This window comes from Chelonia mydas, chromosome 20 (assembly GCF_015237465.2).
Source record: "Chelonia mydas isolate rCheMyd1 chromosome 20, rCheMyd1.pri.v2, whole genome shotgun sequence".
NCBI classification, from domain to species: domain Eukaryota; kingdom Metazoa; phylum Chordata; order Testudines; family Cheloniidae; genus Chelonia; species Chelonia mydas.
Genome location: NC_051260.2, coordinates 1,811,190 through 1,912,570, shown reverse-complemented (window position 1 = coordinate 1,912,570; position 101,381 = coordinate 1,811,190). Strand labels below are relative to the sequence as shown.

Below are 101,381 nucleotides of genomic sequence, written 5' to 3'. Positions count from 1 at the left end.
TTTGTGCTGGAAATGGCCCACCTTGATTATCATACACATTGTAAGGAGAGTGATCACTTTAGATAAGCTATTACCAGCAGGAGAGTGGGGTGGGGGGAGAGAAAACCTTTTGTAGTGGTAAACACCCATTTTTTCATGGTTTGTGCGTATAAAAAGACCTTCTGTACTTTCCATAGTATGCATCCGATGAAGTGAGCTGTAGCTCACGAAAGCTCATGCTCAAATAAATTGGTTAGTCTCTAAGGTGCCACAAGTACTCCTTTTCTTTTTGCAAATACAGACTAACACGGCTGTTACTCTGAAAGTTAAATACTAACTCTGTTTTCTGTTTTAGTTTAGATCCTATCAGGAGAGCCAGGTGGCCTTGTGGCTATATCCAAGAGCAGCCCTGAAATGCAGCCACCTCTGGGGCAGGATGCATCAGCTGTTTAACAGCACGCAGCAAGGTTAGGACAGGAAGTGGAGGAGAATCCTGTATCTGATTGGTTTCAGAGTAACAGCCGTGTTAGTCTGTATTTGCAAAAAGAAAAGGAGTACTTGTGGCACCTTAGAGACTAACCAATTTATTTGAGCATGAGCTTTCGTGAGCTACAGCTCACTTCATCGGATGCATACTGTGGAAGCTGCAGAAGACGTTATATACACACAGAGACCATGAAACAATACCTCCTCCCACCCCACTCTCCTGCTGGTAATAGCTTATCTAAAGTGATCATCAAGTTGGGCCATTTCCAGCACAAAACCAGGTTTTCTCACCCTCCGCCCCCGCCCCCACACAAACTCACTCTCCTGCTGGTAATAGCCCATCCAAAGTGACCACTGTCTTCACAATGTGTATGATAATCAAGGTGGAGAGTGGTCACTTTGGATGGGCTATTACCAGCAGGAGAGTGAGTTTGTGTGGGGGGCCTTCGTCAGCCTTTTCTGCAGCCCGGGATGGGCAGCGGGACCTTGACTCCTCTCTTGTTCCTTCCCCCTTCTTTGCTGCTTCCAGCTTTGATCCTTACAAGTCCCAGCTCTGGGGCTGCATTTCCTGCCGTGGCCTGGGCTGGAAGCCCCACCAGTCCGATGGGCGGTTCTTGCGCTGACCATAGCGATTTGGGCCAAGTGGCAGGACGCTGCGCCCCAGTCTCCTCTCCGAGAGGATTTTGCACTGCTGACTTGGGTGGAGTTACTCCTGGTCTACACCAGTGTCAGCGGCAGGAGAATCAGATCCTTTGTGACTGCCAGTGCTTTGGGGGCCCCTCTGTCTGTCTGTCTTGGTAGAGAGCTTAGTGCAGTGGGGATCCCGGTCCCTGACTGGGGCTCCTAGCCACAGATCAGATCGTCTGGCCCCCACCAGCGTTGTGCCTGCGCCCCTCTCGGTCTGTGATGTCGGGGCGGGGGGGGGGCGGGCGCTCTTATCTGCACTGCACCGTGGCTGGCCCAAGGTCACAAACAGCTGTGTTGTTTAGATGGCATGGACGGCTGCCTGGCTGCTTGGCTCCATCTCAGGGCCTGATGGATCGGGGCGGTGGCGGGTCCGTGAGATGTCAGCAGACCGGGAAAGGGCTGGCTGGGCTCCAAAGATGGGGGGAACCTGAGCCTTCGCGCTCGAGAGCCAGGAGCTCTCCGGAGAGGATATTAGCTGGCAGAGGACTCCAGGCGCAGCACCAGCTCCCGAAGGGTGAGTCGGCAAAGCAGCGCGTGGTGCCTGACCTCACTGCGCTCGGCTGGTGTCAGAGCCGGATTTAGATCTGGCGTAAGGCAGGGTCTGTTGGAGCAGAGCCTGGTGATCTCAGTAATCCAGCCCTGAGTCACTGGGACAGCAGGGCTGGGGGGGGGTTGGTCCAGGGAGGTTGTGGGGTCCCTTGGACATGGGATGGGGGGTTGGGGAGCCCAGGGAAGGAAGAGGTCTGGAGAAGCCTGAGAGGAGAGACTGAAGGCTGGGATGCCTGACTCAGTCCAGCCCCGAGTCTGCTCCAGCCCCTCTTTCCCTCCGGGCGCTGACAGCCTCCTGCTCTGGTTATTCAGCCCAGCGCCAGGAAGACATGACTTGGAGCCCCAGGGCTGGAGTTTTGGGAGCAGAATGTGCCAAGATGGGCCCTGCGGTGACCTCATGTGACGGAGTGGGGATTAGTCGTTTGGAAGGAATACTGTGCGTGCCTCAGTTTCCCCTGTGTGGTGCATGGTTAACTAGGTGGTGGGTAAAAGGTGGTTTACTCTTGGCAAAGACCCAGAAATCCAGGTCTGACTGAGGCCTGGCTGTCTGGGGCCTATGGCCCCATGCCCATGGACCGTCCCAGAAGACAATGGCCCCTTCCGTTGCCCAGACTGTTGGATCCTAGCAACTGAGGTCCATGGATGGCTCACCCTCCTCAGGAAGGCAGCAGGTTGTGGAGAACAGAGGATTGAGGAGGGACCCCTTGGGGTTGTTAAGTGTGGGCTGTTAGAGGGAGGAGACAGAGGCTCCTGGACTGGGACTAGAGACGCCTCAGGGCTCTGGGCTTATCCAGCTGGACTTTGCTGTAACTTTGTTCTCTGTGTTAACTAAGGCCTTTCTGCGCTGTGTCCAGACAGCTAATAAACCCTCCTGCCGTTACCCCACTGGCGGAGCGTCACTGCAGAGTCCGGAAGCTGGGGGTGCATCGCTCTCTTTGGGGGTGCAAGTCTCCCGCGGGCGCTCAGTCCAGGTGGACTCGCTGCAGGGAGCTCACGGCGCGACACGGGGGTCTGATGGCTCCGAGGTTCGGTCCCAGCAGGCGGTGAAGCTGAGGGACTGACCCCAATGAGAGCGGGACGCTGAGGGGGCTGGCATGCTGACGGGTCCTCCAGGGCCCGTTCAGAGCTGTCGGAGAGCACTGGGCCCGTGGCTCTGTGACACCTGGGTTCTGAATATCGTGTCTTTAGCAGGATCCCAGAGCACTTTAAAGAGGGTGTTTGCAGGGATTGTTCACTCGCGGCTGCCATGCAGACATTTCTGGGGTGGAAGGTTGCAGCTCTTTCACAGCATGCAGCAACCCTGTGCTACGGTCTGGGACAGGAATGGAAGAAATACCAGGCCCATGGGATCTTTATTGCCCCGAGGGGTGTGGACGTCTGTGTTCGTGGCTGAGCTGAAAGACGGCATCTCTAGCGGCTTGGTCCACAGCTGGTCCCTCCTAAGGAGAAGGGCAGCCCCTCCTCGGACGTGTCGCCCGCTCCTCACTCGGACCCTTTCGAACTCGGCTCCAGGGATGAATTTAGCAGCTCAGACCGGGAGACGCTCTGACTGGAGCTACCAGGGTCGCTTGGCCCAAAGTTAGCAGAGTGACTGTGTCAAAATAGCCCTGGCTGACTCCCCCCCCCCGCCCCGGCACCTGGCCGACCGATCTGCTCCCTCCAGCGACACAACCGCGTTCTCCCGGTTGCCGGCCCGCGGGAGCCCGTCCAGCCGGGGGGGTCGAGTGGTCGGCTGAGGGAACAGCTGACCGCTGTTGGAGGCAGAGAGCCCAGCCGGGCCGGACGTCCTGCAGGCGTCCGGCACCTTCTGAAAACCAGGCCTCAGGTGGCTCAAGTTGGGGTCCCCCAAATCAGTGCCCGCTTCTGAGGGTTTGGAGTTGCCCACAGGCGGTGGCAGCGCTGGGAACAGGGCCCAGGAGCCCCGCAGCAGGGTCAGCCTGGGGAGTAAAGGGGCCGGGGTGATGCTCTGCCAAGTGCCACCTGCAGATGAATGCCGACCTCCTGACACCCAGTGGGGCCGGCTCGCTTCGGCCGTGCTGCGGTTCATCGCGGGCTCGCTAAGCTCTGAACAGATGAGCAGCGGCATCTCCCAACCGCCCCTGCCAGGGCCCCCAAAGGGACCCTGGTCAGTCACTGTGCGGCTCTGGGACCCGCCCCCACCCACACACGAGGGATGGAGGCATTAGCCATGCTGACCCGTGGGTGCTCAGCATTGGGAATGGGAGTCCACCCCTCCCCGCGGTGAAGGGGACGCTTCACGTCTCTCAGCTATTGGGCCAGGCTCTGTGCAGACTCCGGCAGGTGAAGCTGCCCGGGTTACACCCGGGTCACATTTCTGAGGTTTTCTTTGCCCCTCTAACTGCTAGGCATGAAAGCTGAGATTCTGGAGGCCGAACCGGCCGCTGCAGAGAGGTGCCAGGCTGGTATATGGGCACGGACCCGCTGATTCTGTGCCCTGTTGTCATGTTGCCAGCTGCCCTCCTCCCTCTACTCTCTAGCTTTTCCCGTCTGTCTTCCACCCGGTGCGGGATGCTCCCGGGAGGGGCTGAGGGACTCGGCCCGGGGACAGAGTTAACGGAGCAGGCTTGGTTCCGCTGCTCTCGAGAACTGGAGGGGTTCTCGGGAGCGGCTCCCTCGGTGTGTGTCCAGCGGGGTGGAGCCACGGCCTGGAACCCTCTGTTCTCAGCGCTCCGCTCCCAGCCCCTGGATGCTCTTTGACTCCAGCTCTTTCCACACCCACAGTGGTTTTTCCCTTCTCTGGCCTAGTTCTTTGTGCCAGCCCCACCCATCGCCCCCTGAGGCACTCACGAGACTCCCTGCATTGGATCCAGCTGGCTCCCCAGTACCTCGGGGAGCCAGGGCAGTCCCAGCCCCGCTGCCAGCCCTCCACACTCCTCTCTTGATGGTTAATCACGTCGCTTGGCTGCCACCGAACGGGGCTCTCAGAAGCCAGGGGGAGCTGAGGGTTCAAATCCCACCGAACCTTCTACCTCGGGGATTCCGCATGTGGAAGTTGGCACTTGTATTAACCCAGAAACGCCCCCGAGGGGGGAACGCAGGGGAGGGATTCCAAGAGGGGACCCCGTGTGCCGGAGCGCTCTCAGCTGGGGGCCCCCTGTTGCAAAGGGACTCAAGCAGACGCTGCACAAAGCCGGCTGCTGAGGGAAACCTTGGGGCAAACAGCCAGCCGGCGGGTGGCACGTGGCAGCTCTGTCCCAGGGCACAGCGAGGCCGGGCTGCAGTTTTAGGACAGGAAGTGAAGCAGAATCTCTGACGCAGTTGGAAATGCTGATAGATGCTGGCGGGCCCCCTGGCGTTCTCCCAGCAGGCTCGCCCTTGCCCCCCTGTGGGCCAGGTTTTTGGCCAGGGGCGGTTAACAAACTCCCAAGGGCAGGGGCAGATCCTCCAGGCCATGGGGTCTTTGCAGCCAGGCTGGGGGTCTTTGCAGCCAGGCTGGAGGTCTTTTTGGAAGATGGTTTAATCAGGCACCCAGGGGGCAGTGCAGGGGAAATGGGGGGATAGTCTCTGGCCTATGACACAGGAGGGCAGGCAGATGATCCACGAAGGGGCCGTTTGCTGGTCAATGTCGCGTGTTCTTCGTCCAGCTCCACCCAGCAGAAACGCAGGCGTTGATCCCAACGGGTGCTGCCGACGATGTTCTCAAAGCCCCAGCTCCTTGAATCCTGCCATGACGTAAGACGTTCAGCCCTTGCTACAAAAGCCAGGAAGTGTCTGGCCTTTGCGGTTGCAGAGAAAAGCGACACCCCTGGCCCAAGTGGGATCCAAAGGTGGAGAGCCCCAGATCATGGTTTTAAACAATCTTGTGGTTTTTAAACTAACCTGCGGATCTTGGGGTGCTTGACGCGGACGTTGGAAGCCTGGGGTTGGCAGGGGGCTGAAAGCAGCCGGTGCAGGGCGGTTTTACAAACCCCACAGAAGAGCAGCAGGAGTGAGAGACACAGAGAGCGTCTTGCTTCGCTAACCAGGCTCCAGGAGCTGGCTGCTGGGTGTGGCCTTCGGGCCGAGATTTGAGCAGACAGATGGCTGAGTGCCCCTCTGTGCCGAGGGCTGGAGGGACGGCCCAAGGCTCGGTTTCAGTTACACCGGCTGTTCCTCGTTTCCCAGCCACAACTGCCTCCACGTCTGTGCCCCCATGGAAGCCGGGCCTGAGTGACACCAGCCTTCTCCCGCCGGATGGGCCATGTCAGGATGTTGCCGAGGGGGCGGGGCGGGGGGAATTTGGGGGTCTGATCTCAGGTCTCGGGTGTGGCACAGAATAGGTTTTTTTGGCGGGGAGGATGTGCAGGTGGAGGGAGTTAACAGGCGCTAAAGCCATATGCTTCCTTGGGACGGTGGCTTGAATTGGGTCCTTTCCCAGGCTCCACTACGAGGGAGCAGCTCCTGGGGCCCGTCTGCGGTCAGGCAGATGGTCACAGAGATGGGGGTCTGCCAAGGGGTGGGGTCCCCCATCTGTCCCAGCTCTGCCTCGGCCCTGGGGATGGGAGGTGAACGGGGGGGGAGGAAGGTCGCGGGTCTCCTGATTCTTCTGCTGCTGCGTCCAGCGTTGGAGCCGGAGCTGACTCACGTGGCCACAGGCGGCCCTGCCAACTCGCAAATATCTCCTAGAGCCCGTGGGGAGTGGGAGCGGTTTAAAAATAGCTGGAAATGTGCTGGAAAAATGTGACGGCCACCCTGCTCCCGGTTGGGGTCAGGCCTGCACGCTGGGGCCCGGCCGTTCCCCCCGGTTGCAGCCGTCCTGCAGTGGGAGCAGCGCTGCATGCCCGGCCTCCCCGGGAAGGGAGCCCCCCGGGATTCACTCTTACCCACTTTGCAAACTCCCTCCAGCCCACGCTGTGTAGCGAAGGTCGGGGCCGGCCAGGGTGTAGGCATGCCCGCTGCTGGGGCTTGCTGCTCCGGGGCGGGGGAGGGCCCTCGTCCCCTTTTCCCAGCCTCTCCCAGCAGGGGGCGCTGGCTGCACAAGGTCACAACTGCCCCAGTCCCAGCTCGGGGGGCTGGGACCTCAGGGGCAGGGCGCTGGAGAGAAAGATGCAGGGAGCTCACTGGCAGGGGCTTCCCAGCTGCTCCAGCCTGAGGGGGCACCCCAAGGTGCTCCACAGACTGACACCGAAAAGCAAAGGGCAGCGGTCAGTCACTTCCCTCCCCGCTGACATGCAGCCGCCTCTGGGGTGGAACATGGCAGCTGGTTAACAGCCAACAAGGCAGGGCGCTGGCAAGGCTGCCATCCCGGCTGGGTCCGGGCTGTGGAGCTGGGGTCTCTGGAGGCTGCCTGGGAGCGGGAACCGGGCCAGGTGCAGCGAGTGGGCGACTCCTGTCCTCGTTCTGAGCCCGTCACCCCGCGGGGCGTGAAACCCCCCGGGGCTCTGGCGTCCGGGCCGCTTCCCACGGCGATCCGGCTCCTCCTTCGCTGCCTGCCCGACCCCACCCCGCGCGGCCGTTCCCCCTGCGGAGCACATGCCCGTGCGGGGGCGGCGCCCTCGCCAGCTGCCCGGCCCCGAAGCCCCGGCCCGGGGGGCGCCGCTCAGCCGCGGAGGTTCCCACGCACCTGCCTCGGGCCCCGAGCGAGCGAGCGAGCGAGCGAGCGGCCGGGGAAGGGCGGGGCCGGGGGGCCGGGCGCGCTGCGGGAGCGGGGCCGGCAGCATGCGGGGGGCGCCGGGCGCCTGGCTCTCCTGCCTCGGCCTCCAGCTGCTGGCGGGCGCCGCCTTCAACCTGGACGGGACCGACCCGCTGCTGAAGGACGGGGCCGGCGGCAGCTTGTTCGGCTTCTCCGTGGCCCTGCACCGGCAGCTCCGGCCCGAGCCCGCCAGCTGGTGAGTGCGGGGGGGGGTCGCCTTATCCCCCCCCCCGGAGCCTTCCCGTGGGGGGGTCCCCGGGCGCCCCGCATGAGCCGGCCTGGCGGCACCGGGACGCGGGTTTTGCTCCCTTTGCGGGGGGGGGGGGGGGGGCTGTATTTGTAAAACAACAACCCCCCCCCCCGCGCGCTGCTCCTAGCAAGTTTCGGGGGGGGGGGGCTGCTCAGCCCCCACCCCCCACCCCCCGCTCTGTCCCTTGGCTCTAAATAGTGACTTCCCCGGGGGGGGGGTCTCCGCTCGCCGATCCGCGCGGGGGGGTTTCGCACGGTCACGTCTGTTACCCCAGGAGGCTGCCTGGCCCTGCGCCCCCCCCCCCGCCCCTCGGAACTTCACCGACCCGCTGGGGCGGGGTTCGCTCCCTCCTGCTCCCCGAATTCTCTCCGGTCCGCTCGTGGGGCCCGGGGCCAGATCCAGCTTCCAGTGGGAAACCCAGACTGGCCCGGGCTTCAGGGGTGTCCGGGACAGAGTCTGTCCAGGGTCAATCCGGAGTCACCCCCCACGGCAATGGAATCAGGGCCGGATTCGGATCTCCGCTCCCCCAGGGTCAATCCGGAGTCACCCCTCAGAGCTACCTGTTGTTAGAGGTGAGCAGGAGCCCGACTCCTGGGTTCTTTTCCTGACTCCCTGGGTGACCTTGGTTGGCACCTGTCAGGTCAGGTGCTCTTCCCGTCTCTGGGACCCTAAAGGGGGCAGCTGGATCCCCTCCAGGGGGATGGGGGCTGCCCAGGCCAGGGCGCATCTGGGGGCGTCTCTGACTAGTACAGGGACCCCATGGGGCTGGGCCAGGGCTCCTGCCAAGGCCGGATGCTCTGCGCCTGGACACAGGGGCCCTGCTGGTGCCCCCGGGGGGGGGGCAGAGGAGGGGCGCTGTTTGGAGCAGCCCAGGTGCCGCCCACAGAGGAGAAGATGCCCAGATCCCTTGGGGGGGTGGGAGGGGGCACGGGCTGGGGACCTTCAGGGGGGCGCAGACATGCTGGTGGGAGAATGTGCAGGGGGGAGGCAGAGCTGAGCTGTGTAATAATCCCCACCTCCCTGCACTTTACAGTGTCATTATCCCCATTGTGCAGATGGGGAAACTGAGGCACGGGGCACGTAAAGGGCTTGGGCAAGGTCACCCCGCGGCAGAGGTGGGAGCAGAACCCAGGGCTCCCTGGGCCCAGTGCTGTGCTCTATCCGCTAGGGCCCGCTGAGCTCTGTGCGGGTGGCATGGCTGGTGATGCAGGAGCAATGGACAGCGGCCATGTCAGCACTTTGCGGTCCTCAGCCTGGCAGTGCCCCGCTCTGGCCCTCTCTGCCCGGCCCCAGTGGGCTCTCACTGGGTGCAGGGACAGAGCTGCCTGGGGCAAGGGATGCACGCGGCTCCCAGCTGGGCCAGTGTGTGCCCTGCTGCCGAGGGAGCCTGCAAAGGGTTAAAGGAAGCCCTGATGAATATTAATGAAGCTGTGGGCCCTGCTCGGAATCATTAATGGGCCATTTAGGTGAGGGGCCCAGACTCTGCGAGCTGCCCTGGGCCCAAATCCCCGGGTCCCACCCCCTGTGAATTATTCAGCAGGGATTGGAGCCTGAGCCGGGAGAAGAAATCGATAGCGCTGACCCCGGGCTGGCTGGATCCGTGGGGGTGGGAGGCTGAGATTCCCCTTGGGCCTGCCCCACTGCTCCACGGGGGTGGGGATATGGTGCTTCTCTAGCCCCTTTGCAAACTCGCCCTGCTGGGATGGTGCCACCTCTGGGGTGGGGCACATCGAGTGCACAGAGCAACAGCGGAAGGTGGGGCGAGAAGTGAGGGTGAGGCTTGTGGTCTTATAATGCCCCCCAGGGGCTCTTCAGTGCCCCCCCTTGAGACACCTGGGGGGGTGAACTGGGGGCTCCTGGCAGCTGCTTGAAGCCGGGTGAGTCATGGCTGGTGGTGATGCAGGGCCGGCGTGGGCACAGCGGCAGCCAGGGGAATGTGCTGTCCCCTATCACGCCTCCGGCCCGATCTTTGTTGGCTCCTGGCCTGTCGTGGTTCCTGCCAACTCTCTCTGGGATTCGGGGGCAGCGGCTGTGGGCTCCGGGAGCAGTGTGAGCTCCTGGGGCAGCTTCCCCTGGGGCTGGGCCCCTGGCAGCGGGAGCCCCACTTGGAGCCCTGGCTGCTGTGAGCGTCCTCAGAGCAGTGCCCTCGCTGGCACCACGCACTTAGACCTGATCTGTCCCTGGGGGTCTAGGGAGGGGAGGTCGCTGCCCAGAGAAGATAAAAACTCCCATAAAACCAAGTCCCTTTGGGCTGAGCTAGTGCGAGGCCAGCCCCTCTCCCAGCAGGGCAGGGCGCAGGCCGGTCAGTTGGCTAATGAACAGGTGCTGGGGCAGCTCGGATCTCACGCCCTGGTTGGCGCAGGAAGGGCTCCTACGTGCGACTGTCTGTTTACTGGGGGTGGGGACGGGGGGCTTTGGTCATGTTCCTTGTTCTCCAGGGTGAAGCCCCGTCAAATGTTCCTGGAATTCCTCCCCGCCGGGGAATTTGCTCTCACTCGGAGCCACCCGGGCGTTTGCATGGACAAAGTGCAGGATTAGTGTAAATAGGGGCTGGCCGTCGCACGCTGCCGAGGGGGGAGGCTCGGCACCAAGGGCTTTGGATTGGGAGTCGGGTCCATCCCATCCCTGGCACTGGGGTATTTCTGGGGTCCACCTGGCTTGTTTCTTCGCCCTTTGGGCTTATAGGGCCGCAGTGCCCAGGGGCCCCACCTGGGATCGGGGCCCCGTCTTGCTAGGCGCTGCAGCAGCAGAAGTGGAGACCATCTGTGCTCTGAGGAGCTCAGTCTAACTAGATAAGACAGCCAAGAGGCAGGAGGGGAAACTGAGTCACACAGAGAGGCTGGGGCTCACCCAAGGTCACTCAGTGGGTCAGTGGCAGAACTGGGAATAGAACCCAGGTGTCCTGCTGCCCAGGCCAGAGGGAGAAGGAAAGATCCTGCCCAGTCCTGGGCCCCGATTCTGCTGCCTGAGGGCATTAGCCGGGCATGACTCGGGTTCTTTATCTTGACTGACGCCAGCGCGAAGCCGGCCTGTGGCACCAGCCCAGGATGATGTGCCTGGCGTGCCTCACATTGGGATCAGCAGTGATGCAAAGGGAAACTAAATCTCCATGGGATGCAGGGGCCCCGGGGGGCTTAGCTGGGGAGCTAAGTGGGGATGGCAGCAGGGTGGGGCGCTGGGGAAACCGAGGCAGCATTGGTGCGTTCCCAGTGGGGAGTTGGGGTGGGGGCAAAGGGAAGGTGCGGTGTGGCACCGTGCCAAGCCCCTGGGACCCCCGAGGTGGCTGCCATGGTGTCCTGGGCCAGCACAGACGCTCATGGGATCTCTCTGGCCCTGTCCTTTTTTGGGCATGTTGCTGCCGAGTTATTTGGAGTGAATTCCAGTTTATTTTTACCGGCTCCGGCTCTATCTCCTCTCGTGAGCTGCCCTGCTGCTTTGGCTTCTCTTTCCCTGGGGGAGCAGGCAGAAGCACTGGCGGGGGCGGGGCTCCCAGCAGGGGGTGCTGTGGGGGGCGGGGCAGGAGCGCTGGGTGGGGGCGGCTCCCAGCAGGGGGTGCTATGGGGGATGGGGCAGATGTGTTGGCCGGGGGAGGGGGCTCCCAGTGGGGGATGGGACAGGAGCGCAGGCTGCGGGGGGGGGGGGGGGCTCCCAGCAGGGGGTGCTGTTGGGGGGGGCAGGGCTGGGGGCAGCTCCCAGCAGGGGGTGCTGTGGGGGGGGGGCAGGAGCGCTGGCTGGGGGCGGGCTCCCAGTGGGGGGTGCTGTGGGGGGCGGGGCAGGAGCGCTGGCTGGGGGCAGCTCCCAGCGGGGGGTGCTGTGGGGGGCGGGGCAGGAGCGCTGGCTGGGGGCAGCTCCCAGCGGGGGGTGCTGTGGGGGGCGGGGCAGCAGCGCTGGCTGGGGGCAGCTCCCAGCGGGGGTGTGCTGTGGGGGGCGGGGCAGGAGCGCTGGCTGCGGGGGCTCCATAATCTGCTGTTGCTGGCCTGGTGCTAGTCAGCGAACGGGCCAACTGGCAAGGACAACGGGACTAAGCCAAGCCCCAGGTCCCGGCCCCTGGGGCCCTTTCCCAGCCCAGCTCCCCCGGCAGGGCTGCAGGGCCCCTGGCCCCACTCGCTGCCGGGTCTGGGCTGGGCCAGCGGCTGTGGGGCGCTCCAGACTCGGCCCAGGCCTGGCTGGGGGTCTCCGCCCCGGGAGGTCCCAGGCAGAGCCGGGTCCTGCTGTGGCTTTGGGGCAGGATTCTCCACCTCCCTCCCCTTTGGGGCTGCGGGGGACCCCTCACCGCCTGCTGCCGGGGCCTGCGTCATGGGCTACTTGGCCTCTCCTGGGCGCCCTGGCCCCTGGCCTGCTGCCCCTGGGGTCCCTGTGCATGGCAGGGTCTGTGCAGCCCAGCCTGGGGCTGGTGGCCACCCAGAGTTGCTGGCTGCAGGAACCCCCCTACTTTGAAGCTGTGGCCAGTCCTGGCTGCTTGGCCCCAGGCACATCCCTGCCCCCTCTTGTCACCGGGGCCCGGCGTCCCGGCCAGTCGTGGGCGAGAGCGAGTCCGTGCGCCAGGGCGCAGGGCACAGATCTGGGCGCGTGCCCAGCTGCCAGCATGTCAGGAGGTTGCACGTGCAGTGCCGAGGGGAGGAGCGTGGCTGGGGCCGCCAGGAAACAGGAGTTCGCCCATCGCTGTGCCAGGGCCCGTGCCCGGGGGTGTGTGCACGGGGCGGGACAGGCGTGGGGCAGGCTGCCGTCCTGGTGCACGAGGGAGCAGTGTGCGTGCGGCGCGATCCAATGCTGCCATCTCCCCAGGCTTGGGCAAACCCTTCCCATGGGGGGCTGGGGGCTCCTCCCCCGGTGCTGGGCGCGTGCCGGTGGGCGAGGGGCCTGATCCCCGCCCCTGGCTCCGGGTCAGTCCGGTGTGGTGGCCCTGAGCCTGGGGCGTGACCCCCGCAGCTGGGTCCTGATCCCAGCCAAGAGCAGAGACCCCCCTGCTCCGTCGCCCTCTCCCCCAGTCCTGCATCTCTGCCTCTGGGGGCTCCCCGGGTATTAATTACCTGGTGATTAAGTCCCTGACTACGCGGCAGCTTCTGGTCCTGGTTATTTATCGCATGTGGTGATTGGCTCCTGGCCGGTGCTCCAGGCTGTTCCCATCAGAATCTGCCCTCCCCTGCCTCCCCCCAACCGCCCAGGATCCAGCCCCCCATCCCCATCCCTCCCGCTCCCAGTCTGCAGAGGTGGGGTGGCCTTGCCCATTTCCCTGGTCAGTTTCACCTTGTCTGTCTCCCTGCTCTGGGTGCAGCCTGGGGTGGGGTGGGGTCACTGCTCCCCCCCCATCCCACCAGCCAGCTCTGTGGGTGTGAGAGTCCCCTCTTCTCCCAGCCCTGGCCTCTCTCCTCCCTGCCCCCCCCAGGTGTTAGGTCACACCTTGGGTTTCACCTCAGTCAAGGGCAAACCCAGTGGTTTGCTCTGGGGGGGAGGGGCAGGCACTGTGCGTGTGCGTGTGTGTGTAACCGCCTGCGGGTTGTGAGCACCAGGGGAGCGTGGCCCATTCCATTGTGCAGGGCTGTGGGGTGGTTTTGCGGGGTGTTTTGTGTGTGTGTCGGTGGGTGGTTGTGCGGGGCTGTGTGTGTGTGAGGTTGTGCGGGGCGATGCGTGGGGCTCTGGGTGTGTGTGTCGGTGGGGGGTTGTGTGAGGCGTTGCGTGGGGCTCTGGGTGTGTGTGTCGGTGGGGGGTTGTGCGGGGCGTTGCGTGGGGCTGTGTGTGTGTGTCTCGGTGGGGGGTTGTGCGGGGCTGTGTGTGTGTGAGGTTGTGCGGGGCTTTGCGTGGGGCTCTGGGTGTGTGTGTCGGTGGGGGGTTGCGCAGGGCGTTGCATGGGGCTGTGTGTGTGTGAGGTTGTGCGGGGCTTTGCGTGGGGCTCTGGGTGTGTGTGTCGGTGGGGGGTTGTGCGGGGCGTTGCGTGGGGCTGTGTGTGTGTGTGGGTCGGTGGGGGGTTGTGCGAGGCGTTGCGTGGGGCTGTGGGTGTGTGAGGTTGTGCGAGGCGTTGCGTGGGGCTCTGGGTGTGTGTGTCGGTGGGGGGTTGTGCGAGGCGTTGCGTGGGGCTGTGTGCGTGTGAGGTTGTGTGGGGCGTTGCGTGGGGCTCTGGGTGTGTGTCTCGGTGGGGGGTTGTGCGAGGCGTTGCGTGGGGCTGTGGGTGTGTGTCTCGGTGGGGGGTTGTGCGGGGCTGTGTGTGTGAGGTTGTGCGGGGCTTTGCGTGGGGCTCTGGGTGTGTGTGTCGGTGGGGGGTTGCGCAGGGCGTTGCATGGGGCTGTGTGTGTGTGAGGTTGTGCGGGGCTTTGCGTGGGGCTCTGGGTGTGTGTGTCGGTGGGGGATTGTGCGGGGCGTTGCGTGGGGCTGTGTGTGTGTGTGGGTCGGTGGGGGGTTGTGCGAGGCGTTGCGTGGGGCTGTGGGTGTGTGAGGTTGTGCGAGGCGTTGCGTGGGGCTGTGGGTGTGTGAGGTTGTGCGGGGCGTTGCGTGGGGCTCTGGGTGTGTGTCTCGGTGGGGGGTTGTGCGAGGCGTTGCGTGGGGCTGTGTGCGTGTGAGGTTGTGCGGGGCGTTGCGTGGGGCTCTGGGTGTGTGTCTCGGTGGGGGGTTGCGCAGGGCTGAGGGTTGTGTACACGCCCATCACCTGCAGTCTCCGCTGGGCCTGGCTCTCTGCCCCACTTGGCTGGCGCCAGCCCGGCCTGGCCCCGTCTCTCTCTGTCTCGGGCAGGCTGCAGTGGCTGGCGCTGGGCGAGTGCCCTGCCCCCCGGCCCCTTGGCTGTGACCCTGCAGCTGGTACCGGGGGCGTGAGGCAGGTGTGCTAGGGACAGGCTAAAATCTGGGGGCGGGGGGATCCAGCTGTTCTTTGCCCCCCTCACAGCAAGCGGCCTGGGCGGTTGAGAACAGCTGGCACCGGGGCTGGCTCCCCTCCGAGGCTGCAGCTGTTGGGCACGGCCGATCCGTGTGGGGCGCCCTGCGGGGAGCCCCTCATCCTGCGTGGGCAGAGGCCCCGGGAGCCCTCCCCCCGTCCTGAGCCACGGGTCCCCTCCCGACTGTTCAGCCAGGTGCCAGTCACCACCCCAGCCCCATCATGCCCACTTCTCCTCCCCACAGCAGGGCCCCCCTGGCCGGGTCCCTGGCTGGGGCTGGGCGCCCCGATCCCAGAGCACTGGACCCTTGTGTCCTGCCCCCGGGAGAGCCGCCTGCCCCGTTCCCCGCCCCAGCCCGCGGCCTTGGCCACCACAATGGAAAAATCCCCATCCAGATTTCGTGATAGTCCTGGGACAGGGATTGGGGGGGGGGGAGGGGGGGTTTCAAACTGGTGAGAGGGGTGGGGCCTATCCAAGCCCCTCCCCCTGGCTCCTACACCCAGGCGTTTGATTGTTTAGTTGTTTGATTTTGGAAGGCGGGGGGCGGGGGGCAGGGAATGGGCCGTGGGGCCGCTCCCCTCTAGGGGTGCCAGCTTGGACCCCGCCCCGGGGCAGGAGTGACCCCAAGGTTGCTCCCATCTGCCGACCGGGCACCAGCTCGTGGGTTGACTTTGTTGGGCCCATCGCTCTCCCCCAAATCCCCAGCACATCTGGCCAGGGGAGCCCGAGACCCACAGGCAGTGGGGAGCTGGAGCCGGTTGTTAAATTGAGAAGCCCTTTTAGAGCCGGTTGATCCGCGAGGGAGAGCCGGTTCTAAAAGGGCGTCTCAATTTAACCGGCCCAAAGTGGCGCCATAGGCACCGACTCCACGGGTGCTCCGGGGCTGGAGCCCCCACGGGGGAAATATGATGGGTGCAGAGCCCCCACCGGCAGCTCCCTGCCCCACCCCCAGCCCACCTCCGGCTCCTCCCCTGGACACGCCGAACAGCTGATTGGCGGGAAGCTGGGGGGCGTGGAGAAGCAGGGCGGGGCGGTGGGTTCAGCGGAGGAGCCGGGGGGGGAGGCGCGGAGAAGCAGAGCGGGGCGGTGGGTTCAGTGGAGGAGCCGGGGGGGGGCGTGGAGAAGCAGAGGGGGTGGTGGGTTCAGGGGAGGGGGCGGGGGGGGGCGTGGAGAAGCAGGGGGGGGTGGGTTCAGGAGAGGGGGCGGGGGGGGCGTGGAGAAGCAGGGGGGGTGGGTTCAGGGGAGGGGGCGGGGGGGCGCGGAGAAGCAGAGCGGGGCGGTGGGTTCAGGGGAGGGGACGGGGGGGGGCGCGGAGAAGCAGAGCGGGGCGGTGGGTTCAGGGGAGCGGGCGGGGGGGCGTGGAGAAGCAGAGGGGGCAGTGGGTTCAGGGGAGGAGCCGGGGGGGGCGTGGAGAAGCAGAGCAGGGCGGTGGGTTCAGGGGAGGGGGGCGGGGGGGGGCGTGGAGAAGCAGAGCGGGGCGGTGGGTTCAGGGGAGGGGGCGGGGGGGGCGTGGAGAAGCAGAGCGGGGCGGTGGGTTCAGGGGAGGGGGCGGGGGGGGCGTGGAGAAGCAGAGGGGGCGGTGGGTTCAGGGGAGGGGGCGGGGGGGCGTGGAGAAGCAGAGGGGGCGGTGGGTTCAGCGGAGGAGCCGGGGGGGGGGCGTGGAGAAGCAGAGCAGGGCAGTGGGTTCAGGGGAGGGGGCGGGGGGGGCGTGGAGAAGCAGAGGGGGGGTGGGTTCAGGGGAGGGGGCGGGGGGGGCGTGGAGAAGCGGGGGGGGTGGGTTCAGGGGAGGGGGCGGGGGGGGCGTGGAGAAGCAGAGCGGGGCGGTGGGTTCAGGGGAGGAGCCGGGGGGGGCGCGGAGAAGCAGAGCGGGGCGGTGGGTTCAGGGGAGCGGGCGGGGGGGGGCGGGGCGAAGCAGAGGGGGGGTGGGTTCAGGGGAGGAGCCGGGGGGGGCGCGGAGAAGCAGAGCGAGGCGGTGGGTTCAGGGGAGGGGGCGGGGGGGGCGCGGAGAAGCAGAGCGGGGCGGTGGGTTCAGGGGAGGGGGCGGGGGGGGCGCGGAGAAGCAGAGCGGGGCGGTGGGTTCAGGGGAGCGGGCGGGGGGGGCGCGGAGAAGCAGAGCGGGGCGGTGGGTTCAGGGGAGGGGGCGGGGGGGGCGTGGAGAAGCAGAGGGGGGGTGGGTTCAGGGGAGGAGCCGGCGGGGGGCGCGGAGAAGCAGAGTGGGGGGGTTCAGGGGAGGGGGCGGAGCAGAGGTGAGCTGGGGCTGGGCACGGGGCGGGCAGCTGCCGGTGGGGGCTCTGCACCGATCAAATTTTCCCCGTGGGGGCTCCAGCCCCGGAGCACGCACGGAGTCGGTGCCTAAGGCGCCACTTTTGATGGGATCAGTGGGGGGAGCGGCCGCTCCCCCTGCTCCCCCCCAGCTACGCTCCCCCGCCCCTTGGAGCCGGAGGGACCTGCCGGGTGCTTCCTGGGAGCTGCCCCAGGTAAGCACCGCCGGGACTCCCCACCTCGCCCCCCGGCAGGTCCCTCTGGCTCTTGGGGGTGGGGTGGGCACCCGCTACGGTGGCCCACGAGACCCTCCTGCCCGGGTCTGGGGGGGTGTGTGTCAAGGAACGTGAGGAGTTGGATGGGGCAGGAGTCCCGGGGGGCGGGGGTGGGCAACGACCCCCTCGTGGGGTGAGGAGGGAACCTGTTGTTCAGATTTTGGCAGCTCATCACTGCCCACAGGCCCCCCCGGGACAGGGCTCTGGCACCACCCCACTCATGGGGGTCACCGCAGCGCGGCTGTCCCAGGGCTGGCAGCTGCTTTTGGCCACGCATTGACCCTCCCCCGCAGCGGGCACTGACCCGGGGGGCAGGGGGGTGTCACCTGGCAATTGTACATGGGCCCCTTGTGCCCCCCAGGCTCAGAGCCCGGCGTCGCTGCAGCCCCGGACCCTGTCCCGAGGGGCGTCCAGCTGCGGCTGCCCCCGTCTCCCGCCTTCCACTGACGCTCGCCCGTCTCCCCCCAGGATGCTGGTGGGTGCCCCGCAGGCACCAGCCCTCCCGGGCCAGAGGGCTAACCGGACGGGCGGCCTCTACGCCTGCCCCCTAACCCACGAGATCGACGACTGCTGGCGCGTGCCCATCGACGAGGGAGGTACGGTCGTTCCGGGGCTGGGGGGTGGGAGCCGGGACCTGCTCTCGGTGGCCCCAGGGTAAATCCCCAGTGTGTGTGTGCGGGGGGCTGACCCTGCCCTCAGTGACACTGGGGTAAATCCAGAGTGACTCCATTGAAATGGGTGGGGAGTTACTCCTGATTTACACCGCTGCAGCCAGAAGCAGGATCTGGCCCCGTTTCCTTGCGCGAGGCCCGTGGCCGAGCTGTCTCTGGGCTGGTGCCCGGCGCTGCCCATGGCGGAGTGGGTGGAAATCCTGGGCCAAGGGTCTGCTGTAAGGGGAGGGGTGGGGGGCTGGCAGTGGGTCTCCGTGGGGGGCCCCGGGGGGGCTGTTTGCATGGCGGCTGATTGCGCCTCCCCCCAGTGGACCTGCACAAGGAGAGCAAGGAGAACCAGTGGCTGGGGGTCAGCGTGAAGAGCCAAGGCGCCGGCGGCAAGATCGCGGTGAGTGGCATTGCTGGGGGGGGGGCGGGGGGGGACGCGACACCCTCCGCTCCATTAACTCCTTCAGGGCTGCAGAGCCTCTGGGCGGAGCTGGGGATGCTGGGAGCCTGGACTCCTGGGTTCTGTTCTCAGCTGTGGGTGGGGATGGGGGTCTAGTGGGTTAGAGCCAGGGGGTGGGGCTGGGCCAGGACACCTGGGTTCGCTCCCTGGCTGTGAAGGGAGTGGGGGGGCCAGTGGTTAGGCCAGGGGGGCTGGGCCAGGACACCTGGGTTCGCTCCCTGGCTGTGAAGGGAGTGGGGGAGCCAGTGGTTAGGCCAGGGGGGCTGGGCCAGGACACCTGGGTTCGCTCCCTGGCTGTGAAGGGAGTGGGGGAGCCAGGGGGGCTGGGCCAGGGGGGCTGGGCCAGGACACCTGGGTTCCATTCCCAGCCCTGCTGCTGACTCGCTGTGTGGCCTGAGGCCAGTCGCTCCCCAGAGCCAGCAGCCGAGGAGCCGGGTCCCCTGCGTCCTGCCTCCCCAAGCAGCGAGGCCCTCGTGTTTCACGAGTGACGGTGTGAGCAGGGGAGAGGCATCAGGCACGTGGGGGAGGGGGGCGGGACCCTCTCTAACCCGCCCCCCCCGGCTCGATCCCAGACCTGCGCCCACCTCTACGAGTCGCGGAACCGGGTGAACCAGCCGCTGGAGACGCGGGACGTCATCGGGCGCTGCTACGTGCTCAGCCAGGACCTGACGGTGGGCGAGGAGCTGGACGGGGGCGAGTGGAAGTTCTGCGAGGGGCGCCCCCAGGGCCACGACCGCTTCGGCTTCTGCCAGCAGGGGGTGTCGGCCGGCTTCACCGCAGACAACCACTACATCCTCTTCGGGGCGCCCGGCACCTACAACTGGAAGGGTGAGCCGGGGCGGGGGAACGGGGTGTTCCCTCCTCTCACCCCATGCCCACAGACAGTGGGGATCAGAGCATGGGCCCAGCTATCCTGGGACTGGTGGTAACTCGTCAGGGTGGGGAACAGTGCATGGCAGGGGAGGGGCAGGGTGGGGGAAGGGGCCCGTGGCTGGGGGGGGGGCGGGCGGGGGAAGGGCTGCACCATTTCTCTCCTTAGGGAGTGTGCCCACCTTCAGTTCAGACCCAACGCTGGAAGCTCCAGTCTCTGTGCCCGGGCCCCCCATCTCTGTGCCCGGGCCCCCCCGTGCCCCCCTGCCCCCACTAACCCCTCTCTGGTTTGGCAGGGGACCTGCGCGTGGAGCTCGTTAACCAGAGCTCCCTGGAGCTGGGTACCTACGACGACGGGCCCTACGAAGCCGGGGGGGAGAAGGACCAGGACCCCTCCCTCATCCCCGTGCCCTCCAACAGCTACTTCGGTAGGGAGCGCCGCCAGGCGGCGGGCAGGGCCGGGCACCAGGGCTGAACCTGGCCGTGGGCAGCGGCCGTTGGAGTCTGTCACCCCCAGGGCCCGCCGGGAACGAAATCCGCGAGGGAAACGGGGTGATCGGAGAGTCTCTGTCAAGCCACTGCTGCTCGGGGGGCCGACCCCTCGGTGCCCTCGCTTGGGGCTCCCCGCTGCCTGGGTGGGGAGGGGTCTCCGTCCTTTAACCCTCTCTCTCTCTCTCTCTCTCTCTCTCTTCCCCCCCCCCCCCGGCCTGGCGCGGCCCCACAGGGCTGCTGTTTATGACAAACGTGCATAGCGCAGACCCCGATCAGCTGGTGTATAAAACGGCAGAGCCCGGCGAGCGGCTGCCCGGCACCGTCGGCGACGTGGCCCAGAATAGCAACTTAGGTTTGTAACCGCGGCGGCGTGCGAGGTGCCCGCCTGTCAGCCAGCGGCCGGCTGGGCGCCCGGCTCTGTGCCGCCCCCGGGGGCGCCGGCTGCCTCCCCCCAGCCCCCCGAGCTCGGCGTTCTCCTCTTGGCGTTCGGAGCTGAGGGGAAACGAAAACTCCTTTCTGCTCCTGGGCCAGCGGGGGGCGCCACGCCCAGGTCCTGCCGCCCTATAGCTCGGGGAGGGGGGGAGACAGGGGTGACTGATGCCCCTCCCTGAACGCAGCCCCACACGCCCGTTCACACTCACCCCTGCCCCTCCCTAGGCAGGTCCCCATGTGCGTGCACAAACCGTCCTTGCACAGACGCGCACACGCACCCCGCACACGCACACAAGCACCCCGCACACACCCACACGCACACCCCTGCGTGGTTCTCTCCCTGCTGGTGCACTGGCCGTTCCCCCCGGCTCCGTGGCTGCATATGCCCGGCTGGAGGCTAGTGCCCAGATATTTACCCGTCCTGGTGCTCATTGCCCCGGGAACACGGATTCTGCTGCCCTCTGCTGCCCGTGCAAGTCCTGGCACTGGGGAGGGGGCGTGAACCCTTCCCTGATCAGAGGGGCATCCCGCTGTCCCCAGGCCCCGAGCGGGGGGGAGGATCCCCCACCCCTCACATCTCCAGGCGCTTGCACCGTCCCTTGCCCTCCTGGGTGCTGGGGGAAGGCCACGAGTCGGGGCAGCCCCAGCGCCGGGGGAGGCCAGCTCCACTGCCGGGCGTGAGCGTCTCGTGCCATCGGGGAACGTTCCAGGCTCCGGGGACGGGCACTTGGTCTCATCCAGGCTGGGGTGTCCTGGGTGGGGGGTCAGCAGCCGTTGGGGGCTGGGGATCCCCGGTGGGAAAGGGACGCGGAGCCTGGAAGAGTCCCCGAGGTGCCCTGGGCTGTGTGTTGCATGTGGTGTGTCCTGTGGGGTGCGTGGGGGTGTCGCTCTGCTCGGGGGTGCATGGCTCTCCCCAGTGCATGCCAGCAGGATGTGCCCCCCTTCGCTGAGCCCCAGCTGCTGCCCCCCTTTGCCTCCTCTCCTGCCTGCAGGGAGCTCCCACGCGCTGACACGCGGCCGGCCTGGGCCCCAGAGACGGCCGCCATGGAGCAGCACTTGGGGGGTTCGGCCGCAGCATGGGCATGCCCTGCCTGGCATCATCCCGGGGGGGCCCTCAGCAACCAGCCGGGGGAGCCGCATCCCTGGAGCCGCTGGAATAGAACCCAGGAGTCCTGACTCCCACCCCCACCTCCTTCAGCTCTAACCACCGGACACCCTCCACCAATGTTCCCTCTAATTTTTGACAGGCCGGTCCAATGGGCTGGGTGGTCCAATGGGCTATTAGAGAGCACTGCAGGGAAACTGAGGCACGGCGAGGGGCAGTCGGAGGCCCGGGGAGAGCAGAGACATGTTAGTGTCGGGGGCAGGGGGGAAGGCTCACCCAGATGCTGTTTTTGTGCAATCCTCCCCCCCACCCATTGAGCATTGTAGGGGAACCCCCCCTTGCGGAACTGGCACCCCTCCCCCACCCTGCCGGGTGTTCGCCAGCTGGGCCTTGCCCTCGCCCCCCCCCCCCCCCCCCCCCCAGGCTGGGACCTGGGGACCAGGCAGGGACTCTGGTATCTGAAATATGAGGCGTGTCCCGCGGCCCCCGCATCGTCCCGCCCCCATGGCTGTATCCCGGGTCCTCAGGCCAAATGTCTGGGGGGGCCGAGCAGAGAGAGACAGACAGACAGACACATGGAGCAGCAGAGGGGCCGGGTGCTGGGAATCACTGTGATCTGGGCCACCCCGATATGGAGGAGGGGGCAGGGGGCCTGGCTTTAGGCCATGTGGTGGGGTTGAGGATGAGTGGGTGGAGTCCACATCTGGTGCCCCATAGCCACCCCCCGCCCCCGAACTTTGTCCAGCCCCCAGGAGCCTGTGAGCTTGGTGTGCGTTAGCCAAACCTCTCATCTCCCCGGGTGGGGGGGGGGTGTCAGTGGCTGGAGGAGACTCTATCCAGCCTCAAAGAGCCCCAGGCGTGACCGCGTGGGGTCCTGCCCCGGCTCATGACCTGGCCTCCTGCGGCCACGTGCGGGCTCAGCGGGGGGCAGGTTAGGTGCCAGGTCCTTCCAGCCTAGCCCGTGCTACTGCAGCTACGGGGAATCCCCACTAGCTCTGCGCAGTACAGAGCCTCTGCCACGTGCAGGCGCCCTGCTGCTTCCATCCAGCAGGGGGCAGCGGTCTCGGTGCGTCTGGCTGGTGCGGGGCCCACGTACGCCCGGGCTGGCCAACGGCGCGGCATTGGACAGAGCCCGTGTATCCCCCCCGGGATGCAGCAGCAGGGGGCTCAGCCAGTGGGGGGGGGGCCGATTGGGCTGGCCTCTCCCCACCCGAGCTGAGTACGGCCAGGGCAGTCCCTGGCCTGCTGCTCCTGAGGAGCCCTGGGGCCTGCAGCTCTGGGGAACCCCCCCCCCCAACTCCGCCTGTCTCTCTGCCCCCCTCTGCAGGCTTCTCCGTGGACTCGGGGAAGGGCCTGACCCAGCAGAACCAGCTCAGCTTCGTCACGGGGGCCCCCCGGGCCAACCACACGGGGGCCGTGGTGATCCTGCGACGGGACAACGTCAACCGCCTGGTGCCCGAGGTCATCCTGCCCGGGGAGCAGCTCACCTCCTCCTTCGGCTACGCCGTGGCCGTGGTGGATCTGAACAGCGACGGGTGAGCCGGGGGCGTCTCGGGCTCCCTGGGGCCGGGGGGTCGGGACCTGAGCCCCGCAGCGCCGGGGCGGGCTGGGCCGGTGGGTGCTGGGCGTGGGGCGGGAGCTGGCAGGGGCCGGGCCTGACCCTGCTGCCCTCTGCCCCTGCCCAGCTGGATGGACCTGGTGGTGGGGGCGCCCCACTTCTTCGACCGGCAGGAGGAGATCGGCGGGGCGGCCTACGTCTACGTCAACCAGGCGGGGCGCTGGGCGGGCACCCGCCCCGTCCGCCTCAACGGCACGTCCCACTCCATGTTCGGCATCAGCCTCACCGCCCTCGGGGACCTCAACCAGGACGGCTTCCAGGGTGAGGGGCTGGGGAGTCGGCGGGAGGGGGTCTGCTCGGGGGGAGAGGGGGGATCGGGGGAGCCGTGTGCCAGCCAAGGCAGGGCAAAGGCAGCCTGGCTGGGTCTGATCTGGGGTCCTGGGTTCTGGGGAGACAGCGCCGTCCCTTGGGGGGCTCCCCCTGTGGGTGTGGGCTGGTTACGGGGTCTGGGGAATGGAGCCGCCCCTGCAGGAGGGGAGGGACCCCCCACATGGCAAGTATCCAGCTCTGGGCAGGGGAACTGCCCTCGCTCTGGCCCAAGTGCCTGGGTGGTGCAGACCCCCCTTTTGGCCTCCTCCAGCCATAACCCTGCTCCCCGTCCCCAGACATCGCCGTGGGAGCCCCATTTGACGGAGCCGGCAAGGTCTATATCTACCATGGCAGCAGCCTGGGCATCGTCACCAAACCGGCCCAGGTGAGAGGGCGCAAGCGGGGCGCCGGGGGGGGGGGGGTCACTGAACTGCGGGGTCCATGGGCTCCTCCCCAAGCCCCTCCCCCACCGGCCCACTGGGGTCCAGGGTCCCCCTTCACTTCCTGTCCTAAACGCTGGCGGCTCCGCCCCCAAGAGGCAGCTGCTGCGTCCCTGGCTCTCCGTCCGTCCGTCTGTCCCTGTGCAGGTCCTGGACGGGGAAGGCGTCGGGGTGAGGACCTTCGGCTACTCCCTGTCCGGGGGCCTGGACGTCGACGGGAATCTCTACCCGGACCTGCTCGTCGGCTCGCTCTCGGACAGCGTGGTGCTGTACAGGTGGGCACCGGCCGCCCCCAGGCCTGCGGGAGGGAGCCGTGTGCTGGGCAGGGCCTGGTGGGACGCCCCCCCCCGGCCCCGGGCATCGCACTGCGGCCGGCTGGATCAGCACGTGGGCGACGCTGGTGCAGCCGACGGCTCCAACCGTGCCCGGCGGGCGGGAGGGGCTGGGCCGCCCGGTGCATTGGGCAGAGCTGGAGGCCTGGTGCAGACGGGGCGCGGTCCGGCTGGGCGCCTTTGCCAGCGGTTTCCCCTCTTGCTTTGCAGAGCCCGGCCCGTCATCCACGTCTCCAAGAACGTCTCCCTCTCCCCCCAGAACATCGACCTGGAGAGCAGGAACTGCCCCCGCCACCCGGGCATCTGGTGAGAGCGGCCCTCCGGACCTGGGGAGGGGGCTGCCCGTCCTCGCCCCCACCCCCAGGCTCCCTGGGATCCAGAGCTGTGCCTGTATCACCCCCGTGCCTAGAAACCCTCCGACCCCTGCCAGCCACGTACACATTCCACACCCGGGGGGAGAGGGAGGTCTAGTGGTTAGAGCCGGGAGGGAGTGGGGGCAGGGACCAAGGACTCCTGGGTTCTATCCCCAGCTTTGGAAGGGCAGTGGGGTCTCGTGGTTAGAGTAGGGGGGCTGGGAGCCAGGATTCCTGGGTTCTGTGCCCAGCTGTGCTACTGACCTGTTGTTGAGCCTTGGGCCAATCCCTGCCTCAGTTTCCCCAGGGGTACAATGGGGTTAGTGCCGCCCGTCTCAAGGGCAGCGGCGCACTCTGACCCCGACGAAAGGGGCAAATTCCTGTTCCCAGAGGCTGCTCAGAGCCGGGTTATGCAGGGAACCAGCTGGCCCTGCTCTTCCTCCTCCTCCCCGGAGGGTGGGGGGCAAGGGTCTCAGCTTTGCCGTTGGCAGGGGGGACGGCTGGTTTGAGTCCGAGCCTTTCTGTGTTTTCCCTGTGCAGCGTGGAAGTACGAGCCTGCTTCAGCTACACGGCCAGTCCTGCCAGCTACAGCCCCCGCGTCAGTGAGTACCGCCGGGCCGGGCCCACACTCCCCAGGCCTGGACGTGCTGCGCTGGTGGGGGTGGGGGGATACCCCTCGAGAATACCCCCCTCTGCATCGGCCCTACTCCCGGACCCGGCACAGGGAGACACCCAGAGCACGCTGCCCCATGGCTGTTCTCTGTGTCCCAGAGCCCAGAGGATGCTAAGGGAAGCAGGACATAACCCAGAGCAACCCTGAGGGTGCTCTAACCTACCTGGGGAGCCCTAACCCAGAGGTGGCTGCATCTCAGCACTGGGTGACAGATCCCTGTATAAACAACTGCCGTGCCCACCCCAGAGGTGGCTGCATTTGGCTGATGGGTGAGCAATCCCCCCACAGCAGAGCCCATGCCCTCCGTCCCTGCTCCCCCAGTGCTCGCGTACACCTTTGATGCTGACGTGGACCGGCGGAAGCGGGGCCAGGCCCCCAGAGTCGCCTTCCTGGACCGGAAGCCCACGGACCCCGAACACCAGTTCTCGGACGTGGTGGAGCTGCCCCACCAGCGCGCCCCTGCCTGTGTCAAGGCCACCTTCCAGCTCCAGGTGCGTCCTGCTGCCCAGCCCCGCCCCTCCCTGCCCCTGCCCCCCAGTGTGCCATGGGCTCAGCCCCCTGCTCCCTCTCCTTGCAGGACAGCATCCGGGACAAGCTGCGCCCCATCGTCGTGGTGCTGACGTACAGCCTCGAGCACGCCCGGAGCAAGCGCCAGGTCCCGGGCACCGCCCTGCCCCCGCTGACACCCGTGCTGAACGCCCAGCTGCCCAGCAGCCAGAGGGAAGAGGTGAGGGGGGTTCCTGGGAGACGGCCCCCGGGGACCTGGGCTCCCGCTCAGCGGGGTCAGGCCTGCTCAGCGCTCGGACGGGAGACCCGCCAGGAACAGGCTCCCGCAGGAGGCGCTGTCCCCCCTCCATCAGCGCTACCCCCGGCCCCTTGCCCTGTGAGCAGCTCGTCCTGTGGGATCAGAGCTCCTGGCAGTGCCGATCCCCTGGTGCCTTCCGCCCGGGTGCCCTGGCCAGCGCCCGGCGCAGGGGACTCTTCTGCCCCTCCTGGTGGTTTCAGCCTTTGCGGGGGTTGCTGTGTCCTGGCGACCAGCTGCCGGGCCCCACCCCAGAGGGGGCTGCACGTCAGTGCTGGATGAGTGAGCCCTGTGCAGAGTTGCTGCTGCCGGGCCCCCCCCCAGAGCGGGCGTCGTTTGTCGGGGCTGTGGGCCCAGCTGGGCTCCGGGCGGGAATATTCTGGGGCAGGGCTCTGAGCCGGCGGGGGAGCCCTTGCTGGGGGGCGGGCGCTGTGCAGAGGGGGAGGAGCGCTGCCTGGGGGCCGTCACAGCTCACCCGCCCCCGTCGGGGCGTTTGTCCCCAGGTGAACTTTTTGAAGCAGGGCTGCGGGGAGGACAAGATCTGCCAGAGCAACCTCCAGCTGCAATACCAGTTCTGCTCCCGCGTGGGCGACTCCGACTTCCTGCCCCTGCCCAGGTGAGAGGGGCTGGGGCTGAGCCCCGGGGGCGCAGGATGGGGGGAGGAGTAACAGACACGGACTGGCCCCCCTCAGACCTGCTGGCCCAGCGGGGCCGGTCACTCCCAGCGGGGGGCTCGGGATCTATCCAAGGGGAGGGTCTGGGGGCAGATCCCACCCTCCGGGGCAGTAGCTCCCTGCATGGTGCCCCCCTGCTGTCTCCAGGATGAGGTGGGGAGCCGGGGGGGTCTCTGGGCTGCTGCCTGCGGGGGCCCCTCACCGTGGCACTGGGCCTGCCTCTCTCCGCCGCAGGGGAGCCGATGGCACCGCCGTCTTCGCCATGAGCGACCAGAAGGACGTGGCCTTGGAGATCCAGGTCACCAACCTGCCCTCGGACCCAGTGGCCCCGCAGCGGGACGGGGACGACGCCCACGAGGCCCTGCTCACGGCCACCTTCCCCGAGGCCCTGCCCTACTCCGGCATCCGGGGCCACGACGCGTGGGCCGGGCCCGGCCTGGTACGGGAGGGGGGCGCGGGTGGGGGGCAGGGGCAGGGGCAGGGGTTGTAGGCCCCGGTCTCTGATTTCTCGACCTTTCCAGGAGAAGCAGCCCTGCCTGCCCAACCCGAACGCCTCGCAAGTGCAGTGTGAGCTGGGGAGCCCCATGAAGCGCGGAGCTCAGGTGGGGATCAGCCCCCCAAATTCCTGCCCCCCAGTCCCCGCAGTCCCTCCAGTGCCCCTCTCCAGCATGCCCAGACCTCGCTCCCCCCCCGCACTGCGCCCAGAGCTCGCTCGCTCCCCCTCCAGTGCCCCTCTCCAGCGTGCCCAGACCTCGCTCCCCCCCGCACTGTGCCCAGACCTCGCTCCCCCTCCAGTGCCCCCTGCACTGCGCCCAGATTTCACCCCCCCCGCACTGCGCCCAGACCTCGCTCCCCCTCCAGTGCCCCCTGCACTGCGCCCAGAGCTCGCTCCCCCTCCAGTGCCCCCCGCACTGCGCCCAGATCTCACCACCTCCCTCTTGCTCCCCCTGGCCTCTGCCCCCCAGGTGCGGTTCTATCTCATCGTCAGCACCTCGGGCATCACCATCGAGACCCAGGAGCTGGAGCTGGAGCTGGAGCTGAGCACGTGAGCGCCCCCTGCTGGGCTGAGTGGGGGTAGCGGACGCCCCAGGGAGAGTCTAGGGGCGGGGGGTAGGAGGGAGCAAACAGGTGATGGGGGGTACTGGGCAGCAGTGGGGCCAGGTGGGGGCTGGGTGATGTTCAGGGGCTGGGCGGGGGCGGAGGAATTGAAGCTGGTCACTGGGGGGTTGCTGTGGGGGAAGCCCCCATGACGCCCCCACCCCCATCTCTCCCCCCCAGGATCAGCGAGCAGCCGGGGCTGCGGCCTGTGACGGCGCGGGCCCGTGTGGTCATTGAGCTGCCCCTGTCGGTCACGGGGTGAGTGCCCCCGATGGGGCGTCTGGGGGTGGGGCCCGGGCGGGGGAAGGGACGAGCCATCGAGGGTGGTTGCAGGGGCAAGGCAGCTTGGGGGCAGGGGGAGCTGTCAGGGGCTGGGGTGGGAGCGGGGCGAGCTGTCTGGGCGGGATGGGGTGGGGACGGGGGCGGGGCTCTGCGTGGCTCTCCCCGCCCCCCCTGACCCTGCCCGCCCCCCCGCAGCGTGGCTGTCCCAAGGCAGCTGTTCTTCGGTGGCCGGGTGCTGGGCGAGAGCGCCATGCACAGCGAGGGCCAGGTGGGCAGCGCCGTGCGCTACGAGGTGACGGTGAGTACCCCTGCTCGGGGGAGGCGCGGCTCCCGGGGCATTCCCCCCCCGCCCCATGGTTGCAGAAGGGTTGGGGTCTAGAGCTGCGGATCATGGTGGGGCTGGGATCAGGACGCCGGGGTCCATTCCCAGCTGGGGTGGGGGAGCTGGGTCTAGTGGTTAGAGCAGGGGGGCTGGGGGTCAGGATGTCCAGCTCAATCTCTTCCCCCTTCAGTGCCTCAGTTTCCCCATCTGGGCGGGTGGACGGACATTTGACCCTACCCCACAGACTCAAGCCGGTGAGTGGCTGGAGGGCACTCAGGGGGCAGAGGGGTCCTGGCTCCAGGGTATCCCCTGCTCATCCCAGAGCCAGGGCTCCTGTCTCCCCCGGCGGCGCCTGGCTCAGGGTCCCTGCCCCCTGCAGGTCTCCAACCGGGGCCAGTCGCTCAGCACCCTGGGCTCGGCCTTCCTCAACCTCATGTGGCCCCACGAGATCACCAACGGCAAGTGGCTGCTCTACCCGCTGCGGCTGGAGCTGGCGGCCCGGCCCGGGCAGCGTGTGGCCTGCAGCCCGGCAGCCAACCCCCTACGGCTGGCACTGGTACGTGGCATGGGGGCGGGGAGCTGCTGCTCATCTCGGGGTGTCTCTGGCTCTGAGGCCACGGGGGGGGGGAGAGGACTGGGGTCCCCCGGGGGGAGGGGAACGAGGCACTGGAGCCCCCGGCTGCAGGGACGGAGCTATGGGGATTGGGGCCCTGCCCTAAGCGGTGCCGAGCCGTGCAGGGGCACAGGGCCACGGGCGGGGAGAGCCCAGCCTCCCCAGAGGGTCCTGGCATGGGGGGAGGAGGCATTGGGGGGCACAGCTTGTGCTGCAGCATCCCAGAGGGGCTGGGGGGGGCTATGGGGGGCAGGAGCCCCAGACGGAGCCTCCTGGTGACCTCTCCCGCTGCCCCCAGGAGGGTCACGGCCAGGGCAGGAGCAGGAGGGAGGCCGAGCCCCCGGAGGTGCCCAGCACGGGGTCCTGGTGGCACCGCGCCCACGCTGAGAGGAAGAACGTCACATTGGTGAGAGCGGCTCTGTGGGGTGGAGATCCTGGCAGGCGGGGGAGGGGGGCTGGGGTAATCCCGACTGGGGCTGGGGTGGGGTTTGGGGGTCACTTGTGTGTTTGTATGTGTGTGGGGGGGATGGGAATCTCTCCTCCCCGCACACGGTGAAGCGCTCTCCAGCCTGGATACCCAGGGCTCGCCCCCGCAACCCCCTCTGGGGTGGAGCACGCTGGCCCCTGAACACTGCACCGCACAGCAGCCACGGACGGTCACATCACCCCCACCCCCCGCTGTCCACCTGGGTCAGGCTCCCCCCGCCCCTCACTGCCCGGAGCCCACTGACCCGCTGTCTCCCCGCTCCAGGACTGCGCCCGGGGCACCGCCCGCTGCCTCGTCTTCCGGTGCCCGCTCTCCAGCTTCAACCGCTCGGCCGTGCTCACTGCCTGGGGGCGCCTGTGGAATAGCACCTTCCTGGAGGTGAGCCGGCGCCCGGCGAGGGGATGCAGGCTCCCCGCACGGCTCTGGCCTGCCCTGCCGCGGCGGTGCAGCCAGCTCTGGGGTGGGACGCGGGGGCCGAGTCGCTGCTGCACCGCACGTTACCAGAGGAAATGGTGCAGAATCCTGCATCCGCCTGGAACGGTTCGGGGGGGCGGGGGGCCGGGTGTGGGCGCCAGGCTGAGCCGTGTCCCTGCCCCCAGGAGTACCCGGCCGTGACCTCCGTGGAACTGCTCGTCCACGCCAACATCACCGTCAAATCCACCGTCCGGAGCCTGGTGCTGAAGGACGCCGCTACGCAGGTACCTCATTGGCCGCTCCCCCCCAGCCCTGCCCCGCCTCCCGGTCCTGATCCTGCTGATTCCTTCCCCCGCAGATCCCTGTCACCATCTACCTGGACCCGAGCGCGGTGGTGGCCCGGGGTGTCCCCTGGTGGATCATCCTGATCGCGGTGCTGGCCGGGGTCCTGGTGCTGGGGCTACTGGTCTCCATCCTGTGGAAGGTGAGAGCGGGAGGGAGGGGGGACCCGGCTACCCTGGCCCCTGCCTGCGGGTCTCTGCTCCAGGGCAGATGTGCCCCCAGGGATTGGGCCCCTGTCCCTTCCCACCTCCAGCAACACCCCCTCCCCATGCACCCCCTGGGACTCCCCTTCCCCAGGGCCCAAGATTCCCCAGCCTCCTCCAGCTCCCCTGCCCCCTCGCCCCACCCAGAGAAATTCCTGCCCCGGCGTCCCCTGGGTCCGGCGCTCTGTCCCGGGCCTGACGCTCTCGCCTCGGCCTCGCTTCCTCCCCAGTGCGGCTTCTTCCAGCGGAGCAGCCGAGCCGCCCCGTACGCTGCCAACTATTACCGGGCCCGGCTGGCCGTGCAGCCCTCCGAGGTGGAGAAACAAGCCGGGGAGGACTAGCGGTAACAGTCCCCCCCCCGCACCCCCCGTTCACGGGGGGCGAGGGGCGTGCTCGGGTATGCAAGAGCATCTGAAGCAACAATGCATGAGTGTGCAGGTGTGCCAGGCCCGCTGGGGGTCGTGCCAGGCCAGAGCCTGGGTGTGCCGGGGCGGGTGCCGATGGGGTGTGTGTGTGTCTGCCAGCGCCTGGGTGTGGCAGGCTGCATGCCCGTGTGCTGGGTGCCCCGGCCCGGGGCCGTCGGGCTGGGAGTTGCCAGGGGCGTTGAAGGAGCTGGGCCCGTCCCTGCCGTGCGGGGATGAGCCTGGCGCAGACCTGCAGGGGAGGTGACGCTGTCTCTTGCCTTGGCCTCCCGTCGCCCCCTCCGATGCACGCGGCAGCCACGTGGGGGCGCCCCTGCTCCAGCCCAATGCAGCCTCCGCCTGCCGGGGCCCAGCCCTGCCCCAGGCGCCCCCCCCTGTGGGGCGGGGGCCTCTGGGCCTCTGCCAGGGGGGCCGGCTGCTGACTCCATCTCTCTGGCTTCTTTCCAGGTGGGCTTCTTCAGGCGCACGCGGTACCAGCAGGCCGCGGTGCCCCAGTACCACGCCATCAAGATCCCCCGGGAGGAGCGCCAGCTGTTCCGCGAGGAGAAGACGGGCACCATCCAGAGGAAGGACTGGGTGACAAACTGGAGCGAGGGCAGCGACGGCCTTGTGCCCGTCTCGGGCTAGGCACCCCCATCCTGCCTGGGGCAGCGACCCACGCCCCACGCGGGAGCCTGCTGGCCGGCGCCACTTCAAACCTCGGGGCGGCACCCCAGGACTCGGGGGGCCTGATGGGGGGTGGGGTTCTGTGGGGGGGAGGGCGGGGTCTCTGGGGAGCACACACAGATGGGGGTGACTCTGCCTCGTTAGCCGGGGGCTGCTCTTTCAGCAGGAGAGGCGGCTGCCGGACTCCGGAGTCGAGACGTGGGACCTCGTCTCGTCTGCCCACGAAGCCCATAGGACAAGGGTGTGTAAGGACGGGTGTAGCGCTGCCCCCTGCTGGATGGGGCTGGAGCTGCTCAAGTCTGTCAAACCCCGCTGCTCCAGGGGGATCCCAGCCCTGCGGGGCCCCAGACTGGTTCAGGTGGTAAACCAAAGTACAGGGGAATGACTCCACCCCTTTCTGCAGTGACCCCGCTTTTCTCCTCGCAGACCCTGCCCCCCTACCCCAGGCTTCCCTTCGTGCCTGACTCCATGGTCCAGCTGTGGGGCTGCTGGTCCCTCTGGCTGGGGGTCTCTGATGTTTGAAAAAGGCTTTATTGTTATTAAAGGGACACTGTCAGGAGAACAATCGCTTATTGCCCGGGCCTGCCCCAACGGGGCCTAACAGACCTGAGACACTAACCAGAAACCCAAGAAGGATTTTTCTGTGTCCAGCCCCTGGCGCGTGTGTGTGTGCGTGCGCGCGCACACACACACACAGAGCGAGAGAGTCTAGCAAAGGATTCCCCAGCCCGGCACCACTGTCAGAACTCATTTATTCCACCACACTGCCCTGGGCACAGAAAAGAAGAGATTTCACGTGGTAGAGTTGCGGGGACAGGGAGCCAGGATGTCTGGGTTCTCTCCCTGGCTCTGGGAGGGGAGTGGGGTCTGGTGGGTTAGAGCAGGAGGGCTGGGAGCTGGAGCCAGGACCTTTGTGTTCTGTTCTAGGTGCTGCCACTGGCTTGCTATGTGACCTGGGGCATTGCAGCCCCTCTCTGTGCCTCAGTTTCTCCAGCAGTGGAATGTCTCTGTCTGGGCTCACCAACCTCCTGGGGAGGGGGGGCCCTAGTTAATTGGGGTCTACAAAGCACAGTGTGAGTCTGGGCAGGGAGGGTTGGTTTCTCTAGGCCCCCGGACTGACGCTGTGATGGGCTGGATCACAGAGACCCCCTTGGGACTGCCAACTGATCAGAACCCTGCCTGCTTGTGCCAGACACCTTGCCTGCTACAAACCCAGACCCAGGTCTGAACCACGTCCCCCAGAAGCTGCAGGCTTAACTGAAAGCAGCTTAAGAAGCATTCCTGTCTCCAGCACTCGGACGCCCAGCTCCCAATGGGGTCCAAACCCCAAATAAATCCGTTTTACCCTGTATAAAGCTTATAGAGGGTAAACTCCTAAATTGGTCACCCTCTATAACACTGTAGAGAGAGATGCACAGCTGTTTGCTCCCCCAGGTATTAATACATCCTCTAGGTTAATTAATAAGTAAAATGATTTTATTAAATACAAAACACAGGATTTAAGTGGTTCCAAGTAACAGACAGAACAAAGTGAATTACCAAGCAACATAAAATAAAACACGCAAGTCTAAGCCGAATACAGTAAGAAAACTGAATACAGATAAAATCTCACCCTCAGAGATGTTTCAATAAGTTTTTCACAGACTGGACGCCTTCCTCGTCTGGGCCCAATCCTTTCCCCTTGTTCCAGCTCAGGTGGTAGCTAGGGGATTTCTCATGACGGCTGCCCCCTTCGTTCTGTTCCAGCCCCTTATATAGCTTTGGCACAAGGCGGGAATCCTTTGTCCCTCTGGGTTCCCACCCCTCCTTCTCAGCGGAAAAGCACCAGGTTAAAGATGGATTCCAGGTCAGGTGACATGATCACATGTCACTGCAAGACTCGGTACCCGCTTGCCAGCCCACAGGTACAGGAAGACTTACAAGTAAACAGCCACGTACAGTCAATTGTCCTGGTTCATGGGAGCCATCGAGATTCCAAACCACCATTAATGGCCCACACTTTGCATAATTACAATAGGCCCTCAGGGTTATATTTCATATTTCTAGTTTCAGATACAAGATTCAGAGTAGCAGCCGTGTTAGCCTGTATCCGTAAAAAGAAAAGGTGGACTTGGGGCACCTTAGAGACCAACCAATTTATTTGAGTATAAGCTTTCGTGAGCTACAGCTCACTTCATCGATGAAGTGAGCTGTAGCTCACGAAAGCTTATGCTCAAATAAATTGGTTAGTCTCAAAGGTGACACAAGTCTTCCTTTTCTTTAAGGAAAAACAAGAAAGTCCCCCGCTGGGTCACAAAGAGGGATACATTTATACAAATAGGATGACCACACTCAGTAGATGATAAGCTTTGGGATGATACCTTACAAGAGACCTTTTGCATGAAGCATATTCCAGTTACATTATATTCACACTCACTAGCATATTTTCATAAAATCATATAGAGTGCAATGACACAGACCCCTCCTCCCCCCTCTACTCGGCCTTCTTCTGGACGAAGAATGTGCGGCAGGCCGCGGTCAGCATGGCGACCAGCGTGGCGTATTCCTGGAAGTCGATCTGGAGGTCGCCGTTGGTGTCCAGGTCCCTGAAGAGCCGCTCCAAGGTCTCGGGGTCGCGGATCTCCTGCAGCTCAGGGAAAGGCAGTTTATGGGCCCCAGGCCTTTCCCCTCTAGGGGGTGCTGGCCCAGGGGCCTGGCTGGCTCGGGGGGCAGGGAATGGGGCACACTTCTCCAGTGGAAAGGCCAGCAGGGCTGTTAGGCTGCCTCTGGGACAGTCTCAGCCCAGGGTCCCAGCCTGGGCGCTGGGAAGCCAGCTCCATCAGCTGCCCCCAACCAATCCCCCCCACCCATTCCTGCAACAGGCTGGGTGCCCCTCAGTGCCACCCCCCACCGCTGGCGCTCACCTGCACGAACTGCGGCAGCTCCCGGTTGATCAGCGTTTTGAGATCCACTTTCCTCAACGAGCCCCGGCAGCCGGAGTAGGTGTGGAAAACTGCCATGGTGGAGAGCAGTGCCCGCTCCAGGGCTGTCAGGGCCGGCCTGGGGGATGGGCACAAGGGGGTAAGGACAGGGCGGGGGTTCCCTGCCCCCCCATACCTAGGGGTGCAATGGGGTGACCGGGGAGGGGGCACCAGGGGTTGGTATCAAGAACACAGCAGGGTCCCTGCGCACAGCACTGCTGGGCCGTGCACACAGGGCTGGGCCCTTAGCTGGCCGAGAGCACTGCCCCTCAGGCAGGTGCCTCCAGGTTACCCTCAGTGCACCTGCCCCACACCCTACCCCACAGGCATTATTAACCCTTTATGGCCCGGGTGGGGGAGCTCACCCTGATGCTGCTCGTCCCATGGCCTCAGGAGCCTGCAGGGTGGCCGTGCCAGCCCACTTCACCCCTGCCAGCCCCCCCACCATGAGAGCCTCGCCTGCAGGCAACAGCGGGGTAGTTACACGGTGGGGGTGGGATTGCAGTGGGGCTGGAGAGCTCTATCTGCCAGGGAAGCCCCCCCCTCCCCACGCTGTCCTTTGCCCTGCCCTGGGGGCCCAGGCTGGGGTAGAGTGAGGGGTGGTCTCCATGTCACTCAGCTGGGGCTGCCAGCACAGGGCTCCGGTTCACGGCTGGTGCTTTGGGTGATGCAGACGCCGACCCCTGTTCCAAGACCTGCCAGGCTCGTCTCACCCGGGGGCGCTTGGTCCCCAATGACCCAGGCTGCATCTGAACCTGGGGCTCAGTTCACTCAGCTAAAGGGCGGAGGGGAGGGGAGGACAGGTCAAGCCAGGCTGTGACACCCCTCCCAGCCCAGCTCCACTCCTGCCTGCTCCGGACTCCTGGGGATCCTGCCTGCCCCTTCCTGACTCTCCAGCATGCTCCCTCCTCCCCAGAGGTGGCTGCATTTTGGTGGGGCGAGGCGTATAGCGTAAAAGTGGGCGTATTATGGGATGCACAGAGCCCTTGGTTCCATGCAGCTCCAATGGGCTGTCCCTATCGCTTGAGTCACTCATGGAGGTGGACACGGCTCCCCAGCCCCCCTGGCACACCTCTTACCCTTGGTGGAGGCTGGAAGCCATGTCCAGGAGGCGGCAGGAGCGCTGCACAGAGACTCTCGGAGCTGCCTGTGCTCTGCAGCTCGGCTCCATCGGCGTGTCCGAGATGCCGTGCAGGAGGAATCGCAGCTGCTCCGCAATCTCCCTGCGCACTAACTGGCCGTGCCAGGGCTGGGGCCTCGCCTCAATTATTCAGCATCCGCCCAGACATTAAAAAGCTCTTAAATGGCTCTAATGGAGCCCTGGTCACTGCAGAGCCCATTAGCGGCTGGGAGAGGGGCTGGAGCCGGCCCGGGTTGCAGTTAGCGCTGCGCCCTGGCCCTTGTGTTTCACACTGAGGATTGGGGTGTTCAGCGGCAGGTAAGATGGGGAGCAGGAAAAAGGGGGGAGACTCTGGGCTGGCAAGGAGGCTCATCATCCTAATCAGGGGGGCTGGGGGGGTGTTGGATCATTGAAGTGTAGGGCCAGGCAGGTCCTCAAGCAGTTCTACTCCGTCCCCTGAGATCACCGTAACCTCCTGGCTCGCAGCCCCAGAGCTGCCCCCACAGGGGTTAAGGTGCCCCAGGAGCACGGCCGGGGGGTGGGAACTGGGCGCCCCAGGCCCCAGAGCTGCCCCCACGGGGGTTAAGGTGCCCCTGGAGCGCGGCCGGGGGTGGAAACTGGACGCCCCAGGCCCCAGAGCAGCCCCCACAGGGGTTAAGGTGCCCCAGGAGCGCGGCCGGGGGGTGGGAACTGGGCGCCTCAGAGCTGCCCCCACAGGGGTTAAGGTGCCCCAGGAGCGCGGCCGCGGGGTGGGAACTGGACGCCCCAGGCCCCACAGCTGCCCCCACGGGGGTTAAGGTGCCCCAGGAGCGCGGCCGCGGGGTGGGAACTGGACGCCCCAGGCCCCAGAGCTGCCCCCACGGGGGTTAAGGTGCCCCAGGAGCACGGCCGGGGGGTGGGAACTGGGCGCCCCAGGCCCCAGAGCTGCCCCCACGGGGGTTAAGGTGCCCCAGGAGCGCGGCCGGGGGGTGGGAACTGGGCGCAGGCCTGGGAGAGGCCGCATGCTGCCGCGGAGAGGACGCTGGGCCTCAGGACTCCTGGGTCCTCGGGGGGCGTGGGGTCTCCCAGTACGGCCAGGGCAGGGCCTGTCCCTGCAGTGGCCCCCGGCCGGGCCCACACTGGGGGCTTGTGCAGGTTGGCTGACGGGCGCCATCCAAGCCCCCGGCGGGGTGGGGGGGGCAGGGGGATGCTGAGGTTGCCATGGCAACGGGAGCCGGGCCGCCGGGATTGGGTGCCCCGGTGCTATGGCGACGAGCTTCGGCGCATCGCCGCGGGCGTGGGGTGTGCGCTGCCATGGCAACGGGGCGCCCCGCTGCCATGGTGCCCTGTGGCGGCCTGTCCGCCGAGCTGGGGCCAGGAGTGGGGCGGGGGGGCATTCTCTGGTCCAGCCCCCCCCGGTAGCCAAGTCCCGGGCGCAGGACAGGCCATGGCCGCTCCCGTCACCAAGATGGCGCCGCCCATTCAACCGCCAGAGCGCGATGGCGGCGCCCACAGGCAGGGTCACGCCGTTTGAACCGGAAGCAATCTCTGTCTTCCGCTTAGGCCCCCGGAAGTGAGCGAGCTCTTCCGGAAGTGATCGTCCGCTGTGGCTGGGGGCTCGTGCTCGACGGACGCCGCCGCGGAGCCGCCGCACCGGGGAATGGTGAGGCCGCGGGGCCGCCGCGTCCCGCCTGGGGGGTGGGGAAACCTCCGCGCCTGGCCGGCCGGGCTGATTGCGCATGCGCGGCCTGTGGAGGGCGCGGGCAGCCAGACTGAGCGGCCCAGCGCGCATGCGCGTGATCAATGTCTGGGGGAGGATGGGGCTGCTGTGGAGACCCCCCAAGGGATAGACCCCTCCCCCCAGGCCCAGCCAGGAGGCCTGGGTCCCACCCCAGCTGTGCTGCTGACGTCATGCGCGATCGGGGGAGGGGGGGTGAGCGCCTTGTCTCCTCGTGCCTCAGTTTCCCTACCTGTGAAAGGGGTGATGGCTCGCGACTCCCCGGGGTAGCGGCTGGGCCTGTGGGGAGGGGTCTGTCCCTTGGGGGGTCTCCATTGCAGCCCCGCCCCGCGCGGGGGTCTCTGCGCCCCCCCGGCTCCGTGGGGGCGGCCGGGGCGGCGTGTCGGGGCTCAGGGTGACGCAGCCCCTTGGCCGGTCCCGTCTGCCTTCCCCTCTCTGCTCACCGCGCTCCTACGCGCCCCCCTGGGCCATCCCGGGAGCCCCTCGGCGTCTCCTGCCGTTCCACTGGGGTCTGGCGCTTCCTGTCCTGGTCGAAGATCGGTCGTTTTTGCTCCGTTTTTCCAGGGCCCAGGCCGGCAGGGCCCTGACTGAAGTCTCTGGGTGCTGCCACAGTGCAGATAATAAACCGCTGTGCAGTGTTCCTGTGAGCTGTTATCCCGCACCACGTTCCTCCGCGGAGTTGGCTGCATTTGAAGTGGAGTGGGACGTGATCTCTGTATCAGATCCATGCGCTGCAGTCCTGATGTGAAAAGAACAGGAGAACTTGTGGCACCTTAGAGACTAACCAATTTATTTGAGCATAAGCTTTCGTGAGCTACAGCTCACTTCATCGGATTAATACTGTGGAAACTGCAGAAGACATTATATACACAGAGACCATGAAACAATACCTCCTCCCACCCCACTCTCCTGCTGGTAATAGCTTATGAGAAAACCTGGATTTGTGCTGGAAATGGGCCAACTTGATGATCACTTTAGATAAGCTATTACCAGCAGGAGAGTGGGGTGGGAGGAGGTATTGTTTCATGGTCTCTGTGTATATAATGTCTTCTGCAGTTTCCACAGTATGCATCCGATGAAGTGAGATGTAGCTCACGAAAGCTCATGCTCAAATAAATTGGTTAGTCTCTAAGGTGCCACAAGTCCTCCTTTTCTTTTTGCGAATACAGACTAACACAGCTGTTACTCTGAGTCCTGATGTGGGGTCTCCCTCTCTGGAGTTGTGGGGAGGTTTGCATTATGGGGTCTCTAGGGCTTTCTGCGATATAACATGTAAGGTTTGCCCACTGCCACCTGCTTCCTGGCATTGGGCAGGCTGACGCAAGGGAGCGCAGGTTCTCTGTGGCTGAGCCCAGTGTGATGCCTGGCGTCTGATCTCTTTGATGTGGGGGGGTGTGGCTCTGTCTCCTCTGTCCTGGTGCAGACGTGCTGGACTCCGGACTGATGGCGTCAGGTACGGCGAGCCGCTCTGAAGACGAGGAGTCGCTGGCGGGACAGAAAAGGAGCTCGTCACAGGTCTCGGGCTCCATCCCCAAACGGCGGAGCTCCTCCAGGTACCCAGGAAGGGCCAAGGGCAATGAGGAGGGGGTGGGGTTCCCTGCATCGTGGAGGGACCCTCCCTAGCGGTAAGGATGGATCAGGCCAGTGCAGTCCCAGAGAGGGGGATGGGAAGGTGGGGCGTGGGGCTTCCTGATGTCCTGTGATGAACCAGGTGCTGCTAACTCAGCACCAGCATCGGGCCTGGAGCCTGGCTCACCAGCCGCAACCCTGAGCTGCAGGGATGGTTGGACTCGGAGCCACCAGAGGGCGCCCCACACCCATCTTGCAGCTGTTTGGGGGGTGGAGAGCTGGCTCCAGGTAGCCAGGTGTGCAGCGGGGGCCCGCACGTGGGGGGAGGGGCCTCACCTGGGGCCTGCGTTTGACCCACTAGGTTCATCAAGAGGAAGAAGTTTGATGATGAGCTGGTAGAGAGCAGCCTCGCCAAGTCGTCCAGCCGGGCCAAGGGGCCCAGTGGGGTGGAGCCAGGCCGCTGCTCGGGCAGCGAGCCCTCCTCCAGCGAGAAGAAGAAGGTGAGGGGGAAAAGAGGGTGGGCAGCGGCCTGCGGGGCCTGGTGCCCTGTCTGGTCTGGAGCAGGCCCCTAGTCCCTCTGTCTCTGACTGCGCCTAAGGCTGGGTGTGCTGGGGAGGAGACACTATGCTGTGGGGAGCGGGTTCTTCCTGACCTCCAGCTGGAGATCAGCCCCGAAGCCTGAGCATGGAGAGCTTGGGTGGCTTTATCCCTGAGGGGGAGGGGAACAGAGAGAGCCATCGGCCAGTAGATCCTGCAGCTTCCTGAGGGAAGAACACACAGGCCTGGCTCAGCGCAGAGACCTCCCCATGCCAGGACTTGAAAGGGCAGAGGGCAGGAGGCTCCCGCAGCCAGCTTGGGACAGAACTTGGGAGCCACAGAGCCCCTGAGCAACCATGCCGAAGGGACACCGTCACTATGGCAGTCAGCAGCCTTCCTGCCGGGCTGTGACTCGCTGGGCAGAGCCTCGGTTGATTCTCTCCTGTGGGGCCTGGTTCCTCGTGCTGGTGGACGGCGAGCCAGAGCCAGGCAGTTTCATTCGCTGCCTGCAGCCAGTTCGCTTCCTGGCTCCGGCCCGGCTGGCTGGGCTTGGACGGGTGAGCGCGAAGTGTCATTGACGCTCGGAGATCCACCTTCCCTGGGCGCGTCCTGCCCCCCGGACGAGGGCTGGCTGGGTTGGGTGGGGGGCTGTGAGGGGCAGCCCCCATCCGCCCGTCATGGCCTCCAGCAGTGGGCCCCGCTGGCCAGGCTCAAGGGCTCTCTGAGCTCCTTTCCCGGCTCGTGCAGGTCTCCAAATCCGTCTCTGCACCCGTCACCCCGAGCCCGGTCCCGAACTCCAGCCTCCCCAAGCGGATGAAGAAAAGCAAACAGCCCCTGCAGGTGACGAAGGACTTGGGCCGCTGGAAGCCTGCGGACGACCTGCTGCTCATCAATGCTGTGCTCCAGGTAATGCTGCCATCCTGCTCGGCGGGGCCGGGCCAGGCTGGCACGCGCCTGGGAAACGTCCCAGCAGGGAGTGGGAAGTCAGCAGAGCTCCTGGGGCGGGGCCCGTGGCTCTGGGGGGACTGTTCTGTCAAGGTCTGGCCACCTGCCGCGGCACCTTGTACCGAGACCTGGGGGTGCTAGTCCCGGTGTCCTAAACTCCAGCCCTGGCTGATTACACGCTGCGTCCCAAATGCCCTCGGCCTCCCAGAGCCCTCGGCTCCGTCCTCGCGCCGGTTCAGTCGCGCCCCAGGGGCCAGAGGCTGGGAAGCGTTGCCCGTGATGGCTGTTTGAGCGGCGACGGGCATGCCGGTGGCGTGGCCGTCAGGGCCCCTCTGGCCGCGCTGTGGGTGCGGGGACCCAGTCCTAAGTCTGGCCTCTCTTCGGGCCCCTGCAGACCAACGACCTGACCTCGGTCCACCTGGGCGTCAAGTTCAGCTGCCGCTTTACGCTGCGGGAGATCCAGGAGAGGTGGCACGCGCTGCTCTACGACCCGCTCATCTCCAAGTGAGTGCCAGGCCACCGGGCGCGGGCTCGGCCAGGGGCAGGCCACCCGTGGGGCCGCTGCTCCAAGCATGGCTGGTTCCCTGCTGCTGGTCACTCGCCCAGAGGGGTGGCTGGGGGTGGTGTGAGGAGTCTCCCGTCCCCCCAGCTGTGGCTCTGGGGAGCAGTGAGTCCGAGGGGCAGAGCCCTGCCCTCTGCTTGGCGTCAGAGCCGTGAAATCTGAGTTGGTAGCTGACGTGGTCACTGTCCCCTCCCCAGGCTGGCCTGTCAGGCCATGCGACAGCTGCACCCCGAAGCCATCACTGCCATCCAGAGCAAGGTGCTGTTCAGCAAAGCCGAGGAGCAGCTGCTGAGCAAGGTGGGATCGGTAAGGCTCGCTCAGGCCCCCTCTGTGCGCAGGGCACGGTGACACCCAGAGGCTGAGCCGGGTGGGATTGGTACAGCCCAGGCAGCCAGCACCCACTCAACCCACCCTCTGTGTGCAGGGCGCGGTGACACCCGGAGGCTGAGCCGGGTGGGATTGGTACAGCCCGGGCAGCCAGCACCCACTCAGCCCACCCTCTGTGCGCAGGGCGCGGTGACACGCAGACTCGTGCTCCTGGGGAAACAGAATTAACAAGGGACCCTGGAGTCCCCTCCCTGCCAGCGGGGGCGAGAGTCTGGACCTGGAAGGCGCTCGGCTCCCTCTGCCCGGGGAGGAAGGGCCATCTCCGCAGAGCCTCCTGCCGGGTGTCCTTCACCAAAGCGCCCTGCAGCCAAACGGTTCCCGTGCCCCCCAGGGAGTCCTGTCGTGTGGGAGCTGCACTGGCCTGGCCCAGGGCCCCCCGGCGCATGTGCTGTGGTTCCTGGCTCCTTCCCTGTGGCACAGACACCCCAATTGCCCAACGGTGCTGCCGGCACAGAAATCCCAGGGGGCCGATGCCTCAGGAAAGCCTGGGAGAGTCGCCAGGCCATGCCCCCTGCCCCATGGCCCCTCACGGACTCTGGCCCAGGAGAGCCCAGCAGGTTCCCTCAGCCCTGCCCAGCGGAGCCCCCTGAGTGGTAGCCCTGGGCCGAGCCTTGGGAGCTGGCACGAGATCCATGCAGACGCATGTCCCCAGGCTCCCACTGCCGACTTGGTCCAGCCGGACCACGGGGCGGTCCTGCCCCCTAGGGGTGGGTTAGGGAAGCCGCAGTGACCCGTCTGTCCTTCCGCAGACCAGCCAGCCCACGCTGGACACCTTCCAGGACCTGCTGCACGAGCACCCTGAGGCGCTGCACCCTTCGCGCACGGCCAAGGCCCTGCAGGTCCACTGGCAGCTGATGAAGCAGTACTATCTCCTGGACGACCAGACAGGTACGGCCCGCCCGCCCCACCGCCAGCCCTTCCCCCGCGGCTGGGCCCGGCACGAGAGCCTGGAACCGGGGCCCGAGTCACCAGGCTGGGCCCCGAGAGCGCGGGGGGCTTGTGCTGACGCTGGGACTGTGCTAAGCCCTCCCCCCGCCCTGTGCTTCCGTTCAGTGCAGCCGCTTCCCAAGGGGGACCAGGTGCTGAACTTCTCGGACGCGGAGGACATGATCGACGACAGCAAGCTGAAGTGAGCCTCCGCGGGGAATGTGGGGGCTGGGCGGGGGGTTCTTCCCGCCAGTGCACAGGGGCTGGCATCACATGCAGCTCATGCCACAGGCCATATCCCCTGGGCTGCCTGGAGCCCCTCGGTCCGATTACCTTCTTGCTGCTCCCCAGCCCGCTAGCTGGAGCTGCCTGCCCCCTGGAGCCCAGCTCTGCAGCACCAAGCACCAGGCCTGGCTGCCCTTGGCGCCCTGCGGGGCAGACATGGTGGCAGGTGGCTGCAGAGGGCCCGCGCTGGGGCTGCGTCAGGCCCCGAGAGCGCGTGTTAGGGATCCAGCCTGCCAGGCATCCCGTGGGCGTGCGTATGAGGGCAGCTACCTGACTCCTCCCCTGTCCCTTCCCTGCAGGGACGTGCGCGACGAAGTGCTGGAGCACGGTGAGTCTGACGGGACCTTCGCTCCGCTCCCCGCCCCGGGGCGCTGGGTGGGGGAGCTGAGGGGCACCCCGGCCCCTTGCGGGTTCAGTTAGCGCTGTGCCTCAGACCCGTCACCACAGCCCCATCCAGCCGGCCGCTGCTGCCCCTGGGCCTGACAGCCCTTCTGCCCTGACACTGGGTCGGCGCCCCCTAGAGGGGAAAGACCCTGTACCCCATTCTCACCCCCTGAGCCAGCCAGTCCCTGCCCTGGGGTCAGATCAGAGCCGGTGCCCCCTAGAGGGGAAAGACTCCATGCCCCATTCCCTAGAGGGGAAAGGCCCCATTCCTCACCCCCCTGAGCCAGCCAGGCCCCTGCCCTCAGGCCAGATGGGAGTTGGCGCCCCCCGGAGGGGAGAGGCCCCATATCCCCTCCCCCAAGCCAGCCCGTTCTCCCCAGGGCCCTGTCACCCCTGTGCCGGCCCGAGCTGCCCCCTGCACTTCCCTCCTTGCAGAACTGACCGTGGCCGACAGGCGCCAGAAGCGGGAGATCCGGCAGCTGGAGCAGGAGCTCCACAAGTGGCAGGTGCTGGTGGACAGCATCACGGGTGAGAGCCGTGGGGGGCTTTGCTGGTCTGGCTCAGAGCGCTGAGCTGGCCGGGGGGTCCTCAGCCTCCGGGCCATGGGGGCGGGGCTGGGTGGCACAAAGTCCCAGCGTCCTCCAGGGCAGTGAGCGGACATCCACGCTGCAGGTTGCCTGGGACTCCTGGGAACCGTGATGCTCAGGATCAGTCTGTGCCTGGCTGAGACCCGGGGCGGGGGGTCTTTCCACCCAAGACCCATCGGGGAAGGTGGGGGTGGTTCTCCGTGTGTCCCGGGGGGGAAGGTGGGGGGCGGTTCTCCGGGTGACCCATGGGGGGAGGTGAGTCTGTCTGAACTCTCCCCTCCCTCGCCCAGGAATGAGCTCCCCGGACTTTGACAACCAGACCCTGGCGGTGCTCCGGGGGAGGATGGTGCGTTACCTCATGCGCTCCCGAGAGGTGAGTCCTCGTCGGCCAGCTCCCCGGATCAGCCCGGCTAAGGGCCCCGAGATGCAGGAGTCACTGCAGCATGGCCCCGGGGTGGCCGTGGTACAGGCTCCGAGCCTGCTGCTGGGCACACAGGGAGGGGCTGCGCCCTAGTGGGCGGAGCAGAGGGGACTCACTGCGGGGCAGGGCTGGCTGATGCTTAGAGCCACCTGGTCCCTGCCCACCCTGGGGGAGCACGCAGGTGGGGGGGAGCAGCACCTGGCTAACAGCCCTCCCCCCCCAGATCACGCTGGGCAGAGCCACGAAGGACAATCAGATTGACGTGGACTTGGCGCTGGAGGGCCCTGCCTGGAAAATCTCCCGCAAGCAAGGTAGGGGGGCAGGGCTGACACACCCATCAGGGGCGGGGCTAACAGCACCAGGGGGTGGGGCTGACACATCCATCGGGGCGGGGCTAACAGCACCAGGGGGTGGGGCTGACACACCCATTGGGGCAGAGCTGTTGTCAGCCGGGGTGGGCCTCATAGATCTGTCCATGGAGGGGCGGAGCTGTGAGCATCGGGGGCGGGGCTCCCACACGGCTCCAGGGTGGCACTGCTGGGGTGTGAGGCGAGGGGGCACCTGGTACCTGCAGTGGGGCGCTGCCCAATGCTCCAGTCCCTGGGTGTGGGGCTCAGGCCTGTGCGCTCCCTGTGGGGCGGGACACTGGCGACGCCCTGCCTGGTAGCTGGGCTGTGGGTATGGTCCCCAAGGTAGGCGGTAGGTCTCTGCGCCCCCTCACCGCCCCCCACCCCACCCCGCTGCGCCTTGCAGGCGTCATCAAGCTGAAGAACAATGGGGATTTCTTCATCGCCAACGAGGGCCGGCGGCCCATCTACGTGGACGGGCGCCCCGTGCTGGGGGGCAGCAAGTGGAAGCTCAACAACAACTCGGTGGTGGAGGTGAGCACCCGGGCCCGCTGCGTGGGCGGGGGGTCGGCCTTCCTGCCGCTAGCCCCGCGGGGAGGATGGATCCTGCTCCCCCGGGGTCAGACACCCCCTGACTGGGTGCCCCAGGGGAGCCCCTGGTGGTGGCGCTGCGGGGGCTCCCCCAACTCCAGAGCTGCCCAGGCTGCCAGGAGCTCTGCTGGGCCTTGCCCGGGCCCTGCCCGCGCTGACCTCCCTCTCCCCTGCAGATCGCCAGCCTGCGCTTCGTCTTCCTCATCAACCAGGACCTGATTGCCCTCATCAAAGCCGAAGCTGCCAAGATCCCCCAGCAGTGAGGGGCCCTGCTACTGTCAGGTGACTGCTGGCTTCACCCGCTGCAGGCTCCCGGCCCCCTCCTTTCCCCGGAGGCTGGGCCTGCCCCTGGGGCCGCCCGCTCCCCTCTGGCTGGGGGGCAGAGCACAAAGGTGCCCGCGGCTGCACCTCCTGTCACGCGGCGGGGGCCCGACTGCACAGTGTTACCTTCCAAATAAATGTGTCCAACCTGCTACTGGTCTCTGGGGCCTGCCGGTGTCAGGGAGGGGCTGGCAGCGAGAGGGCACCAGGCTCTGTCCTGCCGCAGAGAGTTCCCCCTGTTAACAGGGCAGCCACTGCCCCTCTCCCTGCCCACGGGGCCTGCCCTGCCTTGGCCGTCAAAGGGGGCCTGCGGCTGGGCCCAGCGCGACTGCCCTGCCCCACGTCGTAGGGGCAGTGAGTGTATGTGAGGCAGAGGCCTAAATAGACACAAGAGCAGAGATCAAAATGCAGCTGTTTTAATGTAAAAAGGGAGGGGGAGGGGAAGCCCTATGGACTGGAAGCCCTGCTGCCCCCAACTGCCTGGAGGCAAGGGGCCCCCCTGCTCCCTCCCCCCAGTTCCACAGGCCAGACGGGACCCTGCCCCTTCTCCGCCGGCTGGGGCCAGCTGTGCCCTTGGGGGCGGGTGGAACCAGGCTCCTGCCACAAGCTCTGGAGAGCAGCTCCTGCACGGGACCCCTTGTGGCCTATCCCCCCGCAGTGCTCATGGGGGCAGCCCCCAGAGGCAGCGGTGTGTTGGGAGCGAGGCCTGAGCCCCGTGGCCGGCGGGGGCTCCTCACGGGGGCTGTGCGGCCAGGCCAGGCCCCCTGGCTCTCCGGGGGGGGGGGGCAGAAAAATCCTGCTGTGTGTAGGGGGGGTGCAGCCTTCACATGCCCGTGCCGTCCTCCCGGGGCCAGCAGGGGACGCCGGGGGCGCCCAGCAGCACCATCTCCAGGCCGGGCGGGTCCCAGGGCCGAGGGAAAGCGGCCGGAGCTGGAGGCCCCTGCGGGTCCGTCTCAGCGGTTGGCGGTCCGTGGGGGGCAGGGGAGGCCGGTGCTGCCGTGGGAGCAGTGGGGTCCCTGGGGCCGGCTGCTGGCCACGTGCTGCCGGGCTCCACCGGGGCAGGGGCTGCGCTAGCCCCGAGCTCCGCGTCTGTGCCCCCTGCCGCGGTCCGGGGGGCGCCGGGCCAGGGCGAGCTGTGGGAGGCGGGCGGGCCCCAGGCCCACGGGGGCGCAGGCCGGGCGCGGGGGCAGGCCGCGTTGAGGCAGGGGCCGGGCGCGGAGCTGTGCAGGAAGAAGGCCGGGATGCCCGTCTCCACGCGCAGCGGCTGCAGCAGGGTGGCGCCGGGGAAGGCCGAGGCCGTGTAGGAGGCGGTGCCCTCGGGGCGGGCGAGCGGAGCTGGCGGCTGGGACAGCAGGAAGAGCTGCAGGGCCTGGCGCAGCGACTGCAGCCCCTCGCGCATCTGCAGGACCTGCCCCGACAGCTCGGCCACCTGGGGGCAGGGAGAGGAGTGAGTGCAGAGGGGCGGGCCAGTGCCCCCTCCCTGCCCACCCCAGCCGATGGGTCCCTCAGTGTGGGGGCAGCGCCCCATGCCAGGGAGGGGCCCACGAGTTGGGCGGGAGAGCCACGCCCAGGCAGGGCCCTCTGCCCCCTCCCCTGGGCCGGGGCTCCCTGAATCCACAGCATCCCAGTACCCCGGTACCAGTGCTCTCCCCCACCCCCGGGCCCCACGCGGGGCACGATGCCAGGGGCTGAGCCCCCCACCCCCACGCTTACCGCCTGCCGCAGCTTCTCAATGGCGTCTGCGCCCGTCAGCTCCGCTGGGCCCAGGGGGGTGGCGAGCAGCCCGCTGTCTGGGGCAAGGGGAGACGGCAGGCTAGCACCCAGCCCTCCTGGAGCAGAAACCCTGCAGTCCTAGTCCCCCGCCCCACCCAGAGCAGGGGCGAGAACCCAGGAGGACAGGCCCCCCCCACTCCCAGGGAGAGAACCCAGGAGTCCTAGTGCCCAGCCCCCTCCCAGAGCCTCTCCCGCCCCTGCTCCCACGGGGGCACTGACAGTACCTGGCCCGGGGGAGGGGCTGCTGCAGTCGGGGCCCGAGGGGCCGACCTGGAAGCTGAACATGGACTTATCCGAGCCGCAGGCGTCTTCCTCGATGCCGTCTACCACCCTGCAGTGGAGAGCGGCACCGTCATGGGGGGGTACAGGGGCTCCATCCTCCATCCCCCCTCCCCGACCATCAGCCCTGGGACCCCAGAGCTACCCAGCAGGGGGGCTCCATCCCCCTCCCGTTAGCCCAGGGACACCCAGCTGGGAGTCTCCGAAGGGCTCAGGCCCCCACACCTCCCTGGGGGGCGGGGGGGTTGTCATTGCCTAAAGCCGCCTGGGCAGATCTGAGCCGCTTGCCCAGCCACCGGGGTAACCACCAGGAAACACCCCGACCCCAGGCAGCTGGGCTGAACCCCCATTTGCCTCACTCCAGGCCCTGGCACAGCAGGACACCCCCCCCGCCCCCAGCACCCTCTTACCTGGGGCTGAGGTCAGGGGGCCCCATCCAGGGCAGGCCGTGGAGCTGCAGGGCCTGGGGGCCAGCAGCAGGGGGCAGGCGCCGTGTCCGGGGCAGGACGCCCCTCCTGGGCGACAGCAGCTTGGCTCCCACGGCCGAGGGGGGACAGCCAGGGGGCCGCTGGGGGCTGGATGGTGCCTCCAAGGGCTCCTGGGCTGGGCCGGCTGACGAGTGGGGCGGGGGCACCAGGGCATCCTCGGCCGCCTTGTCCTCCAGCAGGGGGTTGGCGCTGTTCAGCGAGCTGGTGTCGGCCTGGGGGGCAGGAGGGGTCAGCGCCGGGGAGGGGCCTCGCTGCCCCACCTCACTCAGCTTGTGTGGCTCCCTGGCCCTGCATCTGCCCTACACGCCAGAGCCAGGTCACCACCCCCTGCCCCAGGGGTTCTCCAGTGACGCCTGTGCCCAGCCCGAGGGGCCTTTGCTCGCTGACATCAGAACGGCCAGACTGGGTCAGACTCAAGGTCCATCTAGCCCAGTGTCCTGTCTGCCGACAGTGGCCAGGGGCCCGCGAGGGAATGAAAAGAACAGGGAACCCTCAAGTGATCCATCCCATCGCCCATTCCCAGCTTCTGGTAAAACCAAGGCTCGGGACACCATCCCTGCCCATCCTGGCTAATAGTCACTGATGGACTAGTCTCCATGAACTTATCTCATTCTCTTTTGAACCTCGTTTGGAGTCTTGGCCTTCACAACATCCTCTGGCAAGGAGTTCCACAGGTTGACTGTGTGTTGTGTGAAGAAATACTTCCTTTGGTTTGTTTTAAATTTTCTATTAATTTCATTTCCTGACCTCTAGTTCTTGAGGAGGAGTAAATACCACTTCCTTATTTACTTTCTCCCCACCAGTCATGATTTTATAGACCTCTATCACATCCCCCCTTAGTCATCTCTTTTCCAAGCTAAAAAGTCCCAGTCTGATTAATCGCTCCTCATACGGAAGCCGTTCCAGATCCCGAATCATTTTTGTTGCCTATTTCTGAACATTTTCCAATTCCAGTATATCTTTTTTGAGCTGGGGCGACCACATCTGCACGCGTATTCAAGACGTGGGTGTCCCATGGATTTATAGAAAGGCAACATGATATTTTCTGCCTTATTATCTGTTCCTTTCCTAATGGTTCCCAGCGTTCTGTTCGCTTTTCTGGCGGCCGCTGCGCACGGAGTGGATGTTTTCAGAGAACTCTCCACACTGACGCCAAGATCTCCTTCTTGAGTGGTGACAGCTAATTTAGACCCATCATTCTATGTGTAGAGCTGGGATGATGTTTTCCAATGTGCATCGCTTTGCATTTATCAACATTGAATTTCATCTGCCATTTTGTGGCCCCATCACCCAGTTCTGAGAGATCCCTTTGTAGCTCTTCGCAGTCTGCCTGGGACTTAGCTGTCTTGAGTAGTTTTGTATCATCTGCAAATTTTGCCACCTCACTGTTTACCCCTTTTTCCAGATCGTTTATGAATATGTTGAATTGGCCTGGGCCCAGTGCAGACCCCTGGGGGACACCACTATTTACCTCTCTCCAGTCTGAAAATGACCATTTATTCTTACCCTTTGTTTCCTATCTTTTAACCAGTTACCAATCCAAGAGAGGACCTTTCTTCTTATCTCATGACAGCTTACTTTGCTTAAGAGCCTTTGGTGAGGGCCCTAGTCAAAGGCTTTCTGAACATCTGAGTACACTACATGCACTGGATCCCCTTTGTCCACATGCTTGTTGGCCCCCTCAAAGAATTCTAGTAGATGGGTGAGGCATGATTCCCCTTGACAAAAACCATGTTGACTCTTCCCCAACTAATTATGTTCATCTCTGTGTCTGACAATATTGTTCTTTATTATAGTGTCAATCAGTTTCCCCGGTACTGAAGTCAGGATTACTGGCCTGTAATTGCCAGGATTGCCTCTGGGGCCATTTTTTAAAATTGGCATCACATTAGCTCCCCTCCAGTCATCAGGTACCAAAGCTGATTTCAATGACAGGGTACAGACTGCAGTGAGTAGTCATGAACTTTCACATTTGAGTTCCTTCAGAACTCTTGGTTGGTACCATCTGGTTCTGGTGACTTATTGCTGTTTAGTTTTATCAATTTGTTCCAAAACCTCCTTTAATGACACCTCAATCTGGGACAGTGCCTCAGATTTGTCACCTAAAAAGAGTGGCTCAGGTTTGGGAATCTCCCGCACATCCTCAACCGTGAAAACTGATGCAAAGAATTCATTTAGTTTCTCCGCAATGGCCTTATCATCCTTGAGTGCTCCCTTCGCACCTCGATCGGCCAGGGTCCCCCCTGGCTGTTTAGCAGCTTCCTGCTTCTGATGGACTTCCTGACTTCTTTGGCCACCCGTTCTTCACGCTCTTTTTGGGCCGGCCTCGTTATATTTTTACACTTCACTTGCCGGAGTTTAGGCTCCTTTCATTTTCCGCACTAAGATTTCACTTCCACTGTTTAAAGGAGCCTTCTTGCCTCTCATTGCTTCTTTTACTTTCTTGTTTCGCCACGGTGGCTCTTTTTTGGTTCTCTGACTATGGTGTTTAATTTGGGGTGTACATTTAAGTTGAGCCTCTATTATGGTGTTTTTAAAAAGTCTCCATGCAGCTTGCGGGGATTTCACTTTGGGCACTGTACCTCTTAATTTCTGTTAAACTAACCTCCTGGTTTTTGTGTAGTCCCCCTTTCTGAAATTAAATGCTACCGTGTTGAGCTGCTGTGGTGTTTTCCCTGCCACAGGGATGTTAAATTTAATTATATTATGGTCACTATGACTGTGACGAAGTGGGACTGTGCTTAATGTTTCCTCTGAATATTGTCGGGGTGCCTCAGTTTCCCCTAGGCATTTCTTAAGTCTCTAGGTGGTGGGATAAGGCAGGGGGTGTAATTGTTGCAGAGCACAGGGCCAGGGTACATAAATGGTGACACTCTGTCTCCTGGCAACTGATGGCCTGGGCTCTTCCCCCCTGCAAGGTGAGAGCTAAAGGGTTGGAGAACAAAGGAATCCGGTGACCTCCTGGCCCGGGAAAGGGACAAAGCCCAGAGGAGGAGGGGCTGGAGGGGGAGTCAGTTTGGGGCTGGCTGGGGACGAGGAGTGAAGGGCAGACGTGGTTGTCTGGCTCACTGCCCCCCAGAATTGACCCGGCTGAGGGGTCCTGTTCTCTGTACCTACAAGCTCTGTTTTAGACCATAGAATCATAGACTATCAGGGTTGGAAGGGACCTCAGGAGGTTCTAGTCCAACCCCCTGCTCAAAGCAGGACCAATCCCCAACTAAATCATCCCAGACAGGGCTTTGTCAAGCCTGACCTTAAAAATATCTAAGGAAGGAGATTCCACCACCTCCCTAGGTAACGCATTCCAGTGTTTCACCACCCTCCTAGTGAAAAAGTTTTTCCTAATATCCAACCTAAACCTCCCCCACGGCAACTTGGGACCATTACTCCTCGTTCTGTCATCTGCCACCCCTGAGAACAGTCTAGAGCCATCCTCTTTGGAACCCCCGCTCAGGTAGTTGAAAGCAGCTGTCAAATCCCCCCTCACTCTTCTCTTCCACAGACTAAACAATCCCAGTTCCCTCAGCCTCTCCTCGTAAGTCATGTGTTTCAGTCTCCTAATCATTTTTGTTGCCCTCCACTGGACTCTCTCCAATTTTTCCACATCCTTCTTGTAGTGTGGGGCCCAAAACTGGACACAGTACTCCAGAGGAGGCCTCACCAGTGTCGAATAGAGGGGAACGATCACGTCCCTCGATCTGCTGAGGGACATGCTGACCATGTTCCTGTCGTCTAATAAACCTCTGTTTTACTGGCTGGCTGAGAGTCACGTCTGACTGCGGAGTTGGGGGGCAGGACCCTCTGGCTCCCCCAGGACCCCACCTGGGCGGACTCGCTGGGGGAAGCGCATGGAGGGGCAGAGGAGGCTGAATGCTCCGAGGTCAGACCCAGGAAGGTGGAAGCCGGCTGAGCTGTGTATTCTGCAGACAGGCTGCTCCCAGAGAGGAGACTCCCCCAGAGTCCTGCCTGGCTTCATGGGGAGCAGCTCCAGAGCATCGCCTGGGGACGCCGTGACAATTACCAAGTGGTCCAGCTCTATTCCCGTCTTGGACCAGATCCTGCGCTCCACTTAGGACTAAATCAAGAACTGCCTCTCATGGGTTCCAGGACGCGCTGCTCCCAGAAGCCGTCATTGAAGGTGTCAAGAAACTTTCTCTCTGCATCCTGCCCTGGAGTGACATGGACCCAGCCAATATGGGGATAGTTGAAATCCTCCATTATTATTATTATTATTGAGTTTTTTATTTTAATAGCCTCTCTAATCTCCCTGAGCATTTCACAGTCACTCTCACCATCCTGCTCAGGTGGTCGGTAACATCTCCCTACTGCTATATGCGAATTATTCGAGCATGGAATTACTGTCCAGAGAAATTCTGTGGTGCAGTTCGGTTCATTTAAGATTTTTACTTCATTTGATTCTACGCTTTCTTTCACATCGAGTGCCACTCCCCCGCCAGCACAAGCTGGTCTGTCCTTCTGATAGATTTTGTACCCTGGTATTACTGTGTCCCGTTGATTATCCTCATTCCACCAGGTTTCTGTGATGCCTGTTAGATCAATCTCCTCGTTCAATACAAGGCCCTCTCGTTCTCCCATCTTATTATTTAGACTTCTAGCACTGGGTTTATAAGCAATTAAAAATTTGTCACTTTTTAGCTGTCTGCCATTACACGATGTAATTGAACGGGACTTTTTTCATTTGACTGTTTCTCATCAGACCCTGCCTGTATTTTATCATCTTCCATCCTCTCCTCCTCACTAGGACATGGAGAATCTCCATTAATAGACCCTCCCCTAAGGGACGTCTCTGTCCAAACCACGTGCTCCTCCACGCCTGTCGGCTTTCCCCCAGCCCTTAGTTTAAAAACTGCTCTACGACCTTTTTAATATTAAGCCCCAGCAATCTGGTTCCAATCTGGTTTAGGTGGGGGCCCATCCTTCCTGTACAGGCTCCCCGTTTCTCAAAAGTTCCCCCAGTTCCTAATAAATCTAAACCCCTCCTCCCTGCACCATCGTCTCATCCACCCATTGAGACCCTGCCGTTCTAACTGGCCCTGTGCGTGAAACTGGGAGCATCTCAGAGAACGTACCATGGAGGTCCTGGACTTCAACCTCTTACCTGGCAACCTAAATTTGGCCTCCAGGGCGTCTCTCCTACCCTTCCCTGTCATTGGTACCTACACGTACCACCCTCTCCAGCACGCCACATACGTCTATCTCGATGTCTTGAGAGAGCCGCAACCTTCGCACCAGGCAGGCAGGTCACCATGCGGGTCTCCCGGTCCTCACAAACCCAGCTGCCTAGGTTTCTAATGATTGAATCCCCCATTACTAACACCTGTCTCTTGCCAATAACTGGAGTGCCCTCCCCCGGAGAGGTGTCCTCAGTGCGAGAGGAGACCACGTCGTCATCCGGGAGGAGGGTCCCAACTATGGGATCCTTTCCCTCTGCTGCAGTTGGATGTTCTTCTTCCCTGAGGCTTTCATCCTCCTGAGCAGCACAGAGGCTGTCAGACCGGGGGTGGGACCGCGCTACTGTGTCCCGGAAAGTCTCATCTAGGTCCCGCTCTGTCTCCCTCAGCTCCTCCAGCTCCACCACGCTTGTCTCCGAAGCCCGTACACGGTGTGAGGGCCAGGAGCTCCTTGCGCCGAACGCACAAACACGCCACCCGCCCATGGGGCAGGTAAGCAGACATGCTGCCTTGGGTGCAATAAACGCGGTAGCCCCCGCTCTGTTGCTGGCCTCTGCTTGGGTTCCCTTTTCACTCCGGCCGCTGGGTCCTTTGTTTTTACTGGGGGGTGTTTGACTAAGTTTAAGGAATGTTAAGTGACAGGTTGGGGCAGGAAGGGAGGAGCCCCACCCCATCAGCTCGGGATGAGGGGGTCATGGAGGCAGCAAGGCCAACCCCTGCCCTGGAGTGGGGCGAGACCAGCACTGCACTGGGGCCTGCACGGCTGGTCAGGGCGAGCACCCCCCACCCCACTGCACTGGGGCACCAGGGGCTGCACAGCCCCCCACCCCAGGTGCCCAGCCAAGCACTAGGGGGCGCTCCCTGCTGGGCGGGCCAGGCCCCGCCCCTGGCCCCGCCCCTCACCTGGGGCCCGGCGCTGCCCAGGTTGTAGCTGAGCTCGGTGTGGATCTCCTGGCGGAACTTGCGGGCGAACTCGGGGTACAGCGCCAGGCTCTCGCCCAGCCCCCGCAGGCTCAGGCCCTGCAGGTCGCAGTAGGTCAGGCCCTTGACGTCTGCGTTGGCCTTGATCACGCGCTCCTGGCCCGAGAGGTCGCAGCCCAGCAGGTCCCCCTTCCCTAGGAGCAAAGGGCGGGTCGCTGACGCCCAGCGGATGCAGCAGGTCCAGTGCCCCCCCTCCGGGTGTTACAGGCCATCTGGGGCCCTGGAGGGGGTGGGGGGGAACAGCTTCTGCCTCTGCTCCCGCTGAGGTTGGGGGGGGGCTCAGCCCCATCCCTGTACCTCAAAACCAGCAGAGACCCCAGGGATGGGGTAGCAGGGGCTGCGGGGGGGGGGGGGAGTGAGGGGCACTGGCACAGCTGGGGGGGCAGAGCTGGGCTAGCAGGGGGCTGCGGGTCGGGAGTGAGGGGCACCAGCAGCGCTGGGGGGAGCCCAGGGCTGGAACAGCAGGGGCTGCGGGTCGGGAGTGAGGGGCACCGGCAGTGTTGGGGGGAGCCCAGAGCAGGGGGCTGCGGGTCAGGAGTGAGGGGCACCGGCAGAGCTGGGGGGAGCCCAGGGTTGGGACAGCAGAGGCTGCGGGTCGGGAGTGAGGGGCACCGGCAGAGCTGGGGGGAGCCCAGGGTTGGGACAGCAGGGGCTGCGGGTCGGGAGTGAGGGGCACATCCTCAGTGAAGCATTTGGCTTAGCCGGCACCGTGACCAAGTGATGGGGGGGGGGGCCCTTCCCTGCCTGATCCCCCCCGCCCCCCGCCCAGGCAGGGCGCAGACCTAGGATGGCCAGGACGGTGTCGTCCCTCAGCACCTCCATGGAGCCCGAGCCCACGAAGTAGAGGGCCTGCAGCGCGTCGCCCTGGCGGATGAGGAACTCGCCCGGGGTGCAGAACGCCGGCCTGATGCTGAGCGAGAGGGCGCGCAGGCAGCCCCGGCTCGCCGCCTCGAACACCGGCAGCTGCAGCAGCTCCTTGTTCAGGTGCATGGCGATGTCGGCCCGCAGCTCGTCCGGCAGGCTCCGCAGCAGCTGGGCGGGGCCGGGGGGGAGCAGAATTAACGACCCCGGCTCCCGCTCGGGCGGCCCAGCCCCTCCCACACACACCAGGCCCACCCCCCGCCCCCGCCAGCCCCCCCCCCCACAGCGGGCCCGGGAAGGGCCCCCAGAGCCGGCAGAGCGAAAACACACCCGCACGGCCCCAACCCCAGTAGAGACAAAACAGGCTGCTCCCTGGTGGCCCGACTTCCCCCCTCACTCTAGGCCAACCCCTTAGGGAGCCCCCGGCTGGGGCGGGCTCACCTCGTGGGTGTCGATGCCGTTGTGCAGGGCCCAGCTGGTCTGGAAATACTCCAGCATGCGCTGCTTGAGCACCGTGGGGATGCGGTGGATGCGGATGAAATCCCGCAGGTCGCGGGTGCGGCTGTGGTAGAGGAAGCGCCGGGCGTACATGCGCTGGATGATGGCCGTCACGTTCCCGAACACCACGGCGTGCATCAGCGCTGCGGGGAGCGCGGGACCGGGGTCAGGCCTGGCCGGGGGAGGGCAGCCCGGACTCCTGGGGCCGCTTTGGAAGGACGGGGCCCAGGCAGGCTCCAGGTAACGTGGAGCCAGACTGACCCGATCGCTCCCACCTGAGCGCTTTGTGGAGACCCACTCAGGGGGCCTGCGGGTCGGGAGTGAGGGGCACCGGCGGAGCTGTGGGGGGGCAGGGCTGGGCTAGCAGGGGCTGCGGGTCGGGAGTGAGGGGCACCGGCAGAGCTGGGGGGGGCGCAGGGCTGGGCTAGCAGGGGCTGCGGGTCAGGACTGAGGGGGCACCGGCAGAGCTGGGGGGGGCAGGGCTGGGCTAGCAGGGGCTGCGGGTCGGGAGTGAGGGGCACCGGCAGAGCTGGGGGGGGGGCAGGGCTGGGCTAGCAGGAGCTGCGGGTCGGGAGTGAGGGGCACCGGCAGAGCTGGGGGGGGCAGGGCTGGGCTAGCAGGGGCTGCGGGTCGGGAGTGAGGGGCACCGGCAGAGCTGGGGGGGCGCAGGGCTGGGCTAGCAGGGGCTGTGGGTCAGGAGTGAGGGGCAATAGTCGCGCATGGGGGCAGAGCAGGGGGTGCCGGGAGGGGGAGGGGGCCCCCTGCGGCTAGTGATCCCCCTTGGCAGCTTCTGTGGGCGAAGCCCCCGCCCGCCCGCCCCCTCACCCGACAGGCGCTCACCCGTCTCCATGGCAACTGCCCGTCGCTGTATCCAGCACCCGGGTGAGACTGGGGATGGGGTGGGCACAGGCGGTTGGGGGTGGGGGCTACATCCCCCCGAGGGTCCCCCCAGGGCTCCCCGAGCCCCACCCCTTGTTAGGAGGCCAGGATGCAAAGTGCCCAGGAGACGGGGTCACTGGGGTCCTGGTACAGAGATGCGGGGGGCAGCCTGATCCTCCCCTGCCGGTCACCCCCCCAGTGACTCCCCCCACCTAACCCCCCTGGGCACCCTCCATGCCCTGGTTCCCCTCCCTGCCAGGCCTCCCTCTGCCCACTCACACCTCTGGCAGCCCCCCTCCTGCATCCTGGTGCCCCTCACCCTGGCCTCAAAGCCCTGTCCCCTGCCCTGTGTCTGCCTCCCCCCCAGAGCTCTGCTCCCCTGGTGCCCCCCCTCGCCCAATGTCCTGCAACACCCCCCCCAACTCCCCTGGTGCCCCCCCTCACCCCCGATGAGCATGGTGCAGATGGAGAAGATTTTCTCGGTGTCGGTGTTGGCCGAGACGTTGCCGAAGCCGACGCTGGTCAGGCTGCTGAGGGCGAAGTAGAGCGAGGTGAGGTAGGAACTGCGCAGCGAGGGCCCCCCCAGCAGCTCCCAGCTGTTCCCAGTGAGGCTGCAGTTGGCCCCGGGGGGCCCCCCCGGGCCCGTCCCGTTGGCAGGGGACCTGCAGCTCTTCCTCGCCAGGTAGTAGGGGGTCTCGAGGCGCCGAGCCAGCTCCTGGAGCCAACCTGGGGGGCAGAGACGGGTCAAAGCCCCCCCGGGGCGGAGCAAGAGCAGCTGGGACGAGCGGGGGCAGGGCCTGGGGCCGGCTGGGACCCAGCCAGGGCGTCCGGCAGTGCCCAGAGGGAGGCCTGACCCAAGGTGTGAGCGAGCCCGGGGCAGGGGCGGGCTGGCCGGCGGGGGAGGGCAGCCTGGGGCAGGGATCGGCTTAGTAGGGGCACCTCAGAGTGTGTGCATTTGTGCACGCGTGTCTGTGGGGGCACACGTGTGTGCGAACTGACACCCTCAGGCGGGGGTTGTTTCCAACCGTGATGCCTTGCGTGTGCGCCTGGGGGCTGGTGATACCCCGAGAGCGTGGGGGCAGAGACGGAGGCCACGACACGCTTGCCAGACCATACCCGTGTGCGCCCGCGGGCACGGGATGACAGCACGTGGGGCACGTGCGGGCTGGAGGACCCAGGCACGTGAGACTGTGTGTGCGGCCAAGGCCGCTCCCAGCCCGGGGGGGAGACGTCAGAGACAGCAGGGCGTGCTGGGGGTGTACGTATGGGCACACGTCTGTCTGCATGCTCCCCCGTGTGGCACATGGGTCACAGAGGCAGGTGCACACGTGTTGTGAGTGGGTGTGCGATCACACACGTGTCATGCAGAGCAGCAGGTGTATGCCTATTGTGATTGAGCGTGCAATCGCACGTGTGTAGCAAAAAGCAGCAAGTGCACATGTGACTGGGTGTGCAATCGCACATGTGTGGTGCAGAGTGGCAGGTGCACGTCTTGGGGTGTGCCCTGTGTACACACGTGGTGCAGAGCAGGTGCACTCCTGTTGTGACTGGGTGTGCAATTGCACACGTGTGGTGCAGAGCAGCGAGTGCACACCTGTTGTGACTGGGCGTGCAATCACATGCACGTGGTGCAGAATGGCGAGTGCATGCCTGTTGTGACTGGGTGTGCAATCGCACACACATGGTGCAGAGCGCCAGGAGCATGTATGTTGTGACTGGGTGTGCAATTGCACACACATGGTGCAGAGCAGCGAGTGCACGTCTGTTGTGACTGGGAGTGCAATCGCACACATATGGTGCAGAGCGCCAGGAGCATGTATGTTGTGACTGGGTGTGCAATCGCACACACATGGTGCAGAGCAGCGAGTGCATGTCTGTTGTGACTGGGCGTGCAATCGCACACACATGGTGCAGAGCAGCGGGAGCATGTCTGTTGTGACTGGGCGTCCAACCGCACACACGTGGCGCAGAGCGGCAGGTGCACACCTGTTGTGACTGGGCGTGCAATCGCACACATGTGGCGCAGAGCGGCAGGTGCACGTCTGTTGTGACTGGGCGTGCAATCGCACACACGTGGTGCAGAGCGGCAGGTGCACACCTGTTGTGACTGGGCGTGCAATCGCACACGTGGAGCAGTGCGGCGGGTGCACGTCTGTTGTGACTGGGCGTGCAATCGCACACACGGTGCAGAGCGGCGGGAGCACGTCTGTTGTGACTGGGCGTGCAATCGCACACGTGGAGCAGCGCGGCAGGTGCACGTGCTGGAGCATGCACAGGGGTGCCGCGTGCACACGCGCGTGCCCCACCTACCGATCTCCGGCAGCTCCGCGCGGCTGCTCTCGATCTCCAGCTGGCCGATGAAGAACCAGATGCAGGCGACCCAGTGGGCCAGCAGGGCGAAGACGATCATGAGCAGCGTCAGCACCACGGCGCTGTACTGCGAGTACCGGTCCAGGTTGGGCAGCAGCCGCAGCAGCCGCAGCAGCCGCACCGTCTTCAGCAGGTGAGCCCCGAAATACTGCGGGGAGAGAGCGCGGGGAGTCCCGGCCTGCGCTGCCCTGGTGGTGGGGCAGGGCACTGCAGGGGGCTCCCACAGCCACCCAGCAGGGAAGGGCTGAGGCCGGCAGAGGCCGATATGGGGCCGGAGCTGGGGGGGACCAAGGGGGAGGTTGGTGGGGGCTGGAGGGGGGCTGACTCAATCCCAGGGGAGCTAAATTCCTGGCTTTGCCTGCTCCAGACTTTGCCGGCGCTTGGGGGTTCCAGGCTTCCCCTTGGGAGCTCCCCCCGCCCCTGGGGACTGTGACGCCAGCCCCGGGGCCCTCCCCTCCCCGGCTGGGTGCCCGCCCCGCGGCTGACTCACCACGTTGACCTTGAAGGCATAGAGCAGGTCGAAGGGCAGGGCGGCCACCAGGTCGAGCAGGAACCAGCTGGTGAGGTAGTGCAGGAAGATGGCGTGCGGGTCGAACACCACCTGGCCCGACTTGCTGACGAAGGTGGTGCGGAAATTGAGCACGATGTCTGCAGGGAGCACAGCGCTCGCGGGGTTAACGTAGGGGGGCAGCGTCACCAGTGAACTGAGCTCAACGGCCTCAGCGCAGCCCCCGCGGGGAGGAGGGGTCCTGGCTGGAGAAAGGGCTGCCCTGCGAGCCGCACCAAGCAGAGCCAGGGCTGGGGCGGCAGGGGGCTGCGGGTCGGGAGTGAGGAGCGCGGGCAGAGCGGGCACTGGGGTAGCCGGGCAGGGGGCTGCGGGTCGGGAGTGAGGAGCGCGGGCAGAGCGGGCACTGGGGTAGCCGGGCAGGGGGCTGCGGGTCGGGAGTGAGGAGCGCGGGCAGAGCGGGCACTGGGGTAGCCGGGCAGGGGGCTGCGGGTCGGGAGTGAGGAGCGCGGGCAGAGCGGGCACTGGGGTAGCCGGGCAGGGGGCTGCGGGTCGGGAGTGAGGAGCGCGGGCAGAGCGGGCACTGGGGTAGCCGGGCAGGGGGCTGCGGGTCGGGAGTGAGGAGCGCGGGCAGAGCGGGCACTGGGGTAGCCGGGCAGGGGGCTGCGGGTCGGGAGTGAGGAGCGCGGGCAGAGCGGGCACTGGGGTAGCCGGGCAGGGGGCTGCGGGTCGGGAGTGAGGAGCGCGGGCAGAGCGGGCACTGGGGTAGCCGGGCAGGGGGCTGCGGGTCGGGAGTGAGGAGCACGGGCAGAGCGGGCACTGGGGTAGCCGGGCAGGGGGCTGCGGGTTGGGAGTGAGGAGCGCGGGCAGAGCGGGCACTGGGGTAGCTGGGCAGGGGGCTGCGGGTCGGGAGTGAGGAGCACGGGCAGAGCGGGCACTGGGGTAGCCGGGCAGGGGGCTGCGGGTCGGGAGTGAGGAGCGCTGGCAGAGTGGGCACTGGGGTAGCCGGGCAGGGGGCTGCGGGTCAGGAGTGAGGAGCGCGGGCAGAGTGGGCACTGGGGTAGCCGGGCAGGGGGCTGCGGGTCAGGAGTGAGGAGCGCGGGCAGAGTGGGCACTGGGGTAGCCGGGCAGGGGGCTGTGGGTCAGGAGTGAGGAGCACGGGAAGAGCGGGCACTGGGGTAGCCGGGCAGGGGGTGGCACCCAGGGTCCTTACCCAGGATGAAGAGGATCTCCACGCACAGGTCGCAGACGCTGGGGGGGCCGCGGCCGGCCGTGAGCCCCTCGTCGGAGCCGGCCCCGACACAGACGCTGTAGGGCACCGTCACGGCCACGTAGAGCGTGGCCAGCAGGATGAGCCCGTCCCAGCCGGCCTTGAAGGCGCCGTAATGCAGCAGGATGAAGGGCGACTTGCGGATCGCGGCCACCTTGTACTCGGGGAGCGAGGGCTTGTCCCCGAACACGCCCTGGGCGAGGGGGTGGGGTCAGCCCCGGGGTCAGCCCCTCCCCCAGGGAACCCCCCCCCACCAGCCTGCCCCCCTGGACCCTCCCGCCCTCCCCAGGCCCTGTTTGACCCAGGCAGCCCCCCGAACCAGGAAATCCCCATTGCCAGCCCCCTCCCCAGGCTTCCCAACCCAGGCAGCTCCCTCCCTCAGGGAACCCCCTCCGCCAGCCCCAACTCGGGGTCTCCTCCCCAACCCCCCACTCACAGCCCAGCCCCCCCATGCACCTTGTTGAGCTTGTGTTTGCTCCTGCCCTGTTTCTGCAGGTGTCCAGAGAGATGATAGAGCACGGCCCGGCTCCGGCGCCGGTTGGCGTTGAACCCCTTGGCACCGGCCCGGCTGAACCGGCGCTTCCCACCTGCCCGAGAGAGGGGGGGGAGCAGCCGGATGTTAGGGGCACCCAAGGGGGCCAATGGGATGGGGGTCGGCATCTAAGTTCCCTCTAAGCCACGTGGTCACGCAGCCAACTTTTAAGCGCCTCGCAGGTGCTTGGGGCTGCGGTGGGGAGAGAGAGCTGGAGGGGGGAGGCCTGTCTCCCCGCTGTAGTCCCCTGGCAGCCTGCACCCCAAACCCCACATCCCTGGCCCCACCCCAGAGCCCACACGCCCAACCCTCTGCCCCAGTCCTGAGCCCCGTCCCACACTCCTCATCCCCGGTTCCACCCCAGAGCCCGCACCCCCAGCCAGAGCCCTCACCACCCCCCCGCACTCCAGCCCTGAGCCCCCTCCCACACTCTGCACCCCTCAGCCCCACCCCCACCACATGAATGTTGTGATGTGTCACACGTCACCTCCACATTGGTGCACACAACAAATTCCTTTCCGCACACGGGTGGGAGAAACGAGCGGGACGCTGGTCAGCGTACGTCTGTCCCTCTGCACCCGCCTGCCGTGTCCCGTCACACGCGTGTCGTGTGCGTCTGTGTAACAGGCAACCCCCCGCATCCAACCTGGGCCCCTCTCCACTCACAGACCAGGCCACTGCAGCTTGAGCTAGAGGAGTCGCTCTGCCAGATAGCAGCAGTAGCAGGCTGTTACCCTGCACGTGACCCACCTTCTGAAGGGCCCATGATTTGCTTGGCCAGCGAGTGTGAGGGTCTGGGGCTGTCTCTAAGGCCCAGTTGCCCTGGAGATTGCCTGCAGACACCCCCCCCACACACACACGCACCTTCCTTCCAGCTCTCGGCACCCGGCCGGCTCTTGCTGTCGGTGATGTCCTTGTGGGAGACCAGGAAGAGCGCCACCTCGCCCTTCTCATTCTTAATGGGCACCACGTCCAGGAGGCACCAGAAGGGGGTACCTGGGGGACAGCGGGGAGCTGCTAACAGCCCGGAGCACTGTGCACGCCCCCCTCCCCCCACAGGGAGCCAAGGGGATTAGCCCTCCCAACCCCCCTCCCGCCAGAACTGAAGGGGAAACTGAGGCACAGAGCAGGAGAGGGACTTGCCTCTGAGCGTGCGCAGCAGGGCAGAGCTGGGGAGAGAACCCAGGAGTCCTGGCTCCCAGCTGCAGCTGCAAAGAGTCTGCTGGTGGTGGGTGGTCCCTGTCCCGTCCCGCTCACTCACCGCTCTTCCTGTACAGGATCAGCTCGGCCTTGAACTCCTGGCGCTCGTCCAGGGCCTTGCGGATCTGCTGGCGGACGAGCTCGCTGGTGTCGGGCCCGTAGAGGAAGCTGCAGGCGCAGCAATGCTGCATGACCTCGGCCCGCGAGAAGCCCGTCAGGTCGCAGAAGCCGTCGGAGCAGTACACCACCGGGAAGGCGCTGCGCACCTGGGCATTGCCCAGCACAAAGTTACTGTCTGCAAGACACCAGCGTGGGGATGGGCACCCGGGCCTGGCAGCGCGGCCGGCACGGGGGCAAGGCTGGGGGTGGGCACGGAGCAGGGCGGGGGGAGCGCCAGGCCGGTGGGTCCTGCTGGGGGGGGGGGGGGGCCGGCGGGACTGGAAGGCTGGGGCGGGGGGAGGGGTCTGTGACCTTGCCGGGGAGGGGGGCTCTGTAATAAACAGCAGCCCAGGGGCCCGTCCGCTGCCCCACCCCCCTCTTGCCAGGTGCCCGGGGGCGTCTGCACCCACAGGCTCCGCTCGGGATATTTTTACCCCGCGGCTCCCGGCGCGGTTAGTCATCCCTCTGCCATTTGGACAGAACCTGCCTCGTTCGCACCAGCTGAGAGCTGGAGCCCACTCCCGGCCCGGCCTCATTTGCATACATTTGCATTTGAACAGCAGCGCGGGGGGGCACAAGCATGGTGGGGGCTGGGGGGGGAGAGAACTGCTGCTCCCAGCCTACCCCCCCAGGGGAGTTTTCAAACCTGGAGCCCCCCCTGCCCCCGGCCCTGGGGACCTTGCTGCAGGTGAGGGCCTGGCTGGGGGCGGCTTGGGGGGAGAGGGGGTTTCTGCCCTGCTGTGGAATGTAAAACGGGTTCCCAAAACTCAAGGGGATTTTGGGGGGAGGGGGCACCCCCCGCGTCTGGTCAAACCAGCACACGCCGGAGCCCAGCCCCTCCCCAGGGTCCACAAGCGGCCTGTTCCCGGGCTGCGGCTGTAAATCACCCCAGGTAACAGGTGCCCCCCGGGGGCGGCTCCACCGGCTAATTGGGCTCATCTGCCGGAGGGGCTCCCCCGAGAGGCAGCGTTGCCGCACCCCAGCCTGGCTGAGCCGCAAAGCGCACCCCTGGGGGGTCCCAGACGGGCCTGGTGCTTAGCCAACACAACAGCTGAGAGCGCTCGGCCTGGCTCCTGCCCCAGCCCGCGGCCCCACCGGACCCAGGCGCCGGGATCAGAGACCCGAGCCGGCCCGGGCCAGCTGACGGGGGCTCACGGGGCTCGGGCTGGGGGGCTGTGTCTTTGCGGCGTCCGCGGGGCTCGGGCTGGTCACAGGAAGAGGATTTTAATGCCCAGCTCGTGCTCTGGCCCCATGGGGGATGGGAACAGCCAGGGCGGGGGGGTTGTTGGTGGCTGGGCACTGGGGCACCTCCCCGGACCAATCTCCTGCCACCACAGGGGCCCTGGCCAGGGCACCTCGCCCTGTCCCTGGGGTCATGGCCGAGGCTCCGGCGCGTCCATGTGGCCGGGGCTCCCCAGGAGCGCAGAGACGATGGGATCCCCTCGGGTAGCCAGGCCAGCCCGCCGGGGTGGAGAGCTACCCACACTCCCCGGCCGGCTGCATCTCCTCCCCCAGCTCCAAGCCAGAGGCCAGTCCCCGAGGGGATACCCCAGCCTGGGACTCCGGCCTTCAGAGGGCCCGAGGAGACTTCTCCCTTGCTAGGCCTTCAAACCCCCGCCCCGCCGCCCCCCACGTGGCTCAGAGCCCAGGGGCTGCAGAGAGAGCAGGTGCCCGAACGGGAGCTTTCAGACGAGGCATAAACCACCCTCACCCGCAGCCTGACCCACAGACCCTGGGCAAGATGGTCACGTCCCTGGGGTGGGGAGCATTTCAGCACTGAGCAGTCCCTGGGCGGCGTTGCCACGTGCCACTAAACCGCGGCCGTGCCCCACCTCCTCCGCAGCTGCCTCGGGGCCGAGCGCCCCCTCTGCCCCCGGGCTTGGGGCTGAGAAGGGTGCAGGGAAAAGCCCGAAGCGTCTGGCATCAGCCCAGGCGGGTCCGGCCTGCGCGAGCCCCAGAGCCAGGTGCGCAGTCTCCGCTGTTTAAACCCAGGCCCCTGGGCCTCGCCTGGGGAACCCGCCTCCGGGGATGTGACCCCAGCCCAGGGGCCCCCCGCATTGAAACCCCGGCTCATCTCGGGGCTCAGCGACCTGCACCCCCTGGCGCGTGGCCGGCTCCTCGCTACACCCCTGCTTGCCCCAGGCTGACAGCCGAGCTCAGCACTGCGTGTGCCGAGAGCAGCATGGCTGGGTGCCGTGACCGCCAGGCCCTGCTCTGTAATTTGCCTTCTGATGTTACTCACTGCAAGCTGGGGGGGGAAGGGGGCTCGGGTATTTATAGCACACCAGCTCCCTGAGCAATGATCGCCTTCCGTCCCCAGCCAGCCGGGAAGGGGGCACGGAGAAGCAGAGTGTCCAGAGCACGGGGAAACTGAGGCAGAGAGGAGCTGGGAATTGTCCAAAGTCACCCGGCAGGTCAGCGCTAGAGCTGGGAACGGACCCCACGTCTCCCGCTCCAAGGGCTCTGAACGCGGCCCCCCAGAGCAGGGCCTAGACCCCAAGCATCCTGGCTCCCAGCCCCAGCCAGGCACCCCCCAGCTCAGAGCTTCACCTCAGGGACAAAATCAGCAGACCGGGGCTGGGCCCGGGCCGGGGTCGCTCCCTGTAGCTCGCAGACAAAATCACCCTTCCCCCACCCCCCCTTTCCCACCTGGCTCCCCTACATCCCACCCCGAGCAGAGGCCAGGCCTCCCCCAGGCCCCCGTCTTGGGCTGCTCCCAGCCAGGCTCAGATGAACCCGCTCGGCCCCACGGGGCTTGGCCCTGGGGTGGGATGTGATCCCGTGCAAGCAGCACACGTGTGCGTGAGAGCCGGTGTGTGCGGGGGCGCAGGGCGGGGGGACAGTCATGCAGCCTGCCCCGCCCCCCAGCTCCTGCTTCCCCAGGGCCCGGCCCCAGCACAGGGCTATTTATACCCGGGGACACCACGTGCTGCTGTCTATAACCGTATCCTTCCGCCTACTCGGGGAAACTAGTCTGCCTGCAGAACAAACTCGGGGCGAGCGCTTGCTCAGGGCTGGGGCCGGGCTGGTCTCCCCACAGTCCTGCGTCCTGCAGCTGAGAGCGGGTGCTGCGGGAGGGGGACACGCATATGCCCCAGCCTGGGGGAGTAGCTTTGCATGCGGAGGGGGGAACATGCCACAGACTTTCGCTCCCAACCCAGCCCCATGGGCACAGGGAACTGCCAGAGCTGGGGGTGGGAGCCTGCCCCTCCGCAAGACACCGTTCATCTGAAAGTTGGCACCCCCTAGCACTGGGGGATGGTGGGGTCAGTCCCCTACTGAGCCCCCCTCCACCCCCACAGCACAGGCCCCCTAGCGCGGCCCTGGGCTCAGAGCTGACTGCCAGGGGAGAGCGCCCCCTACTGAGCCGCTCCCCGCTGCACAGCGCCCCCTAGTGCCACACTGGGGCACTGATGGAGGGACAAGCGCCCCGTAGTGAGTCCCCCCTGCTCCCCGCAAGGCCTGGGGTTTTGCTTAGAGGTCTCCCAGCCCCAGAGCGACTCGACTGAACCCAGCCTCACTTTGAGGCCTGACGCGCTCATGGCACGAGGGGCAGCCAAGGGATGCCTCTGCAAGATTCACCCTGGAGAGGGAGGGGGAGACTCTGGGCTGGCAAAGCAGGAGGAGGGAGCCTCAGGCCGGCCCTGCAGCGAGCAGGGGGCCCTGGTCCAGTTCTCTGCACCTACAAGCTCTGTGTTAGACCATGTTCCTGTCGTCTAATAAACCTTCTGTTTTACTGGCTGGCTGAGAGTCCCGTCTGACTGCGGAGTTGGGGGGCAGGACCCTCGGCTGCCCCAGGACCCCGCCTGGGCGGACTCGCTGTGGGAAGCGCACGGAGGGGCAGAGGAGGCTGAATGCTCCGAGGTCAGACCCGGGAGGGTGGAGCCGGGGGAGCTGTGTGTCCTGCAGACAGGCTGCTCCCAGAGACGAGACTCCCCAGAGTCCTGCCTGGCTTCATGGGGAGCAGATCCAGAGCATCGCCCGGGGACCCCGTGACAAGGGGAAACTGAAGTACAGAGCGATGACGCGTCCGTGGCAGAGCTGGGAACCAAACCCAGGAGCCAGTTCCGATTCTGAACCGCGAGTCCAGCTGTCCCGGTGCCGGATGTTTGCCGGCCCCAGGAACTCCAAGCCAGACTCACGTCGGAGGGCTCCAAGCTCCACAGAGAAGCTCAGAACATAAAAACGGCCAGACTGGGTCAGACCCAAGGTCCGTCCAGCCCAGTGTCCTGTCGTCCGACGGCGGCCAGTGCCAGGGGCCCCCGCGGGAATGAACAGAGCAGGGACTCATCAAGTGACCCATCCCATTGCCCATTCCCAGCTCTGGCAAACAGAGGCCAGGGTCACCATCCCTAGAAGCTCTGTTTCTACTGGGGATTTGGGGAGCGCCTGACCCCGGCCAAGGCCTCCCACAACACGGATTGGCCCTGCGGGGCTGTAAGGAACCCGGGGAGCTGGCCGAGGTGCTGAACTCATTCGCTGCTCTGCAGAACAACTGGGGTGGGATCTTCTGGGCTGGGTTTGAACCCAGGGAGCCAGGCCAGAGGGCTGGCGGGTGAGCTGCCAATGCCCCGCAGAGATCGGCACGATCCGGGATCCATTGCAGGACTATAACAGAAGGGGAAGGGCTGACTGCTGTGAGGACAGCGTTAAACTTCCCCCAAAGGACCCACTGGCTGCTGTAAAACGATGCCTGAAACGTTCGCTCAAACCCGGTCATCCACCCACCCCAGCCTGCAGCAAGGACACCGGAGAAATGGGCATCACATGCCCATCAGCCCAGGAATGTTAACACCGAGAGCCCCCCAGCTGTGGGATTATACCACGTCCTCAGGCACACAGACCCCTCCAGCAGTGACCCTGGTGCTCACACAGATCCCAGCGGCCGTGCTGGTGTGACCTCTCTCACACCCCCCCAATGTGACGGAGCTGGACGCGACCCCTGTGTTCAGCGTGCCTGACCCCTTCCTTTATAAGAACGACCTCCGTTGCTTGCAGCAGGCCAGTGACGGGCAGCAGGGAGAGAGCCCTGGGGCCAGGGAAATGCCTTTTCTTTGTCCCCGGAAATTCCAGCCCAGTCTGGCTGAGATACCAACTTTTTAAGCCCCAGCTTGTGTCATCAGCAGGGCAAAATCTTCCTGGGACGTGAACGCTCCCCCGCTGGGCCCGCGTCCCGGCTGAAGCAGCTGCACGGTGCACGGGAAAGGCCTGGGGAACAGGGAGACCCAAGCTGGGCTCTCTCCTGCCAACCCCCCTGCCCAGCACATGGGCCTGGTAGCCCTGGCCACGTGCAGGGCCCAGGGAACGAGGTCACGGTTCAATATTTGTATCCTGCTCAGGCAGCAGCTCCCGCCATTGTGGCGAGGAACAGAGAGGCCTGTTTCCTCCCGGTCTTTCCTCAGGTGCCCTCGCTGCCCCATCAAGAGCCCTGACCCTGACAGCACCGTGGTCCCCCGGGAGAGCCAGGCAGAGACTTGTCCCCGGCCACCACATGCTTCGGGGCAGAATTAGCCCTCAGGACCGCCTGACTCCGAACCCAGGGCTCACTCCTCCAGGCCAGGCCGCGCTCCTCGGCCAACGCTCAGCACTCCTGCAACTCGGGCTCCAGCTGGCTAATACTGGACACCCAGAACCTGAGACGTCTGCGGGGGGGAGGAGGACCTACCACCGTTTATGCTGTCAGTGACATGCCCAGCACCGCCCAGGGACTCGGTGGCAGAGGCCGGGATAGAATCCAGCTCTCCAGGGCAGCATTCAGCTGCCGTACCCACGAGACCCTCCTTTCCTGCAGCTCAAGAGCCAGTGACCTTATAGACAGCCCCACTTACTGCCTAGCCCTGCTTGGCCCCCCGAAACAGGCCATCCAGCACAGAGAGTGAGCCAGGGCTCGGGGGTGTGTGTGTGTGGGTGGGTGTGTGTGCGCGTGTGTGTGCACAGGCCTCTGGCATTTCCAAGCTTCAGAATGCTTGGCTTTGCACCGTCAATGTCTGTGCAATGCAGGTTTGTGTGTTGTTTATATCTTGTACATATACACATCAACACTGTGTGTGTGTGTGTGTGTATCTGTGTACACATGCTCTGTATACACGATACAGGCACTCCGGTACGCCTGGAGCAGGAATACTCTGTACATACATTTGTGTGCAAACATGTAACTATTTACACCTCTGTGCACACTTGACATGGAAACCCGACTGCAGACATGGAGAACCTACGCGCAAGTGTCCCTAAGTGTATATCTGCCGACTGCATGTTGTTACAAGAGTGGAGCTGCATTGTGTGTGATACGCAGACACACTCACTCGTGTGGCTATCACACCACACACACAGCTTTACAGCATCCCTCTGGGAGGTCTGAGATGGTCCATATTCGCACGTGTGCACAACAGCAGAGCTGTAGAATGATTCATGAGTGTGAATATCACATATTGTACCCCACCCACCCCCAGCAACAGGCACCCAAGAGTGGAGCGGCCGTGGGTGCGTGGGAACTCTACACACACACACAGCACAGCGCTGTGGATGTGGTTGGTGTGTAATTGCACAGCACCGTGTGTGTGTGTTTGTGCCTGTGTGTGCATATTCTGTTACGACGGCTCCGTGGGTTTAGATTTCAAGGCCAGAAGGAACCATTGTGGTCTGGTCTGTCCTCCTGCCGGGCCCAGGCCGGAGACCTGCCCCAAAGGAATGCCCAGAGCAGATCTAGAAAACCAGCCCGTCTTGGTCTAGCACCCTCCGGGCTGGAGAATCCCCCAGGACCCTGGTGGGCCATGCAGATCTGGTTTCTACTTTCTCTCTGACGTTACGAGAGAGGATCTCTCCTTTCTTCCCCGAGGAGAGGAGCAAATGCCCTTTTGAGCAGCTCCACTAGCCAGCTCAGCTCACAAAGGAGACAGATCCGGGACACCGGCTGGCTCTGGCCATCGGCCTTTCGGACCCGGGGGGGACGGAAGTGACTTCTCCGGTTCAGGAGCCGCTGGTTTGCAAACCCGGATCTCACGTTTCCAAAAAAGAAAAGAAAATAGCGGCTGCTTCGGGTGGAGACTCCACATCTGGGGGTTTCTCCTTGAAGGGCGGCAGCGGGCGGGGGCCAAACCAGTTCACAGGAGTTTGTAACTCAGGCTGGAAGTTGCTTGCTGCACCTTGAATTGCCCCCAGTATAACAGGAGCTCGCTGTGTGTGTGTGTGTCGCTGTGTCACTGTGTCGCTGTGTGTGTGTCACTCTGTGTGTGTGTGTGTCGCTGTGTGTGTGTCGCTCTGTGTGTGTGTGTCGCTGTGTCGCTGTGTGTGTGTCGCTCTGTGTGTGTGTTGCTGTGTGTGTGTGTCGCTGTGGGTGTGTGTGTGTCGCTGTGGGTGTGTGTGTGTCGCTGTGGGTGTGTCTCGCTGTGGGTGTGTGTCGCTGTGTCGCTCTGTGTGTGTGTGTCGCTCTGTGTGTGTGTGTGTCGCTGTGTCACTCTGTGTGTGTGTATACGAGAGAGATCTGTCTGGGTTGGCTGGGATAACGCTCAAGTTACGGACCAGCCCTGCTGCTGTGATGTTTCTAAGTATTAGGCAAGGGGGCCGTGTATTTATAGATTATCGCAGGGTGGGTTTTTTGCATCTCCAGTTTAAAAGCCCCTTAAAAGACACAGGATCTAAAGACACTGTCACTCCGCTCAGCTGGGGGGGAATTAAATCGCTCCTCTGGGTTTCCCCCTCCTCTCCCGCACCTTCAGGACTTGGCTTCTCCAGATCCCTGGGGGACCGACCAGCGGTTGTGGCTGGAGCTCTCAGGCCCAGGAACCCACTTGCCACCCACTGGCAGCCCTGCGGGGCCTGGCTCCCGCACCTTTACGCCTCAGGCCTGACCCTGGCCAGCAGACCTGGCCTCAGGCCAAGGGGGTTTTCGATCCCTCCCAGCAAATGAAATTGGCCTGAAAGTTCCCCTAGCGCCAGCCCCTGAGATCTGGGTTCTCTCCCCACAGCCCAGCCAGGGGAAAACCCCCGTGTGCGGGTCCTGCAGAGACAAACCCACCCGAGAGGCGCCGGGTGTCCACACTGGCCGCTACCGCGTGGGTCGCTGTAACATACCTCGCTGGGGGCGTGAAGAGGAGACACTCCAATAACCAGATGACTCCGGTGGATTTCACCAGACTTTGGATCTGGCGCAAAATGCCTTCCACGCACCACCCACCCCTGGCCACCGACAGGCCCAGCCCTGGCAGCGGGGCCCCAGGCTTGCCGGGCCATCACCCTAGTTCCAGCCTCAGGAGCATTTGGGAGTCAGAAGGTCCCACTGAAAACAACCCCCCAGATCAACCCAGCCAGTCCCGTGTCCCAGGGAGACGGTCACAGGGGCTGCGGCGCCGATTCCTCCCCCCAGGGCCAGTGCCCGTGAAACCCCCTGGCGCTCGGTTCCCTGCCTGGGCTGGAAGGGGGAGCCCCCGCTCAGGACGCCCCGATGCGCGGGCGATGGGCGCCCGGGGGTGACTCACGTGTCCCATCGAAGCGGGTGGCGATGGTGTCCAGGAAGGTGTTCTGGGGGGCCAGCAGCCCCCGCATGGCCGCGGGCATGTCAGGACGCGGGGAAGGCTCCCTCCATCCCGCAGTGGATCCGAGCCGCGGAGCCGCCGCGCCCGCCCCCCGGGGGGCGGGGGTTCAAGTTAAATCTGCGGATAACCGACCCCCCCGGGCGGTGCTGGCGGGGGAGGGGCGAGTCGCTCGGCCCAGCGGGGGGGCCCGAGCCGAGGGCTCCCCCAGCGCCCCGGAGCAGAGCCGCCGGCCGCCCCGTCCAGTGCCCCGGGAAGGGGCCGCCCCAGCGCCCCGCTGCACCGGCCCAGCCCAGGGGCGAGCGGAGAATCCCGGGCTCGCAAGCCCCGGCCCCGGCGAGCTTTCCCCGAGCCCCCGGCCAGGGCACAGCTCAGCGCGTCCCGCCTCCGCCGCGCTTCCGAGCCCGCCCGTCGGCGCCCGCCCGGGGCGCCGCCCCCGGCCAGCCCCGCGCCCCCTCCCCGGCTCCCAGCGCGGCTGCCCCGGGCAGCTCAGTCCCGCCGCGCCGGCCTGGCTCCGGAGCCGCGTGGAAACGCTCCCGGGCGGGGCTCGCCGCCGAAGTTGCTCCGCTCGGCGCCGCCGGGAGCCCGGTGGGGAGGGGCCGGGGCCGGGGCTGCCCCGCAGCCGGCCGCCCCCAGCTCAGCGGTTACAGGCGTCGGGCCGCCCCGGCCAAGGGCTCCTGGGTTCCAGTCCCAGCTGGGGGGGCTGGAGTCAGGACTCCTGGGTTCTTCCCCTGGCTTTGCCACAGACGGGCATGGGGGGTGCGTGACCCCAGGGGACCCCTCTTTGCGCCGTGCCCCCCAGCGGCAGGATGCAGGAGGGGCCAGGCTCGTTCCCCATCCTTGAGCAGAGACAGGCCAACCCCCCCAGCAAACTGGGGAGCAGCGGTCTGCCAGGGCCTTGGCCAGCACCCCCTGGTGCAGGCCACCGCACTCCTCCAGGCTGGCCAGGGTAGTGCAGAGCCCCCCCCCCCCCCCCATCACCCTCTCCCACACCCCACCAGCGCTTATTGCAAAGGGGGGTGGTCCCACGGGGAGCGGGTGCTGGGGTCGCAGCTGGTCGCATTTGGCTCTGCCAGGTTTCAAAAGCAGCAGGGAGGGGAATTATGTAAAGCCCAGGACCCTGCCTTCCCCTGTCGCCGTGCAGCGCCGAGCACACACCACCGGGCGGTCCTGTGCTACCAACAGACCGCGCGCCCCCCACCCTGGGGCACTAGCCCCAGTCGGGCTGGCTCCAAGCAGGCTGGGGCTGGGGCTGGGGCTGGGGCTGGGGCTGGGGCGTTTGCCCAGGATGAGCGACACGCTGCGTCTGGCTCCACCAAGGCTGCAGGGGGAAGTTAGGGGCAAATCAAATCCAGCCTCCTGGGGCTTTGTGCTAGGAGTTCCCAGGCCCAGGGCCGAACAGCGAGGGTCCAGGGCCTGATTCTCTGTTACGCTTGGGCCCTGGCGGTGAAGCGGGGGGGGGGAAGCCCCATGGCACAGAGAGCTGGTGTAGGGGCCTGGCCGGAGGGCAGCGGCGCTACCTGGGCCCAGGGCGGGAACTGGAAGTGCAGATCCAGGGCTGCTCGAACCCCCGGGGGGCCAGCCCGACACTCCCGGAGGCTTCCCCTCGAGAAGCTCAGAATCAAGCCCAAGGTGGTTTCCTGGCAACAAGTTACCCAGGTGATCCCGGGGAGAAAGGAGCCTCCTGCCCGAACTGGGCTTGGCGCCAGGCTCTGGTCCCCAGGGAGCCCCCCAGAGCTCTAGGGACGCGGCCCACAGAGCCAGGGGCTCGGGGCTGGTATTTCTTCACTTCCATGAGCAACAGCCCAAGAATCACACCATTGGCTGCCCCCACCTGAGCCCCGGGGCTGGGTCCTCACTGCCTCAGAGCTCCACCCGAGGCAGCAGGGAGGCGGTCGGGTCTCTCTGATGCCGGGATGAGAGCAGGGGTCCACCTCGTTGAGTAGCCGGTCTCCCGCACCAGCTGCTTCAGAGGAAGCCATAAGAAACCGGCTGCGGGGTGCTATGGAATAATCTGCCCACAAGTGGCCAGTGGAACTCTCTGCCACAAGAGAGCAAGAGTGTAGCAGGATGCAAAAAACAACCCAGGATGAGACGTGGATCTGGATGAGAACATCCACGGGGACATCAGACAGGACTGAACTGCCCAAGGGTCACGGGGGGAGGGGGAGTCAGGGCCCTGCACCCCCACTTCCTGCTAGTCACCGTGACTCTCAGCCAGCCAGTACAACAGAAGGTTTATTAGAGATGACAGGAACACAGTCCAAACCAGAGCTTGTAGATAAAAGCAGGACCCCTCCGTCCGGCCCTTCTGGGGGGCAGGGAGATTAGACCCCGACCTGGGGAGCTCCCTCCTCTTCCCCAGCCAACTCCCAAAACTGGAAACCCCTCCAGCTGTCTCCCCGAGCCTCTCCCCTGCTCCTTCCCCAGCCTTTGTCCAGTTCCCAGGGCAGAAGGTGTCACCTGGCCCCAACCCCCCCTCCTGGCTCAGGTATCTTCCCTCAAGGGAAGCCTCCCATCCCCAGTGAAACTCCCCTTTAACATTCCCAGGGCAAATCCACCCCCCTCCCTGCTGCATCACACCAAGCGTCTATCCCCTTCACTCCGGGGAAGGGGGCGGAGGGTAGGAAGAACTGCCCCAGGGGCAGGTCAGCCCAGCCCAGGGCTTCCCACTGCAGGGTCTTTTGCACCTCCTTTGGAGCAGCGGGTGCTGATCTGGGGGAGGCAGGACACCGAGCTAGATGGGCCCGGCTGGAAGCTGCCCGGCAATTCCTGCTTTAGCAAAGAGCTGTCTCCAGGCCAAACTTGCAGCCTTCACTGTGGCTATCCCTGGAATTGTAAAGGTGGCAGATTAGGGACCCTCACTGCTGTTAACCTGCGAGCCCCCTTCCTCTTCTCCTTCAAACCTGCCCCCCTTAGCCCTCTCTCCACAGCGTTCCCTTTGAGCCCTACAGGCCAGGGACCGGGTCGTAAACCCCAACCCCAGCAAGCTGATCACTGCAGACCCATAGGCCGGCGGGGCGACTCGGCCTGCATCCGTTTGCAGGATCAGGGCCTTGCTCTGTTTGCAACATGCAGCAGCCTGGCCCGTGGATAAAAGCCAAGGGCTCCGTAACGTGGGAGTCCGACCAAGGCAGGACAAAACCCCGGGCCTGGGAACGGCCCCCATCAGAGCTCACACTGGAGATGGGCCGCCCACGGAGCGGGAACTGCCGAGTGGTTTTCTGGCCGGAGCTCAGAACAGACACGCGCCCAGCGGTCCCTCCTGGCTTCCAGGGCCGACATCTTTAGCAGTAACAGAGAAGACCCGTCACAGTTTGTCCTTGACGCTCAGGGCAGCAGCTTCTCCCCTGTGCCGCGGGGCTGAGCCAAGCCAGCTCGGCTCAGTCGTGGTGCCAGCATGGAGGCGGGGGGGGTCACCCTGCCTCCTGCTCCCCGTGCCACCCCCTGCTGGCGTGGGTGGGCACCCACCTTTGGAGAAAGCCTTTGTCAGGCAGGGCAGGCTGCAATCCCGAGCGCGCTGCGTGGGCTGGACCGTGGGCGAGCCAGCTAGGCCGTGAAACGGGAGAGAAGAAGAGGCAGCTCAGGATGCTCCCGGAACGAGGCAGCTGGTGTCAGAGGCATAGCAGCAGGGCGGGGGGCAAGAGGCCTCCATCCCTGCCCCCCGGGTGCCGAGGGGGGATCACGTTCCTCCAGCACACACCCCAGCACGCTCTCCGGCATCCCTCGGGGTCCTGCGCTGCCCTGGGGAGATGCAGCCGCAGCCTGAGAGCTCGCGGTCCCCACCTGGGCTGGGTTTTGAGGTTAAGCCGACAGGGCTCACTTTTTAAGTATGTGCCCCTGTCTCACAGGTCAGGTGAGCCCCCCGTCTCCAAAACACCCCTCCCCAGCTGCTGTTCCCACTCGAGCAGAGAAAGCTGCGGGCAGCAGCCGCTTGCTGGCCTGAGAACTCGGAGTCCCGGGGTTAGCCCCTGGTGCTGGAGGGAGAAGGGGGTGGCGCCGCTCAGATGCGGGTGGGATAAGAACCTAGACAGGAGGGAGATTTCCACATTACCGAGACTGAGCCCAGTCTCTCAGGCACTAGACTCAGGACCTGGGTGAGAACAAGGGGCCCCGGGGTCCAGGCCTGCACTCAGAACGAGCCTCGCTCCAGCAGCTAGCACTAAATGTAAACACACCGGCACGGAGTTCCCTGGATTAGACACGCAGCAGGCCACTGCGCAGGGCACGTGACCGGGGCTCAGGGGCCCTGGATTCTAGACCTGGCTCTGCCACCGAGTTTGCAGGTGACCTTGGACAAGTCACTTCCCCTCTTCCCCCTTGTCTATTTATACCATAAGCCCCTCAGGGCAGAGACTGACTGTGCAGCCCCCAGCACAACGGGGCACGAATGTGGGTTGGGGCCATCAGAAGTTACCACTGTAGCCTCCCCCAGGTCTGCACACCAAGCGCTGGGCCCTGCCGGCCAAGCAGGGCTATTCCCAGGAGGAGAAGAGCCCACCGTTTCTGGTGGCTTTAAAAGATTTTTACAAACCTAGCTAGGAGCAGAGATGCGGAATTTCTTTGGAGACCCAGAACACATGAAAGTCAGGAAGAGACACTGACCAGCCCAGTCTCTCCGTCTGCAGCTGGTGCCTTGAGGGCAAAACCCAAAGCGACACAGTCATGAAAAGTGAGATTTTGTACAGACATTCGCTTACTGGAACTGCAAGGGGGGATTAGTAACAAGAAAGGCCAGTTTAAATTCCCTTAACGAGGGGAATGGGGTGTTCAGCTGCGACTCAGGAGTCCTCTGCGCTATTCCAGGCTCTACCTCTGACTCCTGAGCAAGTCACTTGGACTTTGCCTCAGTTTTCCCATCCTTAAAATGGGGACAACACCACTACCCTCTGTGAAGTGCATTGAGGCCAGCAGATGAGCAGCCTATAGGACAGGGATTTCTGTCTCCGCCCCTGTGAAGAGAATCTCTCCTCCCTTCACAACACACAAAAATCACGGATTAAAAAAATTAAGAGCCTAACGTGTTGCAGAAACCCCAGGAGGGGGGGCTTTTAAGTGCTGGGAGGGGCTTTAGGCTCAGGGTTTGAAAGCCTGAGGCACCTACGATTATTTTTGTGATTAGATAGAAGAGAGAAAAATAATTGCAAAAAAACCCTGCACTTAAAAACAACGTATTTAGCGGTGCGCCCTTGGTGACAGCTTGAGTGCGGCTAGGAGAATCTAGCGATCTCGATGAACCGTGCTCTCATCTTCACCGTCCTGTGCACTGAGGAGCCCACAGGGTCTTTACTAGAGATGTACGTTCAATTTCTCAGGACTCCCCTCAAGCCACCTTCTCTGTTGCACCGAAGCGTACGTAGCTGCAACTTGTACCTGCGCCAGTTACAGCAACATCTGTGCACCCCCAGGGCTGGTTTAATGGCGTTTATTTATGACCAGAAAGACCAGTCTGTATTGGAAACCAGGGGGAACCTTAACACTTCTGATGAGATAAAAAACACAAAGATTTTGCACGGCAGGGGTTTCCTCTGAAGACCGTAAAGGCCTTCAGCTGTTGACAATTCCATGCTCTGCTGTCTGCACAGACAAGGACAAATTGGGGCCAGCTCCACACATTCCTAGCGCCCGCATCGCTTCGAGTGGGCCAGGTGGGAGTGCTGTACAAAAGCAGGTAACCGGTCCCCATTTTCACTGGTACAGCGAAGAGACTTGGCGGAGGCCCCGCTGAGTCAGGGGGGGAACAGGGAATAGAACCCAGGAGCCTAGGCAGTACCAGATCAGCCACACTGCCTCTCAAATAGGTCCCTCAGCGCAGGCCCGAAGAGTCATTCGAAATCCCTTTCCAGCCGCTCCCTCCCCCCTGCAGTGACTCAGGGATGGGAGAGAAGGGGAGGGTGTGGCTGTCAAGTTGATTTGCTCCCAAATGCCAGTAAAGCCGCGGCAAGCGAAAAGCAGCATTAACCCAGGAGAGCGCGAAGAACGGAGCAAGGGAGCGAGTGCTTTGGGTTTGTAGTCCTGTGATTTGATTGATGAAAGCTCCCGGGGGCAAGAGGGAGGGATCAGGCCTTGGAGACACAAAAGGGGGCAGAAAGCAAATGGGATTCCATTCGCACAGAGCTTTTCATCAGCACGTCTCAAACGTACTGGAGCTAAGGGGACCCTGTCACATATTTGGGAGTGGGGAAGTCTCCATTCAAATACTTGGATGACTAGCACTGGAAACCCAAACACTACGCAGCTGACCCCAAAAGATGCTGTCACAGAACCCCTCCCTGGGCTCTCCTGATGCCTTGCATTTGACTGGGTGTGCGCAGAGCAGAGGGGAACCAGACACACAGCCAGCAGCACAAACCAGGCGGTAACTAACGTACCCTGTGCCTTTGGGTGGAGAAGGTTGCCGTGGCCAAGCCAAGATGTTCTTAGACTGAGGCCAAGTCTACACTAGGAAAGAAGGCACATTTTTAAACACGTGTAGACGAAGAAAATCCAGGTCAAACCTAGGCTCTCCTCCGAGGAGCTTGTGGCATGCCAAAGGGCTGCACCTGTGTTACTTTTACAGACATTTAACTGGGTTTTTTAACAACACACTTTCAAACTTCACCACGTGAGGGCACGCTGAACAGCCTGGAGCCATCCAAGTTATCCGATCACAAACGTCACCGGAACATTTAAAGCTCAGAAGTAGGGGGTTTATTTAATAAAAATATCTGCCAGACTCAAGCCCCGAAAAGACTTAATTGCTAGGCATAAGAAATTCCACCACCAAAGGAATGTCTGAGGATGTTCTAGACACCCAGAAACAAGGACTTAGAAGAAAATCACTAGCTCTGGTGCAATCACAACCACCATGCTGTAATTCACGCACCAATGTGCACAGAGAGACCTTGCTGCTATCAGCATCTCCCTTTGAGGCGGGGGAGAGGGACTGTCAAAGTACCCAGATGTGGACTCCACATGAAGTCCCTGTTTCAAGAGTCGGACGCTATTCCTCCTTCCACAATGCCCAGCCTCCTCCAAGCCAGCAGAGATCTCCAGCTGGAAGGAAGCCGGGAGTTCCCATTTGCTGTCTGATCTGCAATGCCACAGCTCAGATTTTGTCACAAACAGGTGAGGGATGAGGCATTTTCAGTCTTCATTAAATTCTAGGCACTTCACCTCAGACCTGCTGATGACCCCGGCCAGCGCTGGGATGGTGCAAACCCTAGTCGACATGCCCGCTGTGGGATTATGCTGCAGTCACTGCAAAGCCTGGGGGGGTTTCTACTGTCCTTACAAACAGGCCGCGAATCACCCATGTGGAATTTCAGCCCCATCAGTTTCTCCAACTCATTTTGCGTAAGCCTGAGAACACGCGATCAGAGACCTGATTCCAGTCCCCATCACTCACCCCAGAAGAGAAAGCTCATTATCCCATCCTTTCAGAGCTCGGGAGCGACTGAACCGTCCCTGCTGCAGGAAAGCACAGACAACAACAGTTCAACATGCCCATCGTCAGCATCGTCTTTATTTGTACAACTATGAAGAATGCCAGGAGCAATCTCTGACTGGTGTTACCTAGGATTAGCACTGCTAATTGTTATGGTTATAAATTTAGTTTAGGGACAAGATAGGGTAGGGACGGGCAGGGGGTGAATAAAATAAAAGAGATCCCCCCCCAAAAACATTAAAAATAGGGAACATCTAAATTTATACAGGAAGTGTGCGTGGGCCTTCACAACTGCTGCTTGGCTCCATGGAAGGGTCCCGAGCAAGGGTTTGGGACTCGGGGGGCCAGTGTGGGCCTGGGCTGTGTTGGGATTCAGGTGAGCTCCAAGGAAAGCGAGGCAGACTCCACACGGCTCTCTCCAATCTGACCAGCAGCTACCCTAGCCGAAGCCCCATTTCACAGCGACCCTCTTCACTGCCAGCATGAACTGTGTGCTGTTACCAGGGAGAGCTGGCTGGGGGGGGGGTTCCACCCACAGGTTGGCTCACCCAGGGCCACAACTGGGAGGTTATTTTTGGCTCGGATTCTGCCTGGGGTTCTGTGGATAACTCTGAAGGAAAAGGAGCCATCGAGGTCCCGGGAGCTCCCAGGGGAAGCCACAGATCTGGCAGCAGCAGAGTGCGTTCCGGTAAAGCATGAACCTGGCACACGGCAGTAGCGCGTAGGGAGACGCATGAAGTAGCTTCCACAAAGAGAAGAAAATGAAGGAAACGTACAAGGGAGGAGAGAAAAACGTGGCACAAGAGAGGAGTGTAAACTTTCCTTTGTTAATAGCTCTAGCTAGGAGTTTCCTACAGTCCAGTTATCAAGCCGAGTCTCCGGAGGGAATGGAGATCTGGATCCTCTCAGGAATTCGCCTCTTCAGGCTGGCTTGACCTTGGCTTACGTTGTGGGAGCCCCTTGATGTCTGTGGTGGGTGCACCTGGATGCACCTGTGCTGAGGGGATGGGCTGGCTCGCCAGGGAGGCAGCACCAGTTCCACTGGTTCCTGTGGAATGAGTCTGGCCAGGGTCAGCAGCAATCCCTGGAGGTCGGAACTGGGAATTCTGAGACCTGGAACCGGACTGATACCAAGGCCCATTTCTGTACCGGTTCGTACTGTCGTGTCTTCCTGGATTGGAGGGGCCGTTATGGCGCTGGCCTTGGGACCGGTAGCCCTGGCCTTGTCTCCTGTTACCCTGGAAGACCTGAAACAGAAAGAAGGGCTGGCAAGTGACTGGAGAGAGGAGATTAGCAGAGCCAGCAGCTGCAAAGAGCAAGCTACATGCAGCAGAGATCTATGAACCACTCGTGCAAGGCCCTGGATGATCCTCAAGCTGATTACTATCCCCTCTCCAGCCACCACCTTTCCAGCCACCCTGGAAGCCCCCTAGACCAGTGGCACCTCAAGGGATTGTCTCAGAACACAGGCGGGTGTTGTGGTGGGTTAGACGTGCTCCTCCCCAGGAGATGTTGCAGCATGCAGCTGTGGCTGACTTCGTACCAACAGCTGCCATTGCAGAAGTAGGGGGTGCCGCTCTCAGAGAAGCTGAGACAAGCCGAGGTTCCTCCAGCCATGCTTGGATGCCCTGGACTTTTATCATGCCCTCCTGCCTTGTGAGCAGGGCACACTGCCACTGCCCAGTCTGCACCAGGCAAGACAAATGCCCTTTTGGCACTTGGCAGGAGGGACCCATTAGAGAGAGAGGAAACAGCCCCGAGCTGGTGGTGAGCTCCATGCCGTATTTAAACGCTTCTCTTGTGAAGTCGTCACCTACCTCTCGGTGAGGCTGGCATGGACGGCTGCTGGTGCTGGCTCCGGCTGCAGGTGTTTCTGCCGAGGACGGGGGCCTCCTGCTTGCTGTGGGAAGGCTGGGAGCAGAGGCACACTCCGGGGTGGAGGGATCACTTGGGCTCAAGGACATGACGGAGCTGCACCGCGATCTGGTTGAGTAACTGTTCTTTGGATGGGAAACTGAAATGGAAACACAGTGAAGGATGGTGTAAAGGAATTCCACACGCACACATATGCCCCTGGAATCTCACCTACTGTGGGCTACAGCACGGCTGCCCTGTTCACTCCATGACATGTTACACTACCCTCTTCACCTGCTGACTCACCTACGATCTGTGCCAAAGCTCGGCTGGCCAGGGTCTGCATCTCGGTGTTAGAACGCCCCGGGAAAGGGCCCTGATTGGCACTGGAGGGGCTGGACCTGAAAAGCACCGCACACTCCAGCGAAAGCCGGCAGGATCAGGTCCTGCTTTCATCACGAGACGTGTCCCTGCTTCCTCAAACTAAGCAAATTCCTGATGAAGGAGACCACTTAGCTCCTGCATGACTTTAAGGGCCTGAGAGAATTGACCAGCCTTTAAAGAGCCATTGTGGGGTTTAAATAGGATCTGGACAGACTCTGGTAATACACCACATTGTCAATGCTATACATGTTCTTAAATTTATACATACGGCTACAAGGGGTCCCTGCCAAAGATGCTCTCCCACCATAAATTAAGCATAAGCATTAAATGGCCGGCAGACCACTATTCTCCCCAGCCCCGAATCTGGGCTTGCCCCAAAGCACACTGCCCACCGCACTGGGTAAAGATACAGGGGCTTTGCAGCATGCCCAGAAGGTCAACAGACTGGCTATTCTGAACAGAGGGGAAGCTTCTTCCAGAGCAGAGAGCCCCCCCGACCCAGACAACACTATACCACTGGCCCCTGGTTTAAATCCAGGGGCCCCTCTGAACTCTCTCCTCTGCAACAGTACCTGTCCCTGTCCATACCTGCCCACCCTCTGCCACACGCACCTTCTCACCTATAGCCTCAGACCAGCTCACCTTGCCCAAACGAGCTGATGCTCTTTTTTACTGCATCCAGGTCACAGGTGAATCGTGCCACTCTGCCCAGGTCTTCATCATATTTGCGTTCGCTGACAAAGTGCTTAATGGGAAAGAAAACATTTGCAAGTTAACACAATCTTTATGCTAATGCCTGGTGACAAACTGGCGCGTAAGAGGGGAAGTCGAGATAAGAGCCTTCTCCCTCGTCTGGAAACAGAGCCTCAGGTCAGGCACGGCTCTGACAGCCTTGCCAAGAAAGGGGATAGTTAACACCACGAGTCACTCGGGGCTCTGCTGCATCAGTTCCACCTACACACGTGCAAACAAACAGGTGTCTGCAGCCTCCCACCAGAAGTTAATGTTTCCAGGTAATGCAATCTAAGAGCGGCTCAACCTGCTGCTCTCCACCCTACGGAAGTCAGGGTGGCTCGCGAATCTGCTTTGGATGCTGTCGGCAGCAGTAGTCCAACTGGGGGAAAACCAAAGCTGGTCTAGGATGGACTGTTGCTGGGAGAACGTAGCAGACCCGGTGATCTGACTTTCAGACTGGGTTTTAATTCAGCCTGTAGATAACATTTTACTGACCTCTGGTGGTAAAAGTGAGTGCGTGTGTCTGAATGCAATGGGACTGATCGGGGACTGGTCAGGTGCCTGCTGACACTGGTGGAAGTGACATCAACCCAAAACCATCAGCTGCCAGCCCTAGCAGGAGATTGCCAGACAAACCCATGTGGACAAGGATCACGAGGTGCCAGAAGCCCTGTTCTGGGCCAATTCAAAATGGTTAAAAGCTGAACTAAGCTAAGTGGTGTTAAGGACCAAAAGGCCCTTTGTTTGCTGAAGCCAGTATTTTGCCAACCAAATGCTAAAAGAAAAAATGCAGGGCAAAGTCTGCTGAAGCTTCCACACTGTGCATGCACACCGCTAGGAGTGAATGTATTCTGGGAACTACTATTTCTCGCTGAAAAGAAACGGAAGATTTACAGACACGGGTGCTGCTCTGAATGTGCTTCTGCATAAGACGAGCAGTGTGATCTTACGTATACACCGGACTGGAGCGGAGAACTCCCAAATATTCACCTTGACTCCATTTTAAATCTCTGTGTCCTTCAATGGTCACTTCACTTCTGTCAGTTTCCGTGTCAGTAAGATGAAGTGAGCACTCACCTGTTTGACTGGGCATAGCCAACATCTGATTACGCTATATCCGAAAGGACATTCATCCCAAACACAGGCCTGGGGTCAGAGCCCTCAGGCCAGTGCCCTGTTGTAACAGGACGGAGAAAAGTTCACCTTTATGTCAGCTCTAAGCTCTACCAACTGCTCCTCGGACATGCGCACAGCGACATCAGTCATCTTCTTTAGCGCCCCAGCTTTCTTCTGTCGGCTGACCAGGATTTCCACTGAAAGGTAATGAAAGGGAGACCGAAGCTTATGTAGAATTGATGCTGAAGGAAGAGTCAGTCTGCAAAGCACCTCACTGGTACACATAAGGTTTAGCTGTCCGTCTGGGCGCTCGGTTAAGCACAGCCGGGTGCTGGGCTGAGAAATGAAACATTCAAGCACTACCACAATATTGTTTTGTAATCTACAAGTTAACTACATTGTCCAGATTTTAACGGTTTCTGACCACCAGAGCGCCTTGCTAGGGAAGCCATTGGAAAGTGAGTTTAAGAACAGATCTGGGTTTTGTTTCTATTAAATCCCAAGCACTTCTGAGGGTCAACTGCACCAACATCTTCCCTGGTACGCACACGAAAACAGAGCCTCTCTCTCGCCCAATTCCATTTCCTTTCTGATCACCCCAGACCGCCTGCACTGACAGGCAGCTGCCGAGCTGATTTTCAGTACACCACCAGGGAGTGAGTTAGAGGACATCCAAGAGGAATTTATGCTCTCAGCTTCAGCCTACACGTTCTGTGCAGCCAAGGTCCTACTTCCTAGCACAAAACAACCTTTGGAACTGGTGCACCACAGAGAAAGCAATGATCTGGAGAAACTGTTTAATACCCAACCACAAGCCAGACAGTCTGTCTTTTGGCAAGTGTGTTAGACTAGTTAACCAAAACTTTCGGTTACCAGATAAGGTAAAGTCTTGGTGGCACTGCAAGTTTCAGCCAGATTAAAAACAAACCTGGTACATTAAGACCCAGTACAAAAAAATAGTAGTTGTATAAAGAAAGGTATAAATATTTAAAGAGACTTCATCTGGTTAAAAATATTTCCTGAGCTTTGTAACACCCCAGATTATTAAAACTGAAAGGATCTTATATCTACTTGACCGTTCACCATTTGTGTCACTCATTTCTCTCACTGGAACATAAAAATAGGCTAGTGAATTTCACTTTATTCTTGTCATGCTCTTACACAATGGTCAGATTGCAACCACTACAAAGAGATGCTTGTTTAAAAGAAACTTTCCATTGGAATTAGAATGTTTACAGCACTGAAGCCCAACAAACTTCACAAAACAAACGTAGCTTGTGACCAACTTTGATTTGTGTCCCTTTAACAGCTAAATGTCATCCTAACCTGTAGAGAGAAACTTTTAAAAGTGTGTAAGGGTATAAGAGAGAGAGAGAGAGAGAGTGAGTGTATGGTGTGTGTGTATGGTGTGCTCTCACTGGAGCAGTGTCTGTTCGACTTGCTGTTAGAGTGGAACCGCACCAGCTTTTAAGGTGAGCCACTTTTAAAAAATAAAACATCTTACTTGCTTCTGCTTTCACTTTGTCCATTTCAGCCAGTAGTGCCACCTCGCGGTCCATGAGGCTAAGAAAAGAAGGTGACAGGAATAAAAAGTTCTGATCAAGAGCCTGAGTTCACAAACAATAACCCAGAATTCAAAGCAAGGATTTTTTGGGGGGAAAACAGACAGCAAAAGCATCCCTCCCTTTACGTGGCCAGCTGCATACAGTACAGAAGCAGGAAGCTCTCCAGTTAGATGTTGGTCAGAACTGGCAGAGAACAGGCCAGCAGATGGCAGCAGAAAGCCGGTGTTCCTATGACCGCAACCTGTCCCGGCCTGGAGCAGACACTGGAAGGCTAGCATGCACCTTAACGTTCTCATGGTACTGTTTAGTCTGGAAGTTTGAGAGTTGTGTGTGAATTTTTTTTTAGCATTACAAAACCCAATTCCACTTTGGCCCACATAAGTTACTGTACTAGCTGCCAGGGCAGCCCGCTGGGTACCGGTGCAGTCCCCGCGCGACCAGGGAGGGGAGAATGGTAAAGCCACTGCACAAAGCTGTGCTCTGGACACCTGCATCAGCAAAACCCGCTTTTCACAGATGAGGAAACTAGGCCACAGAGGTTCCGTGACTTGCTCAAGTCTGGCTGAGTCTGTGGCAGCACAAGAGCAGAACCCAGAAGTCTTGATGGCCAAGGCCCCGACCTTACCACTAGGCAACGCTCCCTCCAGAACCATTTGTCAGTAGGAGCTGAGCTCTAGGATTATAGCTGAAGAATGACAGAACAGGGGACACCCTTTTAGTCTCTCGTTGCCCCATCTCCTTCTGTGTGGACGGTGTCGGTACCAAGCCTCGTTAGAGAGGTGATTTGTGTTCATGCTCTCACCGGGACGGGGGGCAGATGCACAGGCAAAGTTCACTGGGCTTGTTATGAAACGTGACAAACTCAAATTCAAAGCAAATTCCCTCTGTTCTGGCTGGCCACATGGCAGGCTTGAGGGAAGACCTTTGAGAGACTGCTGAGAAGGTCTGAACATGGCTTTTCTGCATCAACAGAAAGAAGACTTAAGAAATCCCAACAAAGCCCCAAAGCTAACAGTTGGCGGCAATGCTCCAGCCTTCGCTATGGCAAAGCAGCAGGCACTGGAGGAAGGGATTTTCTCCTCGAATCACAAAGGCTGAACGCTGATGCTTCTGCTCATATCACAGAGGCACTTTAAGAGCTGAACACACCTTACGAATGAAGCAACAAGCTCAGGATTTAACACACATACACATGTGTGACATTCAAGATTTTAACAGCTAAGACACCACTCTGGCCTCCAGTTGTCACCACACACAGAAAGCAGCCCACAGATGTCAAAGTACACGGCATGACCCCTCCAAAGCCCTTTGTGACTGTCACAACTTTCTAGCAAAGGAGAAACCAAGAGGATCACAATGAAGCTCCCTCATTTGCCTGTAAGTTGTACTGTGACTTGGACGCGTATCTGTTGCTAGGAGACTAAAAATTCCCTGAGACCTTCAGCTGGCAGCCTGCACTGGCAGCTCTAGCTAGAACTTCAGGTGATGGCCACGTTCAGACTAGAGTAAGTGCTCTCCAGTTAGCTCATTCAGTTGCTCAGCTCAACCACTGAAGAGCAGACAAGGAGGCACTCCCTGTAGCTGCTGCTCAAAGGAACAGGCCATGTGAAGAAGGGCACTTGAGTAACCTGAGTTACTGAGACTTTGTGGAGGCAAAGGAGGAAAGGCCAATGCCCACGTTCCGGATTCAGATACATATGGGGAGGGGCCCTCCTGTGTGAGGCACAAAGCTCAGGTCTCCATTCTGCTCCCTGCTCTACAAGGCCCCCCCTGCAATAAACGCTGCTAGCTTTGCACTCATTCCCTACTGGAGCAGGTTCCTCTCACTCTTGCGCCTCAGTTGTCCACAGTGGCGCGGTTTGTACCCTGAGACACACCAAGTTACCTAGCGCGGCAGCCAGCATGTTACGAATACATTTACCAGTCACTTCATTAACTTTGGCTCATTTCAGCTGCTGATCTCTCCTCACTACATTCTAGGTTTGACATCACCGCATGCTATACGGGCATCTCTGCAGTTCTAGGACCCAGAGGATCAGAACCATCAAGCTCCTGCTCAGTGCTCCACAGTGAGAACGATTTACTCGCTTCAGATGGGAAGGGTCTTTATTCTACTGCCCATTTGGAAGCGGGCGTAAAGCACAGTACCTCTGAAATGCTCGTGCTCTCCCGTGTCTTAGAGGGGAGGGAGGCAGGCAAGTTCTATTTGCGCTTCTCGGTTTACTTATCACTGTGTCTGTGTTGCCTAATTAGATGAAATTCGATAATGACAAGTGAAGTATTTTGCGCTTAGGAGGGAAAAAACCAAATGCACAAATACATTTCTGCCCTACATTTCTAGGGCTGTGAGCTATTCAGAGCGGACAGGCTCTCTGTTCCCAGTACGATAGGACCCTGACCCTGGCTGGGGTGCTCTAGGCACTACCGGAATACAAATGCTTAGAACACAAAAGTTACTAGTAATGAACAAGCACAAGATTAAAAAGATCCAGAAGTGATTTAACCTTGCCCGGTTGACACAGTTCAGACAGACTGTGGTACAGAAAGCAAGGGAACAGGAAGGGACTGTACCCCATGACTGCAGTCTGCTAGCGCTGTCCCACACTGTGTTCCAGGAAGGATTCCCCGACAGAGCGTAGCAATGACTATCCAGCCATGGGTGCGGGGCCTGAACAACCCTTGCCTATCTCCAGGGGTAGCAGTAGCCTTGTTGTGCATCGTGTGACCACACTAGAGAACTAGCCCTGTGCTGCACCCTCCTTCCACACATCCCCCTCTCACCCATGCTAAAGCAGCCACCAGTTTCTATCAGACATTCCAGGCTTAGCACTCCAGGCATCCGTATAGTCGATGGGCAAACCCAAAAGCAGGTCGGGCAGCCTGTGCAAACTCAGGCTTGCTTCGGTAGGTCAGTTAGTTTACCCAGCGAAGCTCAGCTGGAGCCTTTTACGCAATTTTACAGCTGGGCTCACTAAGGGACAAAAGTCAAGTGGCTTTGCCTGAGGTCCACACACTGAAGGAGCGACTCTCAGATCTGAATCCAACAGTCTGTTGCTGAAAAATCCAGACGGCCTGGCTTCTAGTTAAAGAAAAAAGCTCCTTGTGCTGGGTCCTTTCAGAAACAAGTATTCATTTTTTGACGGCTCTGCCTCAGGGGCAAATCTATGTGGGGGGAGGGGAGACCAGTTCACAGTGGCGATCTGAAGTGCAGCTCCTGAGAAAGCAGGTTTAGAAGAGGGGAAGAAACCCAGCCAGCTGGTAGCTGCTGAAATTCAGGGGAAAACGAGGAAGGTGAAATAAGGCTGACCACACCGTTGTGATCTCACCCAGCGTTCGAAGGGTTAACTTCAGCCGCACCCAAACTCTGGCAACAGCACCTGGAAGATGTTGCCCCTTGGTGAAGTAAAAGAGCGGCTTGCCTTTGCACACGCACACAAAGGGTTTGGGGCCAGGTTTACGTCAGGCTTAAATATAACAGTCTCTGAAAGACTGGAGGGTGCCTGGCAGCTCCTCCACAAGACAATGAAGGCAACCTACAGCATGTGACATGCATACGCAGAGATGAAGCTCCCAGATCCAGCGCCCAATGCACAGCCAATGTCCACAGTGGGGGATCTGTGACTAGAACCATGTACCCCACAAAGCTCAACACCTTGTGCGCAAAGCAGAGGATTTCGGGCATTCTCCCCCACATCACGTAGTGGAGCGTTCTGGTCATTATGTATGTTCCCCAGTCAACACTGCCAGCCTGAACTCCAACCCAAAGACAGGAAGAGCAGAGGGAGGGATCTGAGAAGCAGAGACTGCCGTCCTTCAGCACAGCACCAGGCAGTGCCCCCGACTGACTAGCCAACCGCAACACCCACTCCACTGCTTTACTACCGCCGCAGCAGAGCCCCGGGGGGAGAATGCTCTGCTGAACAGTGGAAACTTCACAGGCTGAAGAGAACGTCCGAGTGCGGAAGGGTGGCTATTTCCACGCAGAGACAGGCCTGACATTCTGGGGAGGGCGTCAGTCCTCACGGACTGGAGCAAGTCCAGTTACAAGCACAGGGCAGCACCTTATGTTTGCTGTAAGCAACTGTAAGGGCCGGGTCTGTGACAACTGTGTAAAAGTGCATGAAACAGCCAATCAAATGGCAGTCGTCTGAGTACAGCTTTGATAGCTACAGCACCAGCCGCTGTTCTGCAGCCCACCTGCACAGCCTCTAAAGTCAAGAGTCCAAACTCTGCCTTTCATTCACCGCCCTGCCCCCACAGAACAGCTGCTTTTTAAACCAGCATTGGGGCAAGTTCTCTTCAGCCGAAAACCAGTGGGAGCGATGGCTCAGTGAGCATCACTAGCGCCAAGATCTTGTTTTGTGCCAACAGGAGTTAAACATACTGATTGTTCTTCGAAGCATGGAGCATAAAGGGCACTGAAATGATACTCAGAGGCACAAACCTACAACTGAGTGGCAAGTGCATCACTTTCGGGAAACGGCAGATCATCTTCTCTCTACAGTTAAATTGACCTGGCTGCAGAGCTATGGCTTATCAATCCTATATACACAGCCTCCCAGCAGGAAGCAGTTCATTTGGCATTTACTGAAGGAGGTTCCCACTGGCTGCATTCCAGACATGTACTCAACATCCCTGCCTCACGGAACTGTGTTTCCTGGTTCATGCTGGTTCTGTCTCTCAGCAATCAGAGCTTATCGGAGCAATGCTACTAAACTGGACTTGAATCTTTAACCTTTCTGAAAATGACATGAGTGTTTCATGGACTATAATCCAAAGGGCAAGGAATTACTGATACAGAACCAGACATTTTAGCTAAAAGACTTAAAGCTTTCCATTCTAATGAGAGGTTTTTCAGAGATTTTGTCCATACAGAGAGGCAGAGAATAAAACTGCTGACAGAAAGAGGTCATAGTAGTAATAATTAATATTACTGACAAAATCTACTGAAAGAAAAAGGTCATAAATAATAAATAGTATTAATTCCTATCCATAAAAACATTAACCGGAGTTAAGATTGTAAATAGCTCAGTTATTTATAGGGAAAATCTCTTGAGAATATACTTCTCAAAATATTGAAAAGATCAGAAATTCCAAGTTAAGGTTACACCAAGACATCCCAAAAAATTAGAAAGCCTGGCAATGAAGGTAGCATCACCCAAACAGCCTCAACTCTGCCCCGCAGCTTGGCGCAGATTATGGATGCCTTACAGATCTGCTTCAAACATTACAGTCTTTAGATGACACCACAGTTTATGGAATCTACACACTTGCTGATACAGGTCCCATCCCTGCAATCATTTATGCACATGCTTAATTTTACTCCTGGGAGTAGTTCCATTGAAATCAGTGGAATGTCTCACAGTAGCAAAGTTAAGCATGTACTTGTTTACAGGACTGAGGACATACGGATCACACACCCCTACAGCACTGGAACGGAGTTACAAATGTCCTTACATCACTCCAGCAAAACCCCACTCCTTAATTATGGCCAGCTCAGTCATCAGACAGGCATTTCTTCCCTTCCACTGGGTTTCTTCCCTCCACCCCCATCATGGTACCCTTAAAATGGAATTATTACCAAGCCCCAAGATTTATATTTTTTAAGAAAACTACAGCATTCTCTTACCATGTTTCTCTGCAACAAATGGTAGGATTAAGATGATAAATACCTTAAATATTTTGCCTGTGAGTTTCCTCAGATTACCAGTGTCTAAAAGAGTGTGTGTGTTGACCTGGACATCAGGGTAGTACTGACAGGGTGCTGCTATTGTTAATTCCAGCACCAGAGTGTCATGGCTTAAAACAGACAAACTGAAGCCTTGCCTATGGCGATGGTGGTTCTAAGGCACACGGTACCCGTAAGGTACAGTGGCTCCAATGTGGGCCTTATGAAGGCTGTAGCCTGGGAGGGTAGGTGTACTAAGGCACAGCAGACCCTAGGCTGATACAGATGTTGCAGATGCCCACACCTAGAATTTGTGTTTATTCCTTAACAAGGTAGATGTACAGTGTTCGAGGCAAGGGGAAAACACAAATGAGCAATCCATGAGCTAAAACATTAGGTTTCCTATTTACTCAGTTTGTTGATCCCAATTCCTAATGGTTGGATCGCTTCCTATTCTACTTACCAACTCTGCAGTTCAGCAAAGACCTGCTTCATTTTCTTAATGGAGGCATCCATTTCCTCTTTGACCACAACCCGATATCGTGCCAACGAGACTGTACAACGCTGGAGGTCCTTCACTGATTTTTCAATATTTGAACCTATCGACAGAAAAATAAAAAAACACAAAAAACAGCCAAGCATGTTAGCTTACAAAATCTTCCAGATTGTGATAAATCATAAAGGAATCTTTCAGCTCATTTCAAAACCACAGACTGCTTGGCTTTAAACTCCCCTCTGCCTTTTCCTGTTACAAAAAACATTGTATTTAGTCTGGACAACTGCAGAATTTTCCACATGTGGGAGTTTTTCTGGGCTTACAGAATCTCCTGCTTACAGCTGAGAACACAGATGTGTCACTGGATTTTCATACACAGGAGAAATCTAATGCATCTCATGTTTGTCGCTCCTTTGCTACAGATTGGGGACTACTGAAGGGAAGCCCACCTCAAGGAATAACAAGCAGAAGCACTGAATCATATGGAAAAATTGTCCAGTTGTGAATAAAGTTTACTGGGGAAGAGAAATCTTTTAGAAGCTAAATCAAATCCAAGCAGAGAGCTATTTCCTCTGAAAGAAAGAGAGATGAAAGGCTTGGCTATTTGTTACAAAAGTTTGTCTCTACACTTCAGATCTCCAACAGAGCAGATCACCATGCCTATGTGCGTCTCTGCAGCTCCCTGACTGCCAACACCCCCTGACAAGCTAAATTAGCAACGGCTCATTATGGTCCTCGTTACAGTGAGAAGGTGAACTACCAGCACTAGGGGCCGGATGTTCTCATCTCACTAAAGCAGAGGATAACGACAGAATTTAAAATTGGGTCTCAGAGGTCCTTCCTGCTGACGAGACAAGAACAGAAGTGGAGAAAGCAGAAGGAAGGAAAAATAACCAGAGTGTCGTTTCTTGTAACTGGGTCTCCGGGAAGCTTTGGCTCCTAGACAAACTCTCCCGGAGGAGGAGAAAGAGCACACAGGCTCAAGGCTCTATGATGGGGCACACAGAGAAACAGGCTAAGCACGTGCAGCATGACTGACTGCTTATCTACTACCCCTGTCGTACATGGGTTTGGTGCTTCAGGCCTTACAGCTAAACTGCTGTCAAGATTCCAGCTGTGCACAGAGAGGAGAGTGCACTACCAGTTACTGACCAGACAATAAAAAGGATGCTAGTTTGCCTTACAATCAAAGTCCAGTGTGCCTCTCCATCCACCAGCAACCAGCTAAATCTGGGCAGTACAACCAGAGAGGAGGCCCACAGAACCCTGCTGGAGGTAACCAGCTTTGTAACTCAAGCGCACATACATCTTTGAGGCCTTACCCAACTTCTTGTTTGAAGATGACACCGGAACATCTTCCAGCAACACTGGAGACAAGGAAGCAGACGTCTGGTTGCTTGCTGTGGACCTAAACAGAGACTTGCTGACATTCCTCTGCTCCGGCTGCGGCCTGACAGATGGAGGGCTCTGGGAAGAGTGCATTACGGGTGACTTTGGCTCAAAGTCCACTATTCCACTGTCTAGCTCAGACACTGCTGTAGAAAAGCAAGTGAGTTCAGGGAAACAAACAAACAAAAAAAGCTGAAACAGGGAGCATAGAAACAGCCCCCTTCCCACCAAAACTTAAATCAACAGGGCGAGCAGCCCTTCGTTCTGTGACCACTGCCAAAGAGTGGAAAGCAAATAGAGTATTTACAGAGCCAAAGAGTTTATGCTATTTTAAAAAAACTCCGTATTCAGAACTGGCGCAGAGAAAGGCAGCAGTAACAGAAGGGAGAAAGCAGCTGTTTGAAAACTTACTGAGCTGTTCAATTCCTACAATACTTTAGAAAGTCTAACCTGTTCCATCGGGCATGTCAGGTGTGGCAGATTCACAATCCTCTAACTCTCTGGCATCTATTGAAAGTGTATCCAAGCCTTCACTGAGCGAGTCCACAGACTCCGTATCATTGGCTGAGCCGTTGACATGGTAACCATTAATCCCGCCCTTCTCAGAGGAAGCTGCAGACTGTTCCCCTTCAGCGGATGCCTGTTTACCAGCCTCTGGGAGGCCCGGGCTTGCTTCAGCTGGAGGTTTGGGCTTCGTTTTCTTCTTTTTGTTCTAAGGATTGAATACCATCCCACACAAAAAAACCCACAGGTTAAGCTTAATTTCTGAAGGGAAAATTCATCTTGTGCTTACTGCCCAAGAGTCGCTGAATTAAAAGCTTTTCCAGCCAATCCCGGCTTTTGGTCCCATAACTGCAGGAGGGATTTATTCAACAATGAGAAGCGATATCCTGGTATTAATGAGGTGGGAGTGCACTCTCCCCCTGCAGTGGGGCGTGGGGGAAGCCATGCCCCCGTTACCGGACGAATGCTGCCTTTCCTATCAGTTACACAGCAGTGACATTCCAGACGACCTCCTCACGGTTAATCCTGCTGGGTGACAGTCACCCATGAGGGGATACCATATCCCCTGCCTCAGCCCACGCCGACTGAACCCTGTTCTCGAGGCTGCTCTACCCACCGTCAGCCCTTGGATGGGACCCCTCACGCACTCCCTCTCTCTTCCCCCACCTCTCCTACACTTTTTGCCCGTCAGAGCTATAGTATTTTGTTTTGCACCTCAGTGCTTGTTGGTTATTTAGAGAGAGTAGTTTGGTATGATTACCGCTTAAATTCTTATACTGCAGTGTACTTCGATATGATGGCATTAATGACTGAAAAAATAAGTGAAAACAGCCTAAGTTATCTGTTTGTGTAGGGCTCTGAACACACTAGCAGGCAAAACAGTCAACGAGCAAAACATGCGTTGCAAAGAAAAAGGGCATCAAAGCAGAGGCTTCAGGAAATAGAGGCTGCTGAGCTCCAAGGGGTCATGACAGGACACACAAAAGAGGCTGAACACATGGAAAGTGAATGACACCTTCTCCCACCGAAGACGAGAGCCTCGCAGCGTGGGGGAGGGGTGGGGGGTGGGAGGGAGGAAGACCAGCACGTAGCAGTGTTTTCATCATCGTGGCAAAGAGCAGGGGAGGAGAATTTGTGGCCAAGGTAGTAAATTTTCATGGTGATTCTGCAAGGCAGTGTCATCAATATTACACTGCAGAACTGAACTAATTACATGATGGTGTTTGGGGGGGGGGGGGGTTCAAACCTTCTTTTGAAGTCATCAGATAAAGCATTTCACCTCAGCTGTGAGTTACACTAGCCGGACTGGTGACTACTTCATGTGAGGCAATTCTGCCCACAGCAATATATATCTATATATATATTTGCCCTGGGTTTTCTTTCCTTGTTCTTCATGATTTAGCATGGAATTATAAAGGATGCTGGGTCTCTAACATGCCCTGGGGCCTTTAAAGAAGAAAATGCCAGGGTGATATAGACCCTAGCAAAGTAAGTTAAAGCACATTTTAAAGGTTACCTTTTTCTTGCCTGTTATTGTCCATTCTTTCAATACTTCGCTGGCATTTCCTGAAATGAAACTTAAGATAAGCACTGGAAAATGCTTCACACTCTCCTACACCTGTGCCATACAAAAACCAGAGAGTCTCCATATCTAGGGACTGCTGGAATGTGTCCTGCAGCTAATGACGTAAAGAAATTAAGTTTCAATTCTCTTAGCTGATGAAATGAAAGGATCGGTTTCATTTTTGGTTTGGGAACGTCCCACTGATCAGAATGACTCCTCCATATAACATTCTGTGCTGGTTGCTTCCAGGTAACAAACCCCCTATTGGCACGGCCATGCTAAAGACTTTGGCTGTGTTGGAACTTGGACTAAAGAGGGGTTCAGTCCAGATCAGAGGGTTTATACGGCTCTCTCCCGCCAAGGACAATTCTATAAAGTTGTTCCAGGCATTAGGAGTAGCTGCACAACCCATATGTACTCTTAGCCAGAGGCAAAGCACCATGTTGCGAGCGAGGGTTAGTACAAGAAACAGACAAGAAGTGCAAAAAGACAGTTTCATTGGTGAACACCTCCTGTCCTACAAGGTAGGAACTCGATCTGATGCAATATGCCACCTGATCCCGATACGTGAGCTGTGATCCATGTTTCAAAAGGGAGGAGAGAACTACCCTAAGGCTGATGCAGACATTCCTTTTCTTGTGCACATGAGCAAGAAATACAATGGTTAAGTACTTGGTATCTCCTTTTGCCCTCTTAAAACCTAATGGGGCGGATTCTGAATAAAATTACAGGAAGGCCAAGAGGACCTTCTTTGGATTGTCTTCCAGGAAAGCGTCTGTACTTGGATGCTTTGCAAAGAAGATCTGAGAGAGTCCCCAGTCACAAAGTATACATACTGTATAAAAAAAGCGTATGGCCCTTTCCTGAAAGCTGTACAGTGCCTGCTGAAAAGACATGCTATTTCGAAATGAAACCCACAATAAACATTGTAGCTAAAGCGCAGTTACCAAGATCATGAAACTAGAGATCGTTACCTTCCATAAAGGCCTGCACTGTTCTATCCACACAGTTATCAAAGTGCTGTAGCACCAGGATGATTTCATTGTTGCTCCTGTTGGGGACCACCGCACGCACTGCACTGATCTGGAAGAGAGGAACAAGGAGTCACATCTTTGCCACTTGCTTACCTTCTTTGTACCATCACGGTAACTGCTAAGCTTGCATCAAAGGGTATTATACTGTATGGAACATGGGATCACTTAGATATGGTTTTAATAGGCCAGGACAAAGCATCTTGGAGAGTGAAACTGTCAAAACAAAAAACTTTAGTCAGTGAATGTTTTCCCCATGTCTGAGTTAACAGCTAAGAGATTCACTTTCACTAGCACTTCCACTGCCAAAGAAAAGCTACAGAATTGCCCATAGTAACACTTACCTTCTCCTTCATGTTTTCAAAGGTTCCTCCTTGGGCCATCACGGTGTTGGACTGCACATCGAAAATAAACCCTGTTGGATCTGTAAAGACAGTGAAAGGCTGTGCTGACAATGGTGGACATCAGGAAGAGACATTCAGAATAACCTAAGGCAACAGGGTAGCTCAGATGTTTGCCTTGGAGCGGAAAGCAGGAGACAGTTTTCTGAAGCTTCTGCTGAACGTGCAGCAGCTAAGGAAAAGGCTAACAGAATGTTAGGGACGACTAGGAAAGGGATAGAAAATGAGAGAGAAGATATCATAAGGCCACTATATAAATCCATGGTACGCCCACACCTGGAATACTGGGTCCACTTCTGGTTACCCCATCCCAAAAAGGATCTAGTGAGCTGGGAAAGGTTCAGAAGAGGGCAACAGAGATGATCAAGGGTATGGAATGGCCTCTGTGAGAGAAGAGATTAAAAAGATTAGGGCTGGTCAGGTAAGAAAAGAGACGACTAAGGTGGGATACCACAGAGGTCTGTAAAATCATGGATGGTGTGGAAAAAGTGACTAGGGAAGGGTTATTTACCCTTTTCCACAATACAAAAGCCAGGGGTCACCGAGTGAAATTAATAGGCAGCAGGTTTCATACAAACCTTTTTTCACACAACGCACTATTAACCAGTGGAACGTGTTGCCAGGGGATGTTGTAAAGGCCAAAAATATAACTGTGTTCAAAAGAGACCTGGGTAAGTTCATGGAGGACAGGTCCATCAGTGGCTGTTAGCCAAAACGGTCAAGGATGCAACTTTATGCTCAGGGCACACAGAAGCCTGGAGGAGAAGAGGGGGTGGATCACTCCAACTGCCCTGTTCTGTACAATCCCTTAAAGCTCTGGTACTGGCCACTGTCAAGATACTGGGCTAGATGGACCATTGGTCTGACCCAGAATGATCGCTCTTACTTTATCACCTGCGAAAATACAATATTAACTGGCTACTTCTATCATGCAATCAATGAGGACGAATAGCAGCATGGACTCAGATACATTATAGCCTAACCTCAGACCACAAGGCAATAGCACATCCATTTGGCACACGAGACCCTACCTTGCAACCAAAGAGTCAGTGGGACAAATCTAAGGGCCTCCAAATGATCCTGTCTGGAATGAAAAGCCATGGTAGGGTCAACCAAAGCGATAAGGTCAGTGGGAAGATAGACTTGGCTCAGAGGTGGTCAAACTATGGCCCGCGGGACCCTCCTCCCCGGCCCTTGAGCTCCCGTCTGGGGGAGGCTAGCTCCCGCTCTCCCCCCTCCCCTGCAGCCATGCGGGCAGTGTGGCTGGTTCTGGCTGGGCGGTGGGGCTGCGAGCTCCTGCTGCTCTCAGCTGCATGGTAAGGGAGTGGGACGGGGTGGGAGGGGTTGGATAAGGGGCAGGGGATCCTAGGGGGGCGGTTAGGGGACAGGGAGCAGGGTGCAGTTGGATGTGGTGGAGGTTCTGGGGGGTGCGGTCAGGGGGCAGTTGGATAGGCTGTGGGAGTCCCGGGGGGCCTGTCAGGGGGCAGGGGTGTGGATAAGGATCTTGGGGGGCAGTCAGGGGACAGGGAGCAGGGGGGTTGGATGGGGGGCACGGTCAGGGGACAAGGAGCGGGGGGGCTTGGATGGGGGAGTTCTGAGAGGGACAGTCAGGGGGCAGGAAGTGGAGGGGGCAGATAGGGGGCGGGGGCCAATCTGTTTGGGGAGGCACAGCTTTCCCTACCCGGCCCTCCGTATAGTTTTGCACCCTGATGTGGCCAACTTGGCTGCTTAGTTGTGTCCTCACAAACCCAGACAGGCCAATTTTAATCTCATCATGTAAGCATGCAAACAGGACAGTGCTGAAGGTATCTCCATCCTACCACCAATAAGAACAGCTCTAACATCTGGAACACTCTGCCAAATTAGGAATTGCCTGTGGACTGGCTATCATGAACAGTACATTTTCTTCATGCAACAAAGAACATGGGCTTCCAACAACAGTTAAGTTGGCACCTGTTGTTCTTTGGTAACATTTTCCTAAAATGAATTTTGCTAAATAAACCCTTTTCAATGTCCAAAGCATCAAGCCAAAGGCTGCTCCCTGCCTTGCCCCAGGTACAAAATTATTTTAAAAAAGGAGAAATGTTTCACTTTACTGAAAAAATTAAAATGATCTAACGTTAAAAAAGCAAACTATTTCAGTTGGCTACAACTTTAATTAAATGTACAGGTTTCAGAGTAGCAGCTGTGTTAGTCTGTATCCGCAAAAAGAAAAGGAGGACTTGGGGCACCTTTGAGATTAACCAATTTATTTGAGCATAAGCTTTCGTGAGCTACAGCTCACTTCATCGGATGCGTGCTGTAGCTCACAAAAGCTTATGCTCAAATAAATTGGTTAGTCTCTAAGGTGCCACAAGTCCTCCTTTTTCAAATGTATAGTGAACTGCAGTTTGTATTACAGCCTTTAACAAGTCATTGAAATTCTGATTCATTCCTCAGCTCCGGGCCAACTGAAATAAAGAAAAAAGCAGCAAGCCAGCGACTTTAACCACCAACAGGGTTGGTCTGACGCACTATTAAGTTAATCCAAGCAGCTCAATGCATCTTTTGTCTTTCTGTGCTAATCTTAGGACAATGTGCTTTTATTGGGCTCCGTAATAAGGAACTACCAGTAACCTCAGCACCATAGCCTTTGCTTTGTATTTAGCAATTTCACTTACCTGAAAATACAAACTGCAAACACTTCCATAAACATCAATAGCTTCTGTTAAGTGCTACTATAACTTCCAATTAAATGCTTATTTTCTGCCTTCCATCAATCAACTATCCTGAAAACCTTTCTACTTCTCCACCCTATGCTGGAAACAAACTTCATCAGGACTCTTACGTCTTCTACCCTAGCTCTGACACTTCAAAGTGGAGACCTAAAAACAAGTTTGCTGCTGTTGACTCCAGCTTGACAAAGATGACTTGCGTCTGGCTACGAAGGAGCTGATTTTATTGCAGGCAAGCAATTAAAGCACAGTCTCATCTCCACTAGATCTGGTTCCCACTAGCCAGTAAGGGTCACGTCATTCTGCAAAACCTGCCATTTTACCGAGATGCATCCCTACGAATGACTGGCATGTGAGCCCACATGTAGTGGTCTGAATGGTCTAAGTCTTCTGCGGACAGGGAACAGGTAGTTTCATCAATTTGTTCCACTTTCATATTGCATATTTCATGTATATATTTTAGTGCATTTAGTCTCGGAGAGAATAAACATTAACTGTGCTCTAATGCTTTATTTCAACTCAAGTGTCAGCTGCATGGGCTCTGCAGGAAGTCAGACTTCACAGAGACCAAGTGAGACTACGCTTTCCTCCCCTAGCCAGCACCACCTTTGCATCTTCAGGGACTTTTTTTTTTTAAAAGCATGAAGCAAGCTTTCAAAGAGGAGATTTGCTCATGTGCAGTTCATCCCCTACAAGGACTGACCCAGAGCACACTGTACCAAGAGGCTGCTGATTTCCGTTGCAAAGCTTCAGACAGATCTCCACAGCCAGACAGCTTTGCTGGCTGGATCTTTCAAGAGCAACACTACTTAGGAGTGAGGCACAATCTGCTAGAAGAGCTGGACTCAAGTCAGTCATTGGCCTCTAGGTTTTAGTTCAACTGAATTCCAAGTTGCTAACTTAAAATCTCGTGTGAGTTATTTAGAGAACGTGAGGGAGAGGTGAGACACCACATTGACTTCTCTCATTCTCAGACACTGATGCAGCATTTAAACGGAGGAAGTACTGGACAGAACCGATGTTTGATGGATAGGGCAGCTACTTATTAAGGATACGGATGAATGGTTAAATCCTGCCTCACTTGGTTTCTCTTCCCATTCCAGCCTCATGAGCAAATTTTCCCAGATTTCCAGGCCTCAGAGACAAGAGCCACTAACTTCCTGCTGTTAAACCTTTAACGGTCTCATGGTTCGTACCACCGAAAAAAAGCTGGTTGATGATAAAAAACAATGTTATCAAACTCTTCTTTGCAAAGAATTCCCCTCCCCCCCAAGAATTCATGCTGCACACTCCTGGAACAGCAGATTACAATACACTGATTTTACGTCTAACCTTCTTACTCTCAGCGCTTGCTTTAACTCAGTTTACATTTAATGAACGCAAGGTATAAACAGAACATAAAATTCAAGAAAATGTGTTTGTCTAGCACTCCCTACTCTGTTTTAGGCATGAGGATATTTGCTGGAGTGACATTAAACTGCCAGGGGAATCATCAAGGAACTGGAGAGCAGCTATTTCTAAATGCCAGTGTATTTGTCATCCCATTTGCACATAGTCTATTAGAAATTTGGGATCTTAAAACCTTTTTTCCTTAAAATGCTTTGCAGTTCAATTTGAAGAATTACAATGGCTTTCTAAGCACCAAATTCATTATAAGACTGCTCTTAATTTAGAAGACTGTGTAGTTTGGGATCTACATATTTATTACAGTGGTTTTCTCTATAAAAGCCTCATTATCTCACATGAAGCCAGACTACCCAAAATACCAGCTAAAGACTTCAGGCCAGATCCTGTCTTCAGGCAATACCTATGTAACGCCACTGAAGACAGGGGAACCCCTATTTACATCTGTGCAACCTATGCAGATGTAAATGCTTTAACCGTTGTATGTCAGTTAATGTAGGGTTCACCCACATGGTGTTAAAATTCACTGAGAACTATTCTGTACTGATTTCACATGGATTCCCATGTCTAGAATCCAGTTCCTCCTCAATGGATTAAGCCCTCGTTGTGTTTGAATATTTCTTGTAAAGGACCCTGGAGAATTTCCTTTCCTTGATCCATGCTGTATACATTAGTTATTGCAGGGTCGCACTTCCAAGTGTTCCTATAGAGCAGGGGTGGCCCAACTGCATCTCTTTTACCATTGAAGTGCGGCTTGCGGAGCCCCACCCCCCATTCTCCACCTACCAGACTGGGGGGGAGCTTGGGACCTCTTCCGTGCAGCGTGGTGGCTGGGTAGGGGCTTCTGCCCAGCGGGGAAGGGAGTCCCAGGGCTTCTGCCCAGCAGGGCACACCTGCCAGGGTTTGGAAGACTCTTGTAAGGATCAGTAAGTTTGGCCACCTGTTATAGGGGGTTGTTTGCTCTGAGCTGGCTTGATATGGCTGAAATGCATCAGAGAAGGGACAGCAGTTAAATTACTCATCTCTCTTACCCTTAATAAAATCCTGATTCCCATTAAAAATGTTATCACCATATCAATGTACACCTTACTCTCATGAGAAGACACGCTCTCTTCCAAAGCCTGAGTTCCACGTACAAATAGAATGTGAGTCATTTAGTACAGAATAAGTTAGGCCAGATCTCCATAGTGTTGAAACGTAAACCACACAGCAGCTATCCCATTGATCTGATGTGACAAACTCCAGAGACAATGCTAACCACCTAAATTGCTTCTTTGTTCGTAACCTTGTCTCCTCCAGAGAGGCAAATCAATAAGGAAGATGTCATCACAAGTCTAGTTCCATGCTCGTATTATACCACTATTTATCACACAAATTAACGCTGGCTTCTTTAAACAGCTGCACTGAAGAGATCAGAAAGAGAATCCACTCTAGCAACATTCCATAGCACTTGGTCTGCTCTTATGACAACTCCAGTGATTAGTTCCTCCAATGCATGGCACACACATCAGAGCTGATATAGAAGAAAAGCCAACCGCATTCAACAAACAGATTAGCATAGTAGATATGTATCTTTCCATTTTAAATTCAAATACAGTTGTTTCCTGCCCAGCTTTCTCTTTGTACACACACCAAGAGCTATAAGAGCTGTGCAGTAATCCTCATTCATTTCAAACCACATTCCTGAGACTGGTTTCAGAGTAGCAGCCGTGTTCGTCTGTATTCGCAAAAAGAAAAGGAGGACTAGTGGCACCTTAGAGACTAACCAATTTATTTAAGCATAAGCTTTCGTGAGCTACAGCTCACTTCATCGGATGCAACTGAGACTAGGATCAGCCACAGCACAAGAGACATTGCCAGGTTTGGTGACATTCCGTAAGCATGTCTCACACTACTCAGCACTCCCTCTAATGCTCTCAATTATCTATTCAATACCATTGCTTAAGTGCACCTGAAATGTTAGATAAACACTATGATATTTATGCAACTGATAGACCCTTTCAAACTAAACAAGTCTCTCCAGTGGAAAACCAGAAGGCATATTAGCTACAGCAGCAGTGTCTCAGTGCGCAAGCTTTCGAAAGATGACACGGAAAAGAAACCAAAGTACCAACAATTAAAGCAAGGACCTGATAGCAAGTCAGACTCTTGCAGTGAGCATTGGTGAAGACAGACAGAATCTTCACACTCTCTGCATATGTGGAGCGCTAATATCTTCATTTAACGCCTTGTTAACAAATGACAGGTTTCAGAGTGGCAGCCATGTTAGTCTGTATCCATAGCAGGGTGCTGGAGCTATAGCCCACTAAGACTCTCAAGGTAATGAAACGATTGTTTATGTAACACAGATGTGAGGCAAAGAATAGTGCAGATAGCTGCTTGTCTATCTTCACGACGTTGCCTCTGCACAGCAAGGGGAAGGATACATATATACCCTGACCAGCAAAATGCAGGACTTGAGGGATCTGTGTGAGCGCCCTGTAACATTCAAATACTGTTTCAAAAAGGTTTGTGGCCAACCACATGACTCCTCCAGTTCTGTAAGGACAAAGCAGAGAGAGCGACTTGGTAAGTAACCCCTTTTCCTCCCCGTCCTGAACTGCCTCGGCCTGACTGCACCACTGTGTTTAAAGTATCCCATCCCTCAAAGACCAGGCAGTGTGTCTTGCGTGGGCAACAGTGAAATATGCACTACAGTGAACTAAGCAAGCAGCCTAGGCAGGAGTTTCTATACTAGTAAAAGACACGGGGGGTCCAGTCTAAATCTTATATTATGCTATGCTTCAGTTGTTCGATGCTCCATCTCCTGTTATTCCTGACAGGAAGTTCTCTGCAGGCAGCACACTAAATATTTAGTGCTAAGCATTCAAAGGGTTATAATCAACAATAAAGAATGCCTTCTTA

General features: G+C 60.8%; 6 protein-coding genes across 17 annotated transcripts in view; 2 read left to right on the top strand and 4 right to left on the bottom strand.

Annotated features, from left to right (window-relative positions):
- Positions 1–7,133: 7,133 nt before the first annotated feature.
- ITGA7 (integrin subunit alpha 7) lies at positions 7,134–31,602 on the top strand. Of its 10 annotated transcripts, none has more exons than XR_005223119.2 (27): positions 7,134–7,529; positions 17,452–17,579; positions 17,963–18,042; positions 18,675–18,930; positions 19,269–19,400; positions 19,697–19,816; positions 22,329–22,536; positions 22,687–22,880; positions 23,225–23,313; positions 23,516–23,643; positions 23,911–24,006; positions 24,594–24,655; positions 25,048–25,217; positions 25,304–25,453; positions 26,032–26,144; positions 26,437–26,641; positions 26,724–26,804; positions 27,168–27,247; positions 27,481–27,558; positions 27,778–27,880; positions 28,284–28,460; positions 28,816–28,923; positions 29,269–29,382; positions 29,604–29,702; positions 29,777–29,902; positions 30,194–30,360; positions 30,833–30,928. XR_005223119.2 is itself a non-coding variant. In XM_037884115.2 (27 exons), exons 1-26 carry the CDS (start codon positions 7,174–7,176, stop codon positions 30,302–30,304), a joined length of 3,564 nt encoding a protein of 1,187 aa, XP_037740043.2. In that variant the 5' UTR covers positions 7,134–7,173; the 3' UTR covers positions 30,305–30,306; positions 30,833–30,928. The 10 variants fall into 10 exon arrangements, 9 of the variants coding, with proteins under 9 accessions (XP_037740043.2, XP_043388489.1, XP_043388492.1 ...); XM_037884115.2 differs by having other exon boundaries at positions 30,194–30,306; XM_043532557.1 differs by lacking the exon at positions 19,269–19,400 and having other exon boundaries at positions 7,135–7,529; positions 30,194–30,306.
- Positions 31,603–33,210: 1,608 nt separating this feature from the next.
- LOC119564300 (protein S100-B-like) lies at positions 33,211–35,325 on the bottom strand. Its single transcript, XM_037883974.2, has 3 exons — positions 35,091–35,325; positions 33,955–34,090; positions 33,211–33,674 (listed from the first exon to the last, which is right to left on the bottom strand). The coding sequence occupies exons 1-3, from the start codon at positions 35,180–35,182 to the stop codon at positions 33,525–33,527; spliced, it is 378 nt and encodes a 125-aa protein (XP_037739902.1). The 5' UTR covers positions 35,183–35,325; the 3' UTR covers positions 33,211–33,524.
- Positions 35,326–35,430: 105 nt separating this feature from the next.
- Positions 35,431–52,993, top strand: MCRS1 (microspherule protein 1). Of its 3 annotated transcripts, none has more exons than XM_043532553.1 (15): positions 35,431–35,449; positions 36,674–36,773; positions 38,272–38,401; positions 38,779–38,917; positions 39,702–39,860; positions 40,294–40,403; positions 40,659–40,767; positions 41,598–41,736; positions 41,902–41,977; positions 42,360–42,388; positions 42,880–42,972; positions 43,322–43,404; positions 43,676–43,763; positions 44,206–44,333; positions 44,567–44,863. In XM_043532553.1, exons 3-15 carry the CDS (start codon positions 38,292–38,294, stop codon positions 44,651–44,653), a joined length of 1,350 nt encoding a protein of 449 aa, XP_043388488.1. In that variant the 5' UTR covers positions 35,431–35,449; positions 36,674–36,773; positions 38,272–38,291; the 3' UTR covers positions 44,654–44,863. The 3 variants fall into 3 exon arrangements, with proteins under 3 accessions (XP_043388488.1, XP_037739901.1, XP_043388487.1); XM_037883973.2 differs by lacking the exon at positions 35,431–35,449 and adding an exon at positions 52,833–52,993 and having other exon boundaries at positions 44,567–44,672; XM_043532552.1 differs by lacking the exon at positions 35,431–35,449 and having other exon boundaries at positions 41,598–41,977.
- Positions 45,132–70,542, bottom strand: KCNH3 (potassium voltage-gated channel subfamily H member 3). Its single transcript, XM_037883975.2, has 15 exons — positions 70,173–70,542; positions 61,601–61,834; positions 61,204–61,335; positions 60,264–60,394; positions 59,751–60,000; positions 58,523–58,680; positions 57,973–58,180; positions 56,107–56,388; positions 54,727–54,926; positions 54,207–54,456; positions 53,347–53,558; positions 47,174–47,463; positions 46,709–46,815; positions 46,425–46,501; positions 45,132–46,140 (listed from the first exon to the last, which is right to left on the bottom strand). The coding sequence occupies exons 1-15, from the start codon at positions 70,249–70,251 to the stop codon at positions 45,535–45,537; spliced, it is 3,216 nt and encodes a 1,071-aa protein (XP_037739903.1). The 5' UTR covers positions 70,252–70,542; the 3' UTR covers positions 45,132–45,534.
- Positions 70,543–77,704: 7,162 nt separating this feature from the next.
- SPATS2 (spermatogenesis associated serine rich 2) lies at positions 77,705–91,453 on the bottom strand. Its single transcript, XM_037883891.2, has 8 exons — positions 91,310–91,453; positions 90,793–90,937; positions 89,438–89,573; positions 83,246–83,304; positions 81,829–81,938; positions 80,533–80,635; positions 79,470–79,666; positions 77,705–78,899 (listed from the first exon to the last, which is right to left on the bottom strand). Exons 1-8 carry the CDS (start codon positions 91,316–91,318, stop codon positions 78,558–78,560), a joined length of 1,101 nt encoding a protein of 366 aa, XP_037739819.1. The 5' UTR covers positions 91,319–91,453; the 3' UTR covers positions 77,705–78,557.
- Positions 91,454–93,901: 2,448 nt separating this feature from the next.
- Positions 93,902–101,381, bottom strand: part of DNAJC22 (DnaJ heat shock protein family (Hsp40) member C22) — a 16,936-nt gene continuing 9,456 nt past the window's right edge. Inside the window, 2 exon segments of the mRNA XM_037883892.2 lie at positions 93,902–94,010; positions 94,303–94,382. The gene's annotated coding sequence lies outside the window, so the exon portion shown is untranslated.

Excerpts from the sequence above, each read along its gene's own strand:
- ITGA7 (XM_037884114.2), top strand. The coding sequence starts at position 7,174 with ATGCCCGTGCGGGGGCGGCGCCCTCGCCAGCTGCCCGGCCCCGAAGCC. Across the intron at positions 26,805-27,167 it reads CCATGAAGCGCGGAGCTCAG|GTGCGGTTCTATCTCATCGT; the intron begins GTGGGGATCAGC and ends TCTGCCCCCCAG. Across the intron at positions 28,461-28,815 it reads ACCCCCTACGGCTGGCACTG|GAGGGTCACGGCCAGGGCAG; the intron begins GTACGTGGCATG and ends CGCTGCCCCCAG.
- LOC119564300 (XM_037883974.2), bottom strand. The coding sequence starts at position 35,182 with ATGGAGCCGAGCTGCAGAGCACAGGCAGCTCCGAGAGTCTCTGTGCAG. Across the intron at positions 34,091-35,090 it reads GCTTCCAGCCTCCACCAAGG|GCCGGCCCTGACAGCCCTGG; the intron begins GTAAGAGGTGTG and ends CCCATCCCCCAG. Across the intron at positions 33,675-33,954 it reads AGCTGCCGCAGTTCGTGCAG|GAGATCCGCGACCCCGAGAC; the intron begins GTGAGCGCCAGC and ends CCTGAGCTGCAG.
- MCRS1 (XM_043532552.1), top strand. The coding sequence starts at position 38,292 with ATGGCGTCAGGTACGGCGAGCCGCTCTGAAGACGAGGAGTCGCTGGCG. Across the intron at positions 42,389-42,879 it reads CGACGAAGTGCTGGAGCACG|AACTGACCGTGGCCGACAGG; the intron begins GTGAGTCTGACG and ends CCCTCCTTGCAG. Across the intron at positions 43,764-44,205 it reads GAAAATCTCCCGCAAGCAAG|GCGTCATCAAGCTGAAGAAC; the intron begins GTAGGGGGGCAG and ends TGCGCCTTGCAG.
- KCNH3 (XM_037883975.2), bottom strand. The coding sequence starts at position 70,251 with ATGCCCGCGGCCATGCGGGGGCTGCTGGCCCCCCAGAACACCTTCCTG. Across the intron at positions 61,835-70,172 it reads CACCCGCTTCGATGGGACAC|ACAGTAACTTTGTGCTGGGC; the intron begins GTGAGTCACCCC and ends GGTGTCTTGCAG. Across the intron at positions 58,181-58,522 it reads ATGCCTTCAAGGTCAACGTG|TATTTCGGGGCTCACCTGCT; the intron begins GTGAGTCAGCCG and ends CTCTCCCCGCAG.
- SPATS2 (XM_037883891.2), bottom strand. Across the intron at positions 83,305-89,437 it reads TTTGCTGAACTGCAGAGTTG|CCTCATGGACCGCGAGGTGG; the intron begins GTAAGTAGAATA and ends TTCTTTTCTTAG. Across the intron at positions 78,900-79,469 it reads CATGCCAGCCTCACCGAGAG|GTCTTCCAGGGTAACAGGAG; the intron begins GTAGGTGACGAC and ends TTTCTGTTTCAG.